At 36.4% G+C, this 144,179-nt stretch overlaps 1 protein-coding gene across 1 annotated transcript; it reads right to left on the bottom strand.

The window, feature by feature from the left end:
* Window positions 1-71,583: 71,583 nt before the first annotated feature.
* Window positions 71,584-143,004, bottom strand: DTHD1 (death domain containing 1). Its single transcript, XM_061191001.1, has 10 exons — window positions 142,734-143,004; window positions 140,179-140,794; window positions 136,128-136,458; window positions 133,321-133,500; window positions 132,006-132,250; window positions 117,682-117,846; window positions 115,708-115,997; window positions 108,454-108,698; window positions 74,686-74,743; window positions 71,584-71,945 (listed from the first exon to the last, which is right to left on the bottom strand). Exons 1-10 carry the CDS (start codon window positions 143,002-143,004, stop codon window positions 71,584-71,586), a joined length of 2,763 nt encoding a protein of 920 aa, XP_061046984.1.
* Window positions 143,005-144,179: the final 1,175 nt, after the last annotated feature.

Below are 144,179 nucleotides of genomic sequence, written 5' to 3'. Positions count from 1 at the left end.
GCCACTCCTCATCGAGGTGCGCGGGCCTCTCACTATCGCGGCCTCTCTTGTTGCGGAGCACAGGCTCCAGACGCGCAGGCTCAGTAATTGTGGCTCACGGGCGCAGTTGCTCCGCGGCATGTGGGATCTTCCCAGACCAGGGCTCGAACCCGTGTCCCCTGCATTGGCAGGCAGATTCTCAACCACTGCGCCACCAGGGAAGCCCTATGGTATCTTTTAAACCTAAACTATTACTAGATTTTCTCAGGTGGCCAGTGGCCAACCATAAATACTAGTTCATAAAAGGTAGGACAGAGGAGTTCATAAGTGACATACTCTTCGAATTTTATTTATTTTTGTTTTGTTAACTCAAAACAATTTGAAATCTCTTTTGGTTAGTAAATACAGGATTCAAAAATACATTCACAAATCAAAAGAGTGATCATTCCTCCTGAGTTAATGATATATAAGTAATGTGTTATTAAGACATTACTTTTCAGACTGAAAAGAGGCATACTCATGCTCGCATAAAAGACTGACACTGTGTCTATAATTTGATAACAAAAATGATTTTGTTCCTATATTTAATTGACTTATAATTGTAACATAATTTATACTAGGAAAAAAAGAGCACTAGCACTTAGAACGCTGGGGAATGGTGCCAAATTGGGGATTCAGTGTTGGTTTTTACAGGTCAGACTATTCTGATTACTGCTCTGGGTCCGTTGTCCATCATGGTAACCTCACTCACTGTGTCTTTGGTGCCACCACTTGTCCCCTGCCACCCCAGGATCCCATTATCCCCATTGCACTTAGAGATCCCAGTTTGATGATGGCAGTTCCCACTGGCATTTCTGGCCTGCAGAGAGAAGAGACCACAGAGTTCTGCAAGGATACGGGGCTCCCTCACAATTTCATCTTATTCAGTTGTGGAGGAAGGTGCATCCTCTGGCCCCTCCCAAGGTGGGTGAGCACATCTTAACGCGATAAAAATACTAACTTTCCAGTCTCCTTAAGCCGATGGACACCCTCCTCTAAAGTATACCAAGACAGTCTTGGCATTTCAATTTCCTTTAGTGTAGGCCATGTTTGAGTCCATGTTTCAGTTAACCAACCAAACAACTAGAGCTTTTTCCAACCCCTCAAGCTAAAACTTTGAATCCAGAATCTCTTATATTGGGCTCATATCAATAAATTTAGCTTGATCCAATTGTATATTCTCCCACCATGGTCCTAAACCTTTAAGATCCATTCTCACACACATTCCCAAGATTTTTGTCTATATGAATTGAAAAAAAACCCATACAGTTCTTTTGATATACAGTGAACCTCTTCTTGGGTTACAATCTCTAACTTAGCCTTTGGAGCCTACTGTGAATTGAGTCTAATAATAATAGGCTTAGCATCAAACAGGGGTAGTAAGGGGTTTGTCCTGAGAGGAATTAGTAGGTACCTTGTCAGGCAAGTGCTTCTGGGAGGCCATTATGGTTTCTTTAGGCAAAGATGAAAGGGCTGCTTTTCCTGGCAAAGAAGACTTGGCAGAATTTAGGGGTTCAGTAGCCCCTAAATTATAGGGACCTACCTAAATGACCCTATTCTGAATTTTAGGATTTTATTACTTCCCAGTCAATGCCCTCACTTTAACAGAAGACACCCTGGGATGTTGGGAATTCAATTTGTATTGTAATTCAGTCAGTCACAGGATGAGACTCTGGGTTTGGTTTTCAGAAATCTTAGCCCTGAAACTACAGTAGACAAAAGTTTCTTTTAGGGAAGATATAGAAGCTTTAAAGTTATTTATACAAAGCTTGTGCTGGGAATTTGAAGTCCGGAGATTATCCTTTTCTTTCTCCACTTTCTATAGCTCAGTTAGGGGCAGACAATCAATTTCATTATGCTACTTAGTTTGACTAAAATGCCCTATAATAGCAAATACATGCTCATCCAGAACTTTTCCTTCTATAGATATTTGATTAGTAGTGTCCAATGCAATATTTTGCATATTTCTGTTGCCACATCAAGCCATGGACTAGGTGCTCTCTTTACTACTGGAAATAGAGTCATTAGTGCTTAAATCTATCAACTAGAGAACCAATTCCAGAAAACCCAGAACCAATTCAGAAAACTCATCTTTCATATTCTGTTCCTCTAACCTCACCAAAATTTGTATTAGTCAGTGTTCAACAAAAGAAACAGAACCAGTAGGAGGTATATAATCATAGATTTATTATAAGAAATTGGTTTATTTGATTGTTAGGACTGACAAGGCAAGTCCAAAATCTGTTGGACAGGATGTCAAGAAGGGCAGCCTGGAACTCTTAGGCACATACTGAAGTTGCAATCGTCTTCAGGGAAACTTCAGCTCTGCTTTTAAGACCTTTCAACAGATTGAATCAAACCCACTCATTTATCTAGAATAATTTCCTTTACTTAAAGTCAACTTAATTTGGACTTTAATCACATCTACAAAGTACCTAGTTTAGTGTTTGAGAGATAAGTGGGGACTGTAGCCTAGCCAAGTGAACACATCAAAAGACCATTATATGCTTCTTTGTTTTTTTTTTAGTATAGAGCATGTACTACTTTTGTAATTAAAAATAATAACTATATGACTGAAAGCTTCTCTGTTTAAATGACAGCAGACATGTTTAGACTGAAGTTTGTTTTCTTCTTTGTACTTTATTTAGGCAATAACATAATTGGATCCCTTTTTCTTCCCTCATTGACCTTTCTTTCATATTTGGCCCATTTTCCTTGTGTTTGAACTATCAAAGACAGGTGATGTAGCACACTTAACAGTTCTTGGATGGTGGTTCCAAATTAATACAGCTTTCAAAGATAGATTTCTTTTCCTAAAATGATAGGTTATACACTGAGATAATTTTACCTGTAAGTCCCAGAAGCTCCATCAAAGCCACGAGGCATTCTTTATAATATTCTGTATAATATTCTGAACTTTAGGTGAATAAATAGTGCACAGTGACTATTGGTTAATGAAACAAAAGACACATTAATTTAAAAAATAAAGTGGGAGGCACTTTGCCCTAGTTTCTGTAACAACAGAGGGATAACCCAATTCTACACAGTTTGATATTCACTCTTCATTGGCATGGGCTTATTTCCATGGTAGATTCAATTATGCTAAAGGCATAATGTGAAGTCTTTTTTAACACATTTTATATCATTTAATTTTGCTCTGTAATCTTGTTTGGCCTCTGTCATGTTCTAAATAGTTCAGCAGCAAGATTTCAAACCACTATCCACATTCACATCGATTCATTTTCCAGGAAATCTCAATGCTGTCTCTTTTCATTAGAAAAGAAATGACTAACCAGTCAACCAGCAATTTTTGGTGTCCTTGGCAACAAAACAGGGTGACTTCTTTTCAATAAAGACCCTAGAGAAAGTCATTTGTGTTCCAAAAACATTTTTCTCAATATTTTTAAAAGAAGAAAAAATGCCATTCTACTAATTGAATCACCCTGGACAGAAACCTGTTAAAAGTATAATGAGAAACAAATCACACTTAAAAGAATGCATAATTTTAAAATAGGAGGAAGGTGTTGCATAGGAGTTAACACAGAGAATCCACCTATTTGTTATTTGTGAATTATTAAATAGGTAACTGGTTTTTACCCTTAAAGCTTTTTAGTCTATTCCTGTACTTTTTCCTTTATCATCTTCATCAAAAACTGAGAATAAGTTCTGAGGATCAAATGTACAGCATGGTGACTATAGTTAATAATACAGTATTGTATACTTGAAAGTTGCTGAAAGTAGAACTTAAGAATTATCACCACAAAAAGATGGAAAAAAAAGGAGTTAACTATGTGATGTAATGGATATGTTAATTATTTTGATCTTGGTAATTATTCCATTTTATTCCGTGTGTGTATGTGTGTGTATGTGTATATATATATTCATCTCATTGTAGACTTTAAATATATACAATTATTTGATATTTGTCAAATATCCATCAATAAAGTCAGAATAAAAACTGAATGGGAAAGCTGTCCTATATAGAATTGCTTCCTAAGAATTATTGGTTTGAAAGGGAAGTCTTTTCATACAACTTGACCTCCAAGTAGTTGTGGAAGGAAATTGTTTATATTCAATTGGTGTATTTGTCTTCTCTGTCTGAAAGACATGGGTGGGGCTTCCTGCCCAAGAATGATCTGATGCAATCTGAGGTAATGTCTGTAAGGAGATGTTATTTTCGTCTCCCTGAAACAGAAGATTCCCAGGCTGGGTGGGGTGAACCAGGATATGTATATAATTCTTTACAGTTTACAAAGCATTTCCTTAAAGTATCTTATTTAATCATTTAATCCTCACAGTAATTCAATAAATTAGACACTATTGCCTATGTTTTTAAAAAGAAGTATTTGAACCTTTGACAAATTGAGTCCCTTGCCCAACTTCACATAGCATTTAGTTCATTTCTGACTCTCAATCTCATAGATTTTTCTGTTAGAATGACCTTTTCTCTCAGATGAGATAGCTTATGCGATGCTTCTGTGTTAGTCTGCTAGGGTTGTCATAACAAAATACCACAGACTGGGTGGCTTAAATAACAGAAATGTACTTTCACACAGTTCTGGAGGTTGGAAGTCCAAGATCAAGGTGCCAACAGGGTTAGTTTCTGATGAAGATTCTCTCTCTGGTTTGTAGACAGCTGGCTTCTTGTTGTCCTCATGTGATCTTTCTTCTCTGTGAACTCGTGGAGAGAAAGAGAACTCTCTCACCTCTTCTTCTTATAAGGACACCAGTCCTACAGAATGAAGGACCTACTCATATTACCTCACTTAACCTTTATTACCTCCTCCTACCTTTGTAAGCTCTATTTTCAAATACAGTTATATTGGAGGTTAGGGTTAAACATATGAATTTGGGGGGACACAATTCTGTCCATAACAGCTTCCTTCCAGAGATAAGAATCTGTGTGCTTCATATAGACTCAAAGATTTTTACAGTCTGAAGGAAATTTTAAAGTAAAATAGAGGCCCAGAAAGAAAAATAACCTATTAATATAAACCATCTAGTAATAGTAGAATTAGGACTAGAACTCTGTCTTTAATTTTCATAGCACTGCCCTTTCCATTAAACAATTCATGTCTTATGATGTTATTGTTCATATAAAGTTCCACACACAAAGCAGAAAGTAAATGCAAACTCATCAATTTGGAAGGGACTTCCAAGGAAACCAGTGAAATTGATCTAAATTGTAAATTGATCTAAGGCAATGTGGGCCCTCATAGTTGCCAGCTTTAGTTTGGTATCATAGCATCCAGTCTTTATTATTAGGTGAGTGCTAAGAGCTCTCCTCTGGACACCTATGGCCAGGTATCAAAGCAATCATTAGAATAAATTTTGTACACATACAAATGTTTATTAGCAAACAGGAACTAAGACAGCCATGCAACCTGTCCCCATTAAGCTCAATGAAATCCCAACTTTCTGTCCATGGTTAAATGCTTTGACTATGCTTGGCATGAAAGCTTCTCTGGGAGAAAATGTGACAATATGCTAGAGACAGGAGTCTGCTTGTCTATTTGTAAGCAATGTACAATTAGATTCTTTCAAAGTAGCGACTGAATACCAGCCACCTTGGGAATAAAAATCTGAGACCCATCAAAACCACACAGATTGCTGGGTTCACTCTTTGTGTGAGGGCCAGTGTCTCTATGGTGTTTCTAACCAATAGTCTTGACCATTACTCACTTCATTAATGAAGTCTTTTTTGTAACATCTGTGATGCTAGGTAAATAACCCCTTGTGTTGATTAGAGATAAGTAAAGCTCAAGTCTCCTGACAATATCTCAACAATCTCTTTCTTCATCACTTACTCTGTTCTTAGCCCCACTAACTTTCACTAAATTTCTTCTTTGAATATATCAATGGCATTCTAATATACATTTATATTTATAATTGGTTCTGTTTCTCTGGAGAACCCTGACTAATACATCTATGTGTGCCCCAAGACTTTAGTGATATACATATATAAGACATTGTTCTTACACTGCTAGGATTGTATTACTAGGGTTTCTTAAAAGTATCTCATCTAGGGACTTCCCTGGTGGTCCAGTGGGTAAGATTCCACGTTCCCAATGCAGGGGGCCCAGGTTCGATCTCTGGTTGGGGAACTAGATCCAGCATGCATGCTGCAACTAAGAAGTCTGCATGTTGCAACTAAGAAGTCTGAATGCCACAACTAAAGGTACCGCATGCCACAACTAAGACCCGGTGCAGCCAAAATAAATAAATAAATTTTTGTTTAAAAAAATATCTCATCGAGACAACCCCTGGTTACATAATACTATGAAGTCTTAGACATAAAAGAGAAGTCTAAGGGCCAGTCACTTGGTTTAAGAAAAAGGCTACAGTGATGACTTTTAATCACCAGAGAGTACCACTGGCTCAGCCACTGGTTCTATAATACAGAGATATTTTATTATCTGGTGCATAATTAAGATTCCTTCACTTATTCAAAAAAGCAATTACTGAGCACGAAATATGTTCTAGGACCTGGGGGATACAGCAGCGAATATGAGAAATAAGATCTTTATTACTGATCTTGTTTAGGTTTCACTCAAAAATGATGGTTTGAGCAGCCTAAACTAGTTAGAATTAAGACACAAACAAATGGAAAGAAATCCCACACTCATGGAATGGAAGACTTTATATTGTTAAAATGCCTATACTACCCAAAGCAATCAACAGATTTAATGTAATACCAATCAAAATCCCAATGACTTTTTTTTTACAGAAATAGAAAAATCAATTTTAAAATTCATATGGAACCACACAGGACAAGGGATAGCCAAATCAAACTTGAGAAAGAAGAAATCCACAACTGATCTTTGACAACAGTATCAGAAATACACAATGTGGAAATGACAGTCTCTTCAAAAAATGGTACTGAGAAAACTAATCTCCAAAATATATAAGGAACTCCTACAGCTCAATAGCTTAAAAAAAAAAAACCACTGGTAACTCAATTTTAAAATAGGCTAAGAAGTTGAATAGATACTTCTCCAAAGAAGACATACAGATGGCCAGCAGGCACATGAAAAGATGTTCACCATCTCTAATCATCAGGGAAATGCAAATCAAAACCACAATACTATATCACCTCATACCTCTCTGGAAGGCTGCTATCAAAAAAACAAAAGACAGCAAATACTGACAAGGATGCAGAGTAATTGGAACCCTTTCACACTGTTTGTGGGAATGCAAAATGGTACAGCTGTTATCAAAAACAGTATGGAGGTCCCTCAAAACTTAAAAATAGAACTATCATATGATCCAGCAATCTCACTTCTTGGCATTTATGTAAAATAATTGAAATCAGAATCTCAAGAGATATGAGCACTTCTATGTTCATTGCAGCACTGTTCACAATAGCCAAGATGTGGAAAAAACCTAAATGTCCATCAGCAGATGAATGAGTAAAGAAAATGTTGTATACATATACAACGGAATGAAATGCAGCCTTGAAAAAAAGAAAACTCTGCAATATGTAACAATATGGATAAACCTTGAGGAAATTATACAAAGTGAAATAAATCAGTCACAGAAAGACACATACTACATGATTCCACTTATAAGAAGTATCTAAAATAATCAAACCTACAGAGTCAAAGAGTAGAATGTTGGTTGCCAGGGATTTGAGGGAGGGAGGGAGAAATGGGGAGTTGCTAATTAATAGGCATAAACTTCTAGTCAAACAAGATGAATGTGCTCTGGAAATCTACTGTACAACATTGTACTTATAGTCAACAACAATGTTTTGTACACTGTAAAAATGTTTTAAGAGTGTAGATCTCAAGTCAAGTCTTATAACAATAAAATAAAACAAAAATGATGAAATGATGGGGCAGGGGAGACTACTGTAAGCCATTGTATTTGGACTGGGTATTCAACAGTGAACAAGACAAGGTTGTCTTAGTTATTGAATTTACAACATAGTAGGGAACACAAAATTAATTTTTAAATGTCCAATTATGACCAGTGATAAGATGGTAAATAAATTGCAAGGTGATGCCACAATACACAATAGGGTAACTTTTTAGAGTTTAGCAAATGCTTTTCTGAAGAAGGTGAACATAAGGATGAGTAGAAATAACCTGGAAAAAATTTTCCAGGAAGACATTCTAGAGAGAAGTAACTGAAAGGAACTCAGTTAACCATAGCATGATATGAGAATGAAGGAAGAACTATCTAAGCACAAAGAGGGTTTGGCATAGAAAAGTGGCTGCTTAGGAAGCTCTTCTAATTTTCTTTTCTTTGTGGTGTTCTGGGACATATCTATTAATCTGGCACCTAATCCAGAGTAACCTCAGCCTTAAAACAGCCCCATGACCAATCTGGAGCCACCGACTTCGGGACATCTGGATGTTGCTTGTCAAAACAAAATAAAACTCACTGAGTTTAATTAGAATGAGACTGACTTTAGATCTATAATAAGTTAAATAACAATACACATGACTCATAAACAGCCAATGATACAAAACACGCCTAGATCCAGGACAAAAATGCAAGATAACACTACACAATCAAAATCAGTTCCATTTTAATTAAGAATGGCAATTAGTATCTCAAAGGTACTAAGATAGGGGGAGGACCAATAAGAAATCAAGGTACTCTCATGAATCTGAGGGAATGAGGGATTAGAGATTTTAGGTATATTTAGTTAGCTTCACGAATGAAATAACTAAATTTGTTATATTTCTGCTTTTTAAAAATAGACCCAAGAAATCACTCTTTTTTGAAAAGTGAAATTGTCTTTTGCAAATAATATATATTATTAAGCTTACATATTTTTTTTTCTTTTGGCTTCCTAGGAAAGTGATTTGAAAACTGGCTGAAATTAATCATTAAAAGAAATTTCTTTAAAAAAAGACTCACAAGGGCTGAATAAGAAAAGAATGCCAAAACAGAGATAGGGAAAAAAGGATAGTAAGTAGTACATGTAATTATTTAGTATAATTAGTAATCATCTGTTGAAGACCCACTAAGTGCCGAAAACTGGATTAGATTCTGAAAATGAAATAATGACAGTATTTTTTGAAGTAATGTTTGCATCTTATCTTTAGGATTTTCTGAGTTTGATCAGGGCAAGAAATATAAAAATAATCACAATGCAACATGACAAATTCTGTAATCCAGAATACAATCCAAGGTCAGGTGTGAGATAGTGTAGTTAACTACCATTATTTTTGCCTTTTCAGTATTTCTTCCCCCTCCTTTCTCAGGTGACAGAACTCTTCTTTTCAGAGAAAAAACATTTCATGTGGTTCTGTAAAGCCATTGGAATATTTCTTATGACCCCAATCTAGCCAAACAGGGCTCTGTAGAGCTCTGGTCAGAGTGACTAGTTCAGTAATGATCATGTGCTACATGCCAGACAAATATGTCTTTTTGTGGACTTTTCTTTAAGGACTATTGGGAAAAATTATCCTTCCACTGAGGTCAGTAAGCTTGAAAGATATGTGTAGGGCTTCTGGCAGCCATTTTGTGAATCACTGCAACAGCAGATATAACAAGAGATACAGAATTTGAAGGAGCCCCAGGACCTAGCCATGCCTAAAATCGACCATACCTCATCACATCCAAGAACTTTAGCATGAGGTTCTTTTCCTCCCACTTGCAAGTAAAAATAATTCTGACTTACACAGTGGACATCACTATACCACAGTCAACTAGTATATACATTTTTTTAAAAAGAAAAACTATCCTGAATTTCAATCTTGACTATTTCATTAAGGAATTATAAGGTCATAATTTTTCCATTCAAAGGCAGACATGTCTAATGAATTCTGATTTTTTTTTTTACATTGTTGATTAGGTATATCTAAAACAGTTCAGAAACATAAAAGAGAAAAAGAAGTTTAAAAGCAAGTTTATGAGATATTAGACTACAGGACTTCTGAGATTATTCAAACAACACAATGGCTTGTGTTGGATTTTAAGATTGTGAATCTGGCATGAAGATAAAAATACACACAGGAAATGAGGTGGATTATTGAGTGTGTGGAGAGAATCTAATTTAAAACTCATTGTAAAATTTACCTATTAACAACTTAGTCCACTACACATTCACTCATAAGTGTATCTTAATAGACCACAAAATGAAAGAGAATGTATGAAGTGTTTAGCTCCCAGCATAAAGCTGCTGGAGTTGACAAGTTCATTTTTAATATTTGATTTGAAAATCTTGGGCACAGCAGTAGCAAGTTAAGATGCAAATTAAATTTTTCAGGAAACAGCAGAGATGCACATTTTAATTGAATTTCCCATGAATAAAAGGTTATAAAGTCCCCACTGGAGGGGAAGCATCATTGTTTCACAGCCTGAATTTCACTTTGGGTGGTTTGGGAGGAAGACTTAAAGTTATCTTTTTTCTTATTTTGTTCTCCAGTTTGAATTAAGAACCTCAGAATATTATCAGAAGGACTAGCAGAACATAAGCTTTATTTTAAAAACAGTCCAAGGCAACCAGGTGAATGAGTTCCATGTGATTTGAGATCTGAAGCAGGTGCCTTGATAAAGGCCGTTCATTCCCTCAAGGACACCTGCCCAGGTAACGCTAGGCTAGCATTTGCATTTAAATGCCATCTGCAAATTTTTCTCTCTGAAAAATCTCAGTGAGCCTAAACTAAATATTAAATCCCTTATTCTTTGACCACCTAAGGGTAGCCAGCCTTTTCTCCTCATGTACAGGTAGCTCTTCACAGCTTCATATTCAACTTTTAAGACAAATACAGAAGGTTAAAAATGCTATTATCAACTCTACTAATGTTGTAATGAATTACAATATTCTTTCCCTGAAAGACCCAGAGGCTTACACATGATAGGCTCCCATTTCGTGTCTGATGCTTTCTCCATAATGCAATAAACATACAGATGCATAAGAGTTTGCTAAGACAAGAGCAGTAGAACGAAAAATGGCATCAGGAATTGCATTTTGAAAGGGAAAAGATTATCATGTTCCTTTACTGATGACAGGGATGAGATTTCAGAGTTAAGCTCCCAAAACAATATCAATAGAGAAACGACAGGATGGGAGGTGAGAGTGTGGCTTGGGTCCAGAGCCCGGGGCTGTCATGTTGCAGCTGTGTGAAGTCAGTCCAGTTCCAGGCTGAGCTTGTCACCACAGTGGCAGCTGGGACAAGAGAGGAATGAGAATGAGAGACACTGAAGCCGGGCAGAAGAGGTGTTTGCTACATGGGGACTGATGGAAAACTTAGATCCAAGTTTGTAGCCAATGAATGCAGAGAACATATGCCACGCATGGTGTATATTAACTCCAGTTGTTTTAAATTAAATTTTTAATTTTTCGGACCTTTACCCAAACTTACTCCATTTTTTTTCTCTGTCTTGAAGCAAGCAGGACTTTGCAACTGTAACCAAATTTGTAACAACAACAGCAACTAGACCCCGCTGTGGATAAAGACTATACTATATGCAGTTTGTAAAATTCAATGTTGTATATGATGAACAAAGAGAAAATCTGACATTTCGTTACACTTGAGATAGTTGGAATTCTACCAGTACAAACCTCTGGTATCAGAAACTTCTTTTCCCTCTTATAACAAAAGACGTTTAATAAATTGAAAATGCCTTTTGGCTTTTACCTTTATATGTTATTTCTATCTTAGAAACTCAATAATTATTTCATAACTTCTGAAATGTCCATAATTAAGTTTTTATTATATGTGTGTAAGGATATGTAGAGTATGTTGTATGTACTACATGACATAAATACAAATAACATATATATACATATACATATATATGTATATGGAGAGAGAGAGGAGGAGGTGGGGAGATTACATACACTTTATTATGTGCTACTCTGATGAAAACATGAAGTTGATGTTTGTATCATTTATTCTAATTGGTCTAATGTGCATTTTAACAAATTACATTAAACAGAAAGCCAGTTGCACCTCAGTAATGGCACTGTCCTGATTAACAATGATCCGGAGAAGAAATTACATTTCAATTTAGTCCGCAGCTATTCCTAGGAAATGTAAGCTATTACTGTGTGGAATTTTGCACATTTAAATATTTATGATTGGTTTATAAATATTTTATACTTTAATAATTCTGTAGATTAAAAGTAAATGTAAACCTGCTATAAATACATACTAGAACTGAACAATTATGTGAATGGATGGTGGGTGGTAGGTGCCAGGTTTCTCAGTGTTATAGTGGGAGGTTACAGATAAGCAAAGCCAAGGGGCTATAATGATCTACATGGTAGTGGATTACAGTTGGAGACATCAGTATGACTCATTTAGCTTAATGTAGTTTCAAATGGTTACATGTGGAAATATATATAGATATGCGTATATACATAGGCTAGTATATACACATACATCTCCTTGCTTTGTCAGCTGAGAAGGTCTAGAAACAACTTGGTAGCAACAAGCACATCTAGTGCCCTGACCTTAGTTGCTGATACCATTCTCCAATAAAAGACACCAGGGCTCCTTGGATCCTTAGAGAAAGGGTTGACAGTAATATGGGCAGGAAATATACAAGATGAGACTGGAGCATTTTGTGGTGTCAGAAAGTTAGGAAGTGCTAAAATTTTTAAAAATAAATATAAAAACTATGTTGATGGGAGTATGTTAAAAGCACTATAGGAGCCAAATGAAAGAGCTCCAAATGTCAAAGTTAAGCAACAAAATAAAGTATCATTGGATTATAACCCAAAGTATAAAGCAAGTACCAATGAGTCCATCCTAATATAAATAAATGGGTTAGACTATAACTCCCCACTCTTTAGGTGTGCATTGCATATAGCAACTGTTATGGGTTGAATTATGTTCTCCAAAACTACATGTGTTGAAGTCCAAGCTCCTAGTACCTCAGAATTTGACTCTATTTGGGAATAGGGCCATTGCAGATGTAATTAGTCAAAATTAGGCCATACTGGAGTAGGGGGGGCTCCTAATCTAATATGACTAGAGTCCTTTTAAAATGGGGAAATCTGGACAGAGTCACAAGCACAGGGACAACACCAAGTGAAATGAAGGTAGAGATCGAGGTGATGCGTGTACAAATCAAAGAACTTGAAAGATGCCAGCGAACCACCAGAAGCTGGGAGAAAGGCATGGAACAGATTCTCCCTCACCACACTCAGAACGAGCCAACTGCTTGACCTCAGATCTTCTCACCTCCAGAACTGTGAGACAATAAATGTCTGATATGTAAGCTAGCCACATAGTGGTACTTTGTTATGGTAGCCCCAGCAAACTAAACTGAAGCGACTTCCTTTCAAAGAGTAGAATACGGAAAGAAAAAAGAGCAACTTTACAGTGGAGAAACCTGACAAACACCATCTCAGCCAGGTGATAGAGGTTAACATCAATAGTGATGAGTCACATTCATAGTATTTATCCTTAATGTGATGTGATGAAAAGGGCACTTTCCCTCTGTGGTCTTCCTCACAAAAACCCATAACCCCAGTCTAGTCATAAGAACAATATCAGACAAATCCCAACTGAGGGACAGTCTACGAAATACATGACTGGTACTCCCCAAAACTGTCAAGGTCATCAAAATCAAGGAAAGCCTGAGGGACTGTCATAGCCTAGAGGAGCCTAAGGAGACCTGATGACTACAGGTAATGTGCTTTCTGGATGGGATCCAAGAACAGAAAAAGGGCATCAGGATAAAAGTAAGAAAATGTGAATAAATGATAAACTACAGTTAATTATATGTCAATATTGGTTAATAAAGGTATCAAACAATATAAGATGTTAGTAATATCTTATTACTTTTTAAAGAATAAGAAACTGGGCCTGGGTTATATAGGAATTCTCTGTATTCTCAACTTTTATGTTAATCCAAAACTCTTCAAACATTGTTTATTTTTAAAAGTAAGTGAAAAAAATTGGATCAGCTACACATCTGGTACTGTACTTAAAATGCTTAAAGCAAAGTATTGTGAAATACAGGTATATTTTATGTGAAATTCAGTTTGCAGTAATTCCCAACATGCTCATAAAAGCCAATGTGCACATTAAATAAAAAACAATATGATCATAAATTATTAATAAAAATTATGCAGTTCAGTGAGGTAGAATGACATTTTAAACATGATCTCCAACAGTTTTTTTATCCTTTCAAAATTGAGACTAGTAAATCATTTTTCCCTGTCAGTTTACTATCATAATATTCTTTGACATATTATCCTCAGACAGTTACATAAACAACTTGTGGTTCATTTCATTTCAGTTGAATAATTTTTTATGTTCTACCGTAAAGGCTTAAAAAAAGCAGAGTCAAATATTTATCAGTATTTTTTAATCCTGTGTATTACATGCAAAATCAAGTCTGTTTTGGGATCTGGGACAGACTTGTCAATTTCAGGCTATTGCTTTTTCAAATCAACAGAAGGCAAGGTGGACAATTTTAAAAAGCATCTGAACCACTAAACTACCAAGTCATGTGTATTATATTAACTTTCCCAACAGGACAAATTTTTTCCATAATTACTTTGTGTGTGTGTGTGAGGGGGAGCAACATTTAAAATCTACTCTCTTAGCATAGCTTTCAAGTATATAATACAGTATTGTTCACTATAGTCATTATGCTACATATTAGATCCCCAGAATTTGTTTTATAACTGGAAGTTCGTACACTTTGACCAACATCTCTCCATTTCCCCCAGCTCCCAGCCCCTGGCAACCATCATTCAACTCTGTTTTTATGAGTTTTATACTCTCTATGAGTTCAGCATTTTTGGATTCCAAATATAATTGAGTTCAAAGGGAATTTGCCTTTCTCTGTCTGACTCATTTCACTTAGCATAATGCCCTTAAGGTCCATCCATGTTGTCACAAATTGTGTGATTTCCTTCTTTTTACTACTGAATAATCTTCCATGTGTGTGTGTGTGTGTGTGTGTGTGTGTGTGTATTATTCATGCATCTATTGATGGACACAGGTTGTTCCCATGTCTTGGCTATTGTGAATGATGCTACAATAAACATGGGGGTGGAGATATCTTTTCAAGATAGGAAAAACTTTTTTTATTACTTTAAAAAAATTGAGATATAGTTGATGTACAATATTATATAAATTACAGGTATAGAACATAATGATTCACAATTTTTAAAGGTTATACTCCATTTATAGTTACTAGAAAATATTAACTATATTCCCTGTGTTATACAATATATCCTTGTAGCTTATTTATTGTATACATAATAGTTTGTACCTCTTAATCCAATACCTCTACCTTGCCTCTCCTCCCTTCCCTTTCCCCACTGGTAACCACTAGTTCTCCATATCTGTGAGTCTGTCTCCATTTTGTTATATTCACTAGTTTGTTGTATTTTTTAGAGTCTGCATAAAAGTGATATCATACAGTATTTATCTTTCTATGTCTGACTTATTTCACTTAGCATAATACCCTCCATGTCCATTCATGTTGTTACAAATGGCAAAATTTTGTTCTTTTTTATGACTGAGTAATATTCCATTTTATGTATGTATGTATGTATGTATACCACATCTTTTGTATCCATTCATCTGTTGATGGACACTATGGTTGTCCATATGGAACACTTTGGTTCCATATCTTGGATATTGTAAATAATGCTGCTGTGAACATTGGGATAATGTATCTTTTTGAATTACTAGGGTTTTTTTTTTGGATATGCACCCAGGAGTGGAATTGCTGAGTCATATGATAGTTCTATTTTTAGTTCTATGAGACACTGTCATACTGTTTTCCACAGTGGCTGAACCAATTTACATTCCCACCAACAGTGTACGAGGGTCCCCTTTTCTCCACATCATTGCCAACAATAGTTTTTGGTGGTCTTTTTGATGATTGCCATTTTGACAGGTGTGAGGTGGTATCTCGTGGTTTTAATTTGCATTTCTCTGATGATTAATGATGTTGAGCATCTTTTCGTGTGCCTGTTGGCCATCTGTATGTCTTCTTTGGAAAAATGTCTGTTTTGGTCTTCTGCCCATTTTTCAATTGGGTTGTTTTTTTTTTGGTGTTGAGTTGTATGTGCTGTTTATATATTTTGGATGTTAAGCCCTTATCAGTCATATCATTTGCAAATATTTTCTCCCATTCAGTAGGTTGTGTTTTTGTTTTGTCAGTAGTTTCCTTTGCTGTTCAAAACCTTTGAAGTCTAATTAGGTCCCATTTATTTATTTTTACCTTTATTTTCTTTGCTTTAGGTGATAGACCCCAAAATTATTGCTTCAATTTATGTCAAAGAGTATTCTTCCTATGTTTTCTTCTAGGAGTTTTAAATATCTGTCTTACATTTAGGTCTTTAACACATTTTGAGTTTATTTTTGTATATGGTGTTAGAGGGTGTTCTAAATTCATTCATCTACATGTAGCTGTCCAGTTTTCCCATCACCACTTATCGAAGATACTGTTTTTTCCCCATTGTATATTTTTGCCTCCTTTGTTGTAGACTAATTGACCGTAGTATGTGGGTTTATTTCTGGGTTCTCTATTCTGTTCCATTGATCTATGTATCTGTTTTTGTGCCAGTACCATACTGTTTTGATTACTGTAGCTTTGTAGTGTAGTCTGGAGTCAGGGAGCATGTTTTCTCTAGCTCCATTTTTCTTTTTCAAGATTGTTTTGGCTATTTGGGGTCTTTTTGTTTCCATACAAAATTTTAAATTTATTTGTTCTAGTTCTGTGAAAAATGCCCTTGGTATTTTAATAGGGATTGCATTGACTCTGTAGATTGCCTTGGGTAGTATGGTCATTTTAACAATATTGATTCTTCCCATCCACGAACACAGCATCATCTTCAGTTTCTTTCATCAGTGTTTTATAGTTTTCTGAGTACAGGTCTTTTACCTCCTTAGGTAGGTTTATTCCTAAGTAATTTATTATTTTTGATGCAATGGTAAATGAGATTGTTTCCTTAATTTCTCTTTCTGATAGTTTGTGGTTAGTGTATAGAAATGCAACAGATTTCTGTATGTTAATTTTTTGTCCTGCAACTTTACCGAATTCATTGATGAGCTCTAGTTTTCTGGTGGTGTCTTTAGAGACAACACTTCTTAAGAATAGATTAGAAACATTTTATTGAGAATTATATGTCTGGAAATAAATAATTTTCATCTTGCTTCTCATGTTACTAATAATTAGCATTCATCTTTTGTTGGTGAATCATCCCAGTTTCAATGAATGGAGAAGTGTCAGTCTGAGTGTTTTTGAGTTATTATAGGAAGTAGACCTTACAGAATTGTTGAAAAATACAGGTCCAGAAGAGGTGTTGGATCAGAGGTTGAGTCACCAACCAGTCAATTAGAGAAGCCATGTCCTACCAGCCATAGATGTAGAACCATGAAAGGAGCGTTTGTGGAGAAGACTATGAGAAACCATTGCTTCTGAGTAGCTGTTGAATCAGTGAGTCCACAGCCAAGTGTCTGGGGAGAACCTGAGGTCACTGTTGGTCAGCATGGCCAGGAGCCAAAGAGAAACGACCTCAAAAGTTGCTGTGAGGAATAATAATGAATGTCTATGAAAACTCAGTACACAATGTCTGGCACACGGTAAGTACTCCATAAACATAAGATCCATGAAGGCAGGGATTTTTTTATCTGCTTTGTTCATTGCTGGAACCTCAGCTCCTGGCCCTGCTTAGTTACATTTTATATAATTAATTGATTAATAGCAGCTGCTTATATTGCTGTTTTTGTATTTGTTGTTAATGTAAGGTCATGTGGTTTATGATGTTCATGAAAAGTGATATCATGATTTTTTTTTAATCTCCAACCCACCTAGGCAGGGACCATCCTTAAAATATTTAGGGAAGACAGGTGTGCTGTTGAGTTTCCAATATATCAGGGGTTTCTACCTTCTTAGACTATGAGAATCAGTCTTTTCTAACATCCTTATTATTCAACAGCATTTACCCCTTCCCCCCATCTCCCAATTCGTCACATGAATGCCCTCTTAAAGGCTTATGGTAGTCACTTTTGATTTTTACTTCTCTCCTTAGGCATTGTAGCATAACCTTTGCTGAACAAACTTCTGTTATTTCCCAGCTCTCAGAGTCTACGTGTAATACTTTATAACACTTGAAGTCATGTGTCATACTTTCTCCTCTCTTCCTGTTAGTTTCCTGGGTGTAGCAAATGCCATTGTTGTTTCACCTAACCCTTGCAGTGTCCAGCATATAAAGTGGGGACGGAAGTGTGCCCTTTTAAAGGCTACAGCCATTTCTAAATTCTAGGGTGAATGCCAACATCCTCCTTTTGCTATTTTAAGGACCTCTTTGATGACTCTTTTAGCCTTGCATATATAAGGACATGAGAAAGTGAAAACACTCATGCTTCAGACCAAGCTGTTGCTAATATTTAATCATATAAAAGACTGCTTATTTTGAGTTGAGTTAGTCTTTGCAAAGATTATTATGTTGTTAGGATACATTGATTTTCTCTGGCTAAGAACAAGTAGGGAGGGTGAATTAAGGGCTGAGAAAAGATGAATTTATTCCAAAGAAAGAGAATCAAGCCCCAGTAATATGGAAATAAGCCAGCAGCTGACAAAGATGTGTCTAGTGGGAAAATTTAGATCAAAGATAATGAGCCAACACATTAGAGGAAGAAAATTATCAGAGAGCCAGTTTTAACCTTTCCTTATCTAGATTATAATTCCCTTCCATTTAAGACAATGGACTCTACAGACAGATTGCCTGGGAATGAATCCTGGGTTGATCACTTATTAGTTAAATGTCTTTGGGAAATTTATATATCTTCCCCATGTTTCAGTGTCTTATCTAGAAAGCAGGGATAATAATAATACCTTTATCATAGGATTGGTGGGATAAATAAGTGAATATATATACAGTGTCTAGTCCTAGCAAGTGCTGAATGTATTATTGTTATTATTACCAACATTATGATTATCCCCAAGAGTTACTAAAATAGTAAAGATAAGAGTATCGCTCTAGCTATGGTTAGGGGCCTGTGTCCATGTTTTGGGATGAAGTATGTTGAGGAATGAGAAAGTGGTGATGAGACAGCTGGAGGCAACCTGTAAGACAGAAAAGAAGTGATAAGCAAGACAAAATGGATTTCTAGGACACACAAGGAGTGATCTCAGAAATACTTAGGAAGAGAATTAGACTTCTTGCAGTTATGCAGTATGGGAGCTCAGATTATTGTTGCACGTATATTAAAAATAATAAACATCCTAGAGGGCTGAAGAACTTCAGGACACTGAGGTTTTGATTTTTATTTTAATAAATATTTACATATGTCACAGACAATTTATTGGTCACTGTGTGAGCCTAACACTTTCTAGGTGTTAGAGATACAGCTGGAACTTGCATTTTGGTTGGGGAGAAAAATAATGAGCTAGTAAACAAATACATACAAGATAATTATGGATGGCGATAAATGCTATTAAGCAGAGCATAGTGATAGAGAGTAATTTCTAAGCACATACTTTCCATAAGGTTATCAGGAAAGGATTCTCTGAAAAAGAAGTATTTAGGCTGAAACCTAAAATATGTGAAAGACGGAGCCTAAAAAGCCAAGAGAATAGTTTACCAGGTAGAGGGAAAGCAAAGTGCAAGTGTTCTGGAGCAAGAAAAAGCTTGATGTGTTCAAGACACATAAAGGAGGCCAGACTGGCTGGAGTTTAGTGCAGCAGGGGAAGCAGTAAGAGATGGTGCAGGCAAGAGAGGTAGAACCCAGGTCACGCTCAACCTTGAAGGCAAGGGTGAGGATTGTGGATTTTCTTCTAAAACAAGGAAAAATCATTCATAGGTTTTAAGTAGGGGGGAGTGAAAGAATATATTTTATGACTTAAAAATACCATAGATGAATTTCCATGTTTCTAAAGCAAATCTCTCCACTGATGCCCAAGATCAAGGACATCAAATTGCCCTCTCTAGTGGATTTTTCCCAGTAACACTCAAATATGCTCTTTTTTCTACCATCTTTTAAAAAATGTTCTCAATCCCCATCCCCACTTTATTTACCATCTTATTTCTCTCATTTCCTTTACATTAAAAAGAAGGAAGGAGGGAAGGAAGGAAGGAAGGAAAAGGAAAGGAAGGGAGAGAGAGAGGAAGGAAGGAAAAGAAGGGAGAGAGAGAGAGGGAGAGAGAGGGAGGAAGGAAGGAAGGAAGGAAGGAAGGAGGGAAGGGAAAGGAAAGGAAAGGAAGGGAGAGAGAGAGGAAGGAAGGAGGGAAGGAAGGGAGGGAGGGAGGAAGAAGGAAGGAAGGAAGGAAGGAAGGAGGGAAGGAAGAGAGACAATGACTTGAAAAAGTTGTCTGTACTCTCTCACTGCAGGGTATCTAATTCCATTCTCTTTGAATCCCATTCTAAATAGACTTGCACCCCCCCCCCCCCCACCACTCCACAGAAACTGCCCTTTATCATGATTATCAATGGCCTTCATGTTACTAAAGCCACTTTGTCTGTTCTCGGTGTTTTATGTCAGGTGACCTATCAGCAACTCTTGCCACTGTTCGTACTACCTCCTCCTTCCATCCCTGGCTTTCAGGATAACACGTTCTCCTAACATCCCTCTGACTCTTTTGGATCCTCAGTCACTTTTGATGGTTTCTTCTTGTCTCCTCAGTCTCTAAATGTTGGCATCTCCTGCACCACTATTCTATCTATATTCCCTAGATTACTTTATCCATTCCTGTACCTTCTAAATATCATTTATATTTCTGAAGTCTCTCACATTTAGAGCTCCATCTTGAACCTCTACCCTGAACTTCAGACCCACATATGTAACTGTCTACCTAACACCTTGGATGTCTAATAGACATGTTAAAACAGCGGTCCGCAACCTTTTTGGCAGGGACCGTTTTGTGGGAGGCGATGTTTCCACGGCCGGGGTGGGCGGGGAGACGATTCAGGCGGTAACGCGAGCGGTGGGGAGCGGTGGGGCGCAGCCGATGAAGCTGTGCTCGCTCACCGCGGCTCACCTCCTGCTGTGCGGCTGGGTTCCTAACAGGCTGCAGCCCGGTACCGGTCCGCGGCCCGGGGGGGTTGGGGACCCCTGTTTAAAACGTAGCCCCTGCTGCCTGTCCCCCACCCACACAAAAAGAAATGGCTCCGTTCTGTTCATTGTAGTTTCACTGTTCCAATTGCACAGGCCAAAACCTTGAAGCCGTTCTTAATGCCTCTTTTATCCACTTTATTGTCAAACCTGGTTGGTTCCACTATCAAAATATATTCATAAGCTCTCTAGTTATTTTTACCTCCACTGTTGCTATCCTTGAAAACACCACTATTATCTCTTGTGTAGATGCTTGCAGTTGGCTCCTAAATGTTACCTCTGTTTTTATTTTTGTTCCCCTAAATGTATTCTTACTATAGCAGCCACAGTGATACTTTTCCAACAAATTTCTCGTCATATCACTCCTCGCTTTAAAGAGGAGTGGTTTTGGTAGATTCAGTGGTGTCCCTTCCCACTCAAAATAAAAACCAAAGATTTTTTTTTGTCTGTAAGTTACGAGGGTGTACATGATCTGGCCCTTTTTGACATCTCTAAATACTTTCTTCTCATTTACTCTGCTCCAACCACAGTGACTTCCTTGCTGTTTCTCAAACATTCCAGGCGTGCTTCTGCTTTATGAGCTTTGAACTTGCTCCTTCCACTGCCTGGACAATTCTTCACCTAGACATTCACATGGATGGTTCACTAACTTGCAGCAGATAGTGATCAGCCAGGAAACACAAACCAAATGAAGTCTTTCAACAGAGAAGATTTGATATGGAATTGGTGAAGCAGGTGAAGGACAGGAACAGCCAAAAGCAACAGTAAGGTTAACAGCAGATAGTAAAGGCAGGAAGCAGCTACCACCTCTATAAGTAGGAGAAGCGAATGGAAGGGTTTGGGGCTATCAGAACCCAGCAGCTCAGAGGAGTGACCATGGAGATGTGGCTCAGACACCTGAGGATGGCGTGCTGATCATCTGGTGTTGGGACCTCAGGAGCTCAGAGGAGGAACCCAGAAGGTTTGGTCCCGTATCGCAGAGGAAGAACCATTGCCCATTTGCACTGATGCCTCAGAGGAGCAAATGAGGGGACTGGAGAACTGAGACCTAGAACTGTGAATTGGATGTTCTCAGGGGTCAGAATGAGACTGGTTCTGAAGTGCCAACAAAAATTGAAAAATAGAATCAACTTTCTTCCAGAAGACGCCACTTCTAGAGTGATGCTGACAAGAATAGAAAGCAAATAAGAATGAAGAAATCCCTTCCTTCCTTTTCCTGCATTCCAGTCTCTTCTTAGTGAACTCTGTTGGGAGAGATGGTAGGAAACCAGCTGACAATAGAGAAATATAACTTATAGAGCTCCAACCATCAACCTGCAGAATATAGAATCACAATGACTTGATTCCTGGGCTCTATTCATAGAGAGAAAATCTGACTCAGTAGATGTTAAGTGAGTACCAAAAAATCCAAAAATCAGTGTTGCTGTTGTTGTTTTTGGCTGCACGGCATGCGGGGATCTTAGTTCCTTGACCAGGGATCGTGCTCCCCTGCAATGGAAGCACAGAGTCCCAACCACTGTCTGTCCGCCAGGGAAGTTCCCCCAAAATTGGTGTTTTTAAGGTATCCATGTGATTCTGAAATTCAGCTAGATTTGGAAACCCTGACCTGGAATAAACCCTTCATTCTCTAGTAAGGAAACTGAACAAAGAGGAGAAGTGTCTTATGGTCTATGATGGCTTATTTTTACGTGTCAATTAGCCTGGGCCATGGGGTGCCCAGCTATCTTAGTCAAATGTTTTTCTGGGTGTTTCTGTGTTTTGGGGTGAGTTTAACATTGAAATTAGTGGACTGGGTAGAGCAGTTTGCCCTCAATAATGTGAATGTGCCTCATCCAATCAGTTGTTCTATTCAGGCCTGCGTAGAATAAAAAGGCTGACGCCTCCCTGGTTAAGAGAGAATTCCTCCTCCCTGACTGTCTTTGAGCTGGGACATTGGCTTTTTCTTGCCTTCAAACTGGAACTGAAACATTGGCTCTTCCCAGGTTTCAAGACTGAAGGGCTTTGAACTAAATCTACACCATTGGCTCTCCTAGGTCTCCAGCTTGTTGAATGCAGATCTTGGAATTTTTTTGTTTGTTTGTTTAAGGTGTTTTTGTTTTTTATCTGAAATATAGTTGATTTACAATGTTTCAAATGTAGAGCAAAGTGATTCAGTTGTATACATATACATATATATACTTTTTTCAGATTCTTTTCCATTGTTGGTTATTACAAGACATTGAATATAGTTCCCTGTGCTATACAGTAGGTTCTTGTTGTTTATATATTTTATATATAGTAGTGTGTAGCAGATTTTGGAATTTGTCAGCCTCCATATTTGCATGATCTCATTTTTATAATAAATCTCTTTCTATGTACATTGGTTCTGTTTCTCTGGAGAATCCTGACTAATATATGGTCTGTAACTCTGAAGTAAAATGTAAGAAAAAAATGAAAACTTATCTTCCTAAGTATTTGTCATCAACAATCACTGCGTGCTTAGCATGGATCATTTGTTCTTCTATAATTGGTTTATTGATCCACTGGGTATAAATTATGTTTCACATTCACTTGAATGAAAACATAATCACATATATTAGATTATAATGATACACTGTATTTTTTCCCAAGTAATTAGGAGATGACCGTTAGGGCACCACAAAACCCAGCGTTTAGCCCAGTGATGTCTAACAAATTGTCAGACATTAGACATTGTTAGATCTGGAAGAGAGAAAGATAATAGCAAATGTATAAAATATGTGGGTGATGCAAAGATTATAAATGATACAACTAGCAGAAAGGGAAAAAATGGAGTAAGCATTACTTTCAGGGGATTTTATATATACAGAATGAACAAAGTGGGATTCAATATGGAAAAAAATCCCAATCAATGTGGTATGAAGTGAGAAAAATATACCAGTAAGATGTGAGCCATTTGAGAACAGGGTATGACTGTCCTTTTCTGTGTGACTGTGGGGAAGCTTCTCTGTGTGTTAACAAGCACGTCTGGTGGGAATAATAGCATGTTTTCAGTCTAGAGCATTGTGTCATAAACCTATATGATTTAGATGTAAAAATACCCCAGACTATTGATCAAAGGAGCACAATCAATGCAGGTGAAAGGCACTCTAAATTTACCCTGTCCTCCATACATTTTGGAACACCGTATTTACTAAACTATGAAGGCTAGAATGCCAATGGAGAATAATTAGAATAATTGTACTTTAAGATTCAAATCTGGGACTATCTGATTACTTCTTTTCCTGATAGTTTCTCTTCTCACCAAATATATTAGATATCTTAATATATTTCTCTTCTTCCCCTCAAATATATTAAAATATAAACTATTTTTATTAAACTTGCTATTTATTCTCAAAAAAACAGAGATAATTCTTGGTATTTCAAGCCTATGAGAATTTTTCCTTGATTTCATACACTGCTGTTCTACTGACAGCAATAAGTAGAAAAATACATGCACAGGACTTTGCATGACATCTGCTGGTTAAGAGTGTACATGATACAAGAGCTCATGTTTCTCCAAACACATCAGTGAGTAACTTCTCAAGGCTGCCCATGTAAGGACAATGCCCACAGGACCGGAAGGCTTCCTTTCACCCAAAGTGTTCCATAGATCCATTCTTTAAAGGGCAGGATTTCATTTTACATAAGTAAACACTAATAAATAAGAGGCCAAAAGACAGTCTGATTGGGACATCCTAACCTCCTCATCTCCTGTATCTGATTATTTTCTTGGTGCCATGGCATTTCCTCTGAAAACACATTAACTTAGCAAATCAGCAACTGCAGCTAACTTAAAAGTTGGTGAATGACTGAAAGCAGCAGTGAGTTCTAGTAACACAGAAGGTGTGTGATAGGGATGGCACCTTGTAAGAGATCAATATGATCTGAGGGTCAAGAGGTAGCCCTCACCAGCCCAAGATATTTCTTATCATTCCCTTAAGTTACACTATTAGAAGAGTATATCTTTAGTTTAAGGTATATCCCTTATTAATATGCAATAATATAGTTTATCCTTTTGCAACATAGTTAGAATTACTTTTGTACTCCTAACTCTCCATTTGCCTCTCATCTGGATCCAGTCTCTGACCTCTGCAACTCCAGGTCTTGACCACAGCAGACTGCATCACCCAGGCTCCCTTGCTGGCTGGCTTCTGGTTGGGTTGGCCTGTGCTAGGCAACAGCAGGAGAACAGGTGGCAGGAGGAGTGAGATATCATCGTGTTTTTCTTTACTCCTTCCCTGCTTGGATGCTGTGCCTTTGGCAGGGGCTGTGTCTCTCCATGAGCATAACTCCTATCTAGGGTTCTTCCTTCTGGGTCCAGGAACTTGCCGTTGTTAGTTTTTGAGCGTCCCCACCATCCTTTGTCATTCCCATAGCTTTGATCATGCCTCTTTAAGTAGTGGCTTCAATAATGGCTCTTTATTTGAACCCTATCCTTATTTACCAGGACCTTTAATGATAACTTTCTAAGGGAGACCCACTTTATATAAAGGGGAAGAAACAAAAGGAGAGGAGGGGTAATAGAAGAAGGAGGAAGGGTGATGAAAAGTCAGGAGGCTACAAGGGTGGGCTCCATGCTTTATTTGGGACAGACTTTCCCAAAATGACAACACCTAGGTATGTGAAAGCCCCTACTCTCCAAATTAATATTCTGTGTCTGAGGGTGATTTTTGTATATTACTCCATTAGAACTTAAGCTCTATGAGAGCAGGGTAGTTTTTGGTTTTGTGTTGTTTCTTTTTGACTGTTTTGTCTACTAATAACCAAATACCTAAAACTGAGCATATAGTAACTCAACAATAAGTATTTGTTAAATTGGAGAAGTAACTGCATTATTGTTGGAATGCATAAATTAATGGATGGATAGATGAATAGTCATTCACTGATTCATTTTCTTTAAATAGCCTACATATCCTTGGATCCTATCCTGACTATTGCTCGGAGACACAGTGATATGTACCAACTAAGGTGCACTCAGAAAAAATAGGGGACCCTGAAATGATGTGCTGTGATAGCAAAGGATTCTACTTAATTACATTTAACATAAATACACTGTACAGCAATAAAAAAATTAAACTTCTCAGTTATTGCAAAGATTAAAAACATGCATTATAACAGTTTTTTTTATCAACTGGGTCATTCGATGACTTGAATAATATGTATATATATATATATTTTTTTTACAGCAGGTTCTTATTAGTCATCCATTGTATACACATCAGTGTATACATGTCAATCCCAATCTCCCAATTCATCACACCATCACCCCCTGCCACTTTCCCCGCTTGGTGTCCATACGTTTGTTCTCTACATCTGTGTCTCAATTTCTACCCTGCAAACTGGTTCATCTGTACCATTTTTCTAAGTTCCACATATATGCATTAATATACGGTATTTGTTTTTCTCTTTCTGACTTACTTCACTCTGTATGACAGTCTCTAGATCCATCCACGTCTCAACAAATGACCCAACTTCGTTCTTTTTTGTGGCTGAGTAATATTCCATTGTATATATGTACCACTACTTCTTTATCCATTCATCTGTCGATGGGCATTTAGGTTGCTTCCATGACCTGGCTATTGTAAATAGTGCTGCAATGAACATTGGGGTGCATGTGTCTTTTTGAATTGTGGTTTTCTCTGGGTATATGCCCAGTAGTGGGATTGCTAGGTCATATGGTAAATCTATTTTTAGTTTTTTAAGGAACCTCCATACTGTTCTCCATAGTGGCTGTATCAATTTACATTCCCACCAACAGTGCAAGAGGGTTCCCTTTTCTCCACACCCTCTCCAGCATTTGTTGTTTGTAGATTTTCTGATGATGCCCATTCTAACTGGTGTGAGGTGATACCTCATTGTAGTTTTGATTTGCATTTCTCTAATAATTAGTGATGTTGAGCAACTCTTCATGTGCTTCTTGGCCATCTGTATGTCTTCTTTGGAGGAATGTCTATTTAGGTCTTCCGCCCATTTTTGGATTGGGTTGTTTGTTTTTTTAATATTGAGCTGCATGAGCTGTTTATATATTTTGGAGATAAATCCTTTGTCCGTTGCTTTGTTTGCAAATATTTTCTCCCATTGTGATGGTTGTCTTTTCGTCTTGTTTATGGTTTCCTTTGCTGTTCAAAAGCTTTGAAGTTTCATTAGGTCCCATTTGTTTATTTTTGTTTTTATTTCCATTACTGTAGAAAGTGGATCAAAAAAGATCTTGCTGTGATTTATGTCAAAGAGTGTTCTTCCTTTGTTTTCCTCTAAGAGTTTTATAGTGTCGGTCTTACATTTAGGTCTCTAATCCGTTTGGAGTTTATTTTTGTGTATGGTGTTAGGGACTGTTCTAATTTCATTCTTTTACATGTAGCTGTCCAGTTTTCCCAGCACCACTTATTGAAGAGACTGTCTTTTCTCCATTGTATATCCTTGCTTCCTTTGTCATAGATTAGCTGACCATAGGTGCATGGGTTTATCTCTGAGCTTTCTATCTTGTTCCATTGATCTATGTTTCTGTTTTTGTGCCAGTACCATATTGTCTTGATTACTGTACCTTTATAGTATACTCTGAAGTCAGGGAGTCTGATTCCTCTAGCTCCGTTTTTTTCCCTCAAGACTGCTTTGGCTATTCGGAGTCTTTTGTGTCTCCATACAAATTTTAAGATTTTTTGTTCTAGTTCTGTAAAAAGTGCCATTGATAATTTGATAGGGATTGCATTGAATCTGTAGATTGCTTTGGGTAGTATAGTCATTTTCACAGTATTGATTCTCCAATCCAAGAACATGGTATATTTCTCCATCTGTTGGTATCATTGTTAATTTCTTTCATCAGTGTCTTATAGTTTTCTGCATACAGGTCTTTTGTCTCCCTAGGTAGGTTTATTCCTAGGTATTTTATTCTGTTTGTTGCAGTGGTAAATGGGAGTGTTCCCTTAATTTCTCTTTCAGATTTTTCATCATTAGTGTATAGGAATGCAAGAGATTTCTGTGCATTAATTTTGTATCCTGCAACTTTACCAAATTCATTGATTAGCTCTAGTAGTTTTCTGGTGGCATCGTTAGGATTCTCTATGTATAGTATCATGTCATCTGCAAACAGTGACAGTTTTACTTCTTCTTTTCCAATTTCTATTCCTTTTATTTCTTTTTCTTCTCTGATTACCATGGCTAGGACTTCCAAAACTATGTTGAATAATAGTGGTGAGAGCGGACATCCTTGTCTTGTTCCTGATCTTAGAGGAAATGCTTTCAGTTTTTCACCATTGAGAATGATGTTTGCTGTGGGTTTGTCGTATATCGCCTTTAGTATGTTGAGGTAGGTTCCCTCTATGCCCACTTTCTGGAGAGTTTTTATCATAAATGGGTGTTGAATTTTGTCAAAAGCTTTTTCTGCATCGATTGAGATGATCATATGGTTTTTATTCTTCAATTTGTTAATATGGTATATCACATTGATTGATTTGTGTATATTGAAGAATCCTTGCATCCCTGGGATAAATCCCACTTGGTCATGGTGTATGATTCTTTTAATGTGTTGTTGGATTCTGTTTGCCAATATTTTGTTGAGGATTTTTGCATCTATATTCATCAGTGATATTGGTCTGTAATTTGCTTTTTTTTGTAGTATCTTTGTCTGGTTTTGGTATCAGGGTGATGGTGGCCTCATAGAATGAGTTTGGGAGTGTTCCTTCCTCCGCAATTTTTGGAAGAGTTTGAGAAAGATAGGTGTTAGCTCTTCTCTAAATGTTTGATAGAATTCACCTGTGAAGCCATCTGGTCCTGGACTTTTGTTTGTTGGAAGATTTTTAATCACAGTTTCAATTTCATTACTTGTGATTGGTCTGTTCATATTTTCTATTTCTTCCTGGTTCAGTCTTGGGAGGTTATACCTTTCTAAGAATTTGTCCGTTTCTTCCAGGTTGTCCATTTTATTGGCATACAGTTGCTGTAGTATTCTCTTAGGATGGTTTGTATTTCTGCGGTGTCTGTTGTAACTTCTCCTTTTTCATATCTAATTTTATTGATTTGAGTCCTCTCCCTCTTTTTCTTGATGAGTCTGGCTAACAGTTTATCAATTTTGTTTATCTTCTCAAAGAACCAGCTTTTAGTTTTATTGACCTTTGCTATTGTTTTCTTTGTTTCTATTTCATTTATTTCCGCTCTGATCTTTATGATTTCTTCCCTCCTGCTAACTTTGAGTTTTGTTTGTTCTTCTTTCTCTAGTTCCCTTAGGTGTAAGGTTAGATTGTTTATTTGAGATTTTTCTTGTTTCTTGAGGTAGGCTTGTATAGCTATAAACTTCCCTGTTAGAACTGCTTTTGCTGCACCCCATAAGTTTTGGATCATCGTGTTTTCTTTGTCATTTGTCTCTAGGTATATTTTGATTTCCTCTTTGATTTTTTCAGTGATCTCTTGGTTATTTAGTAACATATTGTTTAGCCTCCATGTGTTTGTGTTTTTTACGTTTTTTCCCCTGCAATTGATTTCTAATCTCATAGCGTTGTGGTGAGAAAAGATGCTTGATATGATTTCAAGTTTCTTAAATTTACTGAGGCTTGATTTGTGACCCAAGATGTGATCTATCCTGGAGAATGTTCCATGTGCACTTGAGAAGAAAGTGTAATCTGCTGTTTTTGGATGGAATGTCTTATAAATATCAATTAAATCTATCTGGTCTATTGTGTCATTTAAAGCTTGTGTTTCCTTCTTAATTTTCTGTTTGGATGATCTGTGCATTGGTGTAAGTGAGGTGTTAAAGTCCCCCACTATTTTTGTGTTTCTGTCGATTTCCTCTTTTATAGCTGTTAGCATTTGCCTTATGTATTGAGGTGCTCCTATGTTGGGTGCATATATATTTATAATTGTTATATCTTCTTATTGGATTGATCCCCTGATCATTATGTAGTGTCCTTTCTTGTCTTTTGTAACATTCTTTATTTTAAAGTCTATTTTATCTGATATGAGTATAGCTCCTCCAGCTTTCTTTTTATTTCCATTTGCATGGAATACCTTTTTCCATCCCCTCACTTTCAGTCTGAATTTGTTCCTAGGTCTGAAGTGGGTCTCTTGTAGACAGCATATATATGGGTCTTGTTTTTGTATCCATTCAGCAAGCTTGTGTCTTTTGGTTGGAGCATTTAATCCATTCTCGTTTAGGGTAATTATCGATATGTGTGTTCCTATGACCATTTTCTTAATTGTTTTGGGTTTGTTTTTGTAGGTCCTTTTCTTCTTTTGTGTTTCCCACTTAGAGAAGTTCCTTTAGCATTTGTTGTAGAGCTGGTTTGGTGGTGCTGAATTCTCTTAGCTTTTGCTTGTCTGTAAAGCTTTTGATTTCTCCATTGAATCTGAATGAGATTCTTGCCAGGTAAAGTAATCTTGGTTGTAGGTTCTTCCCTTTCATCACTTTAAGTATATCATGCCACTCCCTTCTGGCTTGTAGAGTTTCTGCTGAGAAATCAGCTGTTAACCTTATGGGAGTTCCCTTGTATGTTATTTGTCATTCTTTCCTTGCTGCTTTTAATAATTTTTCTTTGTCTTTAATTTTTGCCAATTTGATTACTATGTGCCTCGTCGTGTTTCTCCTTGGGTTTATCCTGTATGGGACTCTCTGTGCTTCCTGGACTTAGGTGGCTATTTCCTTTCCCATGTTAGGGAAGTTTTCGACTATAATCTCTTCACATATTTTCTTGGGTCGTTTCTCTCTCTCTTCTCCTTCTGGGACCTGTATAATGCGAATGTTGTTGCGTTAAATGTTGTCCCAGAGGTCTCTTAGGCTGTCTTCATTTCTTTTCATTCTTTTTTCTTTATTTTGTTCCGCAGCAGTGAATTCCACCATTCTGTCTTCCAGGTCACTTGTCCGTTCTTCTGCCTCAGTTATTCTGCTGTTGATTCCTTCTCGTGTAGTTTTCATTTCAGTTATTGTACTGTTCATCTCTGTTTGTTTGTTCTTTAATTCTTCTAGGTCTTTGTTAAACATTTCTTGCATCTTCTCGATCTTTGCCTCCATTATTTTTCTGAGGTCCTGGATCATCTTCACTATCATTATTCTGAATTCTTTTTCTGGAAGGTTGCCTATCTCCACTTCATTTAATTGTTTCTCTGGGGTTTTATCTTGTTCCTTCATCTGGTACATAGCCCTCTGCCTTTTCATCTTGTCTATCTTTCTGTGAACGTGGTTTTTGTTCCACAGGTTGCAGGATTGTTGTTCTTCTTGCTTCTAATAGACAGTTTTATACAGACAATTGAATTTCTATTCTGTCTTTTGAATAAGTTACTTAACCTTGATATTTCTATTTTTTCATCTATTTGATAGAATACAGTATAGTATAATGTTTAAGAGCAGTGATATACTGGTAAGTGTTTAAAGTGTCTCTCAAAAAAAAAAAATCAATAAAATCCAATTTATACCATTTGCTGATTTATGTGATGTAAAAACTCCCAATCAACTCCTTAGTTTTCTATTGCTGCCATAGCAATTTCTTATTCACACTCACCTCTTTGACCCAGCTTCTGTTTCTACATCTCTTTCTCTGATGACAGGTGGGGAAAGTTCTTTACTTTTAAGTATTCATGTGATCAGATTGACCCACCTTGATAATCTAAGGTAATCTTTCCAGGGCCAGTATCCTTAACAACATCTAAAAGTTCCTTTTGCTATGTAAAATAACACATTCACAAGTTCCAGGGATTAGGACCTGGACAACTTTGAGAGGCCACTATTCTGCCTACAACCCTCACCATGGCCAATTTCAAGCTACCAATATGATATCAACTGGCTCACCAAATTCCTGAAAATTTAAGAATCAGCTCTTGTGAGCCAGAAGGAACAACCAATTCCTGCTGTCAGAAGGCAGATCCTGAATTCCAGAGTCAGAATGCATGGATTTGAATATTGGCTGCAGTATACAACTGTGTGCTTTGAGCAACTTACTTAACTAACTTCTGTATATCTCAGTCCTTATCTATATAGCAACAATAAAAAAGTAGGATTTCACTGGGTATTTGAGAGAATCGACAACAGAGATAATATATGTAAAATAATTAGAAGATTCAAGTACTTGATGTATGTTAACTATTATTTTTGTTTGTATCATTTTTTATTGAGGTATAAGTGACATATACCATTATATTAGTTTCATGTGTACAATATAATGATTCTATATTATTTGTATGTATTGCAAAATGATCACCACAATGAGTGTAGTTAACATCTATCTCCATACAAACAAGTTACAAAATTGTTTCTTTTAATGAAGATTTTTAAGATCTAGTCTTTTACCAACTTTCAAATATGTAATACAATTAATACAAATATTATTAACTATAGTCACCATGCTGTACATTAAATCCCCATTACTTTTTAATTTTATAACTGGAAGTTTGTACTTTTTGACCTTCTTCACCCATTTCATCTACCTCATCCCCTTCCAGCCCCTGCCTGTGGCAACCAGCAAACTGTTCTCTGAGCTTGGTTTTGTTTTATTTTGTTTTAGATTCTACATATAAGTGACATCATACAGTATTTGTCTTTCTCTGTCTGACTTATTTCACTTAGCATTTGCCCTCAAGGTCCATGCAAATTGTCACAAATGGCAAGATTTCCTTCTTTTTTGTGACTGAATAGTATTCCATTGTATATGTATACCACATCTTCTTTATCCATTCATCCATCAATGGACCCTTAGGTTGTTTCCACACCTTAGCTATCATAAATAAAATGCTGCAATGAACTTGGGAATATATTCCGTATTGACTTTGTATCCTGCAATTTTACTTAATTTGTTTGTTAGTTCTAACAGTTTTTTCTTGGGGTCTTTAGGGTTTTTCTATATATACATGTCATCTGCAAATAGTGACAGTTTTACTTCTTCCTTTAGACTTTGGATGCCTTGTATTTATTTTTCTTACCCAATCATTCCAGCTAGGACTTCCAAAACTATGATGAATGAAAGTGGCGAGAGTGGGCATACTTGAATTTTTCCTGAATGTAGAGGAAAAGCTTTCAGCTTTTTACTGTTGAGTATGATGTTAGCTGTTGGTTTGCCTGTATCATCTTTTAAATCGATATTAGGATAATAAATGTTCCTTATCCCAGTAAAATAAATTATTAAATCTTCATGTATACAGTGATCAAATAAATAGAAAGCTCAAAGCACTTGTTTTCTTTCCTAAGGCACATGTAATTTATGTTCATAGTAATTGTGTTAAAATGTATCAAGAGGCTCGTGGGTCTTCTGAAATTTTAAAGAAAGATGCAATGAATTTGGCAGTGTTTGTGTTACTTCTACTTTGTACTAGGCAAGTTCTTTGATATACTGTTATTAGAATTTCAAGTAACTACAATATCAAAGCTTAAGAAGGAAAAAAGGACTCTAAAATGGGCAGTAAAGTTGGAGTAAAATGGCAGTGCAGTATCACCTTGGAAGAGAGTAAAGACTAATTCACTTGGATTACACTCCTCTCAGTAAAGACAGGGGTAAAACATGAAGGATGGGCTGAAGGAAATAGGAAAAAGTACGCTACTCGATTCTACAGAATTCTGACAAGGCATTATCTTGAGCAAAGGCTAAGTTGCAACATTTTGCACATTTGACAAGAGGTTGGAAAAATTACTGTAGTCCCTCTCAAGCCTTCTAACTAAATAAACATCCCCCCCAAATTTTTCTCATCTCAAGTATCCAAAATATTCCATATATTTGGAGCCATAACAAGATTGCCAAATGGGACACAACTCACTCATTTCTTTATTTAATTGCTAACAAATATTTATTGTGATGATCCAGAAATTATTCACAAAAGAAGCCAAAGTAGGACAAAGGATGCCATATGAGGTCCAGATGGGATCTGCAAGTTTTCATGCTGCTCTAGCTGACTTCTAAATTCACTAGGTCCAAATGTAGTGAGTAGTTCCTGAGTTATCTAAGGTCATAGAGTGATTTAAGTATTGATTCTCTGCCTCGTCCATGTGATAGAGAAAAATGTGGAAGAGGCATCGCTGATCCCTAAAAGTTTATGATGGAAATGGGGGAAAAATATGAGATATGTACGCCTGGAAGAGCTAAATAATGTTAAAGGAAAAGTCCAACGATTATAAAATTTGAAAAGATCTGGTTAGTTATTCTATTATTCATAAATTGGGATGTGTCCAGTGTAGAAAATAGAAAGGAACTTGGAAGAGTTGTACAAAGTGAGAGAATTTTATAGGCCACAGTGAGCAGAAACAAGGAAGTTATCCTGGGTGTTTGCTGATTGGTTAAAGCAGGGTTACCCTCCTTACACCGAGCAAAGAGAAGTGTTTCAGCCATGTCAGCAAATTTCTGCTGAGCAGGCAAACACTGATTGGTTGACGTTGGGTTTCCTTTTCTTGGAGATCTGAGCATATAAACTTAGTTAAATTCTGGTTTGCTGATGTGGAGCTTAGCATAAGCAACTCCATCTTGGGCTTAGTCTGGACTCTTTAATGGTGATAACACGTGAGTGATCTAAAAGAAATCACAAAGGAACATTTGGTTAGACAGAGAAATGGGTGATAGAGACAAGTATAATGAGTTCAAAGGAGATCACTGTGGTTGGAAGAGCCATGAAGGAGAAAAGATTTGAGAAATATTTCATTTGGCTAGAGGTCTGAAGGGAAGAGTTTATTCCAGGTACAGATAAGTAGCATGTGCAATGGGCCAGTGCTATATGTAATGTGTTTGTGGGATAGTGAGGAGAACATTTGGAGTGACCTCTCCTATTATTTAGAATTTTCCCCTTTCAGTCTCATGTAATAGATTTTATTTGTCATCTCACAACACATTTTACAGCTTTTCTTATTTAAAAAAAGTCAGAAATAGTCATAAAAACCAGCCATATCTTTTATTTTCTTCATGTCACTATCTTACTGTGGCCTCTACTTAAAACCTATCTATTTATTTTAAAATTTCTATCTTCTACTAGCAGTGTAAAATGAAGGAAATCTAATTCTTCTTTTTTTAATAGATCTTTATTGAAGTATAATTGCTTCACAATATTGTGTTAGTTTCTGTTGTACAACAAAGTGAACCAGCCATGTGCATACATATATCCCCATATCCCCTCCCTCTTGAGCCTCCCTCCCTCCCACCCTCCCTATCCCACCTCTCCAGGTCATTGCAAAGCACCGACCTGATCTCCCGGTCCTATGCTGCTTCTTCCTACTAGCTAAATATTTTATATTCGGTAGTGATATATGTCAATGCTACTCTTACTTCGCTGCAGCTTCCCCCTCCCCCGCTGTGTCCTCAAGTCCATTCTCTATGTCTCCGTCTTTATTCCTGCCCTGCCAATAGGTTCATCAGTACCATTTTTTTTTTAGATTCCATATATATGTGTTAGCATATGGTATTTGTTTTTCTCTTTCTGCCTTACTTCACTCTGTATGACAGACTCTAGGTCCATCCACCTCACTACAAATAACTCAATTTCATTTCTTTTTATGGCTGAGTAATATTCCATTGTATATATGTTCCACATCTTCTTTATCCATTCATTTGTCAGATGGGCATTAAGGTTGGTTCCATGTCCTGGCTATCGTAAATAGTGCTGCAATGAACATTGTGATACAATGTGGTATAATGTCTCTTTTTGAATTATGGTTTCTCAGGATATATGCCTGAGTGGGATTGCTGGGTCATATGGTAGTTCTATTTTTAGTTTTGTAATGAACCTCCATAATGTTCTCCATAGTGGTTGTATCAATTTACATTCCCACCAACAGTGCAGGAGGGTTCCCTTTTCACCACACCCTTTCCAGCATTTATTCTTCCTAGATTTTTTGATAATGGCCATTCTGACTGGTGTGTGGTGATACCTCACTGTAGTTTTGATTTGCATTTCTCTGATGATTAGTGATGTTGACCATCCTTTCATGTGTTTGTTGGCAATCTGTATATCTTCTTTGGACAAATGTCTATGTAGGTTTTCTGCCCATTATTGGATTGGGTTGTGTTTTCTTTGATATTGAGCTGCATGAGCTGCTTGTATATTTTGGAGATTGATTCTTTGTCAGTTGCTTCATTTGCAAATATTTTCTCCCATTCTGAGAGTTGTCTTTTCATCTTGTTTATGGTTTCCTTTGCTGTGCTAAATGTTTTAAGTTTCATTAGGTCCCATTTGTTTATTTTTGTTTTTATTTCCATTTTTCTAGGAGGTGGGTCAAAAAGGATCTTGCTGTGATTGATGTCATAGAGTGTTCTGCCTATGTTTTCCTCTAAGAGTTTTATAGTGTCTGGCCTTACATTTAGGTCTTTAATCCGTTTGGAGTTTATTTTTGTGTATGGTGTTAGGGACTGTTCTAATTTCATTCTTTACATGTAGCTGTCCAGCTTTCCCAGCACCACTTATTGAAGAGGCTGTCTTTTCTCCATTGTATATTCTTGCCTCCTTTATCAAAAATAAGGTGACCATATGTGTGTGGATTTAGCTCTGGGCTTTCTATCCTGTACCATTGGTCTATATTTCTTTCTTTGTGCCAGTACCATACTGTCTTGATTACTGTAATTTTGTAGTATAGTCTGAAGTCAGGGAGCCTGATTCCTCCAGCTCCGTTTTTCTTGCTCAAGATTGCTTTGGCTATTAGGGGTCTTTTGTGTTTCCATACAAATTGTGAAAATTTTTGTTCTAGTTCTGTGAAAAATGCCGTTGGTAGTTTGATAGGGATTGCATTGAATCTGTAGATTTCTTTGGGTAGTATAGTCATTTTCACGATGTTGATTTTTCCAATCCGAGAACATGGTATACCTCTCTATGTGTTTGTATCATCTTTAATTTCTTTCATCAGTGTCTTATAGTTTTGTGCATACAGGTCTTTTGTCTCCTTTGGTAGGTTTCTTCCTAGGTATTATATTCTTTTTCCTGCAATGGTAAATGGCATTGTTTCCTTAATTTCTCTTTCATATTTTTCATCATTATTGTGTAGGAATGCAAGAGATTTCTGTGCATTAATTTTGTATCCTGCTACTTTACCAAATTCCTTGATTAGTTCTGGTAGTTTTCTGAGAGCATCTTTAGGATTCTCTATGTATAGTATCATGTCGTCTGCAAACAGTGACAGCTTTACTTCTTCTTTTCCAATTTGGATTCCTTTTATTTCTTATTCTTCTCTGATTGCTGTGGCTAAAACTTCCAAAACTATGTTGAATAATAGTGGTGAGAGTGGACAACCTTGTCTTTTTCCTGATCTTAGAGGAAATGGTTTCAGCTTTTCACCATTGAGAATGATGTTGGCTGTGGGTTTGTCATATATGGCCTTATTATGTTGAGGAAAGTTTCCTCTCTGCCTACTTTCTGGAGGGTTTCTATCATAAATTGGTGTTGAATTTGTCGAAAGCTTTTCCTGCATCTATTGAGATGATAATTTGGTTTTTATCCTTCAATTTTTTAATATGGTGTATCACATTGATTGATTTGTGTATATCAAATAATCCTTGCATTCCTGAGATAAAACCCACTTGATCATGGTGTATGATTCTTTTAATGTGCTCTTGGATTCTGTTGGCTAGTATTTTGTTGAGAATTTTTGCATCTATGTTCATCAGTGATATTGGCCTGTAGTTTTCTTTCTCTGTGACATCTTTGTCTGGTTTTGGTATTAGGGTGATGGTGGCCTCGTAGAATGAGTTGGGGAGTGTTCCTCCCTCTGCTATATTTTGGAAGAGTTTGAGAAGGATGGGTGTTAGCTCTTCTCTAAATGTTTGATAGAATTCGCCTGTAAAGCCATCTGGTCCTGGGCTTTTTGTTTGTGATTTTTAATCACAGTCTCAATATCAGTGCTTGTGATTGGTCTTTATATTTTCTGTTTCTTCCAGGTTCAGTCTCGGAAAGTTGTGCTTTTCTAAGAATTTGTCCATTTCTTCCAGGTCGTCCATTTTATTGGCATATAGTTGCTTGTAGTAATCTCTCATGATCCTTTGTATTTCTGCAGTGTCAGTTGTTACTTCTCCTTTTTCATTTCTAATTCTATTGATTTGCGTCTTCTCCCTCTTTTTCTTAATGAGTCTGGCTAATGGTTTATCAATTTTGTTTATCTTCTCAAAGAACCAGCTTTTAGTTTTATTGATCTTTGCTATCATTTCCTTCATTTCTTTTTCATTTATTTCTGATCTGATATTTATGATTTCTTTCCTTCTGCTAACTGTGAGTTTTCTTTGTTCTGTCTCTAATTGCTTTAGGTGTAAGGTTAGATTGTTTATTTGAGATGTTTCTTGTTTCTTGAGGCAGGAATGTATTGCTATAAACTTCCCTCTTAGAACTGCTTTTGCTGCATTCTGTAGGTTTTGGGTTGTCGTATTTTCATTGTCATTTGTTTCTAGGTATTTTTTTATTTCTTCTTTGATTTCTTCAGTGATCTCTTGGTTATTTAGTAGTGTATTGTTTAGCCTCCATGTGTTTGTATTTTTACAGATTTTTTTCCTGTAATTGATATCTAGTCTCATAAAGTTGTGGTCAGAAAAGATACTTGATATGATTTCAATTTTCTTAAATTTACCAAGGCTTGATATGTGACCCAAGATGTGATATATCCTGGAGAATGTTCCATGAGCACTTGAGAAGAAAGTGTATTCTGTTGTTTTTGGGTGGAATGTCCTATAAATATCAATTAAGTCCATCTTGTTTAATGTGTCATTTAAAGCTTGTGTTTCCTTATTTATTTTCATTTTGGATGATCTGTCCATTGGTGAAAGTGGGGTATTAAACTCCCCTACTATGATTGTGTTACTGTAGATTTCCCCTTTTATGGCCGTTAGCATTTGCCTTATGTATTGAGCTGTTCCTATGTTGGGTGCATAAATATTTATAATTGTTATATGTTCTTCTTGGATTGATCCCTTGACCATTATGTAGTGTCCTTCTTTGTCTCTTGTAATAGTCTTTATTTTAAAGTCTATTTTGTCTGATATAGGAACGGCTACTTCAGCTTTCTTTTGATTTCCATTTGCATGGAATATCTTTTTCCATCCTGCGCTCACTTTCAGTCTGTATGTGTCCCTAGGTCTGAAGTGGGTCTCTTGTAGACAGCATATATATGAGTCTTGTTTTTGTATCCATGCAGCCAGTCTATGTCTTTTGGTTGGAGCATTTAATCCATTTACATTTAAGGTCATTATCGATATGTATATTCCTATTCCCATTTTCTTAATTGTTTTTGGTTTTTATTGTAGGTCTTTTCCTTCTCTTGTGTTTCCTGCCTAGAGAAGTTCCTTTAGCATTTGTTGTAAAGCTGGTTTGGTGATGCTGAATTCTCTTAGCTTTTGCTTGTCTGTAAAGGTTTTAATTTCTCTGTTGAATCTGAATGAGATCCTTGCTGGGTAGAGTAATCTTGGTTGTAGGTTTTTCCCTTTCATCACTTTAAATATGTCCTGCCACTCCCTTCTGGCTTGCAGAGATTCTGCTGAAAGATCAGCTGTTAACCTTATGGGGATACCCTTCTATGTTATTTGTTGTTTTTCCCTTGCTGTTTTTAATATTTTTTCTTTGTATTTAATTTTTGAAAGCTTGATTAATATATGTCTTGGCATGTTTCTCCCTGGATTTATCCTGCATGGGCCTATGCACTTCCTGGACTTGATTGACTATTTCCTTTCCCATATTAGGGAAGTTTTCAACTATAATCGATTCAAATATTTTCTCAGTCCTTTTCTTTTTCTCCTCTTGTTCTGGGACCCCTATAATTCGAATGTTGGTGCATTTAATGTTGTCCCAGTGTTCTCTGAGACTGTCCTCAATTCTTTTCATTCTTTTTTCTTTATTCTGCTCTGTGGTCATTATTTCCACTATTTTATCTTCCAGGTCACTTATCCGTTCTTCTGCCTCAGTTATTCTGCTATTGATTCCTTCTAGAGAATTTTTAATTTCATTTATTCTGTTGTTCATCCTTGTTTGTTTGCTCTTTATTTCTTCTAGGTCCTTGTTAAATGTTTCTTGTATTTTTTCCATTCTATTTCCAAGATTTTGGATCATCTTTACTATCATTACTCTGAATTCTTTTTCAGGTAGACTGGCTATTTCCTCTTCATTTGTTTAGTCTGGTGAGTTTTTACCTTGCTCCTTCATCTGCTTTGTGTTTCTCCGTCTTCTTATTTTGCTTAACTTACTGTGTTTGGGGTCTCCTTTTCGCAGGCTGCTTGTTCGTAGTTCCCATTGTTTTTGGTGTCTTCCCCCAGTGGCTAAAGTTTGTTCAGTGGGTTGTGTAGGCTTCCTGGTGGAGGGGAATGGTGCCTCTGTTCTAGTGGATGAGGCTGGATTTTGTCTTTCTGGTGGGCAGGACCGCATCCGGTGGTGTGTTTTGGGGTGTCTGTGACCTTATTATGATTTTAGGCAGCCTCTCTGATAATGTGTGGGGTTGTGTTCCTGTCTTGCTAGTTGTTTGGCATAGTGTGTCCAGCACTGTAGCTTGCTGGTCGTTGAGTGGAGCTGGTCTTAGCATTAAGATGGAGATCTCTGAGAGATCTTTCATTGTTTGATAGTACATGGAACCGGGAGGTCTCTGGTGGACCAATGTCCTGAACTCGGCTCTCCCACCTCAGAGGCACAGGCCTGACACCTGGCTGGAGCAACAGGACCCTGTCAGCTACAGGACTCAGAAGAAAAGGGAGAAAAAAGAAAGAAAGAAGAAAAAGTAAAATTTAATAAATTTATTGAAATAAAAATTTTTTTAAATTATTAAAAATAAAGAAATTAAAAAGTACTAAAAAATGAAAAAAAAAAGAGAGAAGGAAATAAGAGAGCATCCAAAGCAAAAAATAAATCCATCGATGATAACAAGTACTAAAAACTATACAAAACAGAACAAAACAAAACAAAACAAAAAAAAATGGACAGACAGAACCCTAGGACAAATGGTGAAAGCAAAGCTATACAGACAAAATCACACAAAGAAGCATACACATACACACTCACAAAAGAGAGAAAGGAAAAAAAACATATATATCTTTTGGGAAGTCTGAGGTCTTCTGCCAGCGTTCAGTAGGTGTTCTGTAGGAGTTGTTCCAAATGTCTATTTTTGATGTATTTGTTGGGAGGAAGGTGATCTCCACATCTTACTCCTCTACCATCGTGAAGTTCTCTCAGGATATCTAATTCTAACTTCCTGCCCTGATATTTAGGGATGCCAAATGTCAAAGAACAAGACTGTCTGCTGGAGGGAAGTTTCCATGACAAGAAATCCAGCTGTGTCACATTTCTATTCCTTTTAGGCTCTTTTTGTACTGTTTCAGTCATTTCAAAAAACAAAGTGTCCTGAAAACAATATACTGATAAAAAGGGACATATTTGTTATTGTTTCTCCACATTTTTATCAGTTTTATATCTATAACTTTACTTTTCAAAATTTATTTTGCATTGAACCTAATATAGGTTTCAGCATAATATACTGATATTTTAAATATATATCAGATTAATCAGTTTATTTAACAGCCTTCATTTCCAGTACTCCTCCATGCAGGAAACAAGCTTCTTCCTTCTTTGTCTCCTTGATTCTTTAGTTCTGAAAGAATAGGTTGCCCTGCTGGGAGCATTTAGCCTACAGCTCCACCTACAAGCCACAGAGAATCCATTAGATTTTATTAGTGTTCTCAGCAAAGTATTAAAAGGAGAAGTCCAAAATAATGATGGCAGACACCTGGCCATGTCTGGTTTTGTTTACTATTATATCCTCAGAACCTAGCATAGTATATGGCACATAGTAGACATTCAAATAATATATGCTGAATGAAAGAGTTACTGAATGAAAGCTTGTCTAGAAAAAAAAATGTTTTCAAGTTGTTGAAGTCACAACATCTAACACTCTACCCAACTCTAGCTGATTGGTATTCAATAATTAATTTGATGAGAAAACAATCATGAATGAATGAATGCAAGAAATGATCTCCTTTGAAAAATGCACAGGTGTTCAATAAGGGTGGATACTACCTCACATTTGGTTTTCTCTATTAGGAGAGATATTCAAAAATTGTAAACTTTCTGCTGACTGTATCGTCCTAATATAGTCAAACGAATACAGTCCCTGTTTGTCTGGTGAGCAGAGTACTATGGAAGCCCCAAGACTGCAGAGTGATGAATGGAGAAGTACTTTCTCATTGATCCTTCCAAGCTGTGCAGGGCAGCTTTGGTTCTGCATCTGTTTCTGTTGCTCATGGTGCCAGTGTCACCACAGGTATACTTGCTGACTTCTCAGCTGCCAAGGAAAGTATCTTTGCAGAGTCCAAGGAGAGATGGATGTGTTTTCAAGGATATTTCTGGTGTTCAGTTGTCAGATTGATGAATGGAACAGATATTTCTACTAAGGAAAAAAAAAAAAAGATAGAGTGGGTGTTTTTCTCCAAAGCAAGGACCACATCCATCAGTCTCATGCTTCTGCCAGAGCTCAGGGCGAGACGCACTCCTGTTCTTACCTCCTTGGCCTCAGTGTTGATCCAGGTGCTTGCTATTCAATTGTAGAGCCCTTTATCGTCAGCCATAAGTTCCCTCTACTTTGACTCCCAATTTACAGGAAAAACCATCCCAGAAGTAATGTTTCTTTTAAAAGCATTGACATTTAGATATTTTACTATTCAAAAAAAATTTTCCTGAATGATGAGCAGACACTAATTGCACTTCTGATCTATCTACAGAAAATTGAAGTAGAGGTATTATATTATTATTCTTCCACACTAGAGTGGGATCTTCTTGAGGAAACAAAAACTGATGTATTCATCTCTTTATGCCTGATAGTATAGATGCTCAATAAATGTTTGCTGATTAGTTTGATGAATGGATGGAGAGACAGATGGACAGATGAGAGGGACCTGCATATACCGAAGCCAAGCAGCCCTCAACATGGAAACAGTGTGAGGAGGAATCATCTCATTTATTTGCCCTTGGTCCCAGAGATGTAATGCTAAATAAAACATCTTCCCAGTGCTCAAAGAGCTTACAATCTAGCTGATAAGTGATGCAAGTGATGGAGAGTTTGCTCACTGACTAGTCTTTTGGAAACAGTTCCTTTAAATGGAAATTCTAAAACACTTTTGGAGAAGTGGTACCAGGTAGGTGATCACAGCAGTATCCTTCTCAGTCAAGAATGAGCAGGGTGGCAGTGAGGCACTATAGGGAGGTAATTGACTGCCTTTGGCCTCAGCTGGGATGAATCATACTTAAATTAGAATATACAGTAAGTGAGAGGTGATTCAGAGCCTTCCCAGAAACCAGGGCTGAGATCATTGCCAGGCTAACTGGGAAACATTTTTTAAATTTGAGAGAGTGCCATTTGGTCTCTCTTCTTCCAGTAAAAAATATTCTATACTATTACATGGAACTTTTTACCTCTTTATGTTCATGTGAATTTATTGTCTTTTTTCATCAGTAATGATAATGTAATATTTTTTACTCACAATTTTTGTGTAAAAATTGAGTTTCATGTATGTTTCATAAACGAGTTTGGTGGAAATGTATGAAAAATACTACCCCAAAAGAGCAGCCTCACAATTAGGCAAATTTAGTAACCTTCTTTGTGGCAAGAACTGAAGGAGGCCAAGAAAGCTCTCACACACTCTACCACTGGCCAAAATGTCTGAATTTGCCCATTGAAATCTATATATATATATTACTATTTAAGTTTTTCAGGCTTTCAGAGTCCCCTTATGAGAGTGATAGTAGTTATTAGTATCAAATAGTCTTTTAGTTGAATTTTCCAGATATGTGATACACGAGCCTTCATGACATAATCACTCTCTCCTTCACTCTTAAATTGGTCACAGCATTCATGGTGGTAGAATCCTCAGAACAGACTTCTAGGCAGCCATGCCAAGGGATTAGAACTGAACTACAAAATAATACATATTTGCTCTCCCAGCTCTAAACAGATCTACTGAGAGCTGGCAGAGATTAAGAGATTCACCTACCTTGATCTCAGTATAAAGCAATACAAGTGATCACAGAAAAAAATCCCTGTGACAATTTTGTGATTATCAATTATCAAAATGTTAGTCACTCCAAAGGAAAATATAACAATAATCTGGGCTTCTCCACACTTGAGATAAATTAGTGATGTAAAATTAAAGAAAAGCACAAGGAAGCATTCATCTTTGTACAAATTGATTGTATGAATAAATGCTCCATATCCATTTTGAACATTGTCATAGAGGACCCCAAGGAAATTGAATAAGCATATATGTTTTGCCCTACTGAAGCTTCCAATCAGAAGGAGAGTTATATTGTTGAGCTGTGAAACCATAAAACACCATTAAGGAACTGAGTAAAAATATAAACCCAGGACTGAGAAATTCAGAATTTTAAAAAATAACTTGACAAAGCAATCTACAGATTCAAAGCAATCCCTATCAAACTACCAACGGTATTTTTCACAGAACTAGAACAAAAAATTTCACAATTTGTATGGAAACACAAAAGACCCTGAATAGCCAGAGCAATCTTGAGAAAGAAAAACGGAGCTGGAGGAATCAGGCTCCCTGACTTCAGACTATACTACAAAATTACAGTAATCAAGACAGTATGGTACTGTCACAAAGACAGAAATATACATCAATGGTACAGGATAGAAAGCCCAGAGATAAACCCATGCACATATGGTCACCTTATTTTTTAATAAAGGAGGCAAGAATATACAATGGAGAAAAGACAGCCTCTTCAATAAGTTGTTCTGAGAAAACTGTACAGCTACATGTAAAAGAATGAAATTAGAACACTCCCTAACACTATACACAAAAATAAACTCCAAATGGATTAAAGACCTAAATGTAAGGCTGGACACTATAAAACTCTTAGAGAAAAACATAGGCAGAACACTCTATGACATCAATCACAGCAAGATCCTTTTTGACCCACCTCCTAGAGAAATGGAAATAAAAACACAAATAAACAAATGGGACCTAATGAAACTTAAAAGGTTTTGCACAGCAAAGGAAACCATAAACAAGATGAAAAGACAACCCTCAGAATGGGAGAAAATATTTGCAAATGAAGCAACTGACAAAGGATTAATCTCCAAAATATACAAGCAGCTCATGCAGCTCAATATCAAAAAAACAAACAACCCAATCCAATAATGGGCAGAAGACCTAAATAGACATTTGTCCAAAGAAGATATACAGATTGCCAACAAACACATGAAAGGATGCTCAACATCACTAATCATTGGAGAAATGCAAATCAAAACTACAGTGAGGTATCACCTCACACCAGTAAGAATGGCCATCATCAAAAAATCTAGAAACAGTAAATGCTGGAGAGGGTGTGGAGAAAAGGGAACCCTCTTGCACTGTTAGTGGGAATGTAAATTGATACAACCTCTATGGACAACATTATGGAGGTTCCTGAAAAAACTAAAAATAGAACTACCATATGACCCAGCAATCCCACTACAAGGCATATACCCTGAGAAAACCATAATTCAAAAAGAGTCATGTACCACAATGTTCATTGCAGCACTATTTTCAATAGCCAGGACTTGGAAGCAACCTAAGTGTCCATTGACAGATGAATGGATAAAGAAGGTGTGGCACATATATACAATGGAATATTACTCAGCCATAAGAAGAAAGAAAACTGAGTTATTTGTAGTGAGGTGGATGGACCTAGAGTCTGTCATGCAGAGTGAAGTAAGTCAGAAAGAGAAAAACAAATGCCGTTTGCTAACACATATATATGGAATCTAAAAAAAAAAAAAAGAAATTGGTTCTGAAGAACCTAGGGGCAGAACAGGAATAAAGACGCAGATGTAGAGAATGGACTTGAGGATACTGGGAGGGGGAAGTGTAAGCTGGGACGAAGTGAGAGAGTAGCACTGACATATATACACTACCAAATGTAAAATAAATAGCTAGTGGGAAGCAGTCGCATAGCACAGGGAGATCAGCTCATGGTTTGTGACCACCTACCACCTAGAGGTGTGGGGTAGGGAGGATGGGAGGGAGAAGCAAAAGGGAGGGGATATGGGGATATATGTATACGTATAGCTGATTCACTTTGTTATACAGCAGCAACTAACACAACAATGTAAAACAATTATACCCCAATAAAGATGTTAAAAAAAGCAAAAAAATAAAAATTAAGTAAATAAATAAATAAATAAATTGACAAATAACATGGCATAATATAGTCACTTAACTGTTTTAAATGCAGCATTTCCCAAACCTGTTATTTCCGTACGATCTTCAAATATTTTAAATCATTTCTGCATACTACTTGTATAATTATTTAAATGAGATTTAAAATTAAGTTTTTTAAATATACATTTTATTTTAGAAGAGTTTTAGATTTATAAGAAAATTGTGAAGATAGTACAAAGAGTTCCCATATACCCCACATCCAATTTCCCCTATTTTTAACATCTTACATTAATATGATGCATTTGTTACAATTAATGAACCAATACTGATATATTAATATTAACTAAAGGCCATGGTTTATTTGGAATTCCTTAGTTTTAACTTAATTTCTCCTTCATGTTCCAGGATCCCATCCAGGTTACCACATTATGTTTAGTCATCATATCCCCTTAACTTCCACTGTTTTGATAACAGTGACATTTCAGAGGAATATGGGTCAGATATTTCGTAGAGTGTATCTCAACTTAGATTTGTCTGATGTTTCTCTTATGAGAAGGAGTTATAGATTTCTGTGAGCAAGACCACAGTGGTAAAGTACCCATTCTGCTTGTTACTACATTGTTGCTAGTCTGATGGTAGAGGGAAGCAGGGTCCACCATTGCCTTGATTCAGGTTCAGTCTTAGGTAGGCTCTGTATCACTGCATCCCAGGTCTTTTAGTGATCCTTCCCCTCCCTCAGTGGTAAAAGATATCTTATGACCTGGGCCCGGGAGATTTCCTGCCCCTACCAAGATGTAGAGAGTTTTTTCCTTTTCCATTTTCCAAGCCACAGTGAGTCTTGACCTGTGACCTGGATGTGGCAGGATTTGCTGCCTATCCCTCAGTAGCTCAAGGCTTTTTTTTTTCCCATGGGGAGAAGCATCCAGGTGGACTTTCTGTCTTTCCCCTAGTAGTGGCCCTTCCCCTTTTCCACACCTGGGCCATGAGGGAAGCTTCCTCTCTGTTCTTACCTCTTCCCAATCTTTCTGTGGGCATCCAGTGGAGAGCTGTGGAGAAGAGCCTCTGGGTGGGTGCAAATTCCCCTTGTATCTTCAGCTCTGAGGGGTTCTATACTCTCATACTTGCCCATACTCCACTTTTAGCAGCTTTTCACTAAAATTTTTAGCTGAATTTCTCCTACCAACATGCATGGAAGCCCCATCTTCCACATGTGATCTTTCCCACGAGTCAGTGCATAAGGCCTGTATCTCCTTGAAAGTACCTGTCTTTCCTTTGCATTCAGGCTAGTTGGTGGACTTGCAAGTTCGTCTCTGATGGATTCAAGAAAATGTAGTTAATCTTTCTGTTTCTGGTTGTTAGGGTATAAGCAATCCCTTTCTCAGATTTTTATATCCTAAGCAGAAGCCAGAAGTTCCCAATGCATTTTAAAATGAATGCATAATAATTTTTAGTGTTCATCCATATCCACCTGGAATCATCTAGTTTACTGCCAGCATTGTTAAGTATCAGAATTTGAATATGCTACTATACTGATAGGTAAATGGACTGGATATCAAGAAACTTGGATTCTACTCCTGATTTGCCAATAATTAGGTGCATAGCCTATGGAAAGTTATTTAAATACCCTAAACATTAATCTTGTCATTTGCAAAATGAAGGTGTCACATAGATCCCTAAGAGCCTTTCCAATTACAACTTCTGTTATATTTCATATTTTTGTAAGTAAACTTATATTTTTCACTTGCTTTTAATTGTGTGCACATTGTTTATTGAATAGAGAACTGAAATTAGAACTCAGAAAGACAAATTTTCTCTAGGAGCAAACTACTTCCTGGCAGCATGTTGGATACTTGATAAATTGCACTGAATGTTAATTGTTACTTTAAGAAGTGAAGATATTAAATAGCCCACAAAAAGTTCCTCTGCTTTACTAGCTGAGACCATTAATTTAAAAAATTGACTAATAATTGGCAAAATGTAGACAACAATAACTCCACAAATTGAAAAATTATAAAAAAGTGAGTTTTCTCTAAATAACTCCCATAGAATTGTACCCCAGATTTCTAATAGTTTATAATTCACTTGAAAGATTAAATTATCAAGAATCTGAATATTTTCATAAAATATTATATGTATTTGTGTTCACTTTAGTATTCATCATTTTATCCTAAATGAAGTACCCAAATAAATACTACTTCCAACTATCCAAAAAAAATACTTATTTAAGTGTTATGTTTATCTGTCAAGATTTCTATTTGTCTTGACTTAAGATATAAATAAGAATTACTTGTTGAATATTTACTACAGTAGAAAAGCACAAGATTTAATATAATTTATAATAGAGGAAAATATGTGCTAGCATATTTATTCCTTGGTTGTCTCCAGTAGCAATATTGAATTTTTTCTTTTTTTTAATTGAAATATAGTTGATTTACAATGTTGAGTTGGTTTCAGGTGTATAGCAAAGTGATACAGATATATATATCTATATAGATAGATATATAGATATATATAGACATATATATATATTATCTTTTTAGATCCTTTTCCATTATAGGTTATTATAAGATATTGAAGACACTTCCCTGTGCTATACAGTAGGTCCTTGTTGGTTATCTATTTTATATATAGTAGTGTATATATTTTAATCCCAAACTCCTAATTTATCGCTCTCCACCACTTTCCCCTTCGGTAACCATAAGTTTGCTTTCTATGTCTGTGAGTCTATTTCTGTTCTGTAAAGTTCATTTTTATCATTTTTTTAGATTCCACATATAAGCGATATCATATTATATTTGTCTTTCTCTGACTTACTTCACTTAGTATGATAATCTCTAGGTCCATCCATGTTGCTACAAATGGCATTATTTCATTCTTTATTTTTTATGGCTGAGTAGTATTCCATTGTGTGTGTGTGTGTGTGTGTGTGTGTGTATGTGTGTGTGTATATCTTCACATACACATCTTCTATTGATGGACACTTAGGTTGCTTGCATGTCTTAGCTATTGTAAATAGTGCTGCTATGAACATTGGGGTGCATGTATCTTTTCAAATTATAGTTTTATCTGGGTATATGCCCATGAGTGGGATTGTGGTATCATATGGTAGCTCTATTTTTAGTTTTTTTAAGGAAACTCCATACTGTTCTCCATAGTGGCTGCACTAATTTACATTCCCACCAACAGTGTAGGAGGGTTCCCTTTTCTCCACACCCTCTCCAGCATTTATTATTTGTAGATTTTTTAATGATGGCTATTCTGATTGGTGTGAGGTGATACTTCACTGTTGTTTTGATTTGAAAATCAAAGCAATATTGAATTTTTAATCTACATCGAGTCTCTTCTTATTCTCAAACTTTATCTGATACATATTGGCATAGAATTTATGTGAATGTCTAATATTACATTAGAAATATTTTTATTATGTAGCTAAAATACAGGTTTTAATCTGACCATCCCACTGACCTATCATACTGAGTATTCCCTGATTCTTGTGAGAGAGCAGTGCTCCTGATTGGCCTACAAGATGGTTTCCAGGAGAAATGTGAGGCACAGTTCCCTCAGTGTCTGAAAGCAAGACTCAGATTCCAGGTGAACCTCCCAGATGTGCTGGTCCCAAATCCCTACACTTCTCCTTTGCGGTGTTGTGTCAAACCCAGTCACATTTGTTGGGTGCACACTATGCACAAAATATCAAAAGTGATGATATAGTGAGGCTTAAATATAAGTGAGACAGTTTCTCCTTTTAATATGCTTACAATGTCAAGGAAAACAAAGGAGGACAGTACCCAGCACTGCAAGGATGAGTGTCAAACCCAATACAAGAAAGCTCCTTAGTTTCAAATATCATACCATATATTTTTACAGTGCTTCATAGCGATGATTCTAAAACCTAACTGACAGTCAGAATGACATAAGGTATCTACAGAATCAGGACCACCAGCTTTGGTCCCAGGAATCTGAATTTTTAGAAAACTCAACAATGACTCTGATAGTCAGCCAGGATTGGCAGCCACTCTTTTAGAGTTTAGCAAAGTGAGGAACATTTTGTTTAACCAATTTTTTTCTTCTGGTAAAATAACCACATTGGTATTGAGTGAAATGCCTTAATTAATGCTTAAGTGTAGAAAGAAGGTAAGGCTCTCACCCAAGGCTGGGGCTGATGGTACCAGAGCTTTAAGGGAGAAGAGATGATGTTCAGCATAAAGATGGAGGGGTGTGTTGATCACTCTGTTCCTTGTCACCATGAGTGTCCCAGAACGTGGTACCCTTCTGGTCATGAGGCTATATTGAGGATGGTCCAAATACTATGAGGTGGAGGTTTGATCATTCATTTTGGGTGAGAATCCTTCTCTTCAGAAACATGTGAAAGAATCTAGGACAGTCAGCCCTCTGTATCCTCCAGTTCCACATTCATGACTTCAACTAACAGTGACTCAAAAATATTCAGAAAAAAAATTCCAGAGAGTTTCAGAAAGCAAAACTTGAATTTACCATGCATGGGCAACTATTTATGTAGCATGTACATTGTATTTACAACTATTTACATAACATTTACATTGTATTAGGTATTATAAGTAATCTAGAGATAATTTGAAGTATATGGGAAGATGTTTATAGGTTATACGCAAATACTACACCATTTTATAAAAGGACCTCAGTGAGTTTTGGTATCCGTGAACCAACTGGTATCCTGGAATCAATCCCTCAGGAACACTGAGGGATGACTCTATGCTACAACGATGGGTGAAGCCAGCCTGTGTACAGGACAACTCATTGACAACAATGGGTTTGAGAGAATCACTGAGAATTAGTATAAAAGCTCCAAAGCCCTCCCTTTATAGGAGAGGATGCTCTAAATCTTTCCCAACTTGTACACTTATCAGTATGTGAACTGACATATTCATTCTATTATCTTAACTACTTTGAGTTAAATTTTGCCTTTCTTGTACCCTAAACCAACTTAACCAATTTATTTATTAAATATTTACTGAGCACCAATTTTGTGTTACATATTATTCTCAGCACTTGGGAAATATTAATGAACAAAATAAAGAAACTGTTTGCATTTTGGTGACCAATTGCCCACATGTGTACCACAAGTTACTATTAACTGGAAATAACTAGTTGCTTCTTTGGCGGTGGGGCTGCTATAGTGTTTGCACCTAGCCAATAAATCCAGTTCTTCGATTAATGTGATCATTCATTCAGTAATGATTTATGGAAGCCCTATGAACTAATCATAGTAATTAATCTATAACCATATTAATGAATCCATATTAATGTATTTTTTGGGTAATGAGCTTTCTTTCCTAGATAATAGACTATTTTAACACAGTTCAAATGCCTCTGCTTCCAGGAGGAACTTAAAATGAGAATGAAGAGGTTTACATATTTCAACTTCCTATGGAAGATTGCCTGCTGTGTATAAGAGAACAGACATTATTTTCACTGTTAGCCATGAGTTAGATTTGCTGATGTTTACCCAAAACATGATTTTGAACGGGATATATGTTATATTAAATGCTACTCTTTTCCCACTGGCTGGCATTTCCTTCAGGCCCCCATTAGGTCATCTTTCTCTCTACTTTCTATCAAAGCTCCCTCTAAGGGAAGGCTTGTAAATACATGTTGCCCTGGGGGAAGACTGTAGCCAAGGCCTCTTTTGCTTGGTCAGCATCTGAATGAAGTCCAGTCTAGCTGACACTCTCATATTCTCCGACACCATGGGAGCTATGCACGTCTACATTTTTTATTTTTAATAAATTTATTTATTTATTTTTGGCTGTGTTGGGTCTTCGTTGCTGCGCGCCGGCTTTCTCTAGTTGCGGCGAGCGGGGGCTACTCTTCGTTGCGGTGCGCAGGCTTCTCATTGCGGTGGCTTCTCTTGTTGCGGAGCACCGGCTCTAGGCACGCGGGCTTCGGTAGTTGTGGCACTTGGGCTCAGTAGTTGTGGCTCGCGGGCTCTAGAGCGCAGGCTCAGTAGTTGTGGCGCCCGGGCTTAGTTGCTCCGCGGCATGTGGGATCTTCCCAGACCAGGGATCGAACCCGTGTCCCCTGCATTGGCAGGTGGATTCTTAACCACTGCGCCACCAGGGAAGTCTCTGATATTTTAATAATTATATTCTACGGACTATAAGTTCTCTGAGACAAAAAACCTTTTGGTTCATGATCCCGTTCCACTTTTTAGAATGGAAGACCTCAAAGTGTTTTTTTCTTGTTGTTTATATCTGGCTATAGTTACCATATTATAATGAAAACAAAATTCATGAAATATTTATTAATTCATTTTAAAATAACAATTATAAGTCCGTTGTATGTTAACAGAAATAACATGTTTTCTTTAAAAATACTATATTTTCCAAAACAGAAAAATAATAGAGAAGAGTGGCATGGTTTAAATTTTTGCAATTTAAACAATTTATATTATGTAGTCTCTGGAAAACTCCACTGTATATTAATAAAAGAATGAGAATGAAAAGGGCAAATAACATGTTAGTTATATTGCTGAGAGTTTTGACCTCATCTTCTGAGACCCCCTGACAGAGTTTCAGGGACCCCACCACTACCACCACATTTTGAGAACTGTTGCCCTAAGCGATAGTTAAGAGAAAAGAAGTATCAGTGGCATCTCACTGTAGTGCCATCTACAAAAGTAAAAATAAAACGGGAAAGGTTAAATTTAATGTATAGTTTCACTTGTCCAGTCACGTAGCTTGATGTTTACCTGCTCAGGTTCAAAGATGATGAGAGAGAGGCTTCACCCAGCACCTTCTGTTCTGTTGCTACCAGATCTCTGAACGGTGTTGGTACAACCAGAATGGTCCTGGTAGGTGAAATATGACTTGATCTCAAAGTCTTTATTATACCCATCCTTTAGGAAGGGAGTTCACGTCTCCTGTCATGAAGCCTCAGGCAGATAGAGGAAGCCTATGACTTCTATTCAGACTGGTGTTTACCAGTTTAAAATTAAATACATAAAATTACAAAGGAGAAATTATATTGAAGTAAAGGCATCAATATATTTTTAATTGAGATACAATAGTCTCTGATCTTTTAATAATTCATAAAATAACAAAATCTAATGAAGTAAAAATAACCAATGTTATGTCAAAGTAACAATGTGCATAAACCCTATCTTAAGAAACTGAAATCTGAAACAATTTGAAATAATTGGAAGGTGATAATAAAATATCCCTGATTTCTATTGTGACAAGGCCAGGTGCTACTACTATTTCTGTGATTTATTGCCTATATTCAGCATTGGTTAGTAAAAACACAAATATAATTTTTTTTTCCAAGTATAATTTTTAACCCGTCTTTTTTCATGAACTCTCTGAATTCTATCCATAGATACCTTTGAGATCTATGAACTCTAGGTTACTGAATGTTCTTCTAGGGAGCAGTGTTTCTCAAAATGTGATCCTCAGATCAGCAAATCACAATTACCTGGAAACTTGTTAGAAATACAGATTCATGTGTCCTACCCCAGGCGTACTGAATCATTTACCGGGGTTGGGGCCCAGCAATCTGGGTTTCAACAGATGCTGATGCACACCAGTGTTTGGGAACCACTGTCCTAGCAGTCCATTCTACTCAGGAACAAAGTATGTCCTGCCTTAAGGAAAGGGCAGGCAAGCAAGGCACATAGTCAAGAATTGGAACAAAATGGGACCCTCTTTGAGGTCATGCAAACTTCCTTGTATCAGAAGGTGCAACAAGAAACATGGAACACTGGAAAAATAGAAGAATATTTGGGGACCATCTATTCCAGGAGTGGTATATTGTTTCATGTTAAATGATAACACAATGTTAGTAAGTATATTGAAAACCACTGAGTTTAAGAATGAGGATTTTGGTAGAACTTGAATGAACGATTGTATGAATTGTGTCACAATCAACTATGTGTTATGGATACATGTAGAGATGAGAGAATAACAACCCTCAAGCAGTAAATATGCTATCTCAAATATATCCAATCCTTTCAACTTTAAGTGAAAAAAAATGAGACAAAGATATTAAGAGACTTGCCAAAAGTCAACAGTGAGTGAATTTCAGAGCCTGAACTAGAGATTCAGGACATCTGACCCATAATCTAATACTGTTACTTTCACATATGTCATAAGGCAGTAGATTGACAGCCCATACTGTTCAATTTTTACATACTCTCACCCAGACTGTTCTCCGAAAGACAGAGTTGCTCCTCTGCAAGATTTTATAAACTAGGTAAATATAGCTCCTTATTGTATTCTATTCAGTGACTAGAAGTGGCAATTTAACTTCTTTACACGTTATTCAAAACAGTGCAAGGCCCAAACAGACAAGACATGCATGAACTATTCTCTGCTAGAAAGACAACTTGAGAAATTAATTGAAACAATGTTACTGAATCCAAAGGTAATTACATTCCCAAATACCTAAGAAGAAGAAGAAGAGGGGGATTGTTTTCTTGAATAGAGATACATAATTCAGTGTAATGAGTTAAAAATGAAAGAAAAGGAAATTGAACCTGGATGAAGGGCATCCTGAGAGTAAATACTAATGAATAGTGGAGCACACTTCAACAGAGACACAAAGAAGATCCATTACTTAGGAAGCTTAGACTACTTTCTCATGGCAAGATTTCCTTTCATAAAACTGTAGGATGGAAAACCAGTTTGCTGCTTTTATGCCTTATTTTTGTATTTGGAGTAATATTTTACATAGATCTTGAAATGGGGAAGGGAGTCTCTTAAAATAAAGGTCATTTATTTTCCACGTATTTTAGTTAAATGATATTTCATTATAGATACATATTATGAATAGGGAAAGTTGAAACTATTCATGAAGCTTTTGTTACAGAAGAATAGTAAGGTTAAATAAGAAAGGATCTTGAACAAAAATTACAGGGATTGTCCAAAAAATTTCAAATTGCCAGTGAATATTTAACCCATGCTAGATAAATAAGAAGAGAGGAAAAAACATAAGTGAAGTCAAGGTTATGGTAGAAAATACATACATTGACATAAAAAACAATAGTAATGAAAGTGCCCTTATATTTGTTCATACTATTCTCAGGGGAAAAGCTTTTGCCCAGACTCCTGAGTCTCACATAAGGAAATAATGAAGAATTCTAGTCCAACTGCTGCAGAGACTTGTGTAGTCATAAGAAAGTTTTAAAAATGGAAATGTCTGAATTAAATTTTCACAGCCCTGAAAAATATCTCACATTCAAAGTTATATATTATGGGTGGACCACTGCTGCCACAAACTTTTACCTAGAGTCAACAAATAACTCAGTGTATCTGGAAAAATTAATAAAATTCATAGAATAACTTTGAAAAGAAGGGACTTGAGAGGTCATGAAATCATAGAAAATAAAATCATAAGCTCTGATTTAGAAGACAGCTTAGACATCCTCTATTATAATTATTTCTCATTGCTTTTTCTTTTTCCTTATTTTGCCTTGTTCTGTTTTGAACATATTTCTAAACCCTACTGTCATACTTTCCTACCTTTTCAAGCAAATAATTCTGAACATAAATTATAGTTTGATTAATGATGACTCAAAGTTATTAGCCTAAAGGAGACTTCATTAGTTTTCTCTTGCTGTGTAGCAAATTATCACAAATGTAATGACTTGAAAAATACCTATTTATATGTTTATAGTTTCCATGGGTCTGGCACAGTTTAGCTAGTCCTTCACTCGAGCTTGGTCTCAGAAGCCTGAATTCCAGATGTTGGCCGGCTGTGTCCTCATTTGGAGGTATGACTAGGGACAGATACACTTCCAAGCTTCATCAGGCTGTTGATAGAATTCATTTCCTTGCGGTTATAGGACTGATGCCCCATTGTCTTGCTAGCTGTCATCAGAGACTGCTTTCTTCTCCTAGAAGCTACACTTAGATCTTTGCCATGTGGCCCTCTTTATCTCAGGAATTGAGAACCTTCCAGGATCCAGGCTGATAGAACATTCTTAATTGAGACATTGCTGATCTCAAAGCAGAGAGAAAAGAAACTGGATGGAACCACTCGATGGCTCATGTAGCTTCTGCTCAAATATAATACTCATATTTCACTCGGTGCTCTAAATCATATGACCAAGAGTAACAACCATGGGGCAGGAATGCATTGCCTTCCCACAAAGAGAAGTGGCAAATATTTTAATACAATCAATCACATTTTAGTGGTTATCCTTGTATATTGACTGTTTTCAGCTCTGCTTATTTTTGCTTTATGTTCAGGGGCTGCTCTATTGCCATCACACTGCTGTTGGTTTGTGTGTTTTGTGATGCTTTGTGGAGGGGTAATATTCACCTTTTCTTTTAGAAATTAATCTCAGAAATATATTATTTTAAAATCATGACTAAAAATATTCTGAAAAATATCATTTGATTATTTTTAAATAATAATCTTAATTCAGAAATCCACTTTGAATGTATGTAAGCCAATTTTACTTACTGGCAAACCATAGCAACACTTTATTCAGAACACTTTAAAAGCTAGAAGGTAATTATTTAGAAATCAAATCAGTTAAATCAGTTTACTTTCTTAGAAAGTGAAGTGAGTCAAAAATGCATTTATTCCACAATACGTTCAATAGTTTATACTTTTAATTTTTATTTCGAGATAATTTCAGAGAAATTGTACACATCATTTCCTATGGTCAGTAATAGACTGCAGTCTTATTTCCATTGCTTTGACTGAAGAAACATAAGATACCATGTAATATAAAGGCCTCTAAAAATGCAGGAGTTTCTATATACTTTGTTTCTTTATATCAAATGAGAATTAGACATTTCAGAACATTAGAGCAGAATTTAGCCACAAAATGATGTACTATTACACTAACAATATATTGGCCATAAGTGAGGTTATGCCCCAAAATAACTTATAAAAAAATTTGTTAGCATCATGCAAAACAATCCTTTGACAACATAAAGGGATTTCTCTGTAAAGTGTTGAATGTTTCCTTAATTTTATCTGAGACACAGAGGCCCTCTTGTGGTGACATCTAGGCATTTGCAGTGACTATTTTTTTAAGTTTCAACTTGTCTGGCGCAGACATGGCCTCTCAGGTGGAGTAATGCCTGGGTCACTTTCAATTTTTGAGGCCCTCAACATATATAAAAATGGCCAAAAAGATGTCTACAAAGAATATAATATAGTGCATTTAAAATTTTTAGCACATCTAATACAATGAAATATAAATTTGCTCTTTAAAATTAGACAAAAGTTCAAAAATACTAATTCACAGTGTACAGTTGGGTGTGTAATCTATTAATGGGACCAAATTTAAAGGCATAGAATAATCAGCTTCCAGGGGAGTCAGTTCATCTGTGTGATTTTGGCACTACTGTTCTCATTAAGACAGATTACTAAAACTCTGTATTTAGTTCCTCTGGGTCAGATGTTCCTCCTTCCCAATTATCCCAGTTCCCTGCCTCAGCTCTTGATGCCACCTGCCTAGTCTTGTGAACAAATGAATTGTCTCAAAAGAAGACTCTAAACTAAGAGAAAAAAATCTTTTATATTCAGCACAGCACAGAACCTGCTCTGTTTTTTTCGCTTTCCCTCCTGTGTTACTCTTGGGTCCGTGCTAAACATGAAAAATAACAATAAAGTGCTTTGGGCAGGAAGTAAATAGAGTAGGCAACATCCTTCAATTTCTATGTATGTAAACATCACTTGAGATATTCACTGAGAATACAGATTCCTCAGGTCTACTGCCAAAGTTGCTGACTTAGCGGGCTGAGCTGTGGTCCTGTGAAACTGAATTTTAACACCCATTCCAGATTTTTCTAGGTCCATTTGGCCAGAAGAATGATTCTTAGCCTTGGCTGCAGAATCAGCTGTGGGGGGCGGAGGGGGGGGGGCGTGCTATAAGATTCTGATTTCCAGGACTCACTCAAGATTACTTCAGTCAGGATTCCTCAGGATGGGTCCAGGAACCTCCTGATGATTCTAACATGCAGCCATTGAAAACTACTGGATTAGAGCACAGAAGCATGGATTTCGGAGCCCAAACAGCCTAGGACTACCAGGCACACACTTAAACTTCAACAAAGTTGGGTTGATTGACTCATTGCAATGAGGGAGATTACACACCAAAGGAACAGTGGTGTCTCACTGAACAAAGGCAAAGACAGAGTTATTTTAGGTCATAGGCATAGGATGGAACTGAGTGTTTTGACCAGCTCAAAGCAAAGCAGAGCTTGTGTAAAGGGATCAACATCAGGTCTGCACTGCAAAGTGGGCCTAGTGTTCTGTTTCCTTGGAAACACTAACGTTAAGACAGATGTGCAGTGTTGTATCCAGAAATCCTTTATTTGATGCTCTGAACCCAGGTTGTCAATCAAGACTGCTTTTCTTTGTCAGTGACTTAAATCCTCCAGGCAAGAGAGGGATATTTCTTTCTTATGGATGTGATTTCAAACAGCAAAGTTTCTGATAGTCTGTGATTTTGGAGAACAAATTTTCTCAGCATGTAAGAAAGCAGCAGTCACTCAAAGAAAGGAGCACTTTACAGCTGCGGTGTGTTTGGGGGGGAAAAATCGGATCCTGGTAACTTTGCAGCAGGTTTTATCTGTGTCTGTTATTCCAGCCTGATGAATGACAGAGCAGATGTTTAGAGTCCAAGCTAAATTTTACCTTTTCAGACAGAATATCTGCCCACACCGTGTTGCTTCCAGAAGGAAGACGGAACATCAGAAGGAAGATGGAACAGGAAAAGAGGGTCCAAGCATGTCAGTATAGAGATGTCATTCATGCATTAATTCAACAAAGACTTATTGAGTCCCTACAATATGCTGCGACATGACAGGATAATGGAAATTCAGTGATGAACAAAACTCAGTCTCTGCCCTCAAGAAACTTACAGACTGGTTGGAGAAAAACACAGATAAATAGGCAACTACAGCGGGGTAATAGAAGTGCTATAACTAGAATAGGATGCCAAGGACATCCTATTGAATGTCCTTGGCACCCTAAGAATAGGGTGCCAAGGACAATTAACCAAGTCTTGGTTTTTCAGGAAACTGGAAAAATGTTACCCGAGGTTATGGAAGAGAGAGGGCTATGGACGGGAGAGGGGCGAGGGAGCCAGGGGCAGGGTGTTGCAAGCAGAGGAAAAAGGACTTTGTAAACAGAATCATCTGGGCTCTGATCCAGGCTCTACCACTGACTGGGTATCACTGTAACTCTGAGCTGCAATTTTCTCATCTGTAAAATGAGAATAACAAAACAGAGAAACATTCAATGAGTGCCAGACAGAGTTCTAAATAATAGGATTACATCAATGAACAAAAGGAACAAGCTCCTTGACCCTTGCATGACATACACTAAGGTGGTGATTTACAAAAATAAATAACTGTAATTGAAATATGTTATTTAGTATGTTAGATAATAAATGCAGAGTGAAGAAAATTGAAAGTGCCAGTGGAGGACACCAGGGCGAAGGGGCGAGTTTAGGATAAAGGATGTGATGTCTGTCAAAACGCCTTGACGTAGCACAGGGGCATTCTGATGAGGTTAGGGCCCAGAAGCCGGCTTAGCCAAGATACAGGGGAAACCCGACACCTGCGTCAGCCGCTCTTTCAACCTCACTCAACATTTCCCTTTTCTTCTGAACTACTGCTCTTCCAAATTCTTCTAAATTCAGGGAGCTTGACTATGTACCTTAGATGAACTTATTCTATAGCACAGCTCTGGGCTGTACCCCAGAGGGAACCCTCATTGGGGGTATTTCTAGGCAAGTCATCGGACAGCAGTTGACATTTCTTGCAAACACTGATAGCAGTGAGAGTTTAAGCTAGGACCCTCTTTTGCTCATAAATTTCTAAATTTCCTTTAACTTATTCTTCCCCCTTTCTTTTATGCCCTGCTTCAAGCCAAAAGTTGATTAAGACAGTGGTTCTCAGCACCCTCCTTCAAGGTTCATGACACCCTATTTTTAAGTCCAGTGACAGTACTTCTACTCTCCTGACCCCCCTCCCCCATGCCTGGATGTATGTGGAAGGAATTTTGTTTCTCATAGTTACTAGGGTCGGGGGGAGCTCTGTGTATTTGGTGGGCAGATCTCAGGGTGCTGAATGGCTTACAATGCATGAGCCAGTTCAGGTCACTTAAAAAATATTCCATTCAAAATGCCAGTAACACCCCCACTGAGAAACACTGGGTTAGGAAAATAGAACTTTCCTTGCAAAATTTAGCTATTTCAAAAGTTGCATCATGATGCCCTCAAAGTCTACCTAACTGGCTTATTAAGGTATTTCTATTTTACTCTAAAATACTTCAGAATGTACAATGTGATATTGTGTATGCATTCAATTAGGTTATATTTTTTAGGACTAATCAGTTGTTCCAGTCATGAATTTATACCCCAGATATGGTAAGCATCTGATCAAGATAACTATGATGTAACATCACAGGTTTTGTTTCTTAGAATAATAAATGTTAGAAGTTTTTTAATTTATAAAATGTGGTACTTAATGATTAACAAAATGATGGTTGTAATGGGTTTTCATTAGTGAAATTGATATTAATAGAGATATGTAGATCAGCTCTAAATGGTAGAAACATTCTTACCCCTTTATGGTATAAAACAGTCATGTCAGTAATGATGCCCAAGGCTTTATTGCTAAATGGTCTTGTTTTGCAGCCGCTATTTTGAAGCGCTGTTGATGTGCCTGAATAGCCAAGTTGTGGTAATGTGGCTCTACTTATTGGTGATTACTGATATCTACTGCAAATAGCCCAGTATTTGTGCATCACCAGTTTGTGTTAGGTCAATATGCAATATGATCCTAATCAGTCAGTCTCTTAAACAAGTCTAAGAGAGCATTTAACTAATTGAGTTGGGACAACTATCAATGATCACAACCCCTTCCCACCTCCTGGCCCTTCCCCCATCCCCATCCTCAAAACTAATATCTATTTGTACTGCTGATATGAATTAGAAATATTGTTTTGCAAAGTGAGAAGTAGGAGTAGAGAAAGTTTAGGCAACATGATATGGTGGGAGCCAAGCCAACAGCCTAACTTTGGATCCTGTGTCACTCACTCGTGACCTTAAACAAGGCACTCAATCTTTCTAATCTCCAGTTTCCTCTCTTGTAAAACTGGGCTGTGTACCTACCTCGTAGGACACTGGGAGAATTAAATAAGTGAATACTTGCAAAGGGCTAAGCCGAAAGAGCTTGGTTCATTACAGGCAACGAACAATATGATGATCTCATTCGTTCGCTCTCCCTTTACGCAGAAAGCATAACCCAGGGGACTGTCTCTTACTCATTTTTGTACTTCTGGCATTGAACAGATTGCCAATTGCCTGACCCAGGGTTTGTGTTCAGTAAATATCTGTTGAATAAATGAATTTAACATCCCTTTTTTTGGAAATTAGCCATATTTGCTAAGTTCTCTGACATCCTAGAATCTGTCCATATGCTATATTACTCCTCCTTTTGATAATTTTTAAAAATGGCAATGCCACTAGAATATGCTCTATTCATTAGTAGAAGAAATACTGTAAAAGATTTAAACCAATATCTCTTTTTTTCCAATAGAGCAATTGAAGACAATCCAGGCTTACCTAGGATGTAGAATTTCATGTTATGTGCCTCAAGTTGATTAATTTATGTAATAAATGTACTTAAATATACTGTTTTCCTAAGAATCTTCATAACCTGATGATTAGAATATAAAATGGCAATTTGGCAATGTGTATCAGGAGCCTTAAAAATGTTCCTAGTAAGTAATGCCATTTCTAAAAATGTATCCTAATGAAATAATAATTTATATACATATGTAGAAAGATGATCATTGCATCGTTATTTTTATAGAAGAAGGAAGTCATCTGAATATACAACAAGAGGGGAAAGGCTAAATGAACTATGGTAACCCAATTGTAGTACTCTTTAAGTTTATGTTTGGAAGAAATTAATATATATGTTCACTAAAATGTGTCTACAGAAAGTTCATATAAACCCCGTTTGTGATAGCTCCAACCTGGAATCTACTGAAATACCTATTTACAGTGAAATGGATGTATAATATATAGTATCTACATATAATGGAATATTATTTATTAATGAGAAGGAGCAAACTATTGCCACATAAACAACATGGATGGATTTCAACAACATAAATTTGAATTCAAAAGCCAGACATAAAAGAATATATACTGCATTATATCACTTCTTAAATTTTCAAAAATAGGTAATACTAAAATTAATTATGCTATGGCTATGAAGTGAGATATTATACAGCTATTAAAACATTTAAACACATTGGAAAATGCCCATAATTTAATAAAATACAATAATATTTAAAACTGTATATATAATATACGACCCCCATTCTGGAAAAAAAAAAAACATGTAAGTTGCTATTAGAAGTACCAGTCAGGGTCTCAATAGGAAACACATGATACACTCAAATTAGGATAATTGGAGGAGGCTTTGTCTTAAAATGGTGTGCAGGGTATGGAGGACCACAAGGGACAGTGCAGCAATACAGCTGTCACTACCCGAGACCGGATGGGACATGAGCAGGAGTGGTTCCCAATCCCGGGAGAGAGCTGCCCATAGAGGAGAGGGGCAGTGGCCTTTGGGTGAGGGATGCATCCCGGCTTCAGTGAATTCAAGGGAGGAAGAAAGGGGACCATCTAACTCACTCTTCTCCCTCCTCCCAGCCTCCTGCTGGGGCTCCCCGTTAACCAAGGCCACCCAGAAGCCAGAGCATCGCCAACGTGGTCCCTACAGTTCAGCCCACCAGACAGAGAGCAGGATGCACAAGGGTAGAGCGTGGATGTGGCACACATGCCACATATGGGACTGATAATTCCTTTGGTTACCCAAGGGAGAGGAGGTGCTGCAGAGATGATCAATTTTTTTTCTTTATATACCTTTATATTATTTTACTGCTGCCATAATACATGCATTTTAAAAAATTCTGGGGAAAAATGTGTGTCAGCATGTGTGTGTGAAGGGATATGTGCCTGTGAGGGTATGGATGTAAATGAGTTTGTGTGTGTGTGAGAGAGAGAGAGTGCAGGTGCGTGTGTATGTGTGTGTTGGGGGGTATGCATGTTAATGAGTATATGTGTGCGTGTGCTGCAGGAGGGTGGTGTGTATGCATGTGTGAAGGCATATGTGAGGGTGTACACATGAATCTGAGACTGTATGTTGTGTAAGGGTGTCTGTGCGGGGGAGATGTATATGAAGAAGTGTGTCTGTGTGAGGCGGCAGGAGTGCGGTGTGTGTATGTGAGAGTGTATGAATGCATGTGAGAAGGTACAGGTGGATGAGAGTCTGTCCCTGTAAGGGGCAGGAGTGTCTGTAACAGGTGTGTGGGAGGCTATGCTCGTGTCTATATGAGTGACCGTGCTTGGGGGGTATGAGGACACAGAGATGGGGTATGTGGAGATGTGTGGGTGAGTGAGGTGGCACATCTGAAGAGATTTGTATGTATTTGTGTGTATGTGTGCGCATAGGTGTGTTTGTATACATCTGTATACACAGAAGTAGAAACCTTTCCTTCCAGGAAAAAAGAAAAACTGGAAGAAAATATTTTCATAATAGTAATCTCTAGTGGTGGAATAAGAGGCAAATTTTATTTTCGTGACTTCTTTTTTATTTCGTAGTCAGAAAGACAATGAACATTTCAGTCTGTTTTCTTCATTCCAAGGATACGTGACAAATATTGTACCTTTCTGGAAACATGTAAAAATGATAAAAATCTTGACTGCTGAAAGGTTTCTTAATAGGAACGTGTTTGAAAATTGGAATTCTCTTTTTTAACATATAACCAAATAGATCTCTAAGTCTCTGGCTAATTTAATAGAAGGAAATCCTGCCTTTAAATCTGAGAACCATATACATGTTTAATTTTTCATGTAACTAATGTAAGGCCCATTCATGTCATGCTGTTACAGGAAGCTAAAGTGCTTTAGGGTTTCCAAAGCCTCAAAACATAAACATTAACAGGAATTATCAATGATGGAGGGGCTTAGGTAATTATTATTATTATTATTTTTTTGAATTTTAACATTCGTTTTATATCATGTAGTGCCAGATTTAAATGCAAATATAAGAACACTTCACTCATACGTGGAATAACCAAAATTATACAATTTGTATTTCTTTCTTTTTTTTTCTTTTCACACACACACACTGTATTTTATTTTTACAAGAGATAAATAGACTGACACCAAGCATTGTAAATGGATGACCACAACAAAAGCAACAATGATTGCAATTACCAAACACAAAACACACTCATACTATGTCATAATATAGACATTCAGTCCAGTAATCCTCCACTGTAACAGCTCCTTTACTTTGCAGTGAAAATCGATTTGTATATTCTTTGCCTCTGAGTCCTTGTGGGATTTTTTTTTTTAATTCAAACAGAAAGTCACAAAAATTATAATCATCCTCATCAGTTCACTCAGTCCCATGTAATTAATTTTTTTTTCATCTTGATCTTTTGTTAGCACTTTTATGAGTTCATCAGTTTTTCATTAGAGTTCTGAAAATGCTTATTCATTCAGTTCAGCAGTACAATCAGTTACCAGAAACCTGTACTTGTCAGAGTCTTTTCCATGAATTCCTTGAAGATGAAACCCTTTTATAGGAACATATTTGCAAAAGCATCAGAGGACACCCAGAACTGTCTGTAAATGACAAAAGACTTAAAAATGACCACGGTTAAAGATTTGATGAAAGTTCATAATAATGCAGTTGACAAGGAAATTTAGTTATTTCTGAGATATACATTTTAAAGTAATAACTAGAATTATGACTTATAACATTATACCAGAACATATAAGATTTTTAGAAATTTCATGTAATGTCTGAAACATTTATATTAACATATTTCCATACACATAACCCAATGAAAGTTTAGTATTAGTTGTTTTGTTTGTTTGTTTTTTTATACTGCAGGTTCTTATTAGTCATCACTTTTATACACATCAGTGTATACATGTCAATCCCAATCACCCAATTCAGCACACCACCATCCCCACCCCACCGCAGTTTTCCCCCCTTGGTGTCCATATGTCTGTTCTCTACATCTGTGTCTCAACTTGTGCCCTGCAAACCGGCTCATCTGTACCATTTTTCTAGGTTCCACATACATGCGTTAATATATGATATTTGTTTTTCTCTTTCTGACTTACTTCACTCCGTATGACAGTCTCTAGATCCATCCACGTCTCAACAAATGACTCAATTTCATTCCTTTTTATGGCTGAGTAATATTCCATTGTATATATGTACCACATCTTCTTTATCCATTCGTCTGTCGATGGGCATTTAGGTTGCTTCCATGACCTGGCTATTGTAAATAGTGCTGCAATGAACATTGAGGTGCATGTGTCTTTTTGAATTATGGTTTTCTCTGGGTATACGCCAAGTAGTGGGATTGCTGGATCATATGGTAAATCTATTCTTAGTTTTTTAAGGAACCTCCATACTGTTCTCCATAGTGGCTGTATCAATTTACATTCCCACCAACAGTGCAAGACGGTTCCCTTTTCTCCACACCCTCTCCAGCATTTGTTGTTTGTAGATTTTCTGATGATGCCCATTCTAACTAGTGTGAGGTGATACCTCATTGTAGTTTTGATTTGCATTTCTCTAATAATTAGTGATGTTGAGCAACTTTTCATGTGCTTCTTGGCCATCTGTATGTCTTCTTTGGAGGAATGTCTATTTAGGTCTTCTGCCCATTTTTGGATTGGGGTGTTTGTTTCTTTAATATTGAGCTGAATGAGCTGTTTATATATTTTGGAGATTAATCCTTTGTCCGTTGATTCGTTTGCAAATATTTTCTCCCATTCTGAGGGTTGTCTTTTCGTCTTGTTAATGGTTTCCTTTGCTGTGCAAAAGCTTTGAAGTTTCATTAGGTCCCATTTGTTTATTTTTGTTTTTATTTCCATTACTGTAGAAGGTGGATCAAAAAAGATCTTGCTGTGATTTATGTCAAAGAGTGTTCTTCCTTTGTTTTCCTCTAAGAGTTTTACAGTGTCCAGTCTTACATTTAGGTCTCTAATCCGTTTGGAGTTTATTTTTGTGTATGGTATTAGGGAGTGTTCTAATTTCATTCTTTTACATGTAGCTGTCCAGTTTTCCCAGCACCACTTATTGAAGAGACTGTCTTTTCTCCATTATATATCTTTGCCTCCTTTGTCATAGATTAGTTGACCATAGGTGCGTGGGTTTATCTCTGGGTTTCTATCTTGTTCCATTGATCTGCGTTTCTGTTTTTGTGCCAGTACCATATTGTCTTGATTACTGTAGCTTTGTAGTATAGTGTGAAGTCAGGGAGTCTGATTCCTACAGCTCTGTTTTGTTCCCTCAAGACAGCTTTGGCTATTCGGAGTCTTTTGTGTCTCCATACAAATTTTAAGATGATTTGCTCTAGTTCTGTAAAAAATGCCATTGGTAATTTGATAGGGATTGCATTGAATCTGTAGATTGCTTTGGATAGTATAGTCATTTTCACAATATTGATTCTTCCAATCCAAGAACATGGTATAGCTCTCCATCTGTTGGTATCATCTTTAATTTCTTTCATCAGTATCTTATACTTTTCTGCATACAGGTCTTTTGTCTCCCTAGGTAGGTTTATTCCTAGGTATTTTATTCTTTTTGTTGCAATGGTAAATGGGAGTGTTTCCATAATTTCTCTTTCAGATTTTTCATCATTAGTGTATAGGAATGCAAGAGATTTCTGTGCATTAATTTTGTATCCTGCAACTTTACCAAATTCATTGATTAGCTCTAGTAGTTTTCTGGTGGCATTCTTAGGATTCTCTATGTATAGTATCATGTCATCTGCAAAGAGTGACAGTTTTACCTCTTCTTTTCCAATTTGTATTCCTTTTATTTCTTTTTCTTCTCTGATTGCCGTGGCTAGGACTTCCAAAACTATGTTGAATAATAGTGGTGAGAGTGGACATCCTTGTCTCATTCCTGATCTTAGAGGAAATGCTTTCAGTTTTTCACCATTGAGAATGATGTTTGCTGTGGGTTTGTCGTATATGGCCTTTATTATGTTGAGGTAGGTTCCCTCTATGCCCACTTTCTGGAGAGTTTTTATCATAAATGGGTGTTGAATTTTGTCAAAAGCTTTTTCTGCATCTATTGAGATGATCATATGGTTTTTATTCTTCAATTTGTTAATATGGTGTATCACATTGATTGATTTGTGTATATTGAAGAATCCTTGCATCCCTGGGATAAATCCCACTTGGTCATGGTGTATGATCCTTTTAATGTGTTGTTGGATTCTGTTTGCTAGTATTTTGTTGAGGATTTTTGCATCTATATTCATCAGTGATATTGGTCTGTAATTTTCTTTTTTTGTAGTATCTTTGTCTGGTTTTGGTATCAGGGTGATGGTGGCCTCATAGAATGAGTTGGGAGTGTTCCTTCCTCTGCAGTTTTTTGGAAGAGTTTGAGAAGGATGGGTGTTAGCTCTTCTCTAAGTGTTTGATAGAATTAACCTGTAAAGCCATCTGGTCCTGGACTTCTGTTTTTTGGAAGATTTTTAATCACAGTTTCAATTTCATTACTTGTGATTGGTCTGTTCATATTTTCTGTTTCTTCCTGGTTCAGTCTTGGAAGGTTATACCTTTCTAAGAATTTGTCCATTTCTTCCAGGTTGTCCATTTTATTGGCATAGAGTTGCCTGTAGTAGTCTCTTAGGATGCTTTGTATTTCTGTGGTGTCTGTTTTAACTTCTCCTTTTTCATATCTAATTTTATTGATTTGAGTCCTCTCCCTCTTTTTCTTGATGAGTCTGGCTAATGGCTTATCAATTTTGTTTATCTTCTCAAAGAACCAGCTTTTAGTTTTATTGACCTTTGCTATTGTTTTCTTTGTTTCTATTTCATTTATTTCTGCTCTGATCTTTATGATTTCTTTCCTTCTGCTAACTTTGGGTTTTGTTTGTTCTTCTTTCTCTAGTTCCTTTAGGTGTAAGGTTAGAATGTTTACTTGAGATTTTTCTTGTTTCTTGAGGTAGGCTTGTATAGCTATAAACTTCCCTCTTAGAACTGCTTTTGCTGCATCCCATAGGTTTTGGATCATCGTGTTTTCATTGTCATTTGTCTCTAGGTGTTTTTTGATTTCCTCTTTGATTTCTTCAGTGATCTCTTGGTTATTTAGTAATGTATTGTTTAGCCTCCATGTGTTTATGTTTTTTACGTTTTTTTCCCTGTAATTCATTTCTAATCTCATAGCATTGTGGTGAGAAAAGATGCTTGATATGATTTCAATTTTCTTAAATTTACTGAGGCTTGATTTGTGACCCAAGATGTGATCTATCCTGGAGAATGTTCCATGCACACTTGAGAAGAAAGTGTAATCTGCTGTTTTTGGATGGAATGTCCTGTAAATATCAATTAAATCTATCTGGTCTATTGTGTCATTTAAAGCTTGTGTTTCCTTGTTTATTTTCATTTTGGATGATCTGTCCATTGGTGTAAGTGAGGTGTTAAAGTCCCCCACTATTATTGTGTTACTGTCGATTTCCTCTTTTATAGCTGTTAGCATTTGCCTTATGTATTGAGGTGGTCCTATGTTGGGTACAGATATATTTATAATTGTTATATCTTCTTCTTGGATTGATCCCTTGATGATTATGTAGTGTCCTTCCTTGTCTCTTGTAACATTCTTTATTTTAAAGTCTATTTTATCTGATATGAGTATAGCTACTCCAGCTTTCTTTTGATTTCCATTTGCATGGAATATCTTTTTCCGTCCCCTCACTTTCAGTCTATATGTGTCCCTAGGTCTGAAGTGGGTCTCTTGTAGACAGCATATATATGGGTCTTGTTTTTGTATCCATTCAGCAAGCCTGTGTCTTTTGGTTAAAGCATTTAATCCATTCACGTTTAGGGTAATTATCAATATGTATGTTCCTATGACCATTTTCTTAATTGTTTTGGGTTTGTTTTTGTAGGTCCTTTTCTTTTCTTGTGTTTCTCACTTAGAGAAGTTCCTTTAGCATTTGTTGTAGAGCTGGTTTGGTGGTGCTGAATTCTCTTAGCTTTTGCTTGTCTGTAAAGCTTTTGATTTCTCCATCAAATCTAAATGAGATCCTTGCCGGGTAGAGTATTCTTGGTTTTAGGTTCTTTCCTTTCATCACTTTAAGTATATCATGCCACTCCCTTCTGGCTTGTAGAGTTTCTGCTGAGAAATCAGCTGTTAACCTTATGGGAGTTCCCTTGTATGTTATTTGTCATTTTTCCCTTGTTGCTTTCAATAATTTTTCTTTGTCTTTAATTTTTGCCAATTTGATTACTATGTGTCTCGGTGTGTTTCTCCTTGGGTTTATCCTGTATGGGACTCGCTGCGCTTCCTGGACTTGGGTGGCTATTTCCTTTCCCATATTAAGGAAGTTGTCGACTATAATCTCTTCAAATATTTTCTCTGGTCCTTTATCTCTCTCTTCTCCTTCTGGGACCCCTATAACGTGAATGTTGTTGCATTTAATGTTGTCCCTGAGGTCTCTTAGGCTGTCTTCATTTCTTTTCATTCTTTTTTCTTTATTCTGTTCCACAGCAGTGAATTCCACCATTCTGTCTTCCAGGTCACTTATCCGTTCTTCTGCCTCAGTTATTCTGCTGTTGATTCCTTCTAGTGTAGTTTTCATTTCAGTTATTGTATTGTTCATCTCTGTTTGTTTGTTCTTTAATTCTTCTAGGTCTTTGTTAAACATTTCTTGCATCTTCTCAATCTTTGCCTCCATTCTTATTCCGAGGTCCTGGATCATCTTCACTATCATTATTCTGAATTCTTTTTCTGGAAGGTTGCCTATCTCCACTTCATTTAGTTGTTTTTCTGGGGTTTTATCTTGTTCCTTCATCTGGTATATAGCTCTCTGCCTTTTCATCTTGTCTATCTTTCTGTGAGTTTGGTTTTTGTTCCACAGGCTGCAGGATTATAGTTTTTCTTGCTTCTGCTGTCTGCCCTCTGATGGTTGATGCTATCTAAGAGGCTTGATGGGAGGCTCTGGTGGTGGGTAGAGCTGGCTGTTGCTGTGGTGGTCAGAGCTCTGTAAAACTTTAATCCACTTGACTGTTGATGGGTGGAGCTGGGCTCCCTCCCTGTTGGTTGTTTTTCCTGAGGCAACCCAACACTGGAGCCTACCTGGGCTCTTTGGTGGGGCTAATGGCAGACTCTGGGAGGGCTCACGCCAAGGAGTACTTCCCAGAACTTCTGATGCCAGTGTTCTTTTCCCCATGGTGAAACAGAGCCACCCCCCACCTCTGCAGGAGACCTTCCAACACTAGCAGGTAGGTCTGGTTCGGTCTCCCCCGGGGTCACTTCTCCTTCCCCTGGGTCCCGATGCGCACACTATTTTGTGTGCGCCCTCCAAGAGTGGAGTCTCTGTTTCTCCCAGTCCTGTCGAAGTCCTGCAATCAATTCCCACTAGGCTTCAAAGTCTGATTCTCTATGAATTCCTCCTCCCGTTGCTGGACCCCCAAGTTGGGAAGTCTGACGTGGGGCTCAGAACCTTCACTCCAGTGGGTGGACTTCTGTGGTATAAGTGTTTGCCAGTCTGTGAGTCACCCACCCACCAGTTATGGGATTTGATTTTACTCTGATTGCGCCCCTCCTACCGTCTCATTGTGGCTTCTCCTTTGTCTTTGGATGTGGGGTATCTTTTTTTGGTGAGTTCCAGTGTCTTCCTGTCGATGATTGTCCAGCATCTAGTTGTGATTCTGGTGTTCTGGCAAGAGGGAGTGGGAGCACGTCCTTCTACTCCGCCATCTTGGTTCCTCCCGCGTAATTATTATTTTTTTCTTTTAGTTTTTGGTTTTTTACAGGTGGTTTTTTAAAACAATAATGCTCCTGTAGGGCTTATGTAATAAGGTTTCTGTCAAACTGATTTAGTAGCAGGTTGTTTTCCTAAGTCGGTGCAAAAGGCCCTGAGTTCTTTCACTGATGCTCCATGGTCTCTGCGCTGCCCCATTTTACTAATAATAACATACGAGGTTTTCCCGATTCTAGGCTAAATCTTATTAATAGTTTGTGGGAGTAAATGGCTGAAGTGTTCTTCTATTTTTAATTTATTTCAACCTTAGATGTTTTCTTAAAGTGATTTGCTATCATTAACATCAGGCGTCTGCAGCCCAATTTATTTTGTATTGTTAACTGTGGGCTCCACGGTATGCACATAACATGAATCAGTTGCTTGGAGTCCTGGGTAACTAGTTTACTTTTATGTAGATAACAATAAAAAAAAAATAGGGATTCTGTATACCATACCTTTCCTTTACACTTAAAAAGCAACCCCAGCTATTAAAATACACACAGGTCAAACTCTATTACAAATGCTATTAAGTTTGGCTGCAGAACATATATCACTGAACCATGAGCGAGGATTCAAACCCACAGATGCTTTTTATTGTCTGATTAGTGCTTATTCACTTGTCTCAATAACACGTCTATCAAAGAGATTCACTTCAAACAACACTACTTGGAAACTGCTAGTAAAATGTTGACAGAAACGGTCTTCAAACCAACTATGACCCCTTTTCTAGGGCAAAAGAAAGAGCAGCGGGGCTGAACTCTGCCACATCAGACCACTGCTGAGGTTCAGTGAACCCTTTATTTTCCCACTTGAATTTGAGCTCTTCTGCAAGGTCACTCCTGCCGATCTTACGGAGATGGCGAGCCAGAAGGCGAAGTTTGTCCGTGGAATTTGGGAGTGATCTTTTCCAAAAGCAAAGAAGTTCGTGGGTCTGTTCTGTGAGATCATCAGGGTTCTTCAGTTTGATGAGCTGAATGGTGCTGCGGCGAAGGGGGAGGGATGAGGAGAGACACAGGGCGTTTTCTTCTGAGAGCTCATCTGCCAGCCAGTAGAGCAAGTTGTCCCACAGGGCTTCTGCGAGGCACACGTGGGACACTCAGTGTTAGGACCCTTTCATGGAGGGTGTGCTCATCTAACCCTCCAACTGTTCACAGGAAACTTAATCTCTGGTTTGGCCTCTGAGAAGCAGAAAGATTTGGGACCACCCAAATGGACAGTTGAGAGCCTTTGAACCCGTGCCCTTTCTGGGGTCTTCTTCTGAGGGAACCACCTATTGCAAAGGGTTAGAAATGCTTCTCAAATTTTAACTTCCCTGAGATCCAGTAGGGCTCATTAAAATGGTGTTTAGGACCCCACCCCAGATAGTCTAATTAAGTAAGACTAGGATAGGGGCAAATCTTGGCATTTTTAACAAGCTCCCAGATGATGCTGACGCTGAGGTCCCCAACCACAATTTGAGTAGCACTATATTAGAAGACATTTTTAGATTCAAAAACTACTTCCCTTAATTTGTACTAACCTGATGCATAAATTATAGCAGCAGCTAGGCAATCCTCATGCCCCAACCCCCCAACTACACACACACACACACACACACACACACAAACTCACCAAAATTCAATATCCAAAGAGCAATTCTGTGGAAGGTCCATTTCACCAACATTCCCCCTGGCTTCTGGACTATTTAGAACTAAACACATCTCTGAATATATCCTGTAAGTTCAGCATACCCCTTTCCTTACCCTGTGACTCCTGGCTACCACCTAAACTCAAGATTCCAATTTTCTGTTGTTTGGTTGTTATTTATTTTATTGTGTAGCTCAAATCCATCACTCTCAGCAAACCGCTCAAGCCCTTCTCTCTCCTTGCACACATCAGCCCTAACCTGCATCACAGTCATTTTTTCCCACTCATGCAAAACTCTGCTCCAGTTTCCCTGGTTTGGTGTCAGAAAAGAATTCTATGTCGGCCACCTTTTACTCTGTTCTTTCCATCTACCTACTCACATAAATTGCACCTGCTTTTACACTATAAATCATGCCACTTTTCTGTGAAAGCTACTCAGGAAATGGAGCCAACACATCCTTCCCCTCCATCGCCACTTTCAAACCAACATTCTGCCTCCCCCTTGCAATATATTCATGTTAATGTCCATGCTACATGGGTAGGCTTTCCTCTCCCCATCCACACCATCTGTCTCCTGCCACTGGCAGGCAGCAGCATCAGCAACCCTGTTGATAGTCAGTCATACCTCTGACCACATGATTTCTTAATCTTGTCAACATCACTGACCTGTGTGGTGTCTCCATAGTAAAAACTGACTTACATGGCCAATCCTTATGTTTCATCATCAGCCAGAACTATTCCACTTCCATGGCTTTAGCTGCTCAATATTACTGCTCACCACTACCCCCTAAACTTCCACAGCTTCTGTTCCTTCGCTCCTGGTTAATATGTTTCTTGCCCCATCACTAATACAGCAAGTCCTTTGATGCCCGCAGTCATTCCATCATCTCTGCCTCTGTACGCATACTGCCCCTAATGATCAGCTGTGTAGGTCAATAATGGTCTTGCATCCACCTTAAAATCTGTTGTCCTCTTTAGCTTTCAGTGTTCTCAATGTGTCAATAGCCAATTCTGTCTTACTCACATGGCAGTCAACTACAGGGATGCCCAGGGTTATGAAACGATACTGAATGTGATCAACAAGCTCTATGCTTTGTACATGATTTAAGCCTTTAGCAGCTTACAAATCCATTAAAAACTCTTGTTTCTTGAATTCAATTTAAAATTTTCCAGAGCAATGACATAACCCTAGTAAGACTAGGATAGGGGCAAATCTAGTCCTAATTTAGGACTTCCTGGTACACTTAGGAAAGATCACTATACTCTTGTGGTTGTTGACAATAGTAGTGGGAGTGCTTTTATTTGAACATCAAGTTCTTCAATAGTTAACAACATTATAAACTTGCTTGGCTTTCACCTACTGCTATTGTTGTTTTACTGGGGTTTTTTCCTTTTGGTTTTTGGGGTTTTGGCTTTGGTATTTTATGTTTTGTTTTTGCTCTGTCACCTGCTCTCTCTTTGAAAATAATTTTATTGCCTCTGAAAGAGTGTATAACTCTAAGGTTTATTTCTATCCTACTCACTTCTAATAATTCAGCAAAGCTTGTGTATTTTCTGTACAAGTCCATAAAGATAACCTCTGAATGAAATGTTAAGCCATCAGTGGTGAGACTGACACAGTAGTCAAACGCATTCACCGATGTCTTTTGAAGACTAATAAATTATCATAGTAGTAACAATTAGCATCACAAAATGAATTGTTTCAAAGGCTAAAATAGAATAAAAGTGTCAAATTCTACCCTGAAATATGCGTCATTGTTATGTAATTGTGTTATGCATAACCACAATCAAATTTTACATGTTTCCTATGTGGTTTCATACCTCCATATATACCTCTATTTAAAACCTGTTTTAAGATTTGAACCCTAATAGTCAACATTTCAGGACAAACTGAAGTAGTCTATTTACCAAACAAAGTAATTACTAGTTATCTTAGTTCAATAATACTTAGTAGAATTCATATTTCTTGTAGATTTTAATAAAATTTTAACTACATCTACATTCAAGAATGTTTTTTATACATGCATGACTTATCAAGGAAAACTCATTTATTAGACTGATAATAAATGATTATTTAATAACTTATTATTAATTACAAAGTTCTCTATTCTTTCTTACCAAAAGATTCACATAAAATATAAGAGAAAAATAGCACCATCATAATGAAGACAGAGCAAGTATTCCTTACCTAGAGGATCTGTAGAAATTCTTTTGGTACTCTGTGGATGGTTGATTAATTTTTCATGCTTTTGGGAGAAAGGGACACAGAATAAGCAGAAGAAATCATTAATTTGTGAACAAGCTACACATAAAAGTCCATCTGAACTTCACCCCTATTTGGAAAAAGTCCTGAACTGCGTGCCTTGCAAAATTAGGCTGTGTATTTGTGCATGCATGCTCAGCAATTGCTTTCTTAAGATAAGGCAACATATATTAACCCAAATCTTTCAGAGAATTTAAATTTAGGAATACACATTTAAATATTATTTTAGCATTCACATTAACTCTCAATAAACATTTTCTAAACTAAAATTTAAAACTGTTAATACTAGCTAACAAAGATCAAGTTACCTCTATGCTACAAACATAGTATTGTAAAAGCCATCATGGGCCAGGCATCTTGCCTCAACACTCAGCACCAGGCCTGGTACCTAATGGGTACTCAAACATTAGTTTTTGTGAATAAATGAGTGAATCAGTGTGCAGACATGATGCTAAAAACAATCAAATCTTTAAGCAGAAATTATTCTGAAACCAAAACTTTGTCAAGGAGGAATCAAATATATAATCATTACTTTTCTAAACTGTCTGCAGTTTGTTCTCATTAATATGGGATCATGAAAACAGCACAGGAGGTAAAGTAAAAACATCTGGGTTTGGAAAACCTGTTCAGTGCTCTGGACAATTGATTTACCCCCTCAGTCTCAGCTCTGAAATGTGATTTCTTATAATGCACACACACATCACAAAAACCTGTACACAAATGGTCAGAGCAACTTTATTTGTAATAGCCAAAAACTGGAAACAACTAAAATTTTCTGCAATAGGTGAATGGCTAAACAAACTATGGTACATCCACAAGATGGGATACTATTCAATAATAAAGAGGATAAATCATTGATAAATGAAACAACTTGCATGGACCTCAGGGTACTGTGCTGAGTGAAAAATTCCAGTCTCCAAAGGTCGCATATTCTGATTCCATTTATGTCATTTTTGAAATTACAGAATTATAAAGATATAGAACAGATTAGTGATTTACAGGGGTTAGGATAGTGGTAGAAGACCATAAAAAAGTAGCACAGGGGAGGTCTTTGTAGTGCTAGAATAGTTGTGTATCTTGAATGCAGTAGTTACACAAATCTACACATCTGATAAAATGTTATAGTAATATACATACACATTGTATCAATGTTAACTTCCTGGCTTTGATATTTTGCTAAAATTATGTAAGGTGTAACCACTGAGGAAAACTGGGTGAGAATATACAGCGCCTCTCTGTACTATATTTAGCAACTTCCTGTAAATCTATAATTATTTCAAAATAAAACAAAATTTTTAAAACATTTACTCATAGCAATGATACCAGAATGATGTAAGTGTTCTATGTTAATGCATAGCACACTGGTTCATAAAAAACACTCAATACAGGTTTATTAAATCTGAATATAATATTTTGTAGGTATTCTTGTCATAGACATTACGTAAACATGTATATACAACTTCCATTAAGGCATATGAGCAAGATGGCAGCATAGAAGATCCTGAACCCACCTCCTCCCATGGACACAACATATCTACAACAACATATCAAATAATTCCCTCAGTAAGGGACTAAAACTGGACGAACAATGCCTCCACGACAAAGGGTAAAAGGAAAACATTGAGACAGGTAGGAGAGACAGAGATAAAAGTCTCACCAAGGAAAAATCCAAAACCCAGCCACAGTGATCCACAATCAGGAGAGATCATAAAGTACAGATCTTTTCCCTGAGAAGTGAGGGAATCGAGCTCTACATCCAGCACCCCAAACCCTAGATCCTGCACAGGAGAGATGAGCCCCCAAAACACCTGGCTTTGAAAACCAACAGGAAAACACTAGAATTAAATGGAACAAAAAAACCTCTTAAAGGGCTTGTACAAAGCCTCCCTCAACTCAAAATCCAGTGTAAAAACACCAGGTTAAAAAACATATGGACCATAGGTAAAGGGGGCTGACTTACCAATCTTAAAGCATCTTTCAGAGAGGAAGCCACCAGTTGGGATGTTCACTGGGGACTGAGACCCTGGTGGGAGCCATTTTTGTGATCTCACGCTATCTTGTGAATGAGGGCACAGGTGGATGCCATTTTGGAATTGTCCCTCTAAACTGTTACTGCTAATGGGGGTACCCCACTGAGAACTCTGCCCATGCCTGCACCTCAGCCAGCCCTCACAGCCAGCTGAGCAATAGCCCCACCCACCAGCATGCACAGTAGTAGCAGGTGGGCCTCGAAGCTGGTGGGAGGCCAGCTCCACCAACCAGTGCCCTGCAGCAGCAGCAGCTGGGCCCTGCCACAACAGGAAGGGGATATCCCTTGACACCTAGCTCTGGTGGCCACGTGGGATTATGCTTCTGAGTCCCACAGGACATTTCCTAAAAAAGACCATCCTTCAAGACTGGGAGAGATGGCTAATCTACCTAATACATAGAAACAAACCCAGAGAATTAGAAAAAATGAGGAGAAAGAGAAATATGTTCCAATCAAAAGAACAAGACAAAACATCAGAAAAAGAATTAAACGAAATGGAAATGAGCAATCTACCTAATAAAGAGTTCTGCATAATTGCCGTAAAGATGCTCACCAAACTTGGGAGAAGAATGGATGAACACAGTGAGAACTTCAACAGATACAGAAAATATAGTAAAATACTGAACATAAGTTATAATTGAACTTAAAAATACACTTAAGGGATTCAACAGCAGACTGGATAAGGTAGAAGAACAAATCACTGACCTGGAACACAAAGCAATAGAAAACTGAGACTGAGCAGCAAAATGAAAAAAAAGAAAGAAAGGAAGAAAAGGAATTTTAAAAAGTAAATATACCTTAATATACCTTTAGGAAAACATCAAATGGAATAACTTTCACATTATCGGGGTTCCAGAAGGAGAGGGGAGAGAGAAAGAGCCAGAAAAATTCTTTAAAGAAACAGTGGCTGAAAACGTCCCTAATCTGAGTAAGAAAAGAGACATCAAGGTCCAAGAAGCTCAGAGATTTACAAGTAAGATGAACCCAAAGAGACATACACCAAAACACATTACAATTAAAATGGTAAAAGTTAAGGATAAAGAAAGAATCCTAAAAATAGCAAGAGAAAAACAACTTGTTACATGCAAAATAAGCCCCCATAAGTCTATCAGCAGACTTTTCAGCAGAAATTTTACAGGCCTGAAGGGAAAGGCATGACATATTCAAAGTGCTGAAAAAAAATTTTTTTCCAACCAATAATTCTCTATCCATCAAGGTTATCATTCAAAACTGAAGGAAACATCAATAGTTTCCAGATAAGCAAAAGCTAAAGTCCATCACCAGTAAACCAGCCCTGCAACAAATATTAAAGGGACTTCCTTAAGCTGAAAAGAAATGGCACTAATTAATAATAAGAAAACATACAAAAGTAAAAATCTCATTGGAAAAGGTAAATATATAATAGGGGTAGTGGATCAATCACTCGTAAAGCAAGTATGAAGGGTAAAAGACAAAGGTAGAATATTAAAATTACAATAATTAGTTAAGGAGTACATAAAATAAAAAGATGTAAAATGTGTCATCAAAAATAGAAAATGGGGGTGGGGAAGTAAAAGATAAAGATTTGGAATGTGTTCAGATTTAAGTAGCTACCAACTTAAAACAGGATACTACTTACATTGAATGTTCTATGTGAGCCTCACAATAACCACAGGAAAAAAAAATAATAGTGAATACACAAAAGAAAATGAGAAAGAAATCTAAACAAAACACTAAAGAAAACTACCAAAACACAAGGGAAAAGAAAAAGATAAGAACAACAACAACAACAAAAACTATAAAAATAGCCAGAAAACAATTAACAAAATGGCAATAAGTACATACCTATCAATAATTACTTTAAATACAAATAGACCTAATGCTCCAATCAAAAGATATAGAGTGGCTGAATGGATAAAAAAAAAAAAAGACCCATCTATACACTGCCTATGAAAGACTCATTTCAGAAGAAAGGACACACAGATGGAAAATGAAGGAGCAGAAAAAGATATTCCGTGTAAATTGAAATGAAAAGAAAGTGGAGTAACTATAGCCATATCAGACAAAATAGACTTTAAAACAGAGACTGTAATAAAAGACAAAGAAGGGCATTACATAATGATAACAAGATCAATCCAGTAAGAAGATATAACATTTATAAATGTATATGTACCCTACAGAGAAGCACCAAAATATATAAAACAAATAATAATGGACTTAAAGTGAGAAATTTAAGCAATACAATAATACTAGGGGATTTTAACACCTCACTTACAACAATGGATAGATCATCCAGACAGAAAATCAATCAGGAAATATTGGACTTAAATGACACATTAGACCAGATGAACTTAATAGATATACACAGAACATTCTATCCAAGAGCAGCAGCATACACATTCTTTTCAAGTGCACATGGAACAATCTCCAGGATAGATCATATGCTAGGCCACAAAAAAAGTCTTGATAAATTCAAGAAGACTGAAATATTATCACAGCATCTTCTCTGACCACAATGGCATAAAACTGGAAATCAACTACAAGAAAGAAACTGAAAAACCCACAAAAATGTAAAGATTAAACAACATGCTACCAAACAAACAATGGATTATTAGGAAATCAAAGAAGAAATATGACATACTAAAATCTATGGAAAACCACCAACAAAAGTGGTTCTAAGAGGGAAATTCATAGAGATGAAGGCCTACTTCCAGAACAAGAAAAATCCCAAATAAACAATTTAACTTTACACCTAAAGGAACTAGTAAAAGAAAAATAAACAGGTAGAAGGAAGGAAATTAGTAGAAGGAAGGAAATAATAAAGATCAATGCAGAAAAAAAATGAAATAGAGACAAAAAATAGAAACAATCAATGAAACTAAGAGCTGTTTTTTAAAGATAAACAAAATCAACAAATCTTTAACTAGACTAACCAAGAAAAAAAGAGAGAGCACTCAAATAAGTGAATTCAGAAATGAAAGATAAGTTACAACTGATACCACAGTAATAAAACAGATCACAAGAAACTATTCTAAACAAATATATAACCAAAAATGGGCAATCTGGAAGAAATGGATAAATTCCTAGAAACATACAATCTCTCAAGGCTGAATTATGAATAAATCTGAATAGGCAAATTACTAGCAAGGAGATTGAAGCAGTAATCAAAAAGTTCCCAACAAACAAAAGTTCAGGACCAGATGGCTGCACAGATGAATTCTACCAAATATTCAAGAAGATTTAATACCTATCCTTCTCAAGCTCTATCAAAAAATTGAAGAGTTGGGAACACTCCCAAACTTGTTTTACAAAGCCAGCATTACTCTGATATCAAAACCAGTCAAGGACACCACACACACACACACACACACACACATACACACAAATCCAGACCAAATCCCTTGATGAATGTAGATGCAAAAATCCTCAACAAAATATTAGCAAACTGAATCCAGCATTGTATTAAAATAATCGTATACCACAACCAAGTGGGATTTATTCCAGGAATGCAAGGATGATTCAATGAATCGATAGCCACAAATTAATTAATGTGAAGAATCACATTAACAAATGAAGAATAGAAATCATTTGATCATTTCAATAGATGTGGAAAAAGCATTTGACAAAATTCAGCATCCATTTATGATAAAAAAAACTCTTAACAAAGTAGGTATAGAGGTAACATACTTCAACATAATAAAAGCCATATATGACAAACCCACAGCTAACATCATACTCACTGGTAAAACGTTGAAAGCTTTTCCTTGAAGAACAGGAATAACACAAGAATGCTCATGATCACCACTGTTATTCAACATATTATTGTAGTCCTAGCCATAACAATTAGGCAAGAAAAAGAAATAAAAGACATCCAAACCAAAAAAGGAAAAAGTAAAACTATCATATTTGCAGATGATATGATGCTGTATATAGAAAACTCAAAAGATTCCACCAAAAAACAGTGAGAACTAATAAATGAATTCAGAAAAGTTGCAGGATACTAAATCAATATACAGAAATGTGTGGCATTTCTATACACTAATAACAAACTATCAGAAAGAGAAATTAGAAAAAAAATCCTGTTTACAATTGCATCAAAAAGAATAAAATATCTAGGGATAAATTTAACCAAGGTGAAAGACCTGTATATTGAAAACTATTAAACACTGATGAAAGAAATTGAAGACACAAACAAATGGAAAGATATTCCATGTCCATGGATTGGAACAATTAATATTATTAAAATGTCCACACAACTCAAAGCAATATACAGATTCAGTGCAATCTCTATCAAAATTCCAATGGCATACTTTACAGAACTGAAACAAATAATACTAAAAACTGTATGGAACCTCAAAAGATTTCAAATAGCCAAAACAATCTTGAAAAAAAAGAGCAAAGCTGGAGGTGTCATGCTCCCTGATTTCAAACTATACTACAAAGCTAATCAAAAGAGTATAGTATGGCCATAAAAACAGACACACAGATAAATGAAACAGAATTTGAGAGCCTAGAAATAAACCCACATAAATATGGACAATTAATTTATGACAAAGGAGCAAAGAACATACAATGGTGAAAGGATAGTGTATTCAATAAACAGTGTTGATGAAACTGGACAGCCACATGCAAAAAAAGAGAAAGAAAGGAACTAGACCACTATCTTACATCATACGCAAAATTGAACTAAAAATATATTAAAGACTTGAATGTAAGACCTGAAACCATAATAATCCTAGAGAAAAACATAGGCAGTAACCTCCCTGACATCATTCTCAGTTATGATTTTGTGGATCTGACCCAAAGGCAAAGGAAACAAAAGCAAAAATAAACAAATGGGACTATATAAACTAAAAAACTTCTGCAAAGTGAAGGAAAGCATCATCAAAATGAAAAGGCAACCTACTGAATTGGAGAAGATATTTGCAAATCATATATCTGATAAAGGGTTAATATCTAACATACATTTAAAAAACTCATACAACTCAATAACAAACAAACAAATGATTTAAAAAATGGGCAGAGAATCTGAACAGACAGTTTTACAAAGAAGACATAGAGATGGCACATGAAAAGATGTTCAACATTTTTAGGGAAATGCAAATCAAAATGACAATGAGGTATTACCTCACACCCGTCAGAATGGCTATTATTGAAAAGAGAAGAAATAACAAATGTTAGAGAGGATACAGAGAAAAGAGAACCCTAATTGTTGTGGGAGTGTAAATTGGTGCAGCCATTATGGAAAATAGTATGGAGGTTCCTCAGAAAATTAAGAATAGAACTACCATATTTCCACTTCTTGATACTTATCCAAAGAAGACAAAAACACGAAATTGAAAAGATAGATGCACCCCTATGTTTATTGCAACATAGAAACAGCATAAGTGTCTATTGATGGATGAATGGATAAAGAAGATGTGGTATATATGTACACAGTGAAATATTACTCAGCCATAAAAATGAAATGAAATCCTGCCATTTGTGACAACATGGATGGACCTTTAAGGTATTACACTAAATGAAATAGTTCAGGCAGAGAAAGACAAATACCACATGATTTCATTCATATGTCTAATCTCAAAAAACAAAACAAAGGAACAAATAAAATAAACCCAAAACAAACTCATAGATACAGATATCAGAATTGTGGTTTCCAGAGAAGAAGGGGGTTGGAGGGTTAGTGAAATGGGTGAAGGGGGTAAACTGTATGGTGATGGATGGTAACAAGACTTGTAGTGGTGATCACTGTGTAGTGTATACACATGTTGAATTATAATGCTGTACACCTGAAATTTATATATATTTTTAAAAACTTACATTAAGAAGTTTTAATGGGAGGAGGTTAAGAATCAACATAAGAATAATGCAAATTTAAGTATATTGATACTGTAAAATAAGTGCATAGAATTTTTGAGATATTAACTATGTACTTAATCCTCTCAAAAAATTGAGAAATACCAATTTAAATAGTGCAGCAGATTCTATCATTCCCATCAACAGGCATATGACCTGAATTGAGTCTAGGACAAGAGGTGCACATTGGATTTTTTCTTTTCTTTGTGTAAACAATTTACCCCCGTCAGTCATTCTTTCTTCACAGATGTCTCATAGCACCTTGATGCACTGAGAGTGATTCTAGTGTTTAAGTATATGTATTTTTTCACATACGTGAAATTTCAAGCCACATTCTTTATCTGGTGCCCAACCACAGAAGCAGTGGATTGTGGATGCACAGGAAATCTTGGGCTCTTTTACACTTCCAGGCACTGTGCTGGTCTCCCATATAGCCTCGTCATTCAGGGATTTTCAGTGCCCCCTTCCTATTCCTTCCCTTCTCTTTTCTTTCTTTTTTCTTTTTTTTCCCCCCATGGTTTTTTTTTCTGTGCACTATTTTTGCCTTGCATACCACCTTTTAAATTTCACTGGTGCTCAGGGTCAGCTCCAAGCCAAATAGGGAAGCCTCTGTTTGTCCTGGAGTGTCCCCTCCCACAGATTCTGTGTCTACATATGGTTCCTTGGATGCCTTCATTGGCAGGACTGGCTTTAATTTTTCCCTACTTTCCTCTCTTCCCTTCTTCCAATCAAAAAGTGCTATTCTGTTGCATCTTCTCAGGATCTACTATTTGCTAAAGGAATTTTTATTATTCCTCTCAGGTAACCTGCTTTTATGTTAATATCGTATATTTTATTTTGCTTAATGCAGTTTCTAAAATGTCACTTTCAACATGTTACTGCTCAGGAAGATTGTCTGGCAAATCTAAACCTGGCTCTCAAATTCTCAGTAATACACATATACCTTGTAAAAGGGTGTAGTGGGGCTTATGTGGCAGTTTTTCTTTCACTATAAGTCTTTCAAGGGCATCAGTATAAAAGTATAAATAACTCGGATATGTACAGATATGTCTTATTTATGCTTCAAAGCACAACAGAGATCTCATTGACTTAGAAGTGTTTTTAAAAGATTGGAACCAAAGACAGACACTCACACCTGGAAGGGGTATGTGTCTTGAAGTTTACAGGCCACCGTTTTTTAAGACTCCTTCAATTACTGACTATTCTTTCCATGCTTCTTAAGTACAACCCTGTTATTGAATTCTTAAAACTAAGCAAACCATTTTTTAACTCAGATCATACACGTACCAGCTTGATCTTTTGTGTGCAACCCAATAAATTGGACTTGGGCACAACCTTTACCTTACCCAACATTATTTTCCATGGCACATCTTAAAGTTTACTTTCGTTGTATCTTTACACCACTCCAAGAACCAGCCATGATCAGTCTTGGCTCTACTTGTTAGACTGCCATCTCTTTGAGGGCTAATAAGGTATCTTGTTCCTATATTAATTCTTCACCATGCTTGACATGGTATTGACATATACACATAGGGTAGTAAAAACTGTTTATATGATACCTTCTCTTGACTTGAATGATCTCCTCCTTCAAATCCTACCATATTTTCAAAGCCATTGGTCAAATTCCACCTCTTTTATCAACTACTCTAGTCCCTGGTTTCTTATTTGTGAATTTATGCACTGCCACTCAATTTATCTCTTAATTCAATGTTGTCTTGTGTTGTCATCAATGCCATTCATATATCCTTATTCGTATATGCTTGTTTTCCCTCCCCAATTAGACTTTCAGTAATTTTTGTATCCTTTTATTTTCAATCAAATAAATAATTTTATTAACATAATAATTTTTTCTCATCATAAAGTTTTGATCTCAAATAACTGTCAGATCTGCTACTCAAATGAACTTATAGCCGGACAATTTATGGAACCCTGAAGATACCTGTTCCCTGTCCAGGTTAGGGTCCATTGTAGATAGTTCTCACTTTCCTTCTCCAGCCCCTCAAGGGCCTTTGCAAATATCTCTTTCATTTTATGCCCAGAATCCCCTGAAATGTATCAGGGTATAACATCAACTTCTACAGAATACCAAGATCTCATCTCCTATTCTAGTTTCCTTGTCAAAAAAGCTGAGTTAGGCTATCCAAACAAACTGGCCAGACAGATTACATCAGATAGTGTGCCATAGTGTGTTGAAAATTTAAATTTTCAACAAAATACATCTTTCCTTCTTTGGTCTCACACAGAAACTAAAGTCCCCAAATACAAACAATACCATCCTCTACCCCTTCTTCTGATTCATCAGTCTTAGCCAAGTCAGCCCCATTCACACTCCCAGTTGGAGTCTGGTCCCCTGTTCAGCTTCTTTAGCAGTTGCTGCATGAAACCATCTTCCAATAATAATGCAGCTCCTTTGGCACCTCCAGAGCTAGAGAACTCCAGCTGTGAGTCTCATGAGCCACACACACAGACCCAACATTCCAGGGAGCTATCTGGTCACACAAGAAAGAGCAAAGTACCTCAAAATTTAGAAATAACCCAAAGCCCAGGAACAAATGTGATTGCAAGATTCCTTACAAGAAGCTTGCAGCTTCTCTTACCACTGCAAGAGCCTTAGGCACTAATTCTCATATGTAAGGGTATTTCCCAAATAAAAGTTACTTCCCCAAACAAAAATTTTTGACAGTTACAACTCATATTGAGGTCATTAACTACAGACCATAGCAGAACCTTAGTGTAAGTGAGGGCAGCGTATAAACAGAGAGAAAAAGAGAAAACAAAAGACTCTCTTGCTTCAGCTTCTTTAGGTTGTCAGCCAGTCTCCATTGCTTGACCAGAATCCATTAGCTATGAATGGCTGACCCTCTTTCAAGACAATTGCTTTTCTTTATCCACTGGACTAGGTCAGCCAACATCTATCTCTGCTATCTTTGCAGTTTCCTTCACCTTCTCCTCCACCTTCTCACACCTTTTGGTCACACTGCCCTCAACTCCATCGTCTGGATTCTGAAGATGACTCAGAGTGCTTTTCTCCAAGGCTTCCACCTGGGTTTTTGTTTGGATGAATATATTGTCCATCTCCTACAACTTGCTCCTATTCTGCCTATATGCTCTCCTGTGCACTCCGGTGCAAGACACAGTAGTCTCCTGCATCTTGCTGATGACTGGAAACAGGAACTGCTCAAAATATTCCTCAGGCCCCAGCACTTTCACTTTCCCTGGTTCCGCCAGTTCCACGATGTCCAAGAGCTGCATTCCCCCTGCTACTTTAGAATCACAGTGTGGACCTGAGCACAGAGCGGTGAACAAGCAGTTGACCTAGAGGTCAACCAGAGCTCTGAGTGTCATGGCCCCTTTCACCACAACGCTGTGCCTCTATTGAAACAAAGCTCCTTTCCAGGGTGCCACATCAGCAAACATTCATGTCCCTGTAAATGCTCTGCTTGACCAGAAAGGCAGTGTGTCCAGTCAGCCAGTCCCCAAAGGCCAAGCCAGCTCTGGGCCTTCTCACCCCCAACAAGAGTGACTATGTGACCCCAGCCAATCAGATATTTTCTATTTATCTCATCCTTGTTCTTTTTCTTTATCTTATGAAAGTTTCTTGCCTTCTGCCCCATTTTGTAGTTCTCTGAAAGGAGACTGTCCACTTCATGAAGTCTTAAATAAAGTTTATTTGTATGATGTAAATTGTCTTCTTTAATCATTTTAGCACCTCTTACAGTCATGCCATTGGTAGAACCTATTGTATCATTTTCTGTGTTTTCTTTTGTATCAGCACTTCTATTTACCACAAGGTTACCACACCATACCCTCAATCAATTCCTGATAGCTTCGAGGACTCTCTGTGGACAATTATGAAGATTATTATCACCACAAATTTAAAGTCTGTAGTTTCAGCTGGGCACCAGGGCTGCTCAGCAATATTTTTATGTATCCCTGGAGATTTCTTCCACCATTCCCTACAGAAGACATTTCAACTCTTTACTACTCTTTGTAAGACCTCTACCTGACCCTTGCCTACCACTCCCGCCAAGGAGTTTGGTCTTCTACTCACTGAGAAAATAAGGCAGTATTCTCAAAGCTTAGTATTCATAAAAATGAATCTTGAGAAAAAGGCAAAAAAGTAAGCCCACACTTTGATAGAATTGGTCTCAGATAAGGCCACATTTATAACACGGGTGATTCTGATAGCGAAGTATGGTGGCTCCACTTAGAAAAGCACAATCAAGTAGGAATTACATCAATTATCAACTTGCATTCCAAAGGTACCCCAGCAAATGCATGGAAGAATGAAAGAAATATCTTTATCCAAGAAGTTATGAAGATTTTCAATATCATGTCAGGACCAAAGTGAAATTCTGATTTCACTTTAGTCCTGATGCTATAGAGATACAATAATAAAAATAATTTCTGATTTATAAATTGCCCCATAGGTGTCATACAGATGACCTAGCTCTGGTGCATTCCTCCTCACGCAGGAACTCCAACTCTGTCAAAGTCCTCTCCAGGTATTTCTGGCAGTCCTATGGGCTTTACTCTCTTGGTATCCACATGTTCCACCAGGTACACCACAATGCTCAGCCAGGAAATGCAGCCATCCACGCTCTTTTTGTGGGCACAACAGTTTCCCTTCCTGTGTCTATCATGGAGTCTATCATGTGCACTACCACGTAGTGCACCATGTTGGTTTCTACCCATACCACACTTTTGCTCCCAAGGTACCACATAAGCACAGTTGTTCCACATCAGAGGTCACCACAGGTTTGTTCTGCTGCAGCCCCAGCACCGTTCTGCTGGATCCTTCCAGCAGTGATACCATTCTGACCTACTCTATATGGAGCCCATGATCTCGCCTACTTTTCTCCCAAGCAAAGCACTTCGCCATTAGTGGCCACCCTAAGCCCTCTTGGTACATAAGTTGTATGGTAAAGTGTGATAGAATGAAGGAAGTTTTTGGTTTTTTTAAAAATAAATTTATTTATTTATTTTTGGCTGCATTGGGTCTTCGTTGCTGCGCGCGGGCTTTTCTCTAGTTGCCTCGAGCAGGGGCTACTTTTAGTTGCGGTGTGCGGGCTTCTCACTGTGGTGACTTCTCTTGTTGTGGAGCACAGGCTCTAGGCACGTGGGCTTCAGTAGTTGTGGCACGCAGGCTCAGTAGTTGTGGCTCACAGGCTCTAGAGTGCAGGCTCAAGTAGTTGTGGCATATGGGCTTAGTTGCTCCGTGGCATGTGGAATCTTCCTGGACCAGGGTTCGAACCCATGTCCCCCGTGTTGGCAGGCGGATTCTTAACCACTGCACCACCAGGGTAGTGGTTTCCCATTTTGCACTTCATAATATGTGTGATATCATTGTTTCCCAATGGACAGTGGGAAACAATGATATCCTTGACACCTAGAGCAATATCTTATCTTTTTTTTTTCTTTTACTGAAGTATAGTTGATTTACAATATGGTGTTAATTTCAGGTGTACAGCACATTCAGTTATATATATATATATACATATATACATATATATATATATATATGGAGAGAGAGAGAGAGAGAAGAGTTCCCTGTGCTATACAGTAGGTCCTTGTTGTTAATATATTTTATATACAGTAATGTGTATATGTTAATCCCAACCTCCTAATTTATCCCTCCCCCCACCTTTCCCTTTGGTAACTATAAGTTTGTTTTTTATGTTTGTGGGTCTATTTCTGTTTTTTAAAATAAGTTCATTTGTATTTTTTTTTAATTCCACATATAAGCGATATCATATGATATTTGTCTTTCTCTGTCTGGCTTACTTCACTTAGTATGAAAATCTCTAGGGCCATTCATGTTGCTGCAAATGGCATTATTTCATTCTTTTTTATGGCTAAGTAATATTCCATTTGGGCATATATTTGTAAAAAATTATAATTCAAAAAGATACATGCACCCCAATGTTCATTGCACACTATTTACAATAGCCAAGACATGCAAGCAACCTAAATGTCCATCGACAGATGAATGGCAATATCCTATCTTAAATTGTAACTTGGGTGGTCACTAATTTCAGGGGCACCTACAAGAATATACTATTGTTATTTGATGGATATAGAAATAACAAGTGGTAGAGTTTTCTTCTTTAATTTCTACCTGCCTACTGGCTCTTGGAGTCTCTACTGAAGAACCAGTTTTTGTATAAGGTAACATGCTAAGAACTTTCTGATACTTGAAGCACCACCTAACATGGGTGCTTCACAACCTTACAGCTAAAATGTCAGTGTAACACATCCAAGAAAAAAAATGTGATGCTGGCATTAGCATTTTTATCATTTGCCCTAAGGCACTTATCCATGGAGAGATTTTCACAGGTGATTACTATAATATCGTGTGGCAACAACTCCTCCATCCAGCCTTAACCCCCATACTCCTCCCACCTCCACGCACTTATTGTAGATTTTTCTGATAAACAGGTCATTTATTTTGTAGTTATAAGATATAGAAGTGAGAGTGGTATGAATAATAAACCAAGAGAATGTACGTAATTAATATATTTCCATGTATCTTTACCACAGATTTTACCAGAAGACTTTACAATACCATAGCCAACCAAGTACCAGTTTTCACTGCTTACTCTGCTCTGTATTTATTTCATATAGAGGCCTCTTCAACTAAGTAATAGTTGACATTTGCTTAACTTGAGTTCATTTATTGAATCATAATAATAAACTGTAGAGTCTCAAATTTACAATGTATGACTCCTATAAGATTCTTAGTGGTTTTACATTGTAAATACATTAGAATATTGATCAAAGAAGTCATCTGATACAAAAGATTAATGTCAGCATAAAAACTCTGTGCTTCAGTTATCGGTCCAACATAGTACAAATCAAATAAGAGCTTGTATCAGTGTTGGGTGAGGACATACTGACATGAAGAAGTGGGCTAGACTTTCGGTTTCCAGTCTAACATGTGAGAGGTTAGAAGTTGCCACTCTGTCCTAAAAAGTAAAAAAGCAGAACAAACTGAAAAATCAACAACTCTTTAAATTTGTCAGAGAAGTAAAGTCACAGGGCAAACCTCTGTGCCAAATTCGAAGAGACTGACAGGCAGCTACAGAGAATCCCAACTTACCAGAGCAGAAACCCACAAGCACAAACCACCATGGGAACTAGGGCCAGAGTAAGGAAACCTGAACCAAAACTGATAAATTGCTAGAGGCTCAGTATGGACAAGTCCAAGAGCTGTAAACTCCAGGGGGACCCCGTCGTGGGCGGGGGGAGTTTCCACACTTTTGTGAATTTTACCTCCAGGAGCTCAATCGGGTTTGAACACCTGAGAAAAGTCCCGTTGTGCTTCCTGCAGGGAGAGGGGAGAGGAAGCATTCTGAAATATCCCCGAACACTCTGTTCTTCTGAACCAGGCCTGCCCTCTGAAGAAACTATTTAACCAAAGCCTAATCTTTGGGTGTTTTATCAGAGCCTAACTGACCTGGGGAAGGGAAATACCCAACTTCAGGGCCCTCTAGCCATCCTGTCCCATCAAAGCTGGGGGTGGGGAGGAGACTGAGACTGAGAATCGGGGAGACTGAAGTTCACAGGCTCACTGAAGACTGAGACCTAGTCACAGGCCTATAGAACACTTCCCCTCCCTCACACTTACCACCACATCACAGAAGGGCTATTCACAGCAGTTCCTTTTACCCAGTACATCACATTCAGCTATCAAGAAAAACAATTACAAGACATACCAAATGGCAAAAAACACAGTTTGAAGAGAGAGAGCAAGTATCAAAACCAGCCTCAGATATAGCAGGGATGTTAGAATTATCAGATAAGAATTTTTAAAAACTATCATTAATATGCTAAGGGCTCTAGTGGAAAAAGTGGACAGCATACAAGAACAGATGTGCAATATAAGCAGAGAGATGGAAATTCTAAGAAAGAACCAAAGAGATATACTAGAGATCAAAAACACTGTAAGAGACATGAAGACTGTCTTTAAAAGGATTATTAGTACATGTACATAGCTGAGGAAAGAATTTGAGCTTGAGGATATCTCAATAGAAACCCCAAAACTGAAAAGCAAAGAGAAAAACACAACCTCTAAAAACTGTGAAACAACCATGAAAGCATATGGATAATAGGAATTCCAGAAGAAGAAAAAGAGAAAGAAACAGAAGTATTTGAAACAATAATGAGTGAGGGTTTCCCCCAAATTAATGTCAGACACCAAACCACAGAGCCAGGAAGCTCAGAGAATACCAGGCAGGGTAGATGCCAACAAATGAGCTAAATGTGTAACTGTACTATTTCATTCCAAACCCTTAACAGTAGTCTGAAGAACTGTCATCCCCATTTCACAGATGTAACTTCTCCAAGGTAACATGGAACTAATCTTGAAATCCAGGTCTGTCTAAAGCCCTGACTTAAATCATAAATATTATTGCCTACAGATAGTGATATCAGCTGCTATTTTAACTACTTACCATGTACCAGTAATTATTCTAATAACTGAAAATATATAATCTTGGTAGAGTCTAGTACATCTATAACCTTGTGAGGTAGTTGTTATACTTACTTCACAACTGAGAAAACTGAAGTTTATTTTTTTAAATTGAATTATAGTTGATTTACAATGTTGTGTTAATTTCTGCTGTACAGCCAAGTGACTCAGTTATACATATATATATATACATCCTTTTTTCATATTTTTTTCCATTATGGTTTATCATAGAATGAATATAGTTCCCTGTGCTATATAGTAGGATCTTGTTGTTTATCCATTCTATATATACCAGTTTGCACCTGCTAATCCCAAACTCCCAATCCAACCCTCTCCCAACCCCATCCCCCTTGGCAACCACTGGTCTGTTCTCTATGTCCATAAGTCTGGTTCTGTTTTGTAGACAGGTTCATTTGTGTCATATTTTGGGTTCCACATATAAGTGATATCATATGGTATTTGCCTTTCTTTTTCTGAGTTACTTCACTTAGTATGATCACCTTTAGTTGCAACCATGTCGCTGCAAATGGCATTGTTTCAATCTTTTTTATGGCTGAGTAGTATTCCATTGTATACATGTACCACATCTACTTTATCCATTCATCTGTCAATGAACATTTAGATTGTTTCCATGTCTTTGCTATCGTGAATAGTGCTGCTATGAACAAAAGAGTGCATGTATCTTTTTGAATTATAGTTTTGTCTGGGTATATGCCCAGGAGTGGGATTGCTGGATCATATGGTAATTCTATTTTTAGTTTTCTGAGGAACCTCCATACTGTTTTTCATAGTGGCTGCACCAACTTACATTCCCACCAACAGTGTAGGAAGGTTCCCTAGAAAACTGAAGTTTAGAGAGATAAAATAGTTTGACTAAAAACATACACACTAAGTGGCAGATGTAATATTTAAGCTAACATTTATAAGACTATGGATCCTTTATTTATAACCTATAAGTTAAAACATACATAAAGTGAAGGATGTGAGGTAAGTCTTTCCCTAGGCCGTTCTAGTACCTCTTGCATTATGCTCACCATTCACAAATATCATCATCACTGCTCTGGACTTAGAAGCAGTATTAGATGGAGGGAAAGAGCTCAACTCCTAATCATATTACCTTTAACCTTGTGATTTTATAGGTTTGTGCCTTGCTTGCCTCATTCATAAAATGGCCATGATAATAGCATCTGCTTCATAGTGCCATTAAAGGAAACCTTTAGCCATATCATGTAACTTAGAGCAGGGCACCATATGTAATAAGTACTCAAAATAATAGCTGCTATTACTTAATATTTTTCTTTAGAATTACTTTTTTACCTACACAACTACATTTTTAAAAGAAACTATATTTCAGTCATAGGCGGAAATACTATATAACATGTATAAACACACGGAAACCTTAAAAACACAGTTAAAGCAAAACTCTATTTTTATATTCTCTTGCCAGTCAAGATCTCTGAGCCTGAGAGTTGTTCCCTGTTTGTTAACAGGGAAGTTTTGCAAGTGTTAGAGAGAGATAAAAACATGCAAAAACCAATCTGAGATCTACTCAGAGGATCATGGATTAAAAAGGATTAAAAATAAAATAACTGCCTCACCATGTGAATCCATTTTATTCAAAGCTGGTATGTTATTGTCCTAAAAAAAAAAAAAAGCACTTACAATTCCAAAATTTAGGAAAAACATGACTGAGCATTGACTTTTATTTGCCAGGAATCATATCTTTTACTATCTTTTACTGTAAACATGCATGGAAAGTATTTGTGTTCTTTTAAAACCATAGAGAACATTTTGAGGGCATCTGAGTGATAGATCATCAAAAAAAGCAAGGAATGTGAACTCATAACCTAAGCCAGAGAAAGCTGGAGCCTTCATCATGTTAAAGGGATGGCCATTATCTCTGCTCTGAAAATGAGGAGCTATGAGCTGATGTCACTATGTGGAAAGAACAGAGGAACTTATTGGGCTGTTTAGAAGTGACTATGCATTTAAAACCAAGATGATGGAGAAAGTCTGCTTCTGCCTCAAGAGCTAAAATTTCCAGATAACAAAGGAAGCCACCATCTGAGGCTCTGGTTGCTCTATTAGCTTCAGCAAAAGGTACAAGCACTCTGGCTCTCTGGAAGATCTAGATTTGTCAAACACACTGAAGGGGGACAAACGATATGTGAGGCCATATGACACAGTGACAAAAGTGGCAGACATAAGGAAACAAAAGACCCGGCTTGTACAAGGCATGAGAGAAGAATGGCTTTGAATACTGGGTCCTCACACAGCCTCTGTCCCTGTGAGGTTATACAAGTCGAGGCAAACCATCAAAATGCTCTTGCTAAAGTCTCAGACTGGTGAAACAAAGATTATGGTTCCTACCTCTGAAGTATGCTATGAGGCTAGATTAAGATGATGTCTGTAAAGGACATCACCTACACTGAGAATTCAACAAGGGGTGGAGGAGACCCACAAACCAAATGCAATGTATGGACAATTTTTAGATGTTGTTTTTGAACAAACTAACTATAAAAAGAGAAAAGTAAATCAGTAGGTGAATATAAGGCTGGGTAGTAGATGCTATTAAGTAATAACTAATAATTTTATTGGGTTTTGCAATGGTTTTGTGGTTATTTGTTTTAAAAGTCCTTACCTTTTAAAGAAACTTATAGAATTATTTACAAATAAAGTTATAGAATAGCTGTGATTTGCTTTAAAATACTCAAACAAACAAACAAAAAACCCTATTAGATGAAACAAGAATGGCAGAAAAATGATGAGTGATGGGTCCACATAGGTTCATTGTATAGTTCCTCTATTTTTGTGTGCCTCTGAAAATTTACACACACACACACACCTTTTAAAATAAATATATAGAGATTAAAAGACACCAGCATCAGTTAATAAATATCCTGTTATTGTTTTCATCACAGACATTATTTTAACTACACACTCAGTGTAGACTTCCTGTAAGTTTGGTTCACACAATAAAAGGAAGGGCTTCTACATAGAAAGATCTAAAGACCAGAATAAGCCCATGCAGAAGCAAGACTACTGTGGAAAAAAAGTAAAAACTGAGTTTAGAGCAAGAAGAACTGACCCAGAGTGGTCTCACTTGGAGATAAATCTAGGAATTAAGATTTTTGGAAATGAAATCATGCTGTTACCAATCCCAGAAGAAACGTCCATCCATATCTTTCTTTAGCTCAGATCTTTCTTAGTTTTAAAACTGTACACCTTTTACTGCAGCCAAACTTACATTTTGTTTCTTCATTATTTTTTCAATTGCTCCTTAGAAAATGACTCTTTTTAAGGCTTCAATCTGATTATGACTTTGTCAAGAGGAAGGGATTAAATATCTCTCAGCCTTTGAAGGAGTCAGTCACAAAAGAAGACAGCTTTAGGAAACCCAGGAAACCAGATAGACTAATTTAAGACACCCCAAGTGATCTAAAGAGCTGGCAGAGATAGAAGGAAGGGGTCCTAGGGATGGCTGCAGGTATAAAGTAAGCAAGGTCTGGATAATTCAGGAAATATATGTGTAATACACATGGAACCAGTAAAGGAAAGTTGTCAAAAGCAGTCTGGAATAGATAAACCTAATTTCTAAATTAATGTCTCCAGATTCATTTTTTTATCTACCAAAAGGTGAAGCAGTAGACATACCACGTGGGGTTGCAGTGAAGATAAATGACATAATGCATATAGAATACTTCAAACACGCCTGGCACTTACCAAGCACTCTGTCAGTGTTAACTATGGTGAATATGGTTACAATTTTACTCACTATTCCAAGCAGTTCTGGCCAAAGCAGATGCTTTTGATGCATAAATGCAGCTATGTGGGAGACCATATTGATTTTGAAAGCAATTCAACAAATCAAAGATACACAGCACTATTAGAACTTGCATAAGCTTCTACCTTCTCTCTTTGTTTCACTTATTAATTATAATCCCAACAAGTTTTTGTCAGTCATGAAGATGTGTCAAGTTTCCTGCTTAACTCTGAGCAAAATTCTTTCTAGAATATTCCAATAGATTTTTTTTAATTTCCAGATTTTTTTTTTTTTTTTTTTTTGCTTCTAGATAGGAATAGCCTTTCTGACAGAAAGGGTGATGTGAATGTGCCAGGAAAGGCCTGGATAGCTACAAACATCTTCCTCCCATATCTGGCCAGGGTGTGTGAAATCCCCACATTAGTCATTCCTTTGTAGGCATGAAAAGCTACTCCTAAATGTAACTGTTAGCTAGGAAAGGAAACACGTAAAGCTTTTGTCAGCTATTAAGACTCCACCTTTGTTTTATCAATTTCCCCAGCATGCATTCATTTATTCTTTAATAGTTCAACAAAACATTATTGAATGTGTACTAGAGATGGGCTTACAAAATTGAATGAGCTATGCTTCCAGCCCTGAGGAACTCTATCACAAAAGAAGACACTGGATATAGTGGTTGGGAGTGCCACCATTGGAATCAGACAAACTTGGGTTCAAACAGTAGCTTTGCCATTCTCTACTTATTTCCTCTGGAGCAAACCTCTCTGTACCTCAGTTTCTTCAACCACTGACCTTTTTAGTAAATGGCTTAATAGGTGTAAATGCTTTATCAAGTTACTATCAGGGAATAACAATAAATATTAGTTATTATTATCATTACTTTTCTTATTACATGAATTAAAATTATAACAGACCATAAGTTAGTACATATTCAAAGTGCTTTGTTTGCAGATACAGTGTAGTACCTTATTCTGCCTGGGAAATTTAAGGGCTTCTTCTAAAGAGATGATAATAGAGCTAAGTGTGGAGGCAGTGCTGTCACAAGGGCAGCTGTGGGAAGAGCCACGAGGCAGTTAAGACCACAATATGTAAAAGAAATGAGACCTTAAGTGGAACTAGAGCAAAAGATGTTAGTTGGGTAAATGTAATATGAAGGGTTTGTAAGGGTAAGTTGTGGGGCTTTGTGAAGGGGCTTATAGGCCAGGGTAAGTGGCTCGGACTTTGGTCAAGAGATAGAAAATGCCAATTGAGAAGTTTTAGAAGAAGAGTGAAAATCATATTTGTTTTTGAGAAAAACGACTCTATCACTTGTATAGCCTAGAGTAGAAAAGGGGACTGGTGATAGGCCTTCAAGGAGAAAGTTGTTTGCAATCATCTACTGGCTGGGACAACATTAGGGTGAATAGAGATGAAATGCAAGTTTGAACACACTCCCAAACTAAAGTCAGTGAAACACGAAGTTGTATCATAGGACAGCAGCACAAACCAGTGTCCTGGGAGCCACCCTAGGAAGCACCCACTCCACAACTTCCTCCATCTCCCAGTGCCCTCTATGTACCAACCCCTATTGTGTTTACTCTATCACCAAATCCATTTGATCCCAAGTCCTAAATCTCTCTCCAATTTTGCTCTCTACTTGCCATCCTTACTGCTATGGTCTGAACATCAGGCCATCACCACCTCTTCCAAGGACTACCTCATTAGCCCTTTATTTCACTGTTGCTAAGCTTATCGCTTTCTAATTTATCCTTATAGGCTGTCACAATGATATGCTAACAAAATTTGATCATGTCACCCTCCTGGTTAAAATTTTCCAATCACTTGCCTCTACCTATAGGACAAAAGATGAGCTCAACGAAAACTAACTAGATACCTACCTCTTCATCCTCAGTTATGGCCAGAGTCATTCCAGGAATACCAGTGGCTGAGAGATTTTGTTGTTTACTCATATGCTAAGGATCTCTGGTTTGAATCTCTTCTTTGCACGTGATCTCTATATCATGAAATCAATCACATTCTTTTGACAAATTTTGACAAAAGGATCCCCCTATAACAATTTCACAGAGACATTTGGATGACCTAAATAAGACTTTCAAGGCCCTCTATAATCTTTACCCATCTTATTTCCAATATGATTTTTCCAAATCTTTCACTCAAGCCACATAGGTCTATTCATTGTCCTTTCTTGAGACACACCTGGTGCTTTGCTACTTCTAAGTTTCAGCTCATGGCATCCCTCTTATGTGGAACCCACTGCCTCTTTCTCTCTTCCTCTCCAGAACGTAAATATTCTGTACATCTGTCTTGCTCTGTGAAGTGTCCCCAAGTCACCTCAGCCCACCGGAACCACTCCCTTTTCTGAAGTGTCCTAGTACTTACCATCTCGGCCACTTATTTGCAATTTATCATCAGTTCCTCTCTTGTGATATTACTGTATTGTTGTATTCAATTATTTATCTCTTGCATTGTTTTATAACTTTTAAAATGTGTATGCTTTATTTCCTGCACCAGAGTGTAATTTCCTTGAAAGCTAGGACTTTGACATGTATTACTTTATATATATATATATATATATATATATATATATTTTATATATAAAAGTGCCTCCTCCTTTTTAGGAGGGCCTAAAAAGAAGTAATACATGAGTAATATGTATATAGTAGGCACTTAATTAGTAATTAACAATTAATTAGTAATTGTTAATTGACATGGCTGATCTAGCTACAGGAGAAAAAAGATTAGTAGTTCATGAACTAGAAAATTGTTTGAATTAATGAACATCATTTTTTACTTATTAAATGTTACAATTTTAACAGATTATATCCAAATACATCAATTACCTATTTTTGTTACATTTTCCCAGACAGGAAAGAATGTATGTGCTTCCTTTATAAAAGAATTAGTGAAAGTCATATGACAAAACAGTGCACAGTTCTTAGTTTAGTTATACTGCCCACTGAGCAGAGAAAACCTTCCCTTTTATGGACCAGAGGGTTAAGGAGGAAGGAGGAGGAGGAGGGACAGAGATGGAGAAAGGGGAAGAGGGAGGGAAAGAGATGGGGGGAGAAGAGGAGAAGAAGGGAGAAGGACAAGGAAAAGGAGGGGGAAGCAGAAGAGGAAGGAGAAGGAAAAGAGAAGGGAAAGGTTCTCTTCTGATTAAATCGGTGGGCAAAGCACTTTCCAAAAAAGAATGCAGTATCCTGTTGCTGACTAAACCAGTTTTGCTCATTTTCTTCCTTTCACATGTCATGTACAATATAAAATCTATTTTTCACTGATATGGTCAAAACTGTGTCTTTGAAGATCATTCTGATGGCTTAGAGGAAGTTTAGACTACAGGTAGGAAGGGCATGTCTAGGCAGTGCCAAGGGGCGCCAGCATTGAAACACCAGGGAGAGTGAGGAGGCTTTTAAAACTTTCACAGGTTAAAGAAATTGACATGATAGCTCTAGTACCAAGATTCTAGTGACTTTCTTCTATAATTGGTAGGGGATGGAGTATGAAGCAACATAGTATTGTAATTAGCTCTTGTACAGAAAGCATGAAACTAAGTTATCAAAAATTTTTAAATTGCTATTTTAAATTCACCATTCCCCCCAACACACACAACCCTGATTTCTCTTACAGGTTTTTTAAGTTCCATGCTTTTTCTAATCTGCTTTCTTAATAGTTACCAATAGCGTTAAAAGTTCCATTTCATTGTTGAACCTTAATATAATTTTGTAAACTATTATAACTAAAAAGCCTGGGTAGAATTGAAGTGCCTGTGAGTGTAAAAATTTTCAGTAGTTGGAAACTTCTCATTTATTTAATCAAGATTGTTCTCTAGTAGTTCATATCGTTAGGGAAAAAAAAAATCAGATAGAAAAGAAAGTCAAGGGACTTCCCTGGAGGTCCAGTGGTTAAGGTTAAGACTCCACGCTTCCACTGCAGGGGGAGTGGGTTTAATCCCTGGTTGGGGAGCTAAGATCCCACTTGCTGCTCAGTGCGGCCAAAAAGAAAAAAGAAAAAAGAAAAGAAAGTCAACCCTGGCAGAGCAGCGAGATGGCAATGGAAGTCCAAAGTGGTAAGAAAGTGGTGATTCTGAAGAACTGAATGTCTCATCAGCCTCTGCATGCCTCCTCCCTTTGACACAGCAAGTTATTTAATGTGGTGAGAAAGTAAGTGTTGAAGCAGTATCATTATTTACTAGAAATCACATGTCAGGAGTTCAGTTTAAAAAAAAAAAAAGAGGAAGTTCAGGCTAAGCAAACCTGGGTCAATGGCTGGCTTACGTAAATGTGAAGGTTATGTATGACTGGGATGCTGCAGCCTCAAACAGAGTCCACAGAAGCAGCCACCTGGAGCCCTTCTCTCCTTCAAAGCAAAGCCTCTGAGCAGACAGGAAGAGTCAGCACTCAAAGGCAGCCACAACGCAAACTGGTGCAAATAACGGAACAGCACAGACAGTCACCTATGTGACTTGATTTCAGAAGCACACACGCATGCCACTTCCTGCCACCTAAAAAAATCTCTGACAGTTCTCTGAAACTTGCCTTGTTTCTGCCAAAGCACAAATAGACATAATGTGAACTGAATTGACTTGAATATTCTGTAAAATGAGGAAGTTTGAAGCATAACTTAGGAAAAATTTAGAGATAAATCATCCTTCTTTTCAGCCATACATTTTCACATATATTGACTCTGATCATTTTCAGAAGATCATATTGAAACGTCAACTATCACCAGGACCCTCTTTGTCTCTCAAACCTCATCCCTTTTCTCTGTCCCTCATGTGTGCATTCACCATGATAGTCTTCCTTCGAGCCCTTGATGAGAAGCTCATGCCCATTGCAGTCTGGGTGCTTGCCATTTGCCTCCCTGGGTGCTCTCCTGGCCGCACGAGTGCACAGGCCTCTTGTCACTGTAACTCTTCAACCCAGAAGACACCTCCACAGTGAAGCCCTTACTGGCCATCCCGTCTGTAAGTGTCCACTGCCAATTCTGTCTATCCTCTGATGCTAATTTACTTTTCTTCTTGATGCTTCTTATGTTCCTCTTTAAACTTTTGGTATTTAACATGCAAGCTCTATTTATGAATTCACCCATTTAACAAACATTTGTTGAGCACCTAACGTATGCCAGACATTATTCTAGGTCCTTGTGATTCATCGGTGAACAAAACAGATAAAGGTCCCTGCCCTCAAGGAACTTATGTCCTGGTTGTGGAGTGGAGGTGCTCCTATGATAAACATAATAAATGAGGAAATACATGTTCAAAGATAAAAATGCTTTAGAGGAAAGAAAAAAAATCAGAGCAATTTAAGGAGGATCAGGAGTGTCAGGTTGTGTGTGTTGGGGCTGATTGCAATAAGAAATAGAATCAAGGTGGGCCTCAGAGAGAAAATGAAATTTGATCATACTGAAGGAGATAAAGGTGTTAGCCATGCAGGTATCTGAAACCAAGTCATTGCAGGGTTTGGAGCAGAGGCAGGAGTTGGCTGATGGTTTAAAGGCTCACTCTGCCCTCTGAGCTGAGAGTAGTTTGTAGAGGGGCACGGGAAGAATGAGACCGTATACATAGGAACACCACTGTATGCCTGGCCCATGAAGACAAGAAGTATTAGTTGAATGAATTAATATATGAATGAATGGAATATGGAGGCTGAAGAATAAGAGATCCTCACAAGCATGAAGTAATGGGCGATATGTTCACATCTTTGGGAAACAGACGTAGTACATTAAGGTCACATCTTATAATTATTTGTATGTGAATATGTGTGTGTTTATATCTATATACATATATATGAATATTTACTGCTTGCCTTCTCTGTGGAAAACACTTTGAGTTTTGACAGATGCCTTCACCTAATTTATGCCACGTCCATAAATGTATGTATAATGTAGTTTTCATTAATGCCAAGCTCCATATAATGTGACTACTTCCATTTCCTGAAAAATAGCACATTCTAATACTGCCTGGCTGAGAAACATTTTTTTTTAAATTCTGAACTTTATGGAAGAAGTCTGTTCTCATAAAAACAGAGGTCATGGTTTCAATTCCCATTTAAGTATGTTAGCTTTAAATGAGGAAAAAAATTTCTCCAGCCACAGATTCTTTCTCAACACCAAAAAGTTACTTGTGAAAACTTAGTTTAGGCATGAGAAAGGGCCAAAAGAGTGAATCTGGAAAGCCCTATACAAACCTATCTCAGAGAAAAAAAAACAGGTGGCATACTGGCTGTAGATTAATATATGAAAGGCAGCAGACATTTAAAACATAATGTTTTTTAAAAATGCCAATATAGTTTCAAGATGATAAATTTCAAGGTTGGACAATTTTAAGGATTGAAAACTTGTCTCATTTATCTAATAATTCACAAATAATTATCAAGTGTGTACTATGCCTGGCACCGACAATACAAATTGAGCACGACAGTGGATGTGTTTGTATGGTTGATTGCACTCATTCCCAACCAAGGTAACATCACTCTCAAGGAGAGAAAATTTGCTCTTGGGCAAGACAAAAAAAGCTTAAACTTTTAACGTATGAAACATAGATATACATACAATGCATAAACAGACATACAGTCTAAAGATCCCTTAGGAAGGCAAAAACAAACAAAAAAAAGTTGAGAAACACTTGTCTATTGGAAAGCTAGGGATTATGATAAAATAAGATAACTGCAGTGATAGGAAAAGTATAGAAGGTTGTGGAAACACACACCAGGAACACCTAACTTGGTATGAAGGGGAGGTCAGGAAAGGCTTCCAGGGAGAAGTCACACTTCAGCAGAGCTGTATGGGATGACCAGTACGGACTGCTCAGGCAAGCAGGTGGAGGGTGTTGTTCTAGAATCAAAGCAGAGGAAGAGCTCATGCAAAAGATATGGACAATCACTAGCACAGACTTTCTTTGAGGAAAATCTATATAAACCCCTTAATTATATAGCTTGGCTAAGTTGGCTAATTAACTCACAATGTCAGATAGGCCATAGAGAAAACACTACAAACTGAAAGTTGAATTTGGGTCATGTTTTGTACCTCAAGTGTGTCCTCTCTCACATAGGAGTCTTTCTTTCCATTGTCCACCATCATCACAGTGAGACTTTCACCACTTCCTACCAGAGAATTCCAACAGCCTCCCTTACTTGTCTCCCTCTGCTCACCCCATACATCAGAACAACATAGCGATCTTAGGAAGTAAAGTGCTAAATCAAGCTACCAAGAGATCACCCCTGATGTATCCTTTCTCTGCTCTCAAATCTTCATGTTGATCCAAATCAGCTCCTTGGCCTGCCAGCTAAATGTTTGAATAGCCAGGCTCTAAACCACTGACGTGAGAGAACTCAAGTATTCCTTTAAGTCAACAGTTCCTAAACTTGTAGAATCTAATGAACTCTATAGACCTCCCTGCATTCATCCAGTCACAAATATTTAGAGTGCCTACAATATGCCCAACACTGTTCTAATTACTGACGCTAGAGCTGGAATAGGGTAGACAAGGTCCTTAGCTCATGGGACTTGCTCTCTCAAGGAGGAAAGTCAAGTAGAAATTAAATAAACAAATAAATAAATCTAATAATTTCAATTGGTGATAAGCATTATGAAGTAAGTTTTAAAAGGGTCAGGAGTTAAAGAGTGACTTGGGATAAGGAGATGGAGGAATAAGGATAAGGAGGTGATAGTTGAGCTGAGACCTGACTAATAAGAACCAGTTACATGACTATCTGAAGGAAGAGACCCCCAAACATAGGGTACAGCAAGGGCAAAGGCCCTAAGATGGAAATGAAAACTCACAGAGGAAAAACCGATAGTGGGTGTACACTGCTCTAGCTATACCATTCTTAAAATATAATTTTCAGTATCAGTGGTTTACTAGACTATGCTACCCTACACATGCCTCCCAAGAACTCCAGAATCTCCCCAAAACCAGCAAGTAAAGGGTTAATGACTCTAGGACCCTGCTCAAATGGCTACTTTCAATGCGAATGACGAGAACCCATGTCCTATCATTTGTGAAATAATTTTAATATCACCTCTACACTAAAGCATGGTATACATGAAATTGTCATACAACTTCCTGGGAGAACCCAAATGTCCTGAAATTCATCCTGTATCCTTGACTAAGAATCCTAGTGTTATCTGCTAAAGAGGAAATAGCACACAGTGGTTGCCTATGTGTGAAGCAGATTTTTCTGGTTATGAATCTCACTTCTGACGCTTACTTAGTTACGGGTCCATGGGCAAGTTGCCTAAAATTTCAATGCCTCAGTTTCCTATAAAATGAGAACAGTGATAATGCTTCATATGATTTTTGTGAGGATTTAATGATACAGTGCATGGAAAGCATTTGAAAGATGTTTGGCACATTAGAAATTATTTTAATGGTGGTTATACGAATTCTGAATTCCTGCCTACCATCCCCGGTCAAACTCATTCCATTTCCTCAGCCTAACATACTTTTTTCTTCATTCCCAATGGCCAAATTTCTACAAACTTACAAAGCTCAGATAAAATGCCACAACCACCATGAAACTTCTATTGATTTTAGCTTCCAGAAAAACAATTTCCCTCCTCTGAATAACTATTCATACACTGTTTATACCATTAGTCTAATTATTCACAATCTTACAAGGTGATTTTGTATACATGTTTTGCATACTCTGCTAGATTGTAAACAATTTTGAGCAATGATGTCCTATAGAAATATAGTTTGAAACACACAATTTCAACTATTCTAGTTAGCCACATAAAAACTTTTTAAGCATATGAGGTTAATTTTAATAATATATTTTTGTTTAACTCCATAACCAAAATATTATAACTTACTATGAAATCATTATGAGCAAAATAACAAAATATTTTCTATCTTTTTGTACTAACTCTTTGAAATCCAATGTGTATTTGACACTTATGGTACATCTAAATTTGGACTAGCCATATTTCAAGTGCTCCATAGACACATGTGGATAGTGGCTGCATCCAGGACAACATAGCTTTAGGGCATGTATTATCATATATAGCTCTGTATTTATCAGAATGCCTAGCATAGCACATTTCCTATTTCAGAAGTTCAATTAATATTTGTCAAATTAATGACTTACTTTACTAATTTATTCAAAATCAGTACAAGATCTAATCCCATAGAAAACATGTTTCTGCTATTCATAACACAAGTAAAACCATGTAAAACTACTTCTGGCTTTCTTTAAATGATAAAAAGTTTGTTCTTCCTCTGGAGTGATAAATTTTTCAGTTATATTTCTCATTAGAATATAGTTTAGAAGTACAAGTCCTGGATCACTGAAAGAAATAGTACATACAGCAATAAAATTATTTACTTTTTGTTTCACGTGTTGAGAGAATTCATTCCTACACTCCTGATAAGAATAAGAATTTTAGAAAAAAGTAATTAACTCTTTTTAAAAATTGAGGTAAAATTGGTATGTTATCAATACATTATATACGATTCAGGTGTACATTACAATTTGATATCTGTATACACTACAAAGTGAACAACACCAAAAATCTAGTTACCAATCATCACCATACAACTGACATCTTCAACCATTTTGTCCCCCAAACCCCCCTCCTCTCTGGTTGGTAATCACCAATCTGTTATCTGTATCTATGAGTTTGTTTTTGTTTTTGTTTGTTTGATCATTTTTTTGTATTTTAGATTCCACAGATGAGTGAAATCACATGGTATTTGTCTTTCTCTGTCTGACTTATTTCACTTATCATTGTACCGTAAAAGTCCAGCCATGTTATTGCACATCGCAAGATTTCATTCTTTCTATTGCTGAGTAGTATGCCATTGTGTATATATACCACATCTTCCTTATCCATTCATCCATCAATGGACACTTAGGTTGTTTCCATAGCTTGGCTATTGTAAATAATACTGCAATGAAGATAGTGTGCATATATCTTTTCAAATTAGTATTTTTGTATTCTTTGGATAAATACCCAGAAGAGGAAGAGCTGAATCATATGGTAGTTGTATTTTTAATTTTTGAAGAATCTTCATACTGTTTTTCATAGTGGCTGGACCAATTTACATTCCCACCAATTTACATTCCCACCAACCCCAAAGTGTATAAGGGTTCCCTTTTCTCCACATCCTCTCCAATACTTGCTATTTCTTGTCTTTTTGATAATAGCTATTCTATACAAGAGGTTTGAGATGATATTTCATTTTGGTGCTGATTCTCATTTCCCTAATAACTAGTGATGTTGAATATCTTTTCATATGCCTATCAACCATCTGTATGTCTTCTTTGGAAAAGTGTCTATCTGGTTTCTCTGCCCACTGTCTAATTGAGTTGCTTCTGTTTTTGTTGTCATATTATATGCATTCTTTATATATTTTGGATATTAACCCCTTCTCAGATATATGATTTGTAAATATTTTTTCTCATTCAGTAGTTTCAACTTTTATTTGGATGATGATTTCATTCACTATGAAGAAGCATTTTACTTTGATGTAGTTGAATTTGTTTATTTTCATTTTTGTTTCCTGTGCCTTTGGAGTCAGATCTACAAAGACATTGCTAAGACCAATGTCAAGGAGGTTATGCCTATGTTTTCCTCTAGGATTTTCTTGGTCTTACATGCAAGCCTTTAATCCATTGTGAGTTAATTTTTATGCATTGTGTAAGATACTGGTCTAGTTTCAGTCTTTTGCATGTGGATGTCCAGTTTTCCCAACATGATTTATGGAGGAGACTATCCTTTCTTTGTAGTATGTTCTTGGCTCCAATGTCGTAATTTAATTGTCCGTATGTATGGGTTTATTTCTGGCTTCTCAGTTCTGTTCCATTGATCTGTGTATCTGTCCTTATACCAATACCGTACTGTTTTGATTACTATAGCCTTGTAATATAGTTTGAATCAAGGTGCTTGATCCCTCCAGCTTTGTTTTCATTCTCAGGATCGCTTTGGCTATTTGGGATCTTTTGTGTTTCCACACAAATTTTAAAATTATTAGTTCTAGGTCTGTGAAAAATGCCTTTGGAATTTTGATAGGGATTGCATTAAATCTGTAGATTGCTTTAGTTAGTATGAACATTTTGACTATTTTAATTCTTCCAATCCATGAGCACAGGGTATTTTTCCATTTATTGGTATCTTCTCCAATTTCTTTTATCAATGTCTTACAATTTTTAGTGTATAGGCCTTTCACCTCCTTGGTTAAATTTATTACTGGCTTTTTTTTAATACAATTGTAAATGGGATCGTTTTCTTAAATTCTCTTTCTGATAGTTCATTATTAGTGTATAGAAATGCCACAGGTTTATTTATATATTGATTTTGTATCCTGCAACTTTACTGAATTGATGAATTAGTTCCCACAGTTTTTGGTAGTGTCTTTAGGGTTTTCTGTATATATTATTATACCATCAGCAAATAGTGACAATTTTACTTTTTTAAAAAATTTGGATTCCTTTTACTTATTTTTCTTGTCTAACTACTGTAGATAGGACCTTTAGTACTAAATTAAATAAAAGTGGCAAGAGTGGGCATCCTTGTCATGTTCCTGATCTTAGTGTAAATGCTTTCAGCTTTTCACCATTGAGTATGATGTTTGCTGTAGGCTTGTCATGTATGGCATTTATTATGTTGAGGTAACTTTTCTCTATACCTGCTTTGTTGATAATTTTTATTATAAATGGATGTTGAATTTTGTCAAATTTTTTTTCTGCTTCTATTGAGATGATCATATGATTCTTATCCTTTATTTTGTTAATGTGGTATAACACATTGATTGATTTGGAGATGTTGAACTATCCTTGCATCCCTGGGATAAATCCCACTTGATCCTGGTGTATGATTCTTTTAATGTATTGTTGGATTCACTTTGCTAACATCTTGTTGAGGATTTTTGCATCTACGTTCATCAAGGATATTGGCCTGTAATTTTCTCTTTTTCGTGGTGTCCTTGTTTGGTTTTGGTATCAGGGTAATATTGGCTTCATAAAAAAATTTTGGAAGCGTTCCCTCCTTTTCAATATTTTGGAAGAGTTTGAGAAGAATAGATAGTAAATATTCTTTTGAATGTTTGTTAGAATTCATCCATGAAGCTGTCTGGTCCTGGACTTTTGTTTGCTGGGAAGTTTTTGATCATTGTTTCAATCTCCTAACAAGAAATCAGTCTATTCAGATTTTCTATTTCTTCATAACTGAGTCTTAGAAGATTTTTTTATTCCTAGGAATTTATCCATTTCTTGTAAGTTGCCTAATTTGTTGGTATATAATTGTTTGTCATAGTTTCTTATGATCTTTTTTATTTTTGTGGTATCAGTTGTAACTTCTCCTCTAGATGTAACATTTATAAATATATATGCAGACAGTATAGGAGCACCAAAATAAATAAAGCAAATATTAACTGACCTAAAGGGAGAAATTGACAAAAATACAGTAATAATAAGGGACTTTAATATTCCACTTACATCAATGATAGATCATCCATACAGAAAACTAATAAGCAAACATCAACTTTAAACAACACATTAAACCAAATGAACCTAATAGATATAGAGAGAGAAAGAACATTCCATCTAAAAGCAGCAGAATACACATTTTTCTCAAGTGCATGTGGACCATTCTCCAAATAGGTCATGTGTTAGGTCACAAAATAAGTCTCCATAAATTCAAGGAGATTGTAATCCTGTCAAGAATCTTCTCCAAACAACAGTGACATGAAACTAGTAATCAACTACAAGAAGAAACTGAGAAAATCACAAAAATGTGGAGATTAATCAACATGCTACTGAATAAGCAATGAGTCATTAGGAATTCGAAGACAAAATCAAAAACTACATAGACAAATGAAAACAGAAACAGGACATACCAACATCTATGCTAAAGCAGTTCTAAGAGGAAAATTCATGATGATACAGGCTTACTTCAAGAAACAAGAAAAATTGCAAATAAGCTAACTTTACACCTGAAAGAACTAGAAAAAGAAGAACAAAAAAGTCCAAATTTAATCGAGGAAGGAAATAATAAAGATTAGAGTGGAAATAAATGAAATAGAGTCTGAAAAGACAGTATAAATGATCAATGAAACTAAGAGTTGGTTCTTTGAAAAGATAAACAAAATTAACAAAACTTTAACTAGACTAACCAAAAAGAAAAAAAAAAAAAAAAGAACTCAAATAAACAAAATCAGAAATGAAAGAGTAATTAACTCTTAAAACAAACGTGCAGGATTTGGTAAGTCTCACTGAAAATATTTTGATGTCATTTTCCTTGTCACCACATGATTTTTCTAAAATTGTTGTGTTCTGAAAGGTATTCAATGTTTTTATAAATGATTTTTTTCAGTTACTCAGAATCAGTTACAGAAAATGAATGACATTTTTTCAATAGTCATTAACAACATACTGTCAGGACCAGACCAACTTGAATTGTTCCTATTACAAAGTTGATATGGAAGAAAGTAGAAATCCTGACATGCATTCTATCACTCTTGTAGCTTATCCTTCCTTATCAACATTATTCCTATCTTTCCTTTCAACCATAAGTATCCATATGTATGCAATATTGAATTTGGTAGAGAATTATAGAGAATTAACAAAATACAGTAATTAGGGAAGTAAAATTACTCACCTTTGGCAATTTCAATGGTAATTTGCAAATTGGCAACTGATCATTGTTTTCGTTAAGTACAAGAGATTGATCCAAGTTGTGGACTATCTTTTCTTTAGGTACTTTATAAACTACAATGGTACCCTTATAATGAGGGCAGCTATAGTTTCCAAATTCATCCACCTCTTTGATTTGGAGTTCCAGTCTAGGTTTCCTTTGTAAATGAAAAATAAGCTTGTAGTCTTTTCCATAATCCTTCCCATTGCCTAAATAGAAGTAAAATGCATTTGTTACTATTAATATATATCACTTTTTTTACTTATTTTTTAAAAATCCAAATAATCATTCATTTTAAAAAATTTGTCTTTTTTGTGTCAATACCTCTTGTCAAAACATAACCTAATAAAGCAGCACTAGGCTGAGACTGTATAAATTACTAAAATGATTCTCATCTATACTTGGACCAGGTGCTCTCTAGCTGCTTCTAGATCTAACAATCTTTGATTTTCTTTTTCTTTTTTTATGCATTTGTGGGAGTCATCATCAATCTGATTTTCTTTTTCTATTCCATTTTGCTACAGCAAGAAACCATTGGAAATACTCATCTCTTTCTCTACTTAGAAAATTATTTTTACTTTTTAAGAATGATATTTTTCCTTTCCCTTAACTATTCATATCACGTTGCACACTATCACGACCTCACAACAGACATTCTAGAACTGTGCTCTCCTATACGGTAGCCACTAGCAAAATGTGGCTTTTAAAATGAAAGTTAAAACTAATTAAGATCAAAATTTCAATTCCTTAGGCGCTCTAGCCACATTTCAAATGTTCAATAGCCACATCTGTCTAGTAGCTACCATATGGGAGAGTACATATATAAAACATTTTCACCATGCAGAAATACAGTGCTGTCCTAGAACTGCCAAATGGAATAGTTTCTAGATTTAATAGTTACTGAAAACCTGGTGAATTCTCCCCAAACAAGCATATGTAAAAGTCTTCTCAACTGTCCACTGAAAATAATGGAGCTTTAGTGAACATAACATTTCACTCTTGGGGGTTTTACCATGACAGTCAGGATATTTCACCTTCTCATTGAAACAGTAAAACAGACACTACGATATTCGTAAAGCAAGTGTGCATTACCCTTAGAAAAATTTAAAAGTAAGCTGTAATGTAGCGGTTATAATATGTTTCTGACATAAAGATCTAGATCCATGTTCAGCCTCTAATATTTACCTACGCCGTAATATTTATCCAGTTCTTGCACATCTCTGAACTTCTTGGAGCCTTAACTTCCTTACCTTTAAAACGAGAAATAAAACTTACCTCCTAGGATTGTTCTGGGAATGAAATGAGGTAGTATGGATAGAATGATTGGCACAGGGCCTGGCACATAATAAAGGCTCAGTAAATAATAGCAATGACAGAAAATGAGAAGAATGAAGAAGCATTCTTACATTGTTTTGAACTTGTATGACAAAAAACAACCCACTTAAATTTTTTAAAGAACTGTCAGTATGAAGCTTTTATATCTAAGTTGTAACTTTCTGCTGCTCTCAGAGGCCTGAAAGTTGACTGCCCAGAGCTTTCTCTTTCTCTCTCTCTCTCATGGGAAGCTTTCCCTCTTACATTCTGTGAGAGATGTAGATGACACTAATACTTTTCTCCTTGTTGTGACTGCTAGAGGTCATTTTGGTGAATTTCTAAAGCACAATTAAATCTAGAATTAGAATAACTCCAGGTTATGGAAGGTATAGGAGTATGTCCCTTTGTGTAAGTCTACATTTTAGAGGCAACCTGGCTCCTTGAACAAAACAGATTCCTAGGACATCCTAGGACAGGCATGACTAGCCAGGGTTTGCTTTAAAAGTTTCATTCTGGTAAGAAAGAAAAAGAAAGGGAAAAAGAAAAGAAAGATAAATTATTTGGAGTCACTGAAATGTCATCTAGTAAATAGTAAATAAGAGTTTCTAGATCACTGTGGGAACACTTAGCAAACTTCTACTTCCATGCCACTAGAGTACTACCAAGAAAAATGTTGCTACTTTTGTCCCAACAGAATATAATTTAGTAAATTTCTCCTTCCACCCCTTGAACGATACTCCCCGCCAGGTATACAATTACTCATAAGGGATAATGTATATAAGTATATAAAGATTGGAGAATGAGGCGTAGTCACATTGGTTCTACCTATTTCTAAAACTTATCTACCTCGTATTGCCAGTTAATTAAAAAAAATAAAGATTTGTAATGTAAATCTCTAAGAATCACATTTATATATGAAATAAGGATGAAATTATTGAGGATCTACTAGTAATAAATAGCATGATCTTAGTGTTATCATAGAAAGTATTATGTAGACTTAAGTTGGAGTTTCACTGTTGCTAAGATGTAACACTATATTTTGAAGACCCTTTGTCACAGAAAAAAACAGAACCAAAAAAAGAACAAATAGCACAAAGGAATTGCATTATTTTATTTTTTTCTCCCACTCTGGCATATTTAGAGAAGTAAAACCAAAAGTCATTCATTACATACCAAAATTACGAAAGCAATCATTAGTTGACATTTTGAGAACCTCTTTCTCATCAACATATTATGTACATAGTTCCTAGTAGGGATAGTAGGATAGGAGCTATACAATAAATATTTGTCATTTAAAGAACTAAAGAATTTATTTATTTATTTATATTTTGTGAGTTACTAGATATTTCTTATAGCAATGTATTTTCTTCTCAATAATGCATATTGGAATATTTTTCATTGAAGACATAGGAAGTACAAACATAGACCTGTATGCTTTTGCTTAGAAAAGTCACATGAAGAAGTGACATGCTACCAACACAGAGAACCAGAAGACTCTCATGAGAACTACTGGCTCAGGATATTTCTGTGTCCTAACACATCTCCACCAGTTCCAGGTACTTTCACCATAAGCATCTTTGCTGTAGACATCTTTGCCACAAGCCTTTTTTCCACCATATTTTTGCCATATAACTATCTGGCCATAAGGCAATTTTGCTGTAAAAGATAAAATAACTGGTTAACAGTTTGGTTTGACATATACAACAAAAAAATCATGACAGATGACGATGTTTTATCCCAGGAATTGGTTTCTTATTTCGAAACACACTACACTGGGGGAGAAAGAGGCTGAGACTGAGAGCCTGGCAGGCCCAGAGTTGAACCCACATTTCCCATAGAACTTTAGAACATCTGTCAACAGACATGTGACAATATGCAAAGGATAAACAGTGTAGAAGATTTTGCAATGCAACACAAACTCAGTTACAAATATGCATCCTAGTATATGGAAACTGATACCTCTCTCAGTGAAGGATGAAGTTTTAGTGAATAAGAAAAAGTGCGATGCCAAACAGAAAGACGAATAAACAAGTAAAAAAAAGCGTATAAAATACTATGAACAAAAGACTTGGAAGACAAGCGCTTAGGTACAACCCACAAAATAAAATCAGTTATCTGTGCAGCATTGTCATGAATCTACACACATTTTAATTGTATTTAAATATTTTGTTTCACAGTAAAGTCTTTATAATTTTGTTATTCATTTTTCATGTTTCATTATGTGCTTTTAAATGTCCCTCTTTTATTTTTTGCCATTATACCTTTTATGGCAAAATTGCCTTATGGCTAATTAGTTATGCAGTAAAAATGCTTGCGGCAAAGATATCTATGGCAAAGATGCTTATGGCAAAAATACCAGAAACAATTTCTAATACCTTTGCCTCTAAGCCTCCATCATCCCTTGCTTGATTCATTGTAATGGCTCATTAACCTGTCTCCCTGCTGCTACACTTGCCTTATACCATCTAATCTCAACACAGATATAATCTGACCCAGATCATGTGACACCCCTGTTGAAAACCCTTCTTGGCTCCCCACTTCATTTAGAATAAAAGGCAAAGTCCTTGAAATGGCCTTCAAGGCATGACCAGTACCTACCTCATCTCCTCCAACTCTCCTCTCCCTCCCTCTCATCCAGAGATCCCAGCCTCCTTGCTCTGCCTGGGACAAATTCTCCTGAGATAGGATTATGGCTTGCTCTCTCATCTTCAAGTCTCTGCTGAAATGGCAGTTTCTCTGACGAGTCTATTTAAAATTGCAAATCTGCCACTCTCTCTGAGACTTTCTATTTCCTTTCCTTTATTCTTCTGTAAGGAACTTTCCACCTCATTAAGCTGTACATTTTATTATTTATTTGCTTCTTCTCTGTGTCTCTCCAGTAAAATATAATGTACATAAGGACAGGGAATCTTTGTTAAATGAGTAAAAGGAAGGTCATTCTAACATTCTAACACGTGTGTCTGGGAAAACTATTTCTCTGGGCCAAAGGGCATTTGGGGCAACTTGGACACACACAGACCTCTTTGGGGCATTACTCGATGTTATGAGTGGTGCTAAGGTGTCATTATATAAAATTCTGTCTGCCCGTTTCCTAGCACTTTATGAATTTTCTGAGCACTGGGGGCTTAGATGTGATGCAATAGAAAGCTTAAGTGCTGAATCAACAGCTCTAACCTAGAGAGAGAAAGCAGATTGTAGCTGTGTCCAGAAGAATGCCAAAGGCCAATATAAAAACCAAAGGAACACCTATCTTATTTTCTCTTAGAAGTAGAAATTATCTCCATGTCCCAAGGTCCTCAGTCAAAAGAATCATCTGTATTCTACATAAGGAATATAGAGATTTTGATATTTCTCAGAGGGCAGTCATCTAAATTTATTAATTAAAGTTTTAAATACTTTTAATCACATAATACTATAATGTTAAGTTTGTTCCAAAGCTTTTGACTTCATTCTTCAAACAAATACTTCTAGCTTTTAGGCACCTCCCTAAAATAAAGCAGGCCCACCAATAAAACAGGCCCTCCTTTCATGGCACTGTAGTCAGAGACACTGACATTGATCAAACAATTAAAAAATAAATAGAAGATTATATCTATGACCATGTCCACTAAGAGAATTACATAGGGATCTGAATAAGTAAAATAAGAACAGATGTAATCAGGAAAGATAGGAGAAGCTTCTCCAAATGTGATCATTATAAGTGAGACAGGAAAATACAGTAGGAGATGACTGGAGAAGAGGGTGGGGATGGATTGAGGGGAGGACCTCCAGGCAGACAACCTCTGGCAGTTTGTATCTGAGATTCACAGAGGCTACCACAGGCCCTGATGGAAGGATGAGGTATCAGTTCTTTACTGAGGGTCTTGCTCCTCTTAGATGGAGAAAATCCAGTGAAGCTCCAGATCTGGCCATAAGTCTCTAGAAAAGGCAAAGGAGAAAGGATCCTGGCATCCTGACTGACTCATTTTCTTTGAGTGAAGAGGAGTTCTTCTTCATTCCTATATGGAGGGACCGCACACATGCTGCCTGTCTCCAGGCACTCTTATTTTAGCATATACTCCCTATTCCCCATTATAGGCAATAGTACACTCAACCGTTGCCTATGAGAAGCACAGTAACTCTGTCCTGTTTGGAGCAGGAGGTAAACACAGCTGCTGTCCCAAGTACTACAGGAAGTCATTTGCATCACTAGTTTGGGTGGGACCCTTCCAGGTTTTGACTCTCTTCTTAGAGGGATTATCCTAGCGTAGTTTCTACTCCGGAAGCCAAGTAGGAAGGGATATCTTCCACCCTTCCTTCCTCTCCTCCTCTTCTTTCCCTTCCCCTTTTTCTGACATTCTGTCACTCACTCCATAGGTCCCATCAGCTGGCTCAGATGGCTGAGACTCTGCATGTGAAAGTGGAAGACATACTTCAAATTGGGACACTTTGAATCTCACTTATTTCTGAGATACCAAAAAAAAGGTCAGCTTCAGTTTTAAGCCACATCATTTTTGAAGCCACAGAGAGCAAAGAGCCAGTGGAGCTTAGAGTAATTTCCAGAATTAGAGAGAAAATAGGCACCATTTAAAAATCAATGAGATCTATATTAATTTATAAGTAAACAGAGACTCTTACTTCAAGTCAAGTCTATCACAGGACTCCTGGGCCAGAAATTCCCACAAAACCCATTCCTGAATTTCCCCCACACCTCATCTTTACATGCACACTGTTCGATATAATTCTGCCTCAAGGAAAGGAGTTAGAAAGGAAAAGGGGTTGAATCAATAAAAAAGAAATGGCTGTGATGGCAACTCCCCCAAAGCTCTTTTTCTCTCTTCTCTCACACAGTTGTTTTCTGTGTTCTTCTTTTTCTTCCTTTTCTCTTTCTCTCCTTTTATCTCTTCTGTCTCACCCATTCCCTCACTTCTCCCACATCTCCTGCCACCTCTCATAGTCACTCACCCTGTTTGTCTTCCTCAGCATCATCATATATTCTTTCATTCACTACATATTTATTGAAAGCCCTTGATATACCAGGCACTATTCTAGGCTCAAGGGTACACAGCAAGAAAGACACAGTCACTGACCTAATGGAATTTACATTCCAGTGAAGAACATAAATATAGGAATGAAAAGTATATAAACAAATAAATAAGTAAAGCAATTTCAAGTTGTGGTAAGATTTATAATGGAAATAAAAGATCACTAGATAAATATAAAGATAAGAGGTAAGCAGGGGTATGTCATCTGGATCTGAGGTTCTTAACCACTTTTGTGCCATGGTCCCTTTTGGACTTTGGTGAAGCTTATTGATTCCTTCCCAGCGTAGTCTTTTAAATATATAAAATAGAATAACTGGAATTATAAATAAGACAGTTATGCTGGAATATAGTCTATCCACACATCTCTTGGGAGTCCACTGACCCCACGTTAGATCCTTTGTAGGACAACATAGAGTTTGGGTATTATTTAAAGTGGAATAGGAGGTAATTACAAAGTTTTAATCAGGGGAGTAATAAAGTATGACTCATATTTTTAAAAGATCACTGTTATTACTCTATGGAAATATTGATACATTCCATTTCACATGGCTAATAGTGAAAACAGAGGAATATTTAGGAGGCAACGACACTGGTGTAGGAAAGAGATGGTCCTAGCTTGAACTCAGCTATACAAATTATGGAGAAGACTATTTCTAAAAGTGTCACTTAGGGTCTGCCCATTAAGGAATGTGCATGCCCTAAAAAGAGAAGAAACAGACTGGAAAGAAAGAAGTAAATAAGTCCTTTTTCTCTTCCTACTTTTCCAAAGCTTCCCCTCAGTTCTTTGAAGATTTCCTTAGTAAAACATGTTTAGTGGACTCCTTCTGAAGCTTGTGGCTGATAGCCCATAGCATATGCAAAAAGATTTCTTGATACTTACTTGAAGCAAATATGTTTCCAGTAAACCTTAAAAGGAGTTGTTCTCCTTCTTTCACTTGGAAATGGCGAGATGGCTCTGGAGGACCACTAGACGCTTCCAAGCACAAGTTCCTAAGCACCTGATGTAAATCTTTAGAAGGCACCACTAAAATAATGATTCTATGTGGGTTGTCTTTCTGATGATAAAGTACAATGCAGACAGTGATGCTGAGCATGGCTTCCTCCAAAGACTTCACAAAAGAAACCAAATGGCTATTGTCCACAATGGAAGACGGTTGAAGCACTATAAACCTGCATGGAAGAAAGAAGGAGTAACCTGAGGGAAACAGCCAGTTTCAAAAATATCAAGAATAACTAATAACACCCCCCAAAAGCCATTATTAACCAAACCTCCTTTAAAAATCAAGCATTCTGATGACTAATTGATTAAATTCATGAACGACTTGAATGAAACTCTTGGCAGTCAGGAAACCAGCTTAAACAAATCAAGTTCTAAAACAGATGCCCATAAACAAAGAAGTCATCCAGCCCCAGCTTAGCTCTAAATATGGCAGCATATTTTAAATTATATTTTAACTAACATTACCAAAGAGTATTACTTCAAAAAGAGAAAGATGATTGAGATAATCTGTTTACTATCAATAGGACAAAAAATATATGTCATTATTAAGTGGGGATTGAAATATTCATCTCTGTCACTGTGTGATAAGAGTTGTTATGGTGGACGCTGTATGGGTTGAATTGCGTCCCCTTCACCCAAGTCCTGTGTTGGAGGCCAAATCCCCAGCACCTCGGAATGCAACCTTATTTGAAGATATGGTCTTTACAGAGGTAATCAAATCAGTGTGAGGTCATTAGAGTACACCCTAATCCAGTATGACTGGTGTCATAAAAAAGAAATTTGCACACAAATACGCATACAGAGAGAATGCCATGTGAACACGAAATGAGCCATCTATAAGCCAAGGAAAGAGGCCTGGGACAGATCCCTCAGAGCCCTCAGAAGGAATACCTTGCTAACACCTTGATTTTGGACTTCTAGCATCCAGAAATGTGAGACAATACATTTCTGTTGTTTAAGCCACCGAGTTTGTAATACTTTATGATGGCAGCCTAGCAAACTAATTCAAATCCCTCTTCCTGGTCTGGCCCCCCCGTTGCCCAACTGTTCTCCAGAAAATTGCTCTACAAGAGCCCCCTCCCCCAGAACAGCCCCACATCCACAGACAAAGACTAACTGATGCAAGAGTGTAAAGCCAGCCTCCTTGGTACTCACACTTCAGAGCTCCCCTGAGGTATCAGGCTGAGGTAAAACTTCAGCTCAAGCCATAGTTTCTCCCATTTCTTCCCTTACCCTCCCTGCTTTCTTTCATCACTCTACAGGAGTCCCCTGAGAGCCCTCTCTCAAAGAATCACTTTCATTATCATCTTAGACTCTTTTTCTAGGGAACTGACCCAAGACAATTATAGATGTAAGCTCTTCCTTTATGAGATAAAGGCTATCTTTGGACATGTGATTGCCCTCTCTTTATGAGTGTCTACTTCTCAGGAACCTTAACATGTCTAACTCTTCTCATAATGAGCTGTCTAGAAAACATGGAAATGAGAAAGCAAAATGAGGACACTGGAATAACAAATTCAGTTTATATATACATAGGAGATAAGCATAATATGAATGGTTAATTACTATCTCCATGGAATTTCAGAAATGAAGGTGCTATTTTAAAACTATTTTGGAGTTAGAAGAAAGCTGTAAAAATAAATTTAAGTTAAGAGTGGTTTCCAACAGCACCTATTAAACTATCATGAATGAAATTACAGATAGCGTATTCATGTCAGGCCTAGTTTGCATTTTAAGCACACCCTAAAGGACTATTCATATTTCTATTTGAGGAATAAAAAGTCTAATCCTATGATTCTACTTCTGTAAACATCAATTATGAACCATCAGGATATAATATCATCAATAGTTTACCTCTCCAAATGTTCACACAATTCAAATGATATCAAGCCACTTTGCATGGTTCTCACCACGACACCATCAAGCACAAACCAACCACTGTCTCGGCTTCTGAATCCCAATAATTTCAAAGATTCACAAGCATTGTTCCCAGGTTTTCTTATGGAAGTGCTTTTTGTCCTATATCCGGAAACAGAAGAGAAATCGGTAAAATTTGTGGAGCATAAATCATATTTAATGCATTCATTATTTCATTAAGTGAATAATCAAATAACAATTCATTAAGTATATAGTATGTGCCAGTAATTATGCTGTGCACCAGGAACACAAAGATAAGATATATATTGCCCTTGCTCGACAGAAGCTCACAGTATTACAGTATTAAACAATCACAGGACAAGGTGATCTGTGTGGTAATGAAGAGAATGTACAGAGTGGTTTAACAGCAGAAGGAAGGTGTTCAGGAAAGCTTGCAAAGTGAAAATGCTAGTATTGAAGATGAGCTTTGGAGAATGAGAAACATTTTACTACTGGCAAAAGAGTTAAGGGAATATCCCAAGTCAATAAATTCACTGATGTAAACTGATGCTTTAGGATAGCCAAGTCTCGTGGTATAGCAACCATAGACTCTGGAGCAATACTGCCTACTTCCAAATTCTGAGTGGCTCTGCCTCTTATTAACTGTATGACCATGAACAAATTATTTGACCTCCCTATATTTCAGTCTTCTTATCTATAATATGAGTATAATAATACTATCCACCTCATAGGATTAAATGAGTTAAAATTTGTAAAGCACTTAAAATTGTAGTAAGGATAAGTGGTATTGATATTCTCATCCTAATTCCTACAGCAGACGTGGCTAATTAGCTTACTTGTACAATTCTCCTTGCTAACCTGCCCCACCTCAAAGCCTTAAAAGAGGCAGCTGTATATACTATGTGATACTTTCTCCCAACCAGAGCTGATTTTGCTAACAGTAGATCAACTTCTAACACCCAGCCAATTTGATTTCTTTCTTTGAAATTTGACTAAGAAAAAGGCCCAGAGATTGTAACTTATTGTCCTTTGGCTGTAGTGCCCTGGGCTATGAATATGAATAAGCAGAGAGATTATTAAGAAAGGAAAAACAGAGCAGATGCTAAGAGAGAAAAGGAAAAAAACCAAGGTGAAAGAATTAGGGTAGTTTTAGAGATGGAAAAAGAGTTTAGAGAAAGCAGAGAGTACCTATTGTAGCCTTACAATAAACTCTTCTTAAATTCACTTAAATGGGTATCTGCTCCTCAAAGCTACAGAAAGAAAAATACTTGATACTGAATATCTTGCTGGAAAAAGGAAAACAAAACCTGGTCTAATGCTGCTAAAACCCACAAGGGGGACAGAACCATTCTAGCTAGGTACTAAAGAATGAAGATCTAAGTGTGAATCCCACATCTTTATTTGTGAATAGGATTAGTTACGGGTTTAAAACCATTTTAGTTTCACAGGTTGAGCTGTCCTATAAATCATAAATTAGGAACTGAACTAGATTTAAAATGTCTACTTTGAAAACTTTAGATTGTGTTGATCAACCAGATTAAAATCAAGAAGATAGGGGAAAATATAAGTTTTTGGCTTTTGGTTTATAACCACAAATATGGTAAAATTTTTAACACTTGGAAGTTAATAATCTATTAACACAGGAAGATATACTCATACTGAATCCAGAACTTTGGTCATTTACTAGAAATTGACTTAATTATGTGTAATATATATTTTTTTTCTGATAATAGCTCCTACTTTTTTCCTAATAATAGTCTGTTTTCTGTGAAAACCTATATGTTTTCAGCTGCGGTGGGGCTGACCCTACTCCCAGGTCTAGGTGGGTGTATGACCTGAGCCAATTAGTACATTTGGCATTCATCAGTGCTGTTTTCAAAATACCCAATTTCCCCTACCATTCTGAGCACATGATAGAGTTTCACTTCCTTGTCCCCTATGGTTGAGTGGGGCCATGTGACTTGTTCTCGTTAATGAATAGTGAACAATGTCATTTTGTCATTTCCAGGCTAAGCATTTAATTACTAGTGTGGGTCTATCCAAAGGTCTTTCTTCTGCCAACATGACAACAACCAAACAGTGGTTGCCCTTCAGCTTAAGTCTAGGAGTGAGACGACCAAGCCTGTCTTTGATGAATCAGGTTTGTGTTACCATGCCATAAACTAGGCTAGCCTGCCTTGTACAGCACATCTTCCTTTTGGTTTTAGTGATCTGTACAGTGATGGGTTTGTGACAGATTTGGAGTAAGAATAAGAGCCAGGGCTTTTATGTATACTCATGGGGAAAAGAAGTGTCCTCTTTTCTACTGAACTTGGAGTTTTGAAGACATAGCAATATTACCAGCATGAGGAATAAGCATATTGGAGGATGGAAGTGGCACAGAGGAAGCAGAAAGAGAAGAGAGACTGGGTTTTTCCTGGTCCAAGAGAAATATTACAATAAAAATATCTCCAGATTTGTAATTTATGTGGACCAAAGAATTCCTTTTTTCTTAAGAACTTTGGGTTTGTTTTTCTGTCACTTAAAATCAAAAAAGTCCTTAATGATATTAAGGTCAAATTTAAACTATTTTTTTTACAGTTGAGATATAATTGACATGTAACTTTGTGCAAGTTTAATATGTACAATGTGATGGTTTGATACTTGTATATACAATGTGATGATTTGATACTTGTATATATTGAAAATTATTACCACAGTTAGGTTAGTCAGCACATCTATCACTTAAAATTTAGACTTTAATATGATAATAGATACAACACATATTGAAATTAAAAAATTTAGTGACATCCTTATTTATCCCAGCTGTTCTTAACAGCACTGCAACTAAACACCTTTTTTTTAATACATACTATTAGCAAACTTTGACAACTAGTATTGCCAGGTAGTTAATAGCCCTTGATTATACTCCACAAAAGATGACATTTTGATGTACTAATAGTTCCGTAAAACATAATCAACCTTTATTAAATCAACTTGTTTATTCAAGAATAACTGACTTTGCTTTTTCTTGAGTTCAAGGCTCTTTCAATGTCCAAAATTCCAGGCATTAAGGGAATTATGATTGGTCCATTTGGGGTCAAATATTCAAATATAATGAACAGGAACATTGAAGAACATGGAAGCTCCTTTAGATCCACTAGGATAGAAAATATAATTTCCAGAATTTCTGGTATAATTACCCAGAAATAAAATAGCAGGATAAACAAACCAGCAAGTGTCTTCCCTAGGCTGCCTTTTTCAAGTCTAAGAGTGTCCTGATGCATCATTCCCAGGTACAGGCCATAGTGCCACACAATTAAGATTTTTCCCTGAAGTAAAAAAGATTGTTCCAAGGTACCTCAATATTTTGTCTCTGCAAGTAGAAATAGACATTACAGGGAACTTTTCAAGGATAGTTTCTTTTCTTGTTTTTTAGACTATATATTTTTAAAATTTTTATTGGAGTATAGTTGCTTTACAATGTTGTGTTAGTATCTACTGTACAGCAAAGTGAATCAGCTGTATGTATACATATATCCCCTCTTTTTTGGATTTCTTTCCCATTTAGGTCACCACAGAGCATTCAGTAGAGTTCCCTGTGCTATAGAGTAGGCTCTCATTAGTTATCTATTTTATACATGGTATCAGTAGTGTATACATGTCAATCCAAATCTCCCAATTCATCCCACACCCCCTTCCCCCTTGGTATCCATACATTTGTGCTCTACGTCTGTGTCTCTATTTCTGCTTTGTAAATAGGACCTCTGTACCTTCCTCTCAATTTTTCTGTGAACCTAAAACTGACTAAAAATATAGTCTAAACCACTAATCCATCTCACTGATGACATATCATGTGGATCATCTTTTCAAATGCTTATCTGCCAACTGTACATCTTCTTTGGTGAGGTATCTGTTAAGGTTTTTGGCATATTTTTGAATCAGGTCTTTGTTTTTTTATTGTCAAGTCTTAGGAGTTCTTTGTAAATTTTGGATAAGCGTCCTTTATCAGATATGTCTTTTGCAAATATTTTCTCCCAGTTTGTGGCTCACCTTCTCATTCTCTTGACATTGTCTTTCCCGGAGCAGAAGTTTCTAATTTTATGAAGTCCAGCACATCAATTATTTCTTTCATGGACTATGCCTTTGATGTTGTATCTAAAAAGTCATTGCCATACCCAAGATCATTTAGATTTTCACCTATGTTATCTTCTAGGAGTTTTATAGTTTTCTGTTTTACATTTATGTCTACATTCTACTTTGAGTTAACTTTTGTGAAGGGTATAAGACTTGTGTATAGATTCTTTTTTTTTTTTTTGCATGTGGATGTTCACTTGTTCCACTGTCTTTGCTCCATTGTATTGCCTTTTCTCCTTTGTCAAAGATCAGTTGACTATATTTATGTGGATCTATTTATGGACTCTTTATTCTGTTCCATTGATCTATGTGTCTATTCTTTTGTCATCAATACCACACTGTCTTGATTACTGTAGCTCTATAGTAAGTCTTGAAGTCAGGTAGTGTCAGTCCTCCAATGTGGTCTTCTCCTTCAATATTCTGTTGGTTATTCTGAGTAATAGTTTCTTTTTGATTTGGAAATTAAATTAAATTCTTCCTCACTTGGCTTTCCAATCCACAGGTAACATTATACATTCTTAAGTACAAAAGTATATAATAAATTAAAAATATTTCTAGTATACTACCTCCAAATTTAATAAATATGAAAAATCATATTTGCTCAGTAAGCAGTTACCTCAAAATTTTGCTGAAATCATTTCATTCTATTAAATGAGATTAACCTGTGTCAACAACATAGTACTGGCTGATCAGTACAAAGAAAAATATGGCGTGTGTGGTTTTACTTTTTATAAAATTACCATTTCTTAATGTAAAACATGGTGATTATAGTTGATAACACTGTTATATAGTTGAAATTTGCTAAGAGAAGAGAGTAGAATTTAAATGTTCTCACCAAAAATTTTTTAAAAAGATTAATATGTGAGGTGATGAATGTGTGAATTAGCTAGATGGGAGGAATCTTCACAGTGTATCCATATATAAAATCTCCATGATGTATGCTTTAAATATCTTACAATTTTCTTTGTTAATTATACCTCAGTAAAACTAAAAAGTAAGTAATTAAAATGACTTTTTTAGGTGGAATCTTTTAAATATTATAAATTAAATATACAAGACACAAGATTATAAATAACAAATTGACGCTAAGTAATCTAAGTTCTATATCTCCCTAAGGCTAAACAACTAAATCCTGATAAATATGCTTTCTAATTTTTTTTTTTTTGACTTGCAATAAGCAGGAGGAATCTTAAGGGAATGTCCCAAATTCCTCTCCAAAACATCTGTGAAGCCAGGGTCGAATATCAGGGGGCAAACAGCCAGGAATTATGGGATTACTATGAGGACAAAGCTAAATAGAACCTTAAGATATAAAAAATATAATTGCTGAAAACAAGAAGTCAATGATAGATTAAAAGTACATTTTAAAGTATACAATATTTGTGGCAATTGAACCGAAATGTGAAAAAATTACACAGAATATAGTATACAGAGACAGGAAGATGGAAAATGTTAAAGAGAAGAAAAGAAATATGGAATTTAGAAAGATATGGCCTAATATACATCTCATTGGAAATCCAGAAGAATGGAGTACATAAAATGGAGGTGAGGCAATATTTGATTAGAAAATATATAAGAATTTTTCAGAAATGTGAAAATGCTGTATGATAGCACTTATATGTAGAATCTAAAAAAAACAAACAAACTAGTGAATAAAACAAAAAAGAAGCAGACTAACAGATATAGAGAAGAAACCAGTGGGGAGAGGGAAGGGGGGAGGGACAAAGTAGGGGTAGGGGAAAAAATGGTTGTTATGGGATTATATGAAATCATGTGTGTGAAACTTTTTAAAATTGTAAAGCACCATAGAATTTTAAAAAATCTTTCATTTAAATAAGTAAATAAAGTCCTTCAAAAACACAAATGAATAAGTAGTTACAAGAAGGTCTAAAAGCAATAAAATTTATTTTTTAAATCTAAAAAAAAGATGTAAATCCACTTATTCAGAAAGCATAATGTATTGTATTCAGAAAAAGTGTTTAAAATTTACATCTAGATACATCATAGAAAAATTCAGAAATCCAAGTACAAAGAAAAGATATTAAAAGCAGCCAGCAAGATAAAGCAGATCACCCAAAAAGTTATGAAAATAAAATTCACTGAGATCTTCATGGCATCGATAGTAAAGTCCATGAACAGTGGCATAATATCCCCAAAGAAATGAGGAAAAAATCAATATAAATCAAGGATCTTAAGCCAGATCGGTAGCTGGTCTCCAAAGATACTAACCATACCTCTCAATATTCATGCCACTGTGTAGCACTCTCCCACAATGACCTAGAGACAGTTCTGAGACTGGCTTCAATCAATAGAATAGTTCAGAAATGGTGATCTGATAACTCCAGGCTTAAAAATTAAGAAAGCCTGGCAGCGTCTGCTTTTGCACTTTTGAAAGCCCTGATTCTCCATGTCAATAGTCCAGCTATTCTTCTGGAAAGAGCCCATGACAGAAAGAGGCCATAAGGAGAAGTCAGGTGGAAAGAAAGAGACCTTGAGACTACCTGGAGAGAGAACGAGGCCCAGCCATTTCAGCATACCAGCAGATTCCAAGCTTCCAGCCACCACTGCCAGGGCTCCAGACATGTGAATAAACCCATCTTGGACTTCCCAGCCTCAGCACCATCTTACTGCAATGCATAACAGACCCTAAGCAAGATAAACCAAAGAACAATCCAACTGAGACCCCAAACAACCCACAGAATCAGGAGAACTAGTAAAATGGCTGTTGCTTGGAATAGTTTGATATGAAGAAATAGATAACTGAAACACACAGCAAAATTCTATTTCAAGAAAAACAATACACAAACAAATGCTCATGGATTAGAAGAATTAATATTCAATACTACCCAAGGTGATCTATAGATTCAGTACAATCCCTATCAAAATCCCAATGGTACTCTTTATAGAAATAGAAAAAAATTTTCTAAAATTCATATAGAACCAAAAAAGACCCTGAGTAAGCAATCTTGAGTAAGAACAAAGCTGGGGGCATCACATGTCCTGATTTCAAAATATATCACAAAGCTACAGTAACGACAGTATGGTACTGGCATAAGAACAGACATAAAGACCAATGGAACAGAATAGAGAACCTAGAAATAAATCCACACATCTATAGCCAACTGATCTTCTACAAGAATACCAAGAACACACAATGGGGAAAGGCTACCCTATTCAATAAATGGTTTGGGGAAAACTGGATATTCATATGCAGAATGAAATTGGACTTATCTCACACCACATGCAAAAATTAACTCAAAATGGATTAAATACATAAACATGCTGACTGGAAGGAAAAACAAAACTTTCATTGCTTAAAGTCGATGCAAGAGTTTACATAGAAAACTGGAAGGAATTCTCGAAAACAAATATTAGAAATAATGAGAAGGTTTAGAAAGGCGGCTGGCTTCAATACCACTGTAGAAAAATCTAATGCATTCATATATATATATTTATATGAGAAAACAAAAATTTTGCGTACCATTTATAGTAGCAGTTAAAATTATAAGGTATCTAGGAATAAGCCTAGCAAAGCGTGTGTAGTACATATGTGGAACTTTGATAACACTTCATTGAAAGACATTATAAAACTACACAAATTGAAGCATACATTATAGGTAACAGATTTAAAGACTTAACATGCTAAAGATGTCATTTTTCTCCAAATTGACCCATACGTCAGAGGAAATTACTAGCAAAATCCCAGAGTTTGTTCTTGCGGACCTTAACGAACTGATTCTATTTTATATGAATGGGAAAGTTTCAAGAAAAACAGAAACAAAAATTCTCCTGAATAAAAAGAATATGATATGGCTTACCTATCAGATATCAACTTTTTAATTATAAAGCCTTAATAACTATGACGGTGTTAGACTGGCTCAGAACTATGTAAAAAGACTGACCAATGGGACAGCTCAGAAGAAGAAAACTTGTTATGTGACAGAGGAGGCTTTGCAGATTGTTAGAGAAAGAAAGAATTGTTCAATAAATCATGCCGGTAAAATGTTATCCACATGGAAAAAAAGAATTCCTACCTCACACTGTATATAAAAGTCAATTTCAGATGGATCGAAGCCTTACTTGAAATTCAAACCTTTAAAATTATAAGATAATAAAGAGGACCATTTTTATAATTTAGGAGATATAAGTATTTTAGGACTGAGCAAAAAGCACTGATCATAAAAGAAAAACATGATAAATCTGTCACATAAATATAAAAATACAGGCCACAAACTGACAAAGGATTAACATTGAGACCATAAACAATCCTACAAATCAATGTAAAAAGTTCAAAAATGAGCAAAGAAATTAAGATACCTCACATATAAGAAAACACAAATGTCTAACAAAAGCCATTATGAAGGATGTCACCTTCATTGTAATCAGAGCATTGCAGATTAAAACCACATGAGATCCATTTTACACCTATTAAATTTTCCAAATTACAAAATCTGACAATATACAAGGCTAGAAAAGATAAAAAGCAATAGTGGGAGCATGAAATTTAGTTCTACCAGTTCGTAAAACTTGTAAAATTGTACATGTGCCTACCCTATGACTGAACATGACTTATAGGTAGATACTCTAAAGAAGTGCTTACACAAATACACTTTGAGTGAAGAATAATCATAATAGTACTATTCGTTTTAGCAAAAAAATTGAAACTACCCAAATGTCCATCAGTAAGAACACTGATAAATAAAATGCAAAGTTATTCAATAGAATATTATATAGAAGTGAAAATGAACTTTACACAATTATAAATGGAAAAGCAAGACTATAAGACTATACACAGTAGGGTACCATTTTTACAAACGGTAAGCACAAACAAAACCAAACAAGGTACTGTATAGTGATGAATAAAAATATATTGATAAAACTAAAAAATAAAAGCAAAGGAATGATTCATAATTTCCTAGTAGTGGTTAACTTTGGTGAAGATGAAGAGCAATTAGGGTAGCGAGGTAAGGGATGGGATGGGGAGAGATAAGTAAGAAGATGTAATTGTATTGATAATATCTAATTTCTTAAGTTATGTGGTAGCTTTACCAGTTTCTCCATTTTATTATTTTTTGCAATATGATGCATATATTGTACAAATATTCTTGTGTATGACTCACATATTACATTTTAATAAGATGATCTTAAAACCAATAGCATTATATAGAAATGGCATTTTTCATGCAAAAAATTTCCCATCTAACTCTCTAAAATATTTCTTGCATTATTATGGAATAAGTTTCTATTTAATAAATTAATGTCTCCTTTCATTACTGTCAAGAAATCTTTTCTGGCTCATAATTAAATAACTCTCATCTTTTCCCCAGAAATCATTCACACATGAAGGAATGAACTGCAACAAAGACCTTTTATTCTTTATATTCAAACTATGTTTTGGCCTCAAATCGTTTTTATCTTTTTTTTTTCTGAGGTGTGGATTGCTTCATTGTGTTTCTATTTCCACAGAAAATGTTCAACTGGCTTTCACCCTTTGATGAAAGAATGTTAAATAAATAGTTCATATAGGTTCTCATTTAATTGCTTTATGCTACACTGGATGGGGAAAATGCACCGCCCATGTCTAGCACTAATAGCAACAGAGCATATTATAACTTATCAATTTAGTATTGTCAGAAAGTATAGAAAATTAATGACACAATTTACTTTTCCACAAATTTACTCATTAATTTATTTATTTCACCTAATTCAACGTAGCACTGACTATGTTATAATTATGCTGAGTGATGATAAATGGAAAAGGGAATTTAATAACACTATGGTGTGATTTAGGATGTACAAAAGAATAGGGCTGGCACAAAGAGAGGAGTGGTCAATCCCTCCTGGAGATCAGAGACCGTCTTGACGGATAAGGAAAGAGCTGAGCTTCAACTTATAGAATAAATGAGAGTTCTTCAGCTAAACATGGTAGAAAAAGCGAAGAGATCATGTACTAAGGCAAAGAAATGGAGAAGAAAAAAGAAATTGACACTGGCTAGTTGAATTGATGACAAATGGCAATCTTAGAATGCTGGATGAAATGTCACACACACACACACACACACACACACACACACACACACAAGTTGGAGGAACTCAAAAGCTAGAAAGAAAATCCCCTAGATCTGGGGAAAAAATCTCAAAAAGCTAGAATCCTCTTTCCTCCCTTGGGAACATGAGGGACTGATTCTATGTATCCTCCCACCCTCATCAGCCTGCTCCCCCCACCAACCATGCACACACACCAGATGTGTGCGGTCTAGAGTCTAACGTGTACTCAGGCACATTAGATACAGCCTCCAGCTGTCAGCTGGAACTAACTCAGTCAAAAAACTGGAATCCCCAAAGGGCAGCACTGGCTATGAAATGAGAAACAACAAAAACAACCAAAATCTCTTTGAATGCTAGCTCAAGAAAGCAACGAAGAAGCACACAGAAGCTGCTCTGGGTGGAAGGGAAGGGGAGAAGAAAAGCTGATCTGATCAAAAATTATAATCAATACTCAGAAATGAATTTCTAAGGCTAAGAGTCATAGAATGGAATTAGTATGATAGTTTACTAGATTAACCATGGAAATAGATAACATAGTTAATATCATGCTCATAGGTGATAGAATAATCTGAATGAAACTTAAAAAAAAAAGTGTTTACAATGATTAAAGGAATAAAAGAAGAAATAGGAAGCATAATGAAAAAACAGAGTACCTTGGAAAAAGTTTTCTTAAGACCTTTAAAATATAGCAATAGCCTTTTAGAAATGAGAATTTTAATTAATAAAATGAACAGCTTAAACAATTGACAGTAAAATTGGTAAAATATATAATAAATCTAAGGAAACCTCTGCAAATACAGCATATAAAGTATTAAAAAATATTTAAGATTAAGGTGGACAACAGAATAAATTATGTTTAACCCATTTATATTTATTTAATATAACTGATGATTTTATTTATATGATATTTTCTCTTTAATGTCACCATGCTGTTTTCTTGTTTTCTTTCTGTTGCCACTTTGCCATATGAATTTTTACTTTTTCTTTTGCTTTTATATTATTGATATTCAATACCAGATATTTGAAAATAAGAATTACTCTCCTATTCTTGATCTCTTAAATTTTATTTTATCCTTAGCTCATTAATTTTATCTATTTATTTATTTTGTTAAGAACCAGTGAGTAGTACATTTCGTGAGCCCTTGTATTACAAAACAAAAAAAACTTGTTTGTTAGGTGAAAACCCTAATTCCACAACATCTTCCCTTCAAATCTTTGATGGCTTTAGTCCATTTTTCCTTGATATTTCATGCTGCAAAGAATGAGCCTAGGGCTAGACTGATTTTATTCCTTCTTAATCTGTTTGTGCTGAATGGATGCCTATAGAATTACGTTTTATTTAAATGTACATTTCAATTTGCCATGTTTTATCTAAGTATAGGGGGTTTTTTGTAAATTTTGAAATCAACACTTTCTAACTCAAGGTTTTAATCAACATCAGAAAATCACATTTCCATGCCTTTGATTGTTGCTTCTTGTATGATTGTTTTGGTCTCTTTCAATGGTACTTATAATTATTAGGTTACATCACTTCAGATGAGTCCTTATCATACCTTGGTGACTTTTCATCTGAGCTTTTTATCTTTGTATCTCATCCTGTTGTTCTTCATTCTTTTCCTGGTCTATCCTGATGGCTTTCTGTTTCTTAGAAATTTTGCTTATTGAATACTACTTAAACTTACAAAATAGATTTCTATAAAATCCTCCAGGTAACTGTAATTCTCATTATTCAAATTACTGTGAAAGGTCAGGGTGATATTCTCTTTCCTTATTTCTATAGTTTGTTTTTTGTTATTTTTGTTCTTCTTTTGAAGTCTTGGTACTGATTGGTATTGATTTTTTTTTCCTTAAGACATCATGGAGGACTTGGGTTTTTTCTTATCCTTGAATGAATATTTTTCTGCCCACTTTCAATTTGGTCGCTGTTTGGATCTCTTTCTTAGATCTAGAGGGCAGATCCATGTGCATAATTTCTAAACCAATTTTCAGTGTATAGTCATTTTTACTGAGTATAATTTCTCTGGACGAAGGTGTAACCTTCTCCTATCTGTGCTGACTGGATTTCCAATGCTTTGAGTCAACTAAGTGTATGAAAATGTGCCACACTCAGCATGCATATCTTTTAGGGATCTTATCACCGCTACCATTATCCCTATACTTTTGGCAATTTCATTTTTGACAATGCAATACACTGCCTCTAATTTCTCTCCACATTCTGCCCTGTTGTTTCTGAGGGATATGGAAATACAGCAAAGGAGAGGCAAAGAAACACTGATCTAGTCACTTCCACAAATGATATCTGTGTATTACAGGGATACATTTTTATTCTCATTGGTATATATAGACTATGGGATCAACAATCAGGGGCAGGCAAATTGGTTTTCTATTATCTTTCTGTCAAATAGAGCTGCTTTGTTTTATGATGTAAAGTACATGTCAGGTACAAATTATTTTTATTAATCCTTTGCAATCTACTCTATAGACAGTAGAAATACTAGATTCTAGCAATAGGTTACCAGTCAGAATCAATTTTTAGAGTAAAGCTCTCATCTTTAATATATATATGTATTTATACATATAAAATGTATATGTATATGAAGTACATATGTCTATATATTTTAGGGGCTTTTGAAAGAGAATGTCTTAATCTGTTAGACTAATACATTTAAATAGGAAGCTCCAGGATATTTCTGGTTTTAAATCTTACCTTACCATGATATACAGGAACATGGATTAACTCAGTGCCAATTGGGAGATATATATATATCCCAAGTAGCAAAAGCAGGTACAAATGGATCGTGCCTCTATTTCTATGTTCTCCCTCACTTACCTAATACTAGGGAAAGTTTAACTTCATCTCCTAGCCACAACCCAATGTTCTACTATTGTCAGTTTCCTAAATTAGAAACAGTGGTAAAGAGCAAATAATCCACTTCTCGATTTCTAGTCTTGCAGCCTCAAACTAAATAGATGATGGCTACGTAGAGTCATGATTAGGAATAGGGTTATGTTGAGTCCAGACCAAGCTTGCACACTTCTCACGTACAGTCCTTCCTTGGTATCCAGATGCAAAAGATTGATTCTAGGACCTCCAGAGGTACCAAAATCTGTGGATGCTCAAGTCTCTTATGTAAAATGGTGTAGTCTTTGCATATAACCTACACACATCTTCCCATATACTTTAATCATCTCAAGATTACTTACAATACTTAATACAATGTAAATGGTATATAAATAGTTGCCAGTGCATGGCAAATTCAAGTTTTGCTTTCAGGAACTTGCTAGAATTTTAAAAAAATATTATCAACCCACAGTAGGTTGAACCCTCAGATGTGGAACCTGGGGATAACTGTACAAGTTCTTAATCTCATTGAGTTTCAGACTTCTCACTGATAAACTGAAGGTAGGGTGGTGGGGAGATTGTACATAAGGAACCTGGCAAATAGTAACTTCTCGATTAATAATAGTTTTTATTTCTTTCTGAACTTGTTTCTCCCTCTGATGTTTTTTCAAAGAAAAGAAATTTCCCTTCAGAACCAAAGAATAGAAAGGTTCCCTTCTACCTTTCTTATTAGGAAAAAAAAGTAAGTATTAAATGAAAAGACAGAAAATAAGATCAGGGTTACTATTATTCAGTGTATCCTATTTGTTGTTAGCATTTCATTTCTGATTTCATTTCTGGCTGGTAACTCAATATGTATATTAGTCTTATTTGTGGGGATCTTTTTTAATTATAAAAATTAGGAGAGAAAGGAAACTGCCTATATGACAAATATAGACTCAAATTTAATTTATTTTTTAAAAGATCAGGTTAATATTTTCCCACATCAATGGAACGCTCTTAAACATAGAAATTACAATCATCATATCACATCTTTGTGTGTAATCATATCATAAATTTTTTGAAAACAAGGATTAATTTTATCTCTTTTGTGTCAATCTTTTCACATAGCATACTTGTGGACCCGTTACAGCTAAAATCATTACCCTTCTGGATCCACAGTATTTTATTTCCATATTAAAAATATTTCATCATATTTCAATACTGATATTTAAATACATCTGATTACACTTTTAATCATTTAAGTTTCTTTGTTTACCATCAAGTCAACTAGAGACATTAGGGTCTAACTCACCAGTTGAGGTATAAAGGTATGATTCTGTTTGTTGTGGCACTAGCTGTTCTTTTATGATCTATCTCAGACCCAAGATTTTTTTTATCAGGGTGTGGAGAACAAGGCAGGAATACAGTGATTGGCTTCTGGAAAAGATGTGTTGATGGGTGCTGAACATGAATCAGAGGGCTTGTGGATAGTACTGAGTAGGAAGTATCTTGCTGAGTTTTTAAATATGCCACCAGAGATGGGTCAATTGGTTGGACCTATACAAAGAAAAAATAGATATATATTCCTATATTTTAATAGCAGAAGATACAAAGTATCAGCACATTTCTAAGTCAATTTCCTGAAAATTTAATAGAATATAGTTTTATACATTTTTCTCTACATTGTTGGTTGGAATCTACACTATATTAATTTATAAAAGATCACAGGATTTGGTCTTCTTTTTACAAAGTCTTTCTGAAATCTAGGTTCCTTGCTCTATGTTATAAATAACTGAGAAACACTCTTAATTGCAGGCAAAAAAATGACCTAGAAAACAAAATAGACATTTTATATAATTTCTAATTAGAACTATTGTTAGATCAAGTGATCTTCAGAAACTAGAAAAACAAGACTATATTTATCTGTTTCCTCTCACATAAGAATGGCTGATAAAAATAGCTAGCATGATTCCAAAATTTCAAAGTTTATGGAAAATATTCATGAATAAATTGTGTATAATATGATTTCTTCCTAACTTTTCTTCTTTGCTTACCACTTATGGTAACAACTGGGAGAAATTAGGAGAGCATGAGGGAGAGTTAGGCTAGAAGGAAATATTGAGGAAATATGTCTTCTAAAATGTATATTGATACGTCATTGTACACCTTGTAAATAATGTTTGTATGTATTAAATTCTCATCCCAGAAAAGGACTGTTTAATAATTAAATATAACCAAATATTTACAATCATAAGTATTTTAATTGATTAACCTCTCTTTTAACCATCCTCTCAGGTGGAAATCTTGAATCATACGGAAGTCCCAATGTCTGGCATTAATTCTATCATAGATACTCAACATTTGTTTTTGTCAACAAATATAAATAAAACAACACAAAAAATTAGCTAGAAAAATCTTTAAAATAAGGCAGGGATTTATTTTGGAATGAGCTTTAATATGCTCTAAATCATCACTATATCAATGATGACACTGTAAGTTAGGTCATTAAAAGTATAAGAATTCATTTACTGTTATATTAAATATTTGTATCTTCTCCATCCTTTTTGGATGATGTTTGATGACCCACAAAATCTAGGAGAAGAAACTCACCGGTTTTTAATATTTACCTTTAATTGTACAAGCACTGGTGAGCTGAAAACTCCCGGAGGGTAATTTAAGGATATTCGAGAATCCATGCTTGGCTTAAGAGTAAGACCTTTCTTTGTTACTGTAAAGGACTCTTTCTTTAAACAAGACACAACAGAAAAGATACCCAACTTATAAACTTTCACTTCAGCACAGGTCACCTGTGTGGATTTAAGGACATTAAGACAATGACATTAAAGGACATTAATAGTGCATTGCTCTGGAAGTACATGCTGTACATATTCTCTGGCTGTGGGAAAAAACAACAACAACAACAACTATATGCTGTCCCTGTAATCTCCCACAATTGAGAATTACTTCATTAACCCCAAATGGATGGTCCTTTCATGAGATGAAGTAGAAGTAGATATTAGGAGTTTCTCAAATTTGAACTACACGATAGAAAAGGGAGAAATAAATGTATTTTTAAATTTAAAGTATTCCCCCCAAAAGGTAAATGGATAATGGGCAATCACATTTAGTGTTTTCACAAATATTAATTATATTTGGAATCCTATCCTCCTTTACCAGAATGGACTTGGACTTTAAATATTGGCCTTTATCCAGAAGATTTAACAATGTTTTAGGAATTCCAAGGACTGAAAAATTTCATCATTTGGGTAGTTTACACAAATCCTACAGCACCTGTACTATCAGCAAATTCTTCCTGCTGACAATTCACAGTCTCTTGATAAAGTAATTTTCTCTGTCATTTTCTCTATTTCTCTCTTCCATGCAGGGGGAACAGATGATTGCAAAGAGACACATTTGTGTTTCTTTTTTATATAGTGACATTTAAATTTGGAATGCATATATGCAGGGACATGTTCAAGCTTTTTTATCACATAAAAAGGAATTGAGTACATAAATGAAAACAAAATTATCTACTCATATAATCACCAAAGCTTAAAATGAAGAGGAAGACTTAGAAGTAATCTGGTCTATTCATGCTTCCCTAAACACCAGCTGGGCTCCACTCAGGCATGAGAGGATAATCATGCAGACACACACACAAACATTTCAGGGACAGTAACAATGGAAAATAATCTATCATTTGAAAACTGACTAAGGAAGAGATTTCACAATATCATGTCATGAATCCATTGTTGGGAAAATTCAGGGCATGATGGATGTTCTTAATTGGCCGGAGGGAAAATGGTGAGAGGTAAGAAAGAAAGGTTTTTTGGGAACTCATTATGGTTGCCATGCAGTTGGAGTACATTTGGTAGGTTCTGGGGAAATGGAAGGGTTTTTAAGCAGGGGTGTGTCAAGAGCAGAACTCTGATGATGGTTTATCTGACTCCAGAATTAGAATTCTTAAATGTTGTATGAACCACATAAAAATTTGGAAGGAACCTAGAGTTTAAATTTTCTTGATCTAAATATAGGGATAACAACCATTAGAAAACTATAAAAGAAAAGTATATGCTTTTTTTTTTTTTTCAGTAGACAATGGCTCTCTTATTTTTTTCTTTTGCATTTTCTATTTACTAATCATCTTGCATGCCCATTTGGTGAAAAGCACATGTGCTATGAACTGTTTTTTGTTTTCATTATGATAGTCACACAGATGGGTCAAGATTAAAAAGCCACACGTAAGGGCAATGATAACTAGACTATTATACTTACAGACTTCCTAGACTAAATATAAAATGTCTTAGTTGCATGAATTGGTGTAAATAATTAGAACAGGCTTAGTTTGCATATTCAACTGTATAACTTTGTTTGTAACTCAGAAAAGACCCAAATCAGAAGAGATAAATTAAAAAGAATTGTTTGCATGTGTGGCTTTTTTTTTTACATTTATTCCCTGCCCTCTTCTTCAAATAATGATAACTTTTATGAAGCTGAAAAGACAAATATTTTAATTATTTAAAAATAAGTTCAGTGATCCACAGAAGAACCTTAAACTTTAACTCCCATCAACTCTATGCTAAGTTTAATAATTATGTATATATTCTTTCTTCAAAACATATGAATTTGTCACGATAGATGGCTTCAGAGTTATTATAAGAAAGTCTACCATGAAAACAATAATTTATTAACTACTAACATGTGTTTATAGACTTCCTTTTATCTTCTTAAGTGTATTTTCTCATTTAATCCTTATTACCCTATCAGGTAGACACTATTATTGTATTCATTTTTTAGATGAAAAAAATTGAGTCATATCAAGGTTACATAATTTACTCAAGTTCACATAGCAGGAAAGTGTAGGAACCAAACTTCAGACCCAGCCAATCTTCCGCGACAACCCACATCCTAACTACCACATATACTCTTTTCCATGTACAGACTAATAACTAGACTTAATAACTATCTCAAGGCATACACATACACACACACACACAAATTGTTTAGTTTTTACATATTTTCCTAACCCACGAATGATAAAAATAAAGCTAGTGTCATCTGGGGATTCTAGAATTCTTAAATTTAGACAGAGGTCCATCCCATTAGAAATGTTAGTCTAAAGCTAGTCTAAGGTGTGAAGCTAATTAAACCATGATGTTGGCTTTGCTTCCCAGGCAAAAATATGACACTTGCTGGGTCCTAGACTCAAGTTCTTCACTCCCAAATTTGACCAATAAGCTCTGCTCTTTTATCTTTATGGATAGCAAAACAAAACAAAACAAAACAATAAAACACATGAATTCACTGGCATAAATCTTATCAACCCTTCCATTTTATACCAATGGAGTAATTGTATCTGCACTATGATCTGGTAGTCTGAGTAATAGAAGAGAAGTCAAACAGCAAATGTAGGTGTAGTCAAGGATTTACCAACCTTGTAACTTCCTCTCATTCCTTCCAGTGAATTTGGAGTCAGGTAACTTGCTTGAAGGTCTACATCAGACACTTTCACCATGATGTCTCTGTAATTTCCCCTGTAACGTGCAGTAAATGGAATTGCAATGCATATTGGAAATGGAATTCTCTTTTCCATATCTGAGCACTCTACAGTGATAACATTGCTGACCAATTCTTCATTATCACTCACTATTAAAGAACTCATGTTATTAATTATCCGGCATTCTAGATGTTGTAGAACATAGGATGGTGCTGTAATATAACAAGACACTTGGGTGAGAGTATCATCACTCAGCACATCAAAATACCTGCAGGGGAAAAAAGGACATCATTTTTTCAGATATTTGATTGATAGACTGTATAGTGAAATGCGTAAGAGCACAAGCTCTAGAGCCACGTTGTCATGGTATGAATCCCTGCTCTCCCACTTAGTAACTCTGTGACCTTGGGCAAGATACTTAACCTCTCTATGCCTCAGTTTCCTCAACTGTAAAATAGTGATAAAATAATACCTATCTCATAGGAAGAATGAGAATTAAATGAACTATTATACAGTAAGTAATTAAAAAGCTGTGCCTGGCACATACAAAATACTATATATATTAAGCTATTGTTACTATTGTTATTACTATTATTATTTAAGCAGATGATTCATTCCTGTTTTGTTCACTTCAAATATAAATCTGAAGATTGCTGAAGCTTCTTGATAAACCAAGTACTAGTGCCTGAATAGTCTTCTAAATTTTGAGGAAAGGTATAGATATGGTAGTGGAATTGTTTATTACATTTTTAAGAAAAATAGAGAAAGGTACAAAAGTACTGTGAATGTATGTTTAATCAAAGTAAATAGAAACAGAATATTTACAGTCCTCAAAGAATCAATCCAAAAACTGATTTTGACAATTGGTTTTACTCTTGCTTTTTGTACCATCACCTTTGCCTAAGATTTTAGAGTCTTATAGATTTGAATTCAATTTTGAGATCAGTCACTTACTATTTGTTTGACCTTTAACATCAACTATTATTTTAAAATAGCTAATATTTTAGCTCTTTCTATGTACCAGGTTTTAGGCTATACATTATTTCATTCAAATCCTCACACCATGGATATGAAGTACTACTCACCCATGGGCAGGTACTACTGTAATTACTATTTTACAGATAAAGAAACTGAAGTTTAGAAATTTTAACTTGCTGAGGATCACACAGATGGTAAGTTGTAGAATCAATAAATGAGCCCATCTATCTTTAACACAAAAGCCCAAACTTTCTAATATAGTATCATACTTCCTCAAATCATTCCAAAACACTGGTTTCTTTATCCATTACAAACTGAAACGAATACCAGATCCACAATAATGTGAGGGTTGAATGAGATTAAATATTTCAACTTCTTATAGTAGTGGGTTAAAATAAATGAGTGTTCAATAAATGTTAGCTCTCTATATTACAACTACCAGCTTGCATTTCCCCTCTTCTTGCTATTTCTCATTTCATACCAGTGAAATGATTGAAATATAAACAATGTCAAAGAGAAATGAGGATCTTTATAAAATGCAGCATTAATATCAAGTTCTAGAATAATCAGCTTTTAACTATTTTTCAGTTAGTAAATTGAATGTTATAGTGCCCTTTAACACAGAAATCTAGAAAATATGTTGAAATTTCAGAGAGGGTTATTTATTTATATTTACAATTCTGAACCCATAAAGTTAGAAGGAATAGAAAATTATCCAGCACATGGGTCTGTTTGAGTCTTCTCTGATCATGGTGATAATGGTATTTCAGAAAATTAGATACATTGTTTAATATAGGATACAATGATTCAGTATTTTTTTAATCATCATAGCATTACTTTATTCATAAATTAATTTAAATCTTTAATATCATAAAATAGACAGTGTTCAAATTTCCCATTGTTGTTTTTAATTAGTTTCTTTTATCTGGATCCAAATAAAAGCCACAAATTGCAGTCAGTAGAACGTGTGTTTACGTCTTTTGCATTATATATGTTTCCCCTCAATTTCTTCTGTCCTTCCTTCCTCCCTCCTTTCCTCCTTCCTCCCTCCCTCCCTCCCTCCCTCTCTCCCTTCCTTCCTTCCTTTTGGTCTTACTCTCACTCTCTTGGTCTCTTGCTCTCAGGCTGGGGGGATACTACAGATCCAGTCTTGTATAACTTCAAAAACGACTCTCTTTTGTGCCCTGGAAACCCAACTCAATACACTCTTCTTGCAAAAGACTGACAGAGGAAGTAGGGCAAGGGGCCCTGTAAATGCTTCCATTTCCCCTAGACCTAATCAAATAGATCTAGTACAGCCACTAAAATAATCACATTGGTTTATTCTAGTGTTGTTTCCCTTTGTATACACTAAGACAACTACCCTGGAAGAGATAGGCTTTTTTCAAAACGCTCTCCAGGGAGGAATCACAACAGATTGTGAGCTAGGTTTTGTTTATGACTCTCATCTTTCTTGTGGCATGATGGCTTCCTAGTCTGAGGAATTGAAATGAGTAGTCATCTTCTGAAACATGCAAGCCAAGCAAAATTGGTTTGCATGACACAAAGAGGAAATCACTAACTAGGAAACACCTAAATGAGGTGTTAGAGGGAGTGGTTCAGCAATGACTCATTAGTTGATACTTTGAGTCATTTCTGAATGTGAGGATATGAAGTGTTAATGTTTTTCTCAAGTGAAACGGGCAACCGCATATTGACTACTTTAATAGTTGTTTTGCAGGGGCAGTAAGCCTTTCAAACCAGGGGGGTCTTTCACGGGTTAAATATTACTCCTGTGACATCTATAGAGTTCATAAGATTTTTAGACATTTAGGGAACCTTACAGCTAAACCAGCTCAACCTCTTCATTTTATAGATGAGACAACTAAGGTCAAAGTGAGCAAAATGACTTGCCTGAGATCATAGACTCATTCATGGTGTTGTCCTGGAAATGGTATTGTATTCTGAAAGAGCAGACACGGGATAAGTGAAGTTTGGTAGTGTGTGGGAGGTGGAGAAAGTGAGGGTTGTTGGGGGTGAAATAAATCAACATACTAATATTTAGCTGAGAGTGAACATCTTCCAAGCAACAAGGTACTAGGCCCTTTAGGTGATTTTCTCATTTGACCTTACCAAATAATCCCAGCAATAATTTCTATAAATAAGGAAATGGGGCTAAGAAATGAAACAAGTTGCCCAGGGTCACAGAACTAGTAAGTAATAAAACAGGAGATAAATTTAAGTCTGTCTGTCTCCCAAGCCAATGATTTTTTTTTTATTATTATTCCCCATTACCTTCTAAGGGTCTTAATTTTACTGTGAAAATATGGCTTGTGAATATTTTATTTTATTTGGACAATTATGGATTATTATCCCCTTGTATAGGGGAGATAATTCACAAAATAGATCAGTCAATTTCAACATATTTTTTCAAAGTCATGGGCTCTTTGAGAATCTGGTGAAAGCTCTGGACCATCTCCAAGGAGATAAAATAGGTGTGAAAATATACATTCAATTTTAAGAACCTCCCGAAGCTTATCCATGAGCCCTCCCAGAGTTCTACAGACACGGGTTAAGAATTTATGATGATTTATAAATAAAATAAATGTGAGAATTCATTTGAGGATATAAATAAAATAAATCTGAGGCTGGGAAATTCTCTTCTAATATTTGAACTCTGCAGTCTCCTAGTTTTTTCTTATGATAATCTAAAGAGTAGTGATTTAGGAAAGTGTCCATGTTCTTGACAATTGTTCATTTTAACTACTTTCTTATATAGTCAATTCTTTCTTCCTTTAAAGAAACCTTTAATATTTTTCCTGAAACTATAAGAAACAAACAATATTAGTAATAGCAGCCATAAACATTTTTATGGGAATAATTTAAACTGAATTATTGATTTGTAATATCTTTTGGAGATCTGAAATGTAGATATAAAGTTTTATTCATGTATAAATATTGTTTTATATACCAGTAGAAACACACATATAAGCAGGAATATACAAGCACCTCTCACATTGTATTTACTTACTCCTTTTCCATGATGTTATTCTTTTGCTTTAGACTCTCTGAATCACTGGGAAGAGGACTATTCACATATTTACTGGAGATATCACATGTTGTTGAGGATGTGGTAATTTCTTCACTTTGGCTTTCTGAGGTCTCTTGAATTTCTCTTTCTCTTGTCTGGATTATGTCATGCGTCTCTTCCCTGTTGCCATTTATGTTCTCAATAGTCATGTGTTCTATTTGTTTATCATCTTCATGTTCTGCATTATCTGGGAACATTTTGTTCTGTGACTCTTCTTGCCCTGTTACATCTCCCTTCAATGATGTATTGTTTTCTTTTCCCACTAGTTCTGAACTCCTATGTATTTTATTTTTTTTTAACTGGACCTGGTTTGTGTAATGACTTTCCTCTCCATTTGTGGGAGAAACAGTAGCTGTTTCTATGACATTTTGTTCCCCTCTTGCAGCAATGTCTGTTGCTTTGATATCTTGAATGGCGGACATTGTCTGCAGTGGAGTGCATTCATCATGCATGCCGCATAAATTACACATCTCTTTTTCTTCTTTCTTTAGAAATGTAGCAGTGCTCCCCAAATATTCACTTCTTTTCATAAGGCAATCTATGAATGCAATGATTTCTACACACACATACACACAGAGACACATTAAAAAGAGTAAATACAAAACTAAACCAAATTATGTTTCTCCACTGACATGTAATGAAATATGGAGAAATTACCCTAGAAATCTACAAAGACCCTTACTAGGCTTTTAAGCCTACCTCCCTTCTGAAGAAGTCATTTGCACAACTGTAATTCTTTTAACACATCTAGAAGTTGGGGATAAATTGCTTTTTAACATAGTAGAAAAGACTAAATCTAATCCCTCTTGCTTGTGAAAATGCTTTGAATATTTGCAGAAAGGTATCATGACCCCCCTTCATAAGATGCCATTCAACTGAAGTCAACATCTCCCTCAGTCATTCCTCATTTGGTATGATTCTGAGAATTGTTTTTCTTCTTTGAATGTACTATACAGTTTATCAATGATCCACATATAATTATTCACCTAAAGTTTAGCAGAGCTCTCCAGATGAGACTTGGGTAGCAGGCATACCATAGCTACATTATTTCTGCTGATGCAGATGCTGTATTTTATTGGGTACTTTGTTTGCTATTATGATTGGATTAGGTTTATACTACTTCTCCTGCTGGACTTGTGATGACTGGAAATTTTCAAATGAGTCTTTCAAAGAATAGCTCTAATTATATCAATTCTCTGATTAGAACCTGGCTACTCAAGGACTAATAAACCAAGTGAAGCCTCTTTGCTCTGGTGTAAACCCTCACCATGATCTGATCTGATAAAATCTCTCACTCCATCCCCATTTCTTATTATTTTCCTATTTGTTCATTCCTCCTCTCCTCACAGCTGGGGTCACCTGATGGCTTCTTACAGGCTTAGCAACTCTGCAATCTTTAGAATTCAATTCTGAACTCAGGAATATGTAATTTAAGGCCCTATAGCTCAGTGTTTTCAAAATCATCAGTAAATCATCCTTTAACTAGTCTAGCCTTATCATTGGGCTCCAGTTCTGACAACTTGTTTTTTTGTCTTGTATCTGAGACCCTGTCTTTATTTTGAACTCCTATTCCGGTAGCTGAGTCATCATCATTTTCCATGAATGATCATTTGTGTTGCCTAGGACCACATTCATTTCTCTCCAGAGATTCCATTCCTGGCTATGAGATCCAGCTGATGGTCTCTAGGTCATGCTGCCTTTGGACAGATTTCCCGCATGTCCACAATCTGCCCTCTAGACTGAATTTCTTAACGTTATCTGGATTCCTGATTGATGAGACCTGCCTGCTTGCCTTGACACTACATTATGTAGAGTTAGATTTGATGATGCTACCTATCTTCTTATCTAGAGTAACTTGTTGTTGTCTGAGATCATAGACATCAGATACCATGTTCTTCCTGCCATGCTGTATTTCGCATCCATAACTGGCCCTATTCCCAAGAACCTGCACCCCACTTCGTGTGTGTGGGGGAGTCTAATTTCATATCCTATCCCACCCCATTCTTCCCAGTGTTTTTTCAATTAACACGTTCAAGTTCAAATAAGTCTAAAAATAGAGTATCATACTCCAATATGAAAAAACTGCTTGTCCTGCCTCACACTAAGCCTATATTTTCCTACTTCTAAGTGTTGGGTCCTACTAATAACATCTCTACTGGAATGCTCTTTTAAGGCCCCCAGTTTCTGGCTGCATAAATCCAATTCACTCCTTAGGCTTCAGGTTAGATACTGCATTTGTGCTAGTGAAATTCCCCACGCTAAAAATGGAATCTCACCTATTTCTGAAGACTTAACGCATTTCATTTTTATGTCTCTAATGGAATTAGCCTCAAAGTCCCTTGCATTATTGTGCAATTGCCTTAACTGATTTCCCATGTTAAATTGTTGGTCCCTTGTGGACAGAGACTCTATCCTGGTTTTTGTATGCTCCTTAGCGCTCTCACAGTGGCTACGCAATCAATACTTCTTAGAGAAAGAATAAAGGAAATACTTGCCTTGTCTCCAGGTACAATGATTCTCTTTGTCAAGCAGTACATACAGCTGCTGGCAGGTGGAGCGCAGAGTCCCTGCAGTGTGTTCCAAGAGTTGGTGAAGGGCCCCACTGAGTTCTTGACCCAGAAAGACCACTGTGGCTATCCAAGTGGCCCCGCCAGCCCCTTCACAATGGTCTTCACCCAGGAGCGCCTGCTTTAGCATCAGGTTTTGTCTCCAAATCTGCTTCAATATTTGGCCTAGTTTACCTGAACCTATGTCTCCTGTATCCATTTTATGCTCCACAGGTGGAATGTTTCCTAACAGCAAAGCCTAAAGATTTAGCAAATTCAAGCTTGGCTGTGGTTTTTTTCTTCTAAAATCTAGGAGATGATCCAAGTCAGCTAGCCAAGCGCTTTCCTGCAACATAATAGTTTATTCAGCTTCTTGTTGACCAGTGAAAAGTTACTAGGTGACCAAAGGAGGGGCGTTCCTGCACCTTGGGTGCCACTGTGTACAGATTAGATTAACCACAGGGGTGGAGTTAGCTCACACAATCCCACTTTCCATGTAAGTTTTACACTTTCGATATACTATGGAAGCCTCATATACTTTTCAAGTTTTGAGGCAACAAAATATGGATTCTGTGGTAGGATAGGAGTATATTAATCAAAGGTAAACTCTTTTAATAATACTGCTAATAATAACTCTATATGAAACTCAAAAATACTTATGAATGAACTAATATGTTGTCTGAATTGCTTCAAAATAACCTGGGAGTGTGGGAGCAGTGTATAGATGAAATAAGATTGGCTGTAAGTTAATAATTGTTGAAGCTGGATATGGTTACATGTGGGGGTCTTTACAATTCTCTCTAGTTAGCATAGAACATTTTTATAATAAAGAATTTTAAAAATATTACTCTGCTGGAGCAGAGTCTATTACCACTCTTCTCGGTTAGGTTAATCAGTACCTTCTTCTATGGCAGGTCTGCAGTGAGATCGAGATAGGTACTTGACCTCTTTCCTCTCTGATCATTTCTCTCTAATTGGATAAAATGCTCCTCCACGAAAAGAAAGCAAACCCGAAGAGTGGCTTTCTCTGAACTAGCAAGGAATCTTCACCACGTATAATTAAAATTCAGTCGCAGCACGTTCTCACCGCTGCTGGCCCCTTTGTCGGCACATTGTATATGACACCATGGCGTCACAGGACCTGATACCGGGCGGAGCCCCGGGGTCCACGGAGAAACCCAGAGCAGCCTGCTTCTTCCTCTGCAATCCCCTCCTCTCATAAGGGAGAACACGGCACCGGAGGGAGAGGGCCGTGCATTCCGGACGGGCTCGTGTTCTCTCGGGGGCCCTGGAATGAAATGAAAGCTCCCAAAGCACAGCCTGAATCCCTCCTGCCCACAGCCATCACCTTATCTCACCTTAAGCACTTGGCCTCTTAGAGCCACACTCAAGACA

The sequence above is a fragment of the Eubalaena glacialis genome, chromosome 5, assembly GCF_028564815.1.
Source record: "Eubalaena glacialis isolate mEubGla1 chromosome 5, mEubGla1.1.hap2.+ XY, whole genome shotgun sequence".
Taxonomy (NCBI): Eukaryota; Metazoa; Chordata; class Mammalia; order Artiodactyla; family Balaenidae; genus Eubalaena; species Eubalaena glacialis.
The sequence above is the reverse complement of the archived record's forward strand: the minus strand, read 5'-3'. Positions and strand labels throughout refer to the sequence as shown.

What these genes read in the sequence shown, in the direction of transcription:
- DTHD1 (XM_061191001.1), bottom strand. Translation starts at nt 143,004, where the DNA reads ATGGATACAGGAGACATAGGTTCAGGTAAACTAGGCCAAATATTGAAG. An exon ending in GAATGAGAGGAAGTTACAAG is followed by an intron (nt 133,501 to 136,127) that starts GTTGGTAAATCC and finishes AAATCCACACAG; the next exon opens with GTGACCTGTGCTGAAGTGAA. An exon ending in AATTTCTACAGATCCTCTAG is followed by an intron (nt 71,946 to 74,685) that starts GTAAGGAATACT and finishes TGTGCCTCGCAG; the next exon opens with AAGCCCTGTGGGACAACTTG.